Source organism: Spermophilus citellus, assembly GCF_964194105.1.
Source record: "Spermophilus citellus genome assembly, chromosome: 3".
Taxonomy (NCBI): domain Eukaryota; kingdom Metazoa; phylum Chordata; class Mammalia; order Rodentia; family Sciuridae; genus Spermophilus; species Spermophilus citellus.
The window spans coordinates 4,954,981-5,089,640 of record NC_138184.1 but is presented as its reverse complement, the minus strand read 5'-3'; the positions used below and the strand labels follow the sequence as shown (position 1 = coordinate 5,089,640).

At 52.3% G+C, this 134,660-nt stretch overlaps 9 protein-coding genes and 1 long non-coding RNA gene across 20 annotated transcripts; 4 read left to right on the top strand and 6 right to left on the bottom strand.

Moving 5' to 3' along the window:
• Positions 1-14,735: 14,735 nt before the first annotated feature.
• Positions 14,736-29,339, top strand: TIMM44 (translocase of inner mitochondrial membrane 44). Its single transcript, XM_081287657.1, has 13 exons — positions 14,736-14,876; positions 16,592-16,687; positions 20,003-20,173; positions 21,560-21,640; positions 22,205-22,354; positions 22,452-22,591; positions 22,851-22,936; positions 23,587-23,679; positions 23,774-23,898; positions 24,972-25,022; positions 27,321-27,410; positions 28,651-28,761; positions 29,084-29,339. The coding sequence occupies exons 1-13, from the start codon at positions 14,832-14,834 to the stop codon at positions 29,201-29,203; spliced, it is 1,359 nt and encodes a 452-aa protein (XP_081143783.1). The 5' UTR covers positions 14,736-14,831; the 3' UTR covers positions 29,204-29,339.
• An 892-nt stretch (positions 29,340-30,231) lies between these two features.
• On the top strand, positions 30,232-31,791 carry CTXN1 (cortexin 1). 2 transcript variants are annotated; one of them, XM_081288294.1, is made up of 2 exons: positions 30,232-30,389; positions 30,789-31,791. In XM_081288294.1, the coding sequence occupies exon 2, from the start codon at positions 30,809-30,811 to the stop codon at positions 31,055-31,057; it is 249 nt and encodes an 82-aa protein (XP_081144420.1). In that variant the 5' UTR covers positions 30,232-30,389; positions 30,789-30,808; the 3' UTR covers positions 31,058-31,791. The 2 variants fall into 2 exon arrangements, with proteins under 2 accessions (XP_081144420.1, XP_081144421.1); XM_081288295.1 differs by having other exon boundaries at positions 30,253-30,377.
• A 1,252-nt stretch (positions 31,792-33,043) lies between these two features.
• On the bottom strand, positions 33,044-35,854 carry SNAPC2 (small nuclear RNA activating complex polypeptide 2). The gene is made up of 5 exons (XM_081286875.1): positions 35,518-35,854; positions 34,776-34,886; positions 34,575-34,643; positions 33,955-34,225; positions 33,044-33,859 (listed from the first exon to the last, which is right to left on the bottom strand). The coding sequence occupies exons 1-5, from the start codon at positions 35,698-35,700 to the stop codon at positions 33,528-33,530; spliced, it is 966 nt and encodes a 321-aa protein (XP_081143001.1). The 5' UTR covers positions 35,701-35,854; the 3' UTR covers positions 33,044-33,527.
• A 19-nt stretch (positions 35,855-35,873) lies between these two features.
• On the top strand, positions 35,874-36,381 carry LOC308644993. Its single transcript, XR_014021131.1, has 2 exons — positions 35,874-36,011; positions 36,157-36,381. It is a non-coding gene; the product is annotated as an uncharacterized lncRNA (long non-coding RNA).
• Positions 36,382-36,578: 197 nt separating this feature from the next.
• On the bottom strand, positions 36,579-40,130 carry TGFBR3L (transforming growth factor beta receptor 3 like). The gene is made up of 7 exons (XM_081287609.1): positions 39,780-40,130; positions 38,823-38,959; positions 38,439-38,744; positions 37,613-37,739; positions 37,371-37,529; positions 37,172-37,244; positions 36,579-36,728 (listed from the first exon to the last, which is right to left on the bottom strand). Exons 1-6 carry the CDS (start codon positions 39,847-39,849, stop codon positions 37,177-37,179), a joined length of 867 nt encoding a protein of 288 aa, XP_081143735.1. The 5' UTR covers positions 39,850-40,130; the 3' UTR covers positions 36,579-36,728; positions 37,172-37,176.
• A 130-nt stretch (positions 40,131-40,260) lies between these two features.
• MAP2K7 (mitogen-activated protein kinase kinase 7) lies at positions 40,261-49,754 on the bottom strand. Of its 3 annotated transcripts, XM_081287601.1 has the most exons (12): positions 49,610-49,754; positions 47,823-47,870; positions 44,832-44,973; positions 44,586-44,652; positions 44,336-44,449; positions 44,129-44,248; positions 43,869-43,976; positions 43,599-43,778; positions 43,425-43,505; positions 43,180-43,322; positions 42,545-42,590; positions 40,261-42,438 (listed from the first exon to the last, which is right to left on the bottom strand). In XM_081287601.1, exons 1-12 carry the CDS (start codon positions 49,731-49,733, stop codon positions 42,304-42,306), a joined length of 1,308 nt encoding a protein of 435 aa, XP_081143727.1. In that variant the 5' UTR covers positions 49,734-49,754; the 3' UTR covers positions 40,261-42,303. The 3 variants fall into 3 exon arrangements, with proteins under 3 accessions (XP_081143727.1, XP_081143728.1, XP_081143729.1); XM_081287602.1 differs by lacking the exon at positions 47,823-47,870; XM_081287603.1 differs by lacking the exon at positions 49,610-49,754 and having other exon boundaries at positions 47,724-47,862.
• Positions 49,755-51,997: 2,243 nt separating this feature from the next.
• Positions 51,998-58,694, bottom strand: LRRC8E (leucine rich repeat containing 8 VRAC subunit E). 2 transcript variants are annotated; one of them, XM_081286839.1, is made up of 3 exons: positions 58,616-58,694; positions 55,458-55,600; positions 51,998-54,721 (listed from the first exon to the last, which is right to left on the bottom strand). In XM_081286839.1, exons 2-3 carry the CDS (start codon positions 55,593-55,595, stop codon positions 52,472-52,474), a joined length of 2,388 nt encoding a protein of 795 aa, XP_081142965.1. In that variant the 5' UTR covers positions 55,596-55,600; positions 58,616-58,694; the 3' UTR covers positions 51,998-52,471. The 2 variants fall into 2 exon arrangements, with proteins under 2 accessions (XP_081142965.1, XP_081142966.1); XM_081286840.1 differs by lacking the exon at positions 58,616-58,694 and having other exon boundaries at positions 55,259-55,590.
• A 6,560-nt stretch (positions 58,695-65,254) lies between these two features.
• PRR36 (proline rich 36) lies at positions 65,255-69,418 on the top strand (the record flags this gene model as incomplete). Its single annotated transcript, XM_081287775.1, has 5 exons — positions 65,255-65,278; positions 65,367-65,522; positions 66,357-66,452; positions 68,054-68,447; positions 68,580-69,418. 5 exons carry the CDS (start codon positions 65,255-65,257, stop codon positions 69,089-69,091), a joined length of 1,182 nt encoding a protein of 393 aa, XP_081143901.1. The 3' UTR covers positions 69,092-69,418.
• A 2,342-nt stretch (positions 69,419-71,760) lies between these two features.
• EVI5L (ecotropic viral integration site 5 like) lies at positions 71,761-99,196 on the bottom strand. 5 transcript variants are annotated; one of them, XM_081287585.1, is made up of 20 exons: positions 99,002-99,195; positions 87,248-87,431; positions 85,831-86,020; positions 85,274-85,498; positions 85,101-85,175; positions 84,291-84,416; positions 82,813-82,956; positions 82,542-82,631; positions 81,611-81,708; positions 81,464-81,524; positions 78,430-78,483; positions 77,430-77,462; positions 76,249-76,389; positions 75,516-75,644; positions 74,298-74,438; positions 74,007-74,162; positions 73,753-73,899; positions 73,577-73,672; positions 73,390-73,506; positions 71,761-73,242 (listed from the first exon to the last, which is right to left on the bottom strand). In XM_081287585.1, the coding sequence occupies exons 2-20, from the start codon at positions 87,382-87,384 to the stop codon at positions 72,964-72,966; spliced, it is 2,439 nt and encodes an 812-aa protein (XP_081143711.1). In that variant the 5' UTR covers positions 87,385-87,431; positions 99,002-99,195; the 3' UTR covers positions 71,761-72,963. The 5 variants fall into 5 exon arrangements, with proteins under 5 accessions (XP_081143711.1, XP_081143713.1, XP_081143712.1 ...); XM_081287586.1 differs by having other exon boundaries at positions 71,762-73,242; positions 73,390-73,485; XM_081287587.1 differs by lacking the exon at positions 77,430-77,462.
• Positions 99,197-107,720: 8,524 nt separating this feature from the next.
• Positions 107,721-110,778, bottom strand: LOC308645535 (CD209 antigen-like protein C). 3 transcript variants are annotated; one of them, XM_081287739.1, is made up of 8 exons: positions 110,670-110,778; positions 110,441-110,521; positions 110,253-110,351; positions 109,794-109,850; positions 109,485-109,562; positions 109,115-109,266; positions 108,534-108,646; positions 107,721-108,180 (listed from the first exon to the last, which is right to left on the bottom strand). In XM_081287739.1, exons 1-8 carry the CDS (start codon positions 110,707-110,709, stop codon positions 108,039-108,041), a joined length of 762 nt encoding a protein of 253 aa, XP_081143865.1. In that variant the 5' UTR covers positions 110,710-110,778; the 3' UTR covers positions 107,721-108,038. The 3 variants fall into 3 exon arrangements, with proteins under 3 accessions (XP_081143865.1, XP_081143864.1, XP_081143863.1); XM_081287738.1 differs by having other exon boundaries at positions 110,624-110,742; XM_081287737.1 differs by having other exon boundaries at positions 110,441-110,544; positions 110,624-110,719.
• Positions 110,779-134,660: the final 23,882 nt, after the last annotated feature.

The following is a 134,660-nucleotide window of genomic DNA, read 5'->3' as shown; positions in this document are numbered from 1 at the left end:
GGTGGGAATCAAAACCAGGATAACCCAGTATCAGCAACTTTTAACCTTGACATGAGTCTGAAGCATGTAATGACAGGCTGTTTTTTAGTTCTTCAATGTCATGGAATGACAGCATTATTTATCTATTTATTTATTTAGCTAGCTAGCTACTTATTTATTTTCTTATTTATTTAAGTGGAAAGCTGAGCAACAGGCATAGCCATCTCCAGAGCAGTCAGCATTTCCAGAAGCCCTTGGACCGTTCGAGGCTGCCTGTCCCCCACCCTCTTTCCTTGATCCCTCACAGAGGGGCTGTGTGCATTGTCCTCACAAATCCAAGAGGTTGCTCTGCACCAGGCCTTGTCTCATAAAAGTGGGCCAATGCAGTGCGTGACCCCCTCTCTTCCCCAGATACTTCCCTCCTTGCTCCAAGCCAGCCCTTGGGCCTCCTCCTGGAACCCAGAACCGAGGCCCATTTGCCCAGATTCCACACAAAGAAGGTCCCTGCTCTGCTGCCCCAGAGCACTCCTCCCCATGGGACCAGAATGTTTTCCTGGAAAAATGGGCCTTTCAGGTTCCTCAGGCCAACATCCCGTGAGGGAAGGTGGGATTCCTGATCCCAGAACCTCGCCTGCAGGCCCCTCACTCCCTGCACATTCCTGCCAACCTTAACTAGTGTCCCACCCCTGGAGAGAATTCTGTCTTAAGCTTAAACTGTGAAGAGCATGGTGAGCTAGCAGCTAGCGCCTCAACCGCTTTTCTTCCCGCCCTCGCCCTCCTGCTTGGACCATAGCAAACATTCTGATGCTGGGACACATGAGGGAACCGTGGAGCACATGAGCCTTTGGGAATCAGCTGGAATTTCTCGTAGGGTGAAATCCTCATTTCTTCACTGTTTGAACAGTCCTCTAGATTTAAAAAACAAAAACAAAAAAAACCCCAAGGCATTTCTCTGGGAGTTTGTGTGTGGAAGGAGTCAGCTTTTGAAATGGCACTTCTGAAAAGCAACTTTCACTCCCACCGAGATACTAGATGCTGGCCCTGGGCTCTGAGAATTCTTTGAGTCTTATCTAGGCCCATTTTCAAAGGGAAAATCATTTAAAAGTCACAACCCGGGAGCTGGGCTGTAGCTCAGTGGTAGAGCTCTCTCCTGGCATATGTGAGGCCCCAAGTTCCATCCCCAGTCCCCCTGCCATAAAAGAAAAAGTTCCAACACAAAACAAACCATTTATTAAAATATTTACAAAGATTCATCATATTTACATGGAGCAAAAGTGAGTGCTCTTCTGTGGGAGAAATTTGGGAATTTTGATGAAAAAAATAAGATAATGTTAGTTTATCAAAAATTTGGTTTAATAAATACCAAAGAGGCTTTGATTGAATTCTCTTTTGACCTAGTAACTTCCCATGGTAGTTCTTATACCCTCAACAGCTCCAATTTTGTGAACCTGATTCTGGTTGGATTATTTGTGTCTCCCCGCGTGGCTCTGCCTGGTCTGTCTTTCCATTGTAACGTGCCAAGCAGTGGCTTTCTGTGCTGGCTGTGCCTCTAGTTGAAGTACTGTGACTGATTCCCTCCTGGGGTACTTATTCCCTCTCCACAGCCACCATCTCATGTGACTTTCTGAAAGCTGGGCTTCCTTGGGGCCCCGATATGGACTGTGCCAAGTGGGTTCTGCCTCCTCCTGGCAGGTGAGCCTCCCCCTTGCCAAGGGCAGCTGCCTTAACCTTTGAGAGTCTGCACTTGGCATTAGTTCAGGAAACCCTGTGTATCCAGGGACTGAACCGTGCTGCTGTAGGGAGCCAAGGCCTATGCTGCGGAGCTGGCAGTCGGGGTCCCTGCTGGGTCACACAAGCAGATGAACCCCAAGAAGGTTAGTGGCAGTTGGTTACCTGCCCTGAATTGCCTGCAGACGAGAGCCACTTGTCTATAAGGTGTTAAAGACATGACCTACCCCATGACTTTGAAAATCAGAGTTGACATCTCTTGGATATTCTGATTCTCATTAGATTCAGCCTGATTTTATTTCTGCAAGCTTTGTGCAGCCGGCTTCCCTGCATTAAATGGAAGAGAGTGAGAATTAAGTCGGCAAGGGCTTTTACTCCGTCCCTCCACCTCCATCCTTCCCATCTTCCCAGGACCTGCCTCACCTATGTGGGACCTGAGGCAGCTCTTTAGGAGAGACCCCCAGCGTTCATCCTACTCCCAGGGATCTGTCCCCACTCTTCCCAAGACAGCCCTGAAGTCACAAGTGCTTTCTGATGAGTGGCATTAGTTATTGACACATTCTTATGAGAGCAGTTGAACCTGAATCTCGATCCCAACAGGGATTTTTCCCCTGCCCTCTGATGATTATAGTACATTTTCCCACAACTTTTCTGCGATATAGTTCAGTTTTTTCTTGGTCATTAAAAACAAAACAAAAGAAAAAAACTTGTAAGTCAGCAACTGCAAGTACCTAAGTTAGGTTGGTGGAGACTTGGGAGGACTGTGTGTTCCTTCCCCCAGAAGAGATGGCCTGTCCGTTGGTTGGGGCCACCTCCTTTCCCACGTGATGTTCCGTTTACAGTGGTTTGCTTTTGGGGGAGGGGGGCTTCTCAACTGATTCCCATGTTGTACAGTAGATGGCTAGACATTTTGTATACTAGTGTGTTTTAAGTTATTGATTTGTTTTATATGAAATAATTTATTTTTCAGGTACCATTTTTCATTTTAACTTTGTTTTTACATGGGTTTGTTTTCAATAAAGTCTGACACTGCTGTCCAAAAGTCAACAATAAAATGAATCCCATTGTGTTCTTTTGAGGATGCTTATGTAACCAGCTTTTTAAAATTATTTTCAGAAGAAGAGGGTGGGGGGAGCCCTTATCAGTTTTCCATCTCCCCATTGCCTTTTTCTTTTTTTCCTTTAAATCCTTGTGAATAAATGTTCTTTAGTGTTTTAGGAGGAAAAAGCAAACCTAGATTTTGATAATCCAGAAGATTTCAGATTAATAAAGAAGCTTTGAAAGAAGACCATTTTTCAAAATTTTAGTGAAGTGTGAATATTTTTTGTCAATGGCTTTCTCAAAGAGAATGAAACTTTTGCACCATTTTCAGAGTTTTTATAGAGATGCCAAATTGATATATTTACATGTAATGGAAACATGAAAAAGTTTTATTAAACAATTGTTCATAGCTGTGTAGACATTTTAATTCAGTTTCCAAAGCTCTCAAAAGCGTATTTTTGAAGTATGGAGTGATGGTTCGGGTGTTACTGATGATTCCAAACAACTCAACTGTCCGACACTCAGTTCATTCTGCAGGTATCAGGTCTGTGTCAAACACTGTATGTTACCAATGATTGGAATTCTGTGATATTTTGGTAATAAATGAAGTGGGATAATTGAGATATGATGGTGTAGGGGTGATCGTGTGTGACTCGTGAGCAGTCCATGGCCAAGTAAAGCACCAGGTGACGTCCTCCTTCCTTGGTAAGCCTGGGCCGGCCACGGCCTCAACCCATACAGGGGGTGGAGGTGGGGGATGGGGATGGAGCCCACAGACAGCCCAGGTGTGCTCCGTGACCAGCTCTCATGGCCCTCCTGGTTCTAACCAGATCTTCCTTTCATGGATGAGTTCACAAGCCAGGCTTTCCTCCTCTGAGCCCAGAGGCCCGGCTTCTCAAAGTTGACATTTCTCGTCTGTTTCATTTCACTTCATATTTACAGTCCTTGGGTTTACCTTGGGGTTTCTGCTTGTGGCCTGTTCATCCACTCTCCACACCAGCCCTCCCTCCCCAACTTTCCCCTACATTCCCCTGTTCTCCCTGTGCTCCTGGCCTGCTTTCTTCCCATAGGGCCCCTCCCAGCAGATGCTGATGGCCTTTGCTGGGGAATTCTCTCTTAGTCTCTGTTCAGGGGTTTTCAGGTTATTTTTGTACTTTTTATGGAATGTATAGAGTTTCAAAATCTGCCTTTCACCTTCTTCCCAAAGGCTGCATGCTGTCTAATCGTTTTTTGGGGTTTTTTTTCCAAGTGGAAGACTTCTGATGTAGGGTCCTAAGAGTAAGTGGAGGAGAGGGAGGAAGAGAGCTCCTGGGAGTGAGGGTCCGAGTCTGAAGAGAATATTGCAGTCAGAGCCACTGCATGGAGGGAGTAAGAGGGACCAGGCCACTGAAGGGCCCTTATCAGTTGAAGGAACCCAGGACAAGAGGCAGGGCATTGGGGGCCGAGGCATAGGAATGGGAAGATGACAAGGGGGACCAGTTTGGTGGTGCACACATGAATGTCCTTTTCTCTCTGTCAGGTCAGACCTAGAGACTGACCTTACGGGTCAGATGTGTAAACTGCACACCCCAAACCCCAGCCAAATAGCCAGCCATGGGCGGTGTAGAAGGCTTGGGGAGAGTTAGGCCCAAAAGTTGTCAGAGCCACCAAGGGCTGAGGGCCCTCAGGAAATTCTGGAATCCAGGTGAGAGGACTTGATTGCTATTTTTACTTACAGATTAACATAAACTTTCTCCTTCGCCACATAATAAAAGTGCTGCTTCTGGGAAGACAGCTGGCTGGATTGACACCAAGTATGGATGGTATGCTAGGGGTGGTCTGTTTGGATGTACAGAATGCATGGCAAACAAGAAATTCACACCAGGGCCCCTCAGAGAGCACCAGCTTAGTCCAGGCACACTCAAGACCCCACACATAAAGTCTGATTTTTAAAAATGGAGCCTTGCCAGGCATGGTGGTGCATGCCTGTCATCCCAGCAGCTCAGGAGGCTGAGGCAGGAAGATTGCGAGTTCAAAGCCAGCCTCAGCAAAAGTGAGGTGCTAAGCAACCCAGTGAGACCCTGTCTCTAGATACAAAACAGGGCTGGGGATGTGGCTCAGTGGTTGAGTACCCCTGAGTTCAATCCCCAGTACCAAATAAATAAATAAATAAAAATTAAAAATGGAGCCTTGAACAAAAATCTCAGGGGCAGATGCCCTGAAAGCAAGTGTAGGTATGTACATGTGTCTATTTGGGGTGGGAGGCAGTGGGGTCTGTCAGTCTCTTGAAGGTTCTTGGGCTGAAGTAGGTGGTAGAGGCTCCAAATGCCAAGGTGACCCCAGTGTCCCAGACGACCGTGATGACAGCCTGTGATCCACGAGTGCACAGTGGCGCCCATCCCAGCTCTGTCTTCCTGAAACTTTGGGGTTTTTCTGGCTACTGCAGGGTGCAGAATGGGTGCTCACAGCGGAAGGTCCTGAAACCAGCCTGCCAAATCCTGCATGTCCTCCGAGCAAGGCCTGGATGGAGTAGGTTGGCACTCGGCCTGGCCTTGTACTGGGGTAGATTGGGTCCTCACAGCAATCATGTGGCCAGGGATTACTGGGTTTATTTCCCAGGTTAGGAAACCAGAGCTTACAAAAAAGAGACCACCCTGGAGGTGTGGGTGGATTCTGACCCACATTTTTGGTAGAATAATGGTCCCCAAAGACATCCAGGCCCTAATGCCTTCAATCTGAATATGTTCCCTAACATGGCAAAGAGACTTTGCAGATGGGATTAAGTTAAGGGTCTTGAGAAGGGGTAATGGTCCTGGATTATCCAGATGGCCCAACATTGTCCCAAAGAGAGGTAGATTTGACCAAAGACACTGTGACCACTGGGGTCACAGGCTGTGCTACTGGTAGGAAGAGTCCACAACATGGGATTGAGGAATTTAGCTCTCTAGGAGCTGGAAAAGGTGAGAAATGGATTCTTCTCCAGAATGTCCAGCCTCAGGGAGCATGGTCCTGCTGACATAATGATTTCAGGCCATTGAAACTGACCTCCAGAACTGTAAGAGGATAAATTTGTATTTTAAGCCACCAAGTTTGCAACAATTTGTCAACAGCAGAATTGGAAACTAATAGGCTGATGGGTGAGCTCCAAGGCTCTCCGTTCATTTGTCTTCTCCCTCAGGTCTTAATAACACAGCAGTGTGGTACTCATGTCCCTGAAAGATGAATGTCACCAAAGATGGCTGACTCCTCCATTTCTTACAACAACCCTATGAAGCATTTAATATTATCCCCATTTTACATACAGGCAAACTATGGCACAGAAAAGTAAAGTGCCTTGTCCAGAGTTAGAGGAGCAGTCTAACTCCTGAATCTTTTTTGTTGTTGATCACAATTGTTTTTATTATGGCAGAATATATAGAACATAAAAATTAACTCCTAACCATTATGAAATACGCAGTCCAGTGGCATTGAGTACATTCATATTGTGGTGCAGTCATAGCCACCATCCATCCCACAACCTCCTCATCTCCCCAAACTGAAACTGTTCCCATTAAACACTGACTCCCCTTTCCCTAAGTTTATTTTTATTTTCACTAAACTGAGGATTGGACCAGGACCTTGCACATGTCAGGCAAAGCACTGTACCACTGAGCTGCATCTCCAGCCCTGTGGGTTTAAGTAGGAAGTGAGACCATCAGATTTGTGCTGTTTTTTTTTTTTAAAGAGAGAGTGAGAGAGGAGAGAGAGAGAATTTTTAATATTTATTTTTTAGTTCTCGGCGGACACAACATCTTTGTTGGTATGTGGTGCTGAGGATCAAACCCGGGCCGCACGCACACCAGGCGAGCGTACTACCGCTTGAGCCACATCCCCAGCCCCTTGTGCTGTTTTTTTTTAATTGACACATAATATATTTATTCACAGGGCTCAGTGTGATATCAACACACATAGAGTGTAATGATCAGGTCATTGGTATAACCATCACCTCCTTCCTTTGTAGATCTGACTACTATAGGGACTCCCTGTGAGTGAATCCTGCAGTATTTGACCTTTTGTGTCTGGCCCTGGGTTCAATAATGAGAACCTGTCTTAAAATTAGTGAAAGTGTAGGACTGGGGATATAGCTCAGTTGATAGAGTACTTGCCTTGCGTGCACAAAGCCCTGGATTCAATCCCCAGCACCACCAAAAAAAAAAAAAAAAAAAAAAGTCTAAGAATGTAGTTCAGTGGTAGAATGTCCCTGGGTTCAATAGCCAGGAAATACACAGACACACACACACATAAAGTGTGTGAGTCTATGTATGTATATATATTACAATATATATATACACATATATTACAACATACCTATTGTATTCTACAACAGCATAATCCAAGCTGGAATATGAAGGTTGCTTATAATTTCACAAGATCAAAATACCATCAAGGGCCCCAAAAGTATCATGGCCTTAGACACCAAGAGACAAACCAGGCCTGATAAGAGGTCAGACTGGGTTCTTCACAAGGGCTGATGGTCTTAAAGGATCTGCTTTGGGCACCTGCTGATTATTCCCACCCTCCCACTCACATCCTAAATTGACTCTGAAAAGTGTAAGTAATTGGAAGAAGTGAGATGAGGTTGCAGAGGGAGAGGAGTCCTGCTGTCCACAAATGCCTCCATGGAGCTTGGAGCAGTGGACCACCTGAAGGAGCTAGGAACCCTGCCTGGGTGGGGACAAGTGGGTGTTCCATACTCATGGGTAGACTTGGAGGGCTGCTGGTTTCATAATAGAATATATCACCCACCTTCAGTAGGAGGACAGGCTCTGGAGTCACAAGATCAGTCACCAAATTCAGTCCGCCTGTCTCCCTGGGAACTTCTGCAGGCTCCTTACAGCAGCCAGAGGGATCTTTCCACAAAACAGCTGGCTCTGGCCCTTGCACAACACCCCGCCACACACCACACCTAAAGCTCTCCAACAAGTTGAAGACTGTCAGCACAGAAACCCGCACATGGACATCCATGGTAGGATGATTCACAATTGCCCAGCCTTGGAAGCAACCAAGATATCCCTCTCAGTAGGTGAATGACTAGGTAAACTCTGGTACATCCAGTGATGATTATTTATCACTGAAGAGAAATGAGTCATCAAGCAATGAAAATCTCAGGGACCCTAAATGCATACGAGTAAGGGAAAGAAGCCTATCTGCAAAGATCAATACTGTGTTATTCCAACTATATGATATTCTGGAAAAGGCAAAACTGGAGAGAGTAAAAAGTTCAGGGGTTGCTGAGGAAGGGAGATTAATAAGCAGAGCACAGGATTTTGAGAGCAGTGAAAATACTCTGTATGATACTATAATGGCAAAGACATGTCCTTGAACACTTTCTAAGTCCATAGAATGAACAAGACCAAGAGTGAGCCTTAAAGTGAATGGCTTTGGATGATAGTGATGTGTCCATGGAGGTTAATCCATTGTGACAAGTGTGCTGCTCCCAGGTGGGATGGTGATAGTGGGGGCCAGGTAGGATATGGGATCTTTTGTACCTTCCATTCAATTGTGCTGTGAACCCCAAATTTCTCTTAAAAGACTTGGATGGGTGCAGTGGTGCATACCTGTAATCCCAGCTATTCGGGAGGCTGAGAAGGGAGCATCAAAAGTTTGAAGCCAGCCTGGGCAATTTAGCAAGATGCTGTCTCAAAACGGGCAGGGGAGTAGCTCGGTGATAGAGACTTTCCTAGCATGAGCAAGCCTCTGGGTTCATTCCTCAGCACTGCAAAATAAATAATTTTTTTGTGGGGCTTAAACCCAGGGCTTTATGCATTCAAGCAAGCACTCTACCAACTGAGCTATATCTCCAGTGCAAAATAAATAATTTTAAAAATAAAGTATTAAAAAAACACACACGGAACCCTGCAATAGCTCCTGGTCACTCTCTCAGTATAGAGCCCAGACTCTTAAGATAACTTCTTGTCCCTGTACCTGCAGTTTCCCTCCCAAGCTCTCCAGCCAAGCTTTGCTCTCCCAACAATGACACTGGCCAAAACACTCTTTTTGCAAGTTCAGCTGTACCTTGGTTCTTGACACCTTGGATTTCTCCCATCAGAACACTTGACTCATTTAAAATCTGGAGGCCTATGTTTCCTTGCCTACAAAATGCAGAATGACAGGTACAGTTTTTTTTTAATATTATAGCAATTTTAGGCTCAGAGAGAATAATACTGCTGGACCACAGATTCTGAGGCATCAAGGCCCACTATAGAGTCCCACACTTGCTTCCACAGCACCTTGCCCACACAGGGCCCAGCGGCCTGGCATCTGCACCACAGCCTGAGACAAAGGCGTTGCATACCAGCTCGAATCTCTTTGACCCTAGCTTTGTGGCCCTAGGAAACTTCCTTCCCCTCTGAAAGCTTTGAGTGACTTGTCAGGATAAGAGAGCTCACGACTGCACCTTCCCCTAAAGGTTTGTTGGGACGGCCTTAAATAAGATCTGGCTCCTGTGGGTTGAGCACATGCTCTGGCACAGAGGGGATAGACAGCTGGTGCCAGCAGCCATCATACTTCAAGAAGCTGAGCCAGAGATGGAGAGCTTCAGCCAGGAAGAAGGCGGCGCAGAAGACGGAAGGAGCCTGAGAGAAGGCAGGCAGATGGGGAGGCCTCTAGGAAGCAGGAGCTGTGAGGGAAGACGCAGAGGGGCTGCTGTAATAAAGAGCCACAGACTGGCTGGCTCATCTTCCCATGGCTCTGGAGTCAGGAAGTCCCAGATCACCGTGTGGGCAGGCTTGATTCCCACTGAGGCCTCTCTCTCTCTCTCTCTCTCTCTCTCTCTCTCTCTCTCTGTCTCTCTACTTGGCTTACAGATGGTGTCTTCCTGTTCTTCATCCTTCTGTATGTGTCCTACTCTCTTTTTGGGAGGACACCAGCCGTATTGGATTAGAGATGCTCTAATGCCTTATTTATTTATGTATGTATTTATTGAGACTAGGGATTGAACCCAGGGGTGCTCTCCCACTGAGCCACATCTCCAGCCCTTTTTATTTTTTCCTTTTGAGAGAGGCTCTTGTTAAGTTGCCCAGCCTGGCCTCGGACTTGTAATCCTCCTGCCTCAGTCTCCTGAGTAGCAGGGATCACAGGTGTGCACAGTTTGCTCTTTTCATGATGACCCTTTTGAGAGCTAACTTGGGGTCCCGTGAGACTCCCATAGTTCTTGCTGCAGTTTGGATCTTCAGTCTCCCCTAAAGGCCCATGCACTGAAAGCTCAGTCCCTGAAGTGGTGCTGCAGAGGTGGCAGAGCCTCCTGGAGGTGGGGCATACTGGGAGGTCCTTAACTGGGGGTGTGCCCTTGAAGGGACTGTGGGACCCCAATCCTCACTCTATTTTGCTCCCTGGTCCTAAGTGAGCAATTTGCTTTGTTCCTTGCCATCTGACACCCCCAGAATCCTAAAAGCAATGGATCTGCCTGTTCATGGACTGAGCTGCTCAAAATCATGAGCCAAAATTAACCTTTCTTTTTCTTTTTTTCTGTTTTTTTTTTTTTTTTTTTTTTTTTTTTTTTTTTTTGGTGCTGGGGATTGAACCCAGAGCCTTGTGCATGCATGGTAAACACTCTACCAACTGAGCTATATCCCCAGCATGTTTTTTTTTTAAACCCAGGGCCTCTTATTGAGTATATTCCCAGCTCCATTTTCTTTTTATTTTAGTTGCTAAATTCATTAGACTGGACTCAAACTTTCTATACTCTTGCCTTAGCCTCCCAGGTAGCTGGGATCACAGGTATGCACTACTGCACCTGACTAACCCTATTCTCTTTATAAGTTGATTGTCGGGTATTTGTTACAGTAGCAGAGGCTGACTAGAACAATCCCCTCTGAGGGCAGTACCCCAAGGGATCTCCCACCAGGCTCCAACTCTTTTTTGATTTTGGTACTGGGAATTGAACCCTGGGTGCTTTTACAAAAACACTGAGCTATATTCCAAGTCCTTTTTTATTTTTATTTTAATTTTATTTTAATTTTTTTGAAATAGAGTCTCACTTAAGTTACTGAGGCTGGTCCCAAACTTGTGATCCTCTTGCCTCAGTCCCCACCCCCATCCTCGGGATTACAGGCATGCAGCACTATGCCCTGCTGAACTTCACCTCTTAAAGGTGCCACCACCTCTCACATTGCCACATTGAGGACCAGGCCTCCCACATGTGAACCTTTGGGGGACAGACTCAAGTCATATCCAAATCAGAGCTTTAGTCTACACGTCTAAAATTTTATACATGTTAAACAGCAACTCTCCATTTCTCCCCCAGCCCTGGCCACCACTTCCTACTCTCTGCTAAGCTTTGGTGACTTGTCACCTAGTAGCAGGTAAATAATGCCAAAAAAAAAATATTGCTCAAATTTGGAAATAATTCCAAGAATAGACCTTCCAGATATTTCTTCAAAAGATGGTTCCCTCACTGCCTCTTTTCCTCAGCCACTTCTGACCTTGCCATTGACCATCCTTGTCCCATTCTACCACACATTCACCATATACCTGGGGGAAGGTCCCTTGTCCCCAGCCACAACACCAGGCAGTCTGGGGTGCATGGTTGGTTGACTGATGTCTCAGTCAGCCTGGGCTGCCAAACCACTCTGGTCTGAAGTTGTGTCCATTAAAATTCATATATTGAAAGCTGATCCTCAATGCTGTGGTGATTAGAAGTGAGGCTCCATCTTCCTGAATGATGTCAGGGCCAAGAGAGCTAGTTTACTCTCTCCACTGGTGAGGGCACCTTTACAAATCATCATCTATGAAGCAGAGCAGCCCTGAAGAGACTCCAGAGGTAATGTTTTATGATAAAAGGAAGATTATCTGGGTGGGCCCAATCTGATCACAAGAGCCTTTTTTAAAAGCAAAGACTATTTCTCTGGCAAAAGAGGACATCAGATTTCAAGCTTGGGAAAGTTGGGAAGGGACTCTGATGGCTACATAAGAAGGAGTTCAGGCCACCTCTAGGAGGTGGGAGTGGCCCGCTGAGAAGCAGCAAGAAAACCGGTTGTCAGTCCAACAACCACAAGGAACTATGTTGCTCGAGGTCTGGGGTGTAGCACAGTGGTAGAGAGCTGGATGAGCCTGTGTACAACCCTGAGTTTTATCCCCAGCATCACAACAAACAAATAAAAACAACCCCAGCACTAGAAAGAACATTAAAATAAAGGTGAAGGTAAAAACAAACCCTAACCAAATCACAGAATTTAGCATCCTTCAAAGTGGAACACATTTACTTGATGGACCTCCTGTTAGGGTGCATCAGGAAAGAGCCATTCCCACCTTCTAGACAAACTGGAAACCAATCATTTTTAATAAGTCAGTTAAATTTAGAATGTGGAGCATTTTACACAACAGGGCTTCCAAGTTGCCAGAATCATGAAAGAAAAAATAACGGGAACTTCTAGGTGAAAAGAAACCACAAGAGATAGGAAAACCAAATGCAATAAGAGAAACTGGATTGGATTCTGGGAGTTGAATTAAGGGGTTCTCTACCACACAGCCACACCCCTCAGCCCTTTTAATTTTTGAGATAGGGCCTCCCTAAATTGCTGAGGCTTACCACAAATTTGCCATCCTCTTGCCTCAGTTTACCGAATAGCTGGGATTATTGGAAATCACCATCATATTGAGCTATTTAATTACTTTTAGTTATTCAATGTTAATGAATATTTTGGGGGTTAATGATGCTGTCATCTTGTAAAAAGTGTCCAGAAGAGATTCATGATTAAGTATTGAATGACGAGACCTCTGGATGTCTGTAACTCTCCTTCAAATGGGTTAGCAAAAGAAACACACAAAATCAGGTCTGAGGGTGTGGTTCTGTGGTAGTCACGTGCCTAAGCATGCAGTGAAGCCCTGGGCTCCATCCCCAGCACTGCAAAAATGTGTTAAAAAGTTGGGCTGGGGATGTGGCTTAAGCGGTAGCGTGCTCGCCTGGTATGCATGCGGCCCGGGTTCGATCCTCAGCACCACATACCAACAAAGATGTTGTGTCCGCGGAGAACTAAAAAAAAAAAAAATAAATATTAAAAAAATTCTCTCTCTCTCCCTCTCACTCTCTCTTTTAAAAAAAAAATTTTGTTAAAAAGTTAACAAAACAAACCAAACAAACACAGGGAGTGGGGAGAGGATGCTATAGCAAACACGAATAAGTGAATCTAGGTGAAGGGCCTGTGAGTTTTCATCATACCATCCTTTCAAGTTTTGCAGCTTTGAAATTCTGCAAAATAAGAAGTTGGGGAAAACAAACAAGGCACTCTTGCTCCTCTCCATATGTTCCTCCAGCTGTCATCCTTTCACTTTCTATGCACAGCAGATTTTTGGGAAGAGTCTATGTTCACTGTCCTTCATGTTCTCATCCTCTGCTGTGTTTACTAACTGGCTCTCCTAATAAACAAACCAAAAATTTTTGATTTGTAATGTTTGCCAATTCCTGTGGTGTAAATACTCCCACTGTGACTGATTCCACTAATAATAGGCACCATCCAAGAACTGTTAAGAGATGTAGCTGCATACATCATGTTTCCAGCATGCAGATACAACATGTGACCATGCCTTGCTTAATGAGGGAGACACATTAGGCGATCTCATTGTAGTGAATGACAGAGTGCATTTACACAAACCCACATGGTTAGGCCAATCACTCAACTTGGCCTCTTGATGTGATCAAGCACTCGGTGAACATGAGATGTGTGAACCTGCTGCTGGTGTGACATGGCTAACTGTTCTACAGTGAACTGTTTTATTTATTTTTTATCATGCTGGGGATTGAAGCCAGTGCCTCCCACTATGCTTGGCAAGTACTCTACCACTGAACTACATCCCTAGCTCTTTTTATTTTATTTTGAACCAGAGACTTGCTAAGTTGCTGAGATTGGCCTCCAATTTGTGATCTTTCTGCCTCAACCTCCCAATGAACTGGGATTACAATAAACATTCAATAAGTAGGAGTACACTTTAATAATAATAAGCCAATAATATAGTCATTTATTATCATCAAGTATTATGTACTGTACACAAATGTATGTGCTATATTTTTAAACAACTGGCAGCACAGTAGGATGAGTAATGTATTGGGCTGTTAGGATAGTTACAATGTCATTAGGTGATACAATTACAATGTCATAATTTTCTGGGGCCATGATTTGTCATATTTGTGGTCTGTCCATAATCGAGGTGGCATAATGTGGCATGTGACTACATGTAAATAACCTCACGAGAGCAGATAATAACATGTAGTAAAATAACCAGGGAGTGATGAATTTGAGAATAGAACCTCATGGTAGGATGCTGCCTCAATATTCTACAGCACAAGCGGCATCTTTTTCAAGAAACTGAGCTCCACAAGTCCACATCAGGGGTTAACAATGCAAAAAGCTTCAAGAGGACAACCAGGCAACATACATTCTCTCCCCCAAGGTATCATCCCTCCTCCTCCCCAGAATAACCATGTCAATGTGCCACCACTTGATGGCGGCATTCTCCAAATGAAAAACAAACTTCAGGGCAAGACTAGTCCACACCCAGCCTGGTATCGCTTCGCCCTCCTGTTCTGGGTCGGAACCAATAGGTGTCTTCTCAAAGTGCTGTATAAGAGCGAGCTCCTCCGCTCTGGTTCTTGGAGCAAATAGTTTGCGGGTCTGTCAGTCCCTGTCAATCAAACATTGTCAGATCCCTGAACCGACTGTAGTGGAATCACTGAACTGACTCAATCCTCGCCCTCAGGCTCCGCCCCTTCTCGATCTCGCCCAACCACAGGTCTGAACTTCACAGGAGTGCCCGCCCCCTGGGCCTCCTTTGAGGCCACCCACATCCAGTCATATGCTCCGTTTTTCCAAAACCCTGCCCTATCAGAAGACAAGCTCTTTAGAAATTCCCGGGGGACCGCTATTAGGCCCCGCCCTTACCACGGACGGCTTTGTTGCTCGCTCGCGTTCTCTCTCCGCCCCAATTACGTCATACCCAATCAGAAAGCTCTCCCTCTCTGAAACCCCGCCCGCTGGGCCGGCTTTTCTCGGGACCACGGTGCACTAGGCGGTCGCGGCGGTTGACGCCATCCGGCCGCGCCGCGAGAAGGTCACACGGGGTCTTCCAACATGGCGGCGGCGGCGCTGCGGGGTGGCTGGTGCCGCTGTCCGCGGGTGAGCGGACTTGCGGGGCTGGCGAGTGGGTTTAGGGGGCTCTGGGTGCGCAGCCTCCGAGACCTCCTCCTCAGGCCCTCGGCTCTCGTAGCCCTTCCCGTGGAGGCTTGGGGTTGGGTCTTTGGGTCACCTGAGGCCGGGCCAGAGAGCACGTAGCGAGGCCTGAGCGAGGGGACCGAGCACACCAAGCTGGGGGCGGCAGTGCGCAGAGCCTGAAGGGGAGCTAGTCACCTCTCTCTCATCAGACTCCATGTGCACGGGGAAGTGAATGGTGGTTCGAGCGACAGTGCCCCTTGGAGAAAAGTAGCCAGGTGAAAGCAAAGAAAGTGACATTCACAGCTTGCGTTCAAATGCCAGGTCTTCTACCGAGGGCATTTCCAACATCGCCTCTCCTCACGCCCAGCGTGGAAGTGCGGGACTTATTTCTCGCCCTAAGATTGAGAACTCTCGGGTCCGTAGGGCGATGGGAATCAGGGCTTGTAATGCACACTCAGAAGCTAGTGTATCATGTTGCGATCCTTTCGTCCTGTGTCATTAGTTGAAGGAACTAGAAACTCAGAAGAGTTAAGCCACCTGCCCACAGTCCTAGAGCTATTAGGTGACTGACAGGTCCAAAACATGGATCAACCTGAATACAGAGCCTTGGATTAAGAGGAAGGAAAATGTTTCACAGGAAGCTGAATATCAGGATAAAAAGTGTCTTTGAATCAGTATTGATTACTCCTTAGAGGTTGAATTTACACGTGTTTGGATTGGGCAAATTTGAGATTAGGTGAAACTAAACTCAGGTTTCATCCTAGCATGAGATTTCTCTCCCAGGTTAAATAGCTTCTTTTACTTCATAGGATTGCTGATGTTACTGCTTCTGGAATCAGTGGGTGTAAGCATATAGAGACGTAAAACAAGTTATTTACATTCCCAAGAGTTATCCTTGACTAACCGTCAGGCAGTAGTGGTACTTGTGTAAATTTGGGATGTTGCAGGTGGTTGCCAGAACTGGTAGGGAATAGAGAAAGAAAAGGCCCAGGAAATGGAAGAGTGGTTCTATTAGGTCATTTGATTTTAGTGCACTAGGCTTCAGTGTTTGATGTTAGGGTGCAGAGTAGAATAGAATCCAGCTTAACATTCATCATTTGGTAAGAGAAGAAAGTGCCTTTCACATGAAATTGACTGGGGTTTTTCCCAGAATGACTCCACTAAATTGCTCTGCTTGCAGCCCAACTTTTGACCAGGACATTGCAGGTTTATTTCAGCATTGTCGGTGGGGCAGTAAGTTATGAGTTTGCCTCTGAAAATTCAGGTCTGTTGTCTTTGGAGGCTAGCAAGAGTGGGGTGGGCTTGTGACAGAAGACTGCTTGCCACTGGCATGGAAGTTTAGCATGTCCTCTTTCAGGCTAAGGGATTAAGTTGTACTGATACATTTAGCCTTCTTCCCCACAGGTTGACATTTCCTGGGACCTCTGACCCCCAGTCCCTACTTCCCAGTTTCAGAGGCAGGAATATGCCTTGGAAGTGCAGATGTAGCATTTTCTCTTTTCTATCAGATTCCATTGGCTTCTCAGACTTGGGAAGATTGCAGATTGTCTAGCATACGGCAAACACTTGGTCAAAATTGGCAAATGCATTGCAGGTGACGACAGCATTTTTGAGTGGTCTGCTTACTTCCTAGACAAACTATTTTTTGAATGGACCTTTCTCCTTTTTCTTCCAATTAGAGATGCCTTGGCAGTGGAGTCCAGTTTCTTTCCAGCCACAATCTACCCCATGGTTCAGCCTACCAGATATGCCGGCCAGGTGGAGAGCTGCCACTGGTAAGTGGCATCCCGATACCATGCTCATGATACCAGGGGTATGTCAATGGTGTGCCTCTGTGCCCAGGTTGTTTGAAGATGTAGAGCCCAGTGTGCCAGATCTTCTCAGGATGCCAGGAAGTGCTTGGGCAGCATCCTGCTTGATGTTGTTGGGGATCGGGTACTCGTACCTCACAGAGTAGCACACTTGAGTGCTCTGATGACTAGAAAAGGCCCCTGTGTTGCGCCAAATTTTTTTATCCCCATTGCCTCTGACCTTGGGTCCCTCATCAGACACAGTTGTCCCCTTTATTGGGAGACAGCCCTTTAGGCATTGAATCAGAGTCACTCTGATGTTTCTGGACTTCACTTTGTCCTGGTCACTTCTCTTTGCCCATGCTTCTGTTAGTATCACAACTATGAGTGAGACTGGAAGCCCCAATGTATGCTGGGGCAACCTACACCCTCTCTTCCTACACCCAAGGCCTCAACTCAGCTAATTCCTTGCAGGCAGCTAATTACCCCCCTGATTCTGTTCTGGAATCTGCGGATATAGGACAGGCCCCATGATTCTTTTCCTTAGTTGTGCAGTCCCCTACACCCACAGTTTGCAGCCCTAGAATATATGGAAGGGCTGGTGCAAGATGGCAGAATCCCTGAAGGTCTTAGGACCTGGACTTCCTTTGGAGAAAGGCTGGGATGGGAATGAGGCTGCAGCCTACCAACCAGAGGCCTGGCCATCTCTCCAAAGAGAGCACGAGGGTAGCTGCTGCTTTCTCTTTTGGCTTGATAAAGGCCAGGGAGGCAGTCAACTTTGATGTTGGGAAAGCAGCCCCTCAGCTATTGTGGCATATACTAAATGAGGTAAACACATCTGGCGACTTCCCTGTGTTGACTCTCTTACATCACTTTTTAAGCATTTTTAAAATTATTTTTATTGAGCCCTTTTGTTGCTATACATATAGCAAAGCAGAATTTAAGTCCAGCTTTGACCTGAAGCATGTACCCCTAAGTAGTGTGTGACATTGGCTCCTGTATTTGGAGCTGCACCTTGGTTTCTCTCTGCATCTGGATGTGTTGGGTTTTCCCAAGATGCAGGCTCTCTGTGACTCTTCTCCTATGGGCTAAGAAAGGGAGGTTTGTGATGGTCACTGGGCTCTTGGGTGACATGGATGAGAGCTGGATACCAGAAATGGCCAAAGTTTTCCTAGAGGGGCCAGGAAGAGTAGAAGCCCTGTGCTGGATTTTGGAATTAGGACCTACAGAGTTCTTCACAGTTTATCCCTGGGATGAGAGTCCCTTCCGTGTTGTTGACTTTTGCTTTGGGTTCATGTGAGGATATTTGAATCCTCGTGAGGACCTAGCCTAGCCATTTGTCCTTTGTTTCTTCTGGTGAGGAAGGAGACTGTGTTTTGTTTTGCCTTAAATAGACTTTCTTTTAAAACAGTTTTAGGTTTATAGGAAAACTGAACAAAAAGTATAGAGACTTCCCATCTACCTCCTCCCCACTATCTGGGCACATTGTTTGCCTTGTTATTCAAGTCTAGTATGTGGGGGTATCTGTTACAATTGATAAGCTAGTATTGATACATTGTTATTTACTGAAGTCCATTGTTTACCTTTGGGATTTTTTTGGGGGGGCATTGGGGATTGAATCCAGGGGTGCTTTATCACTACATCTGCAGCCCTTTTTATATATGTTTTTTAAAATCTTGGGCTGGGGTTGTGGCTCAGTGATAGAGTGCTAGCCCTGCGTATGTGAGGCCCTGGGTTCAAAACTCAGGACCACATTAAAAAAAAAAAATGAATAAAATAAAGCTATAAAAAGAGTTACCTCATTTTTAAAAAAAATCTTTAAGTTGTAGATGGAATCATGTCTTTGTTTGTTTATTTTTATGTGGTGCTGAGTTGAACCCAGTGCATTCCATGTGCTAGGCAAGCACTCTACCACTGAGCCACAATCTCAGCCCCCTTTTTATGTTTAGAGACAGGGTCTTGCTAAGTCGAGGGCTTTGCTAAGTGGTCCTCCTGCTTTAGCTTCCTAAATTGCGGGGATTGCAGGTGTGTGCACCCCTGCCTGGCTGGGACCACTTCTGTGTTGTACATTCTGTGGCTCCTGACAAATGAATCCTGTTGACTGTTATACCACAACATGTGTCCAGGTTCATACACAGTAGTTTCACTCCTAGAGATCTCTGTGCTTTGCCTGTTCATCGCTCCTTCCCCCAATCCCCAGCAACCACTGATCAGTTTTTCCAGAGAGTCATAGAGTTGGAATTATGCAGTCTGGAGCCTTTTCAGATTGGCTTCTTTTTTTTTTTTTTTTTTTTTTTTTTTGGTACGGAGTATTGAACTCAGGGGCACTCAACCCCTGAGCCACGTCCCCAGCCCTTTTCTGTATTTTATTTAGAGACAACATCTTACTGAGTTGCTTAGCGCCCTCGCCATTGCTGGCTTTGAACTCAAAATCTTCCTGCCTTAGCCTCCTGAGCCATTGGGATTAACAGGCATGTGCCACTGTGCCCTGAAGATTACTTCATTAACACTTAGTAGTGTACATTTCAGGTTTCCTTGTGGCTTAAGAGTTCATTTCTCAATATTCCACTGTTGGATGTGCAGTTTCCCTTGGTATCTGCCAGGGATTGGTTCCATGACCCCTATAGATAACACAATCTGAGTAGGCTCAATAAAATGGCACAATATTTGCATAGAATCTGCACAATCCTCCCCTAGACTATAAATATCTCTAAATTACTTAAAATATCTAGTGAAGTAAATGCTGTGGAGATAGCATTTATTTATGGAATAATAAGGAGAAAGTCTGTACATGTTCAGTATAGATGCAGTTTCTGGGGATTAAACTCAGAGGTGTTCTACCACCAGCTCTTTTTATTTTTAAGACAGGTTATAGCTAAGTTGCCTGGGCTGGCTTTGAACTTGTGATCTTTCTGCTTCAGCTTCCCCAGTCTCTGGGATCATAGGCATGTGCCACTGCACCCAGCTTCTTTTTTAAAATGTATTTATGTGTGTTTGGTTGAATTCCAAAATATGGAACCTGTGGATACAAAGGGCTAACTGTACCACACTTTATGATCAGGTATTTCTTTAATTCATCTTCTGAGGATGTGGCTCCATGGTAGAGTGTCTTCCTGACATGTGCAAGGCCCTGGGTTTGATCCCCAGCACTGCAGAAAGGAGAGAAATAGATAAGAGATTCATTTTTGAACTTGAATCAATAAAAAAAAATTTAGAATGCCTCCCAGTCCCTCAGTAGTTACTGGGTGTTTTCATATGTGTTCTTCCAGTCTCTAACTTTTTCTTTTACATTTGTTCTAGTCCAAATCATATTCCTCTGGAAACAGAAAGGGTTTTCTGTCTGGCTTGGTAGATAACATAAAACAAGAATTGGCCAAAAACAAAGAGATGAAAGAAAGTATAAAAAAATTCCGGGATGAAGCCAAGAAGCTGGAAGAGTCTGATGCGCTCCAGGAAGCCAGAAGGAAATATGTGAGTCCCTTTGCTCTGTCCCTCCACCCCGCCCCCCTTCCACACTTGTTTCCAGGGCAGGGCCCTGTGGTTGAGGAAGGGGTTGCTTGTGAGGAGGTGAGGCTGCTGCACTGATGAGGAGTTCCCAGGGGACAGGAGTAGGTTGCCCAGGTCTCTTGTTTCTGCGGTTTCTGTGCAGTGCACTTTGTGTCGTTGCTGGGGTGTAGCTCAGTGGTAGAGTTGTGCTTAACATGCACGAGGCTCTGGTTCCACCCCCTGTCGCCTTCCCCACCCCCCACTCCCACCCACACAGTCCACAGATCATCAGCATCAGCTTCTCCTGGGAACTGTGAGACAGTCTTGGAGTCTCACTCTCCTAACCAGCTGGGTCACGTCTACATTGGGTCATCTATGGCACATGATCTTTTAGATGTACTGCTCCTGAGAACTTTTGTTTGTAGTGGTAGAAACTGGGTTACAATGCCAGGGTCATTATCAATTACCATTGCTGACTTTTATTGAGCAGCTGCCAAGCACCAGCCTGGACTTGACTCGGCAACCTTTATGTGAACACCACGTAAGGGCTTTGCAGGAGGACAGCTTACCCATCCTAAAGATGAGTGGCTGAGCCTCAGGGCATACTTGCCCCAGGTTGCTTGGTATTTTATTTTATTTTTATTTTTATATATTTTTTTAATGTACCAGGGATTGAACCCAGGGGCACTTAACCACTAAGACACATCCCTGGCCCTTTTAGTTGTTTTTATTTAGAGAGAGGGTTTCACTGAGTTTCTTAGGGTCTCGCTAAATTGCTGAAACTATTTGAACTTGCGATCCTCCTGGCTCAGTCTCCCAAGTTGCTGGGATTATGGGCTTGCACCACCACACCTGGTTTGGTATTTTATTCTGTTGATCCCTAGCAGGTCATGGAAGAGGCCTTTTCCCTGAGTGTCCCCAAGTTGCTCACTAGGATGGAATGCCTCACTGAGTGTGCAGCTAGATGGCAAATCATTAGGAAGGGCTGATTTGGGGATAGCAGGCTGAGGTTGGGGGAGGTGGCCAGGGTGGAAGGCAGAGTAAGAGAAGATGAAGCCAAGAGCCGCCCTTCAAGATAACACTGCTGCCAAGTGGATAGGGAACTACCTCCTGCCACCCAGAGGAAGACCCAGGGCTGGGGTGCCCGTGCTCTGGAGGTGGCTGCCAGGTGGACCTAGGCTGCTGGCTTTGGCAAGGAGCCTGCAGTTGCTGAGACACCAGCCCAGCTGTGGGCTGTGTGGAACCCATGGGGGAGGCCTCTGGGCCTCTGTGGGGAGTTTGGGCTACAGAGAAAGTGCCTCCTGGGGCCTTTGGTTATAAGGTAAAGCTCACTTGTGTAGGAATAAAAAGAAGCCATGTTCTTTATCACAGAAAACCATCGAGTCGGAGACTGTGCGAACCAGCGAGGCGATAAAAAAGAAGCTGGGGGAGCTGACGGGGACAGTGAAGGAGGTAATGGGCAGATGTGGCCAGGAGTCCTCTGGGGTCACAGTAACCCTGGGTCCAGGGGGCGTTGACAGCAGGGGGAACGGGCTTGTGATGGGCTGGCCTGGCAATGGTGTGGTGAGTGTGCGGAGGACTGTGGTGGCAGCCACACTGTCCGGGAGGCTTCTGGAGTGGAGGGCAGCTGGGGTGAGGCAGGACTATGGCCCATCTGCTGGACGCTGATGACGTTGCCCCCATTTAAGGGTGAGGTGGATGTGAGACACCAGGAGGGACAGCCTGGGTGCAGGTCTGAGGACCTGGCATCGGGCACCCTCACCGCCACTCTCACCCTGCACTGCTGCTCCTTGGAGTCCCTGTTGCGGGTGGTTCCCTGCCCTCTGGAGGACTCCTACCTATTTGGGGGAGAGGTCATTAAACCCAGTATTTGGCCTGGAGCCCAGGGGTTCTGTACCCCAGAAATTGAATGCAGTGTTCTTGAGTGTGTATTGCTGGTCTCAGCTTTAAGTGGTGGACCTGTTGAGGTCTGGGTGGGTGCTGTGTGAATGCCCATCTCTCCATCTGTCTCAGTAGAGTCTTGACGAAGTTAGCAAGAGTGACCTTGGCCGAAAGATCAAGGAGGGGATGGAAGAAGCTGCCAAGACAGCCAAGCAGTCTGCCGAGACTGTGTCCAAGGGAGGGGAGAAGCTGGGCAAGACGGCGGCCTTCAAGGCCCTCTCCCAGGTGAGTGGAGCTGAGCCAGGCAGCATGGCAGCCGGGGTGGCGTCTGGGTGAGGCTGGTGGTCACCCAGGCATTCACAGGTCTGCTGCTCTCCTTCAGGGGGTAGAGTCTGTGAAGAAGGAGATCGACCAGAGTGTTCTGGGGCAGACTGGGCCTTACCGCAGGCCTGAACGGCTGAGGAAAAGGACGGAGTTTTCAGGAGAGAAGTTCAAAGAAGAGAAAGTCTTTGAGCCCAACGAGTAGGTCCCAGACCGCCCTGACGCCATCCTCAGGATCATGCCTGTGGTCTGCCACGGCCTGGTCTCTGCTTGGGCTTTCTGGCTCCCTCAGGAAAATTGGAAGGAGCCAGAAGGGTGGGACAGAGGGAGAAGAGAGGGCAGGAGGTGAGGATGGGGTCATCGTGGCTGTGGGCCTGGGGTCGCCCTCTGCTGTCCCTCCCATGGTAATGGGAGGGCCCAGCGGCACCAGGGCTGCAGCTCACACCAGTGTCCTGCCCAGGGAGGCTCTGGGAGTCGTGCTACACAAGGACTCCAAGTGGTACCAGCAGTGGAAGGACTTCAAAGACAACAACGTGGTATTCAATCGTGAGTACAGCCCTCCTGTCAAGTTCTGGCAGGGTGATGGTAGTGGACACTGGTCAGTGTGCCCACTCTGGCCACTGGACAGATTTCCATTTTGTAGAAATGGAGACCGTTTACAAAGGGCTGGTCATCTTTATGAGGCCACCTGATGGTTCAGTTATAGATTCTGCTACCAAGATGCCAGGCAATTGCTCCCTCATAGAATGGTCAGGACACCAGGAACCCTGTGCTTCCAGAGGTCAGGGCCAACCCAGGGCCCCGTGGCAGCCACTGGGGCTGGAGTTGCCTTGTGCTGGGCATGGGATTTCCCAGGTGCTGAGCCAGATAGCCACCAGGCCACTTGCCCTTGTCCCTTGTCTTGGGAGGACCACTAGAGGCCTCTGTTTCCTTTGTAGTGGAAGCCACAGCCAGCAGGGGTGGCAACCCATAACTTGCACAGCCCCTCTAGGGCCCCAGCCGAGGGTCTCCGTGACCTCGCCAGTTAGGTCAGCAGGCAGCAGTCCTGGGCACAGATAAGGAGGCAGGCTCAGAGATCCCCTCTGGGGCACAGTCGTGTCCGGGGTGGGTCTCACAGGGGATGTAGGGAGTCCCCAGAAGCTGTGGAGCTGGGCAGCTTTCTGGAAAGGGCCCTTCTCAACCCCCCTCCCCCACAGGGTTCTTTGAGATGAAGATGAAGTATGATGAGAGTGACAACGTGCTCATCCGAGCATCCCGGGCCCTGACCGATAGGGTCACTGACCTGCTGGGTGAGTGCTGTGCTGCAGGAGGGGTCCCCCACACCTGGCAGGCAGTGGGGAGGGAACCAGGGTCCTGACTCACCCCAGGCTCTGGTTCCCATAGGAGGCCTGTTCTCCAAGACGGAGATGTCAGAGGTGCTCACTGAGATCCTGCGGGTGGACCCGGCCTTCGACAAGGACCGGTTTCTGAAGCAGTGCGAGAATGACATCATCCCCAACGTCCTGGAGGTGCTTGCCACGCCCTAGCAGGGCCCCTCCTGGGGTAGTTGGTTCTCTGGCCAACTTCTTCCTACCCAGGCAGCACTCTGGGTCCAAGTCTAGTGTCCCCAGGGGAGCGTGGCCGCTGGAACTGTCTTCTGAGCAGATACTTCTAGGCTCCTACCTGGCTGCAGCTGCCCCACAGGCCTGCCCTCTGCCTTGTCCAGGGTACAGATACCTAACTACGTGCACCCATGACAGGGTCTCAGGAGGGGGCTTGACCCTACCGTGGTCCACGCTGCTCCAGGGATGGTGACAGTTGGGGGTTGTGCCTTGCCCAGAGTTGGCTGCTCCAGGAATGAGTCTTCCTTCCTCCTTGTGGTCAGGCAGCACCCTGCCTCCCCGGAACCCTGTCCTGCGTCTCCTAGTGTCACTTCCCTTCTCCCTGCCTGAGGCTGTTCCTCACAGGTGCCCGGGAGTGGCCTTCCGGGGTCAGGGAGAAGCAGGCACCCACTGCACTCACGCTCTAACAGGGTGCTCCAGCCACACCCATAACCGAGGGACATTTCCTGGGCCTTGTCCCTGGCAATCCCACAATCCACATTGAGCTGCTCTTGTTCCCCCGTTCGTCTGTGAGGAGGGGGGTGTTGCTTAAGTCGGACTGTAGCCACCCACCTGCCAAGGCCAGTTGTCTTTCTCTGCCTCTTTGTAACCCTTGGGGTGTGACAGGAGCCTGGGCAGCCCCCACCCAGCCGGGCCAGGCTTTCTTCAGGCCTGTTGTGGGACCACAGGAAGTCCTTCCGCTCCCATGTCCTTTTCACCACTCAGGCAGGGAGGTGGGTGCTGGGCCTCGGCCTGGCCACAGTTTCTCCTTCAGAGCTTGGCTCCTTCCTGCCCCTTGCCCCTCTCCCGGCACTTCCCTTACCTTCCTAGATCCAACCCTGAGCCAGGTTCCTGTGGAAATGTCCTTCTCTAGACTCACACTCACAGGCTGAGGGGCCAGGGGTCTTTGAGGAAAGGCCTCCACCAGAGAATGTTCTCAAGAGTTCTACCTCAAAAGCCCACTTAGTTCTCACACTTTTTTTTTTCTTTTCCCTTTTTAGGCCATGATTTCTGGAGAGCTCGACATTCTCAAAGATTGGTGCTATGAAGCTGTGAGTACTGTTTTTTTCTTTCTCTCTTTTTCTGCCAAAAAAAAAAAAAAAAAAAACCAGAAAGGCTAGGTGTGGCTCAGTGGTAGAGTGCTTGCCCAGCAAGGCCCTGGGTTCCATCCCCAGGCCCCCCACCCCCCAAAAGACCACGTGTGAAGAAGGCCTGCTTGGCTAGCTTGAGGATGGGACAGCAGGACGACCCTGGCTCTGGAAGGGAGCGAGTCTGTGTCAGATGCTTCGCTGGCACAGAGCCACAGCCCGCCCCCCATCTCTCCCTCAGCAAATGTGTCTGTGCCCATGAGTGCCACACCAGAGGTGCTCGCCCCATGCAGAGCCCATGGCCAGCCTTCCAGCCCTCCTTCTGCACATGCATCTTTGCCCGTGGGCGTCAGGTCCTCTGCTTGCAGACAGAAGCTCCTTAGTAAGAAAGGGTTCCTCCTACTCAGTGCCAAGGGACAACCTGATGTCACGGAGCTGCCAGTTTTCCTGGGCCTCCTGCCCAACCCCCCTCATCTTAAATTAATTTTGATTAAGAGCCAAGCATGTGGTGCACGCCTGTCATCACAGCTGCTTTGTAGGCCGAAGCAGGAGGATCTCAAGTGAGACCCTATCTCAAAAATTAAAAGGGCTGGGATGTGATTCAATGGTAGAGTGCCACTGGGTTCAAGTCCCAATACCACCTTTTTTTTTTTTTTTTTAATTAAAGAGCCATAATTGATTTAAGCTATGGAGTAAAGGTAAGGTTTCCAGGATGGCCTGTTGAGCATCTTTTCCTGCTCTGGTCAGGTGGCCGTAAAGATATGATGCAGGACCCTGTGGCCAAGGTGGCCTGGGGCACAGGCTTGGAGTCCAGGGGTCAAGCAGAGGGTGAAAAAGGTCAGTGAATTACCCTGGGTAAAGAAACCAGATGTTCCCTTGGCACTCCTGAATTTCACGCATGGCGGGTACCTCACTAACCTGGCTCACCTGTCCCCTGAGCCAGACTTTATCACCACACCTACCTCACTGGGGTGCAGGGGTACACTGCCAACCTAGATGTACAAAGCACCTGGCAATCTTACAAGATTACAATCTTACAATCTTACAAGAACAAGGCTGTTCTTACAAGATCTACTGCCCAGGGAGGAGCAGCACGTCCTGACAAGGCCCGGCTGCTTCCCAGGGTCAGTGCTCGGGGCCTTGGGGCCACCATCAGAGTCAGCACAAGGAGGCTGGGCAGGTATCCCCAGAGCAAACACTGTCTGCCCCGCTCCTGGCAGCCTCCCCATGCCTGTGGAGCTCCCAGCGCCTATCTGCTCAGGCCATCTTGCCTCACCCTCCTCACTCTCCCTGAGCTGCCTCTTTGGCCATATGCTTTGTTTTTCCTCCCCAGCTTCTTTGAAGCAATTTGGACTTTTTTTTTTTTTTTTTTTTTTTTTTTTTTTTTTGGCTCATTCTATTCTGCACCCTGCTCACAAACAACTTGGAAAAAGCAGAAGATTCTGTCAGGTTTCCCTTTTAAATACTCCCCTGCACCATGACTAATCCAGCAGGCATTTATGAGTTGTGGGTTTTTTTTTTTTTTTTTTTTAGTTTGGGACCATTAAGCTGTGGCTGATCATCTTTGCCAGAGAGCTGCTGGTGCTCCTGGAAACACAGCTGAAGTTCTAGCTGCTCACTGAGGTGTTTTTGAAATGTCATCTCTAAAAAGCCAAAAGCAGGATTGGCACGATTTTTTTTTTTCCTCTGAGAATCATTTATTTCCATAAAAAGTATATGCCTTCAGAGTGTCTTGCATCCTAGGGGCCTGCCCAGCCCAGAGAAGCTTCTAGTGAATATGTCCATAACTGCATGTGTCTTGGGGGCCGTGTCCGCAGTCTGAGAGCAGGCACAGAGCAGTGAGGGTGTCTTTTGGGGCTGGTCCATGAGAGAGGCACCCTTAGGTTTAGGACAAATCCTAGAAAAGGCATCCGGTTCCAGGCCAAGAGTCCAGCGGAGGTAAATACCCAGTGTTAGAGACCAGCCAAGGATCCGTCCCCTTGCCCTGGGAGTGCTTTGGATGGCGTTCCAGCAGAATTACTCGTTTGCTGATTAATACAGCTTTCACTTGGGAGACACACTCTTCCCATAAAGAGGAAAGTGTGTGATTCAGGCCAGCAGGTTGGTGGCACCTACCTCCTCTTGGACCCATGCTCTTGGCCTCTGCTCCCACTGTCTGCTCAACCAGGTGCCAGGGTGTGTAGACATTGGTTCCAAGTGGAGCTGAGTCTGTGACCTGCCCTGGATGGCCGTCCACACCGGCATATTGGCCTCTCATTGCAGACCTACAGTCAGCTGGCCCACCCGATCCAGCAGGCCAAGGCCCTGGGCCTCCAGTTCCACTCACGCGTCCTAGACATTGACAACATTGACGTAAGTGCCTCTGAGGGTGGAGCCCTGAGGGTGGGGGCAGTGGTCCACACAGGGGACAGGGGAAGCTTCACCTGGACTGGGACAACCTGCTGGTTAGCACCGACACTCAGTATAGGCAGGCGTTTAAATGAGCTGCAGGGTTCCTTTGCAGAAAGGGACTTCCATAGTCCTGTGGTTGGGATACAGGTGATCCCCCACTTCCGGGGTTTCAGATTTTTTTGCTTTATGATGGTGCAAAAGCATACACATTCAGTAGAAACTGTACTTAGAATTTTGATTTAAAATTCCTTGTAATAACTTCATTATAAATAGGCTTTGTGGGGGCTGGGGATGTGGCTGAAGCGGTAGAGCGCTCGCCTGGTGTGCGTGCGGCCCGGGTTCGATCCTCAGCACCACATACCAACAAAGATGTTGTGTCCGCCGAGAACTAAGAAATAAATATTAAAAATTCTCTCTCTCTCTCTCTCTCTCTCTCTCTCCTCTCTCTCTAAAAAATAAATAAATAAATAAATAGGCTTTGTGTTAGAATTTTGCCCAAATGTAGGCTAACGTAGGTGTCATGGCATGCCTGAGACAGGCTGGGCTACGCCAGGATGCGCAGTAGGCTGGGTGCATTCGGTGTGTGTTCAGCAGTGATATTTTTAACTACTTTTTTTTTTAGAGATTTTTTTTTTAATATTTTTTAGTTTTCGGTGGACACAACATCTTTATTTTATTTTATTTTATGTGGTGCTGAGGATCGACTCCAGCACCCCGCGCATGCCAGGCGAGCACGTTACTGCTTGAGCCACATCCCCAGCCCCGATTTTTAACTTCTGGTGGTTTTATCAGGATGCAACTCCATCATGCTTCCAGGAGCACCTGTGTCATTAGGCAGGTTTGGGGCACTGCCCAGACATTGCATTCCTGAGAGCCCCCAATGGCTGGTCTACCCCCGCCCCCCCGCCCCCCCCCCCCCCCCCGATTTCCTTCCTCTGGGGAGCAGTAGGAATGTCAGAGCCAGCTCCCTCTCTCTTCCCCCCTGTGGCCTTCATGCACATTCACAGTCTTTTAAGTCCTGGTCTTTGAAATTATGGGAAGAGTCTCATGGGAAATATCCCCCCACTCCTAGAAGTGGACCAGTCCTGGTCTGAGTGGCAGTGCTTCAGGAGGAAGGGCCACAGCAGGGGTCCCACCTCCAGGAGCAGCAGGGAGGGCTAGGCCCTTCTCTGAGGCTTGCTGCCCTCTCTGCTACCTGCAGCTGGCCATGGGCAAGATGATGGAGCAGGGTCCCGTGCTGATCATCACCTTCCAGGCCCAGCTGGTGATGGTGATCAGAAATCCCAAAGGCGAGGTGGTTGAGGGTGACCCGGTAAGTGGGGGAACTCTGGGGGGAAGGGGCACAACTTCCCACCCCCAAGACCCTGCCTGTGGCCACCCTGCACAGATGCCAGCTTGGAACCAGTAATTTCTGTGACCTGGTGGGAATGGGGAGAAACCCAGGACAGGAGTTTGGGCCTGGTCATCAGAGGATGCATCATCAGTTGTCCAATTTTACCAAGACCTGAGCAGTGGGACCCAGCCCAGCACCCTGATTCCTCCCTGATTCATGTGTCCTCCCCTGCCTCTCAGTAGCCCCTTGTCCCTGTTTGCCTCCTGAGCCTCAGTCCCTCATGCCCCATTCTGCTCCACAGGACAAGGTGCTGCGCATGCTGTACATGTGGGCCCTCTGCCGAGATCAGGACGAGCTCAACCCCTACGCAGCCTGGCGCCTCCTGGACATCTCTGCCTCCAGCTCAGAGCAGATCCTCTGAGCAAGGCAGCAGTGACCAGGGAGCTCTGCGGCTGGATCATGTGGGTCACATATACAGGGGCATCACCCCTGGCAACTATAGACCTCTGGGGACAGTACTCTGGTCTATGCCTGGAGCTCAGACAGGGAGTTAGAGGACCAGCTGGACAAGGAAGGGGTTGCAGGTGCCACGTGTCTGGTGGCAGGAGATGTGCCCCACAGCACCAGACTGGAGCTGCTAACAGCGGGTCACCATGGGTGCACCAGCCACACAGTGCCAACAGGCTCTCAGGAGGGGAACTCCCCCTGGGGACAGGGTGGTGGGGCAAAGGCTGCAGCTCCCAGGGGCCTGCTGGCCACACCAGCCAGGCCATTTTAGGTCTGTCTTTATCAGTGCTCTTATTTCCTGTACATAAGCCTGAGGTTTGGAAATAATAAAACACCAAAGTGCAGAAGAGCAGCTTGGATGGTCTGTGTGCTTCTCTGGGGTTGGGGGGTGGTGGCTGGTGACTGGGAGCCGCCCAGCTTGTCATGGAGAGGCCAGGTGTTCAAGGTCAGAGAAGAAACTGCAGCCTCAGAGGAGGGACTTGCCCTGGCTGGGACCCTGCCTGCTTGTTGACAGGAAGACCAGTGCCTAGGAAAAGTAGGGGGATCAACTCCCCTAGGGGATCTGCTGGGCTGGGGTCCTCAGGGATGGAGTAACTTGGCTGCCCCTACTGAGTGGTGATTGGTGGTATTAGGACCCTCCGGTCTTGGCTGAAGGGCCTGTTGGGGAGGATGGAGCTGCAGTCGCCGAGCTCGAGAGGTCCGAGGTGTCGGTGGGAGAGGAGTGGCTGCTGTTCACTCCCGGGTGAGGTTCCAAGTGCTCGCGGAGTCCTGGAGCTGGGTGTCTGCCCAGGCCTGGGGTGGGGGCCGCGTCCCGGCGCAGGCCACTACGGAGTAGCCAGCCCGCGCGCCGCTGGCTGCGCAGCCCCGCCCCCCACGGCGGCCCCGCCCCCGTCTCCATGGGAACAGCCGCGGCGGCCCGGCTGGCGCGCGGCTCCCCTGCCTCGGTCTCCGCCGCTCCAGGGGCGGGTGGGGTGGGCTGAGCCGGGGCCGCCGTCGCTGCTGCTGCCGCCGCCGGGGAAAGGCCGAGAGCGGAGCTGGTATAGGTCCCTGGAGAGAGCGAGGCCGCCGGGTGGCCCGTCCGGGTCCAGGTTGAAGCCAGGGTGAGGGGCGCGCGGGGAGAGGGCGGCGTGGGTGGGGGAAGGGGTCCCCGGCCTCAGAGAACAAAGGGAGTGAGGCTGGGGAAGCGGGGACTCGCCTCCGCGGCTTAGCTCGGGCCACTGGCCGCGCGTTCGCACCTGTTGTGCGCGGGCTGGGCCGGTCGGGGCTTCCTGGCCCGGCTCTCAGCGCCCCCGCCTACGCGCATTGCCGGAGTTGGGTCCCCGCGTGGTGGTGGTGGTAAGCCGTGGTCCGGCCATGGGCGTAGCCCGGGGACGGCGACGCGGGCGGGGGATTTGCGAGGCACGACCTGGGGGCGGCGGCGGCGGCGGGAGAGGGCAACGCGGAGGCGCGGGAGGGCGTAGCCTCATCCGTGAGCCCTGGGCGGGCCCCCTCCTCCGCAGGGCGTGCGGCTATGTGAGCCATGAGCGCGACGTGGACTTTGTCACCGGAGCCGCTGCCGCCATCGACAGGACCCCCAGTGGGTGCGGGCCTGGACGCAGAGCAGCGCACGGTGTTCGCCTTCGTGCTCTGCCTGCTCGTGGTGCTGGTGCTGCTGATGGTGCGCTGCGTGCGCATCTTGCTCGACCCCTACAGCCGCATGCCCGCCTCGTCCTGGACCGACCACAAGGAGGCGCTCGAGCGTGGGCAGTTTGACTACGCGTTGGTGTGAGGGGCTCGGCGTCCCGGGCCGGCCCTTAACTGTGCCTCCGAGGGTCACCCGGGCAGGGGCACCTCCTGGCCAGGACTGCGCTGAGGATCCTGGCCCGGAATCCCCAGCCCGGGGCCCGGGCGTTAAGAGAAGCCCCGCCCCCCCTTAACCCCGCCCATCTTTCCCCCTTGGCCTGGCCGGAGTCCCGCCTCGTGCCTTTATTTGCCCTGCCCCTTCTCCGCTGCACTCTGAATCCCAGGTGGGAAAAGGATTCCCGCACCGATCCCCGTCTTTTCCAGCGTGTAAGTGGCTCTGCTATTGTCCTGCCTGTGGGCATGAGTGTCGTGTCCTTTCCTGAAAGTGGGGACACTCCTTGTCCTCCACACCTCTGTCTTCTGACCATCCTCAATTTCACCGTGATTGAGTGCTGAGCCCCTCCTTGAGCTCCGGCCCTAATGGCGCTCTTTCGGGCCCACGGGTTGGATGGTTGCTTCTAATAATATCCTGCGCGGCCTGCCCCGGAGAGGGACCCTTGACGACCCATTGTGGCTGTTGTGTCCAGGATGTGTGGAGCCTTCGGTGGAAGAGGAGTGCGGGGCAGGCTCATCCCCGCCCCAAACCTGGGCCCCAGTATGGGTCAGCGAGCCCTTCCTCATGCCACCCTCCGTCCCATCGGCCCCCCTGCTTCCTCCCGCTGCCACCCTACCCCACCTCTCATGCCTTTTCACTTCTCCCTGCCAGAGCGATGATGATGATAATAAATACTATGGAGCGCTGACTGTGTGGTAAGCAGCGTTTTTACTCAGGGCCTCCTTTTCCTAGCCTATTTGCTCTTCGGTATGGTGAGAATGAGCTGGGCTTTGTTAGCATCCCCATTTTACAGGTCAGGGGACTGAGGTCCAGGCACTTAAGGACTTGCTGTTAGCTTCTTGCCTCATGTTCAGCTGGGCTGGAAGTGGAACCCAGGTCTGGCTTTTGCATAACCTTAACCCAGTTCTCTAGCTTCAGGGGGAGACATTTACTGTCTTGTCCCCCAGCGCCAGGCACAGCTAAAATAAATACACACCTCTTTCCCTCGATCTGGGGAGATGCTGGGAGCTGTGGATAACTGGGATGGGGTACCCTCAGCCAACCTTGGGGATTATCCCCAGGAACCACACCTGCAGCCCCAAACCTTCTGGGCCTTGTCCTTCCTTCCCCCATCATCAAGTGTGCCTTGGAACCAGTGGGCCTGGCACTGTAGGCTATGGCCACTGAGTAGGCTGGCTGCGCTCCACTGCTGGCCCAGGAGATGTGTTGTGTGCCCCAGGGGAGCTGTGTGCAGTGTGTGGGGAGAAATGAGTGTTTCTATAAAAGGAAAGCTGTGTGCAGGCACAGGCTTGCCAGCAGACAACCTGCCCCCTCCCCGGCAGCTAGTCAGGCGTGGGAGAGGGAGCACTGTGGGAGGACACCTGGTTACCCCAGACCGGCCCTACTCCATGCCTGCAGGGCAGGTGTAGTTGGTGCGTGGAAGCCCAGCAACACCCCCAGGAATGTGGGATCTTGGGGATTGACCAGGACTTGATCCCACTCCTCCACTCAGCTTTGCTCCTCACTTTCCTCCTAAGGCCCCTCCAACTCTGCTTCTCTCCTCCCCTCCTAGGGTTTTCTGAAGCTCTAAGGCCACTTCTGGGGACTCACTCCCCTTCCTCTGGCCTCCTGCTGCTTGGGGCACCTCACCCCCAACTTAAGCCTTCCAAAGCCCATGGCCTTGTGCCTCCAGGTTGGCGTCAGTATTCTCTGCTGCCTTCTACCTTCCGCGTGTATGATGTGACATTGCCCTGCTCTGAAAACCTGTCTGACACCTGTCTCCCCATAAGCCCTACCCAACCACATCTGTCCAAGACCCACCTCCACCCGGTTGCCAAGGGGATCCTCATGGCCAAACTAAGGTCATGCCAGGCAGCAACTGGTGCTGGTGACTGCACCTTCCTCCCTGGTGTGGCCCCCAAAGTACACATGACCCCAGGTAGATGAGAACTTTATTAGAAGCCATAGGACACCCGAGGAAGAAATGAGGAGCCGGCAGTGGTGGGCATTGAATAGAGGGGAGTGAAGAGGGCTCAGGGATGAAAATAATGAAAACCTGGACAAAAGAGGGCATGTGAGGAGGTCACAGTATGGGGGACCAGCTCTGGCTCTGCTATCTGAGAACAAGGAAGCTGGGCTTGGCAGGTCAGTTCCATCTGTCTGTCCAGGGGTTCAGGATGCTTGTCTGTAGAGTCCTGCATCCCTATTCTCCATTAACCCAGTTGCCTGGCCATCCCCAGGGGACCCCTGCACAACTCTAGTTCTGTTTCTGAGATCCCTGACATGTAAAGCATCTAAAGACTAGACCACATTGAGCACCATGTCAGGGACCTTCTAAAATAATCCTCATGACAACCTAGTGATGGCTACAAAACACTAAGGGCCAGATTAGTTCAGGTGTTCCTACCACCTGCTGTGCCCCTCACCTTGTAGGGGTGGCTGCCTGGCCTAGGAGCTCCAGGGGCACCAGGAATGGGTTCAAGGGGCAGATCCCAGCTGCTTGCCAGGCTGATCTCGGTTCCCCTGGCGTGGCTTGCTCAGGGGCATGGGGGCTGGTCTGGCTGGGCTCCTCTGGCCCCTGGGAGCAAGCACTTCCATTCTCAGCCCCAGGTCCAGGGCTTCTACCAGAGGGACTGGGCTGTGGGGCCATCAGGTGAGCATATGTTTTAGTCATATGCTCAATCAAAGCTGTGCAGGGCAGGCGGGGCAGCTCCTCAGGAAGCGACAAGAGCAGGTCAAGGACCACAGCTGACTCTGGTGATAGATGGAAAGGGAAGGAGTAAGGGAAGTCAAGACCTGCCACCTAGGACCCCTGTCCCATACTCCCTGCCCTCCCCAACTCCTCTCACCAGCTGCTGAGAGCTCTGGGACATGACCACTCCGGGAGCAGCAGGATAGGTACTTGTAAATCTTCTCAAAGTCCATGGTGATGTCTCCCTCAACAGCAGGGCCATTTGGGGATTTGGCAGGCGTCTCAGAGGCAGGACCAGGGGCCTCTGGGGTGGTGTCCCCCTGCCCTCCAGTGATGTTCAGGATCAGTGACTTTCCACGGGCTTGTGTGGGCTTGGGGGGCTTGGAATGCAGGAGACTGACAGGTTCTGTGGCTGCGATGGTGAGCACCTGGCAGGTGGAGCCAGCAGAGAGGAAACAGGAAAGTCCCCCATTTCCCTCTGCCCTGTGGGGCCTGGGCTGAGCACTCTACCTCCCCAGCTTCCCAAATCTTCCCCCCAACTCTGAGGAATGCAACGGATAGAAGATGGACTCCAAGACAGGACCACCACGAAAGATCAAGGTGTCTAGTGCCTGGTCAGGGGCACAGAACTGACAAAAGGGCCCAGGACCCAGGTCCTCTTGCATGCTAGACAAGTGCTCTACCACTGAAACCACGTCCCCAGTCCCACCTTACTTGGGCTTATATGTACAACCTGTCTCCTGGGACAACCCTGATGGCCTGGGGGTCCAGCTGTACCTGGGAGAAAGCTGCTGTCAGGGCTTCCTCCAGTGGGCCTGTTATCTTCTCAACTAAATCCATCCATACCTGGGTGAAGTCCAAAGGCACATGGTCAGCAGGCGTCAGACAGCAAGGGTCTCCCAAGACCTGACCCTCTTGGGGGTCCCCGCTCCCACAGAGGCCAGCCCTGAGAAGCCTTGCCCTGCCCACCTGCCTCACCTCTATGGGGGCTGGGGGCTCCGCCTCTCTGCGTTTTGGGCCGCCTGGATGCACCCTCTGAATGGCCTCCCGGACCACTCGGTCTTTCAGCTGCTGGAGGAAGGCCCGGATCTGAGGGGAAAAGAGCAAGCCGAATGGGCCCGTTGAGTTCAGGGATGCAGAGGAGAAACGAAGTCCACAGCCTTGCCTACTTCACACGCAGCCACAGCTCCCTAGCCTGCGCGTGGCCCGGCCTCGGAACCGCGAGGCTCTGCGGGGACTCCGGAAGAAGGCCCCAGAGTGGGAACAGCGAGGCAATAAAGATGTAAGGGCCAGGCTTGTTCTGGTTCCTCCTGCAGCCCAGAGCTGCCCGGACGCTGAAACTGACCTCTTCATGTCCACTCCACCCCATTCCTGACTGTTGCTTCCTCCTCATTCCCACTCCGTCTAACTGCGACTTTTGCCAGTCTCCACCGCTTCTCACTCGGAGTTGGTCCCCATCTCCGTCTCTCCTCGCCCCGCCCCTCAGCCTCACGCCAGGTCCCAGCCTTAGGGACAAGCTCGCCCCTCAGCTTCACGCCCCGCCCACCAAGGGCACCCACTGGGTTTCCAGCCTAGCCCCACCCCTCAGCCTCACGCCTCCTCGCCCACACTTCCAGCAGGGGTGGACGCGTCACTGATCGCGGCAGCCTACCGCGGCCCCGCCCACGCCCTGGCCCCGCCCACGATCCACCTTCCACGCCCATACCCGCACTGGACTCACTTCAGCCTCGCTCCGGCCCCGCAGCTCCTGGGCCAGCTCGGCCGAGTCTGGCTCTGGTTGGCCCCGCCGCGCCTGCAGTAGTCGTAGGAGCTTCCGCTTCTCGCGGGGGCTCCAGGCCGCGGGGCCGGTCACCTCTCCCAGATAGCGTGCCGGGGCCGCTCGTCGCCGCTGCGGTGGCTTCATGCTACTGAGAGGCGCCGGCGCTCTAGGACCGCTTGCCCGGAGGGCGGGGCTACGGAAGCCGCTGAGACCAGAAAGCTCCGCGTCGCGAAGGGCGCAGATGAGGGCGTGGCTTCACCTTGGCGAGCCAAAGGGAATCTCCTTTGGGAATGATAAGACTGGCACCAGAATTGAGACGGGGACGACTGAGACCCACGTTCCGCGTTTTATCTCATTCATGAACTGGAGCCTACGCTTTGGATCGCGTGTCCTCTCTATATTCCTGAACTAACTTATAAAACTCCTACTTTGTGTGCTTTCCTTCCCGAAGATGGGTAGGCAGTTGTCTGGTCGTGGTCAAAAGCCTGCACTGTGGAGTTGGGTAGCCCTGGGAACCTTGAGCGAGTGGCTTAGGCTGCCGAGCCTCAGTTTTCTCCTCTCTAAGCCGGGGCTAATATTCCTACTTTTGTTTATGCGCAGGGGAGGGAGGAACTCAGAGAAGGAATTCTAGACTTGATGGATCCTCGGAGGAGGGTGGAGTCCAGCTCAGCCAGAAGACCCGAGCAGCGGCAGAAGGTCGAGGATGGAGCTAAGGCAGGATCCGGGCGATGATAGTGGACAGCAGAGACGGTCCGGTTTGGGGGAGAGCGAAGGATTGCAGAGTGGAGGTGGGAGAAGGCGGAGCTTATGTTAAACTTAAGATGGCAGTGTTGAGTGTTACTTTCTGTTTGGAACGAATCGCCCTTGACTCCCCAGCACAAGTGTGTATGGGCATAGGATTCTGCCCAATCCCCTCCCCCGCAAATTCTAGTCTCAGGTACAAGCCCAAGCCTGTCCCCCGCGCCGTACGCACACACTGACCCCACTAGAACTCAAGCGGATCAGTCCAGAAGTTTATTTTGAGCTTAGATGGGAGCGGGGGTGGGAGGAAGGGAGGAGAGAAGCACAGGGATCGAGGCCCCAAAGTGTTGTGTCCAGAACTGCGGATCAGGTCCTGGAGAGCCTACTCCTGAACCCATGGTTGGGTGCCCCTTGCAGGCAAGGCTCCATCGCTGGGGAGGAGTGGAGCAGGCTGAGCGAAGGTGGGGAAACTATACGCACCCCCTTCCTAGCAGGCATTGGCCTTATATCAGTTTGTGTGGCGGGGAGAGTGGAAACTGGGTCTGAATCCCAAATTCTCCTTGCCTAGTACCTGTCCAAGGCTTGAGGACCTTTCCATCCAGACCCCACAGTCCACCTCAGTGACCCCAGTCCATGAATTCCAATCCCGGCTCCACCAAACATTATGACCTTTGGCAAGTTACTAGACCTCAGGGCCTCATTTTCCTCGTCTCTAGTGGGGATTATAATAGCCACCTGAAGGTTATTTGAAAGATTAATGTGTGTAAAACACTCAGAGCCATGCCTGCCGCTAGAGTTAGCTCTGTGAAAGGTCATTATCGCCTTCCTTCTCCAGCTGTTCCTCCAGATCTCCCCCCCACACACACACACTTACCTGCCTCACTGGGGCCTCCGGGGCTGAGGGCCACTGGGCGAAGCTCTAGTTGGCTGGCTTGGGAGTGGAGGCGCTGGAAGGAAGAGGCTCCTGAGCCAGGGTAAGAGCGCCCCCTGGGGGGAGCTTGGGGCCTAGCGGAGGCAGATCTAGGAAGCCTGAGGCCTCGCAGGTCTGGACACGGGGAATAGGCTGGGAGTACCTGAGTGTGCGCAGACGAGGCCCAGCCCGGCGGCCAGGGCGGCGCCCAGCACGAAGGCCGCCAACACCAGCGCCACCACAGGCGCGGGCTCCAGGGCCCCCGGGGCCGGCGCGGGCGGCTGGGGAAGCACGGCCCTGCCCGGGAGGCTCTTGTGCGGCCCTGTGGGAGAGTGCAACGCTAAGCCGGGGCCCAGGACGCTGCTGTGCTGCCCTCCCCGGCCCCAGGGCACCCGGCGTGCTTACTGGGGGGCGGCCGCGGCACTGTGACCACGATAGGCTGCGTCAGCGTGTGCAGGTGGGGGCTGTCGGCGCCCAGGCTCTCGCCGCTGCCGCTGCCAACGCCCACGCATGCCTCATCCTGGGGCAGACACTGGCGGGAGGGAGAGAAACAGGGACGTCAGGTCGGCGGTCCCGGGTCTGGTCCTCAAGTCTCTCTGAAGACACCTAAGCACCCGGTGCGGAATAATCCCTGCGACTACGGAGACTCATCGGGGAGGATTGCAAGTTTGAGGCCAACCTCAGCAACTCCGAGATTTTAGGGCCGGGGCTGTCGCTCAGTTGTAAGGCACCCTTGGATTCAATCCCCAGTAACCGCCCCTGGGGGGGGGGTAGCCCCTAAGCATCCAGTTCCCCACGGCAGCCAGGAGGCCACCTTTAGACCCTCTAGAAATCCAGCCCTTAGGGTTCCAGGCCCCACGGGAGAAGATGTCAAATGTCAGACGCTCTAGTCTTAAGATCCGGCTCTCAGCACCTAACCTGTGGAGCCCGACCTCAAGGGCCCACAGATTGGTCCCTTTGCAGGCTTCTGAATCCAGAGGGGATTCGGTGTCCATTTCATTTCCCCCACGAGGAATTCTTCAGGTCCCTGGGGGGGTCTCCGCATCTAGCGCACCCAGCCAGAGAGAGACCCCAGTTCCAAACCCCTGCCCTCACGGGATTCTTGCCCCAGATCCCAAGAGACCCTAACACCCAGATGCCCAAACCCCGAGGTGCTTTTCTCTGGCTGCCTGAGACGCTTGTGCTCCCAGAGGGTCCCCAGCGCCCAAATTTCCGGCTTTACTCTCCGCACTCGCAGTTTCGGCGGCGAGGTCAGAGCCTCCCGCGTCCGGCGGACTCCCTGGAGGCGGCGGCAGCGGCTCAGCTGGCAATGCAAGAACTGCACCGAGGCGTTGAACACTGGGCGCAGCCGGAAGCTGAAGCGTGCGGGGCGGGTCGCATCGGGGTGCGACGGTGGCGGGAAGGCTACCGAGGCGTCAGCAGGGCAGCCCCCGCTTAGCAGCACCAGAGCAGGCCCGGAGGCCGGGCGTGAGGACGGCGTTACTGAGCAGCGGTGCAGGGACAGGCCCCAGCGCAGGGAAGGTCGGGCCAGGGCCGCCTGAGGGACAGAGGTGCCATCAGGGTCGCCCGGTTCCCGCCTGTACCCACCTGCCCTGGGTGCTACCAGGGTCCGCACCTGCACGAACACGCGGCTATCTGCCGGGACCTCGAGCGGCCCCGCGCGGCGCGGGAAGGCGTCCTCGGCGTCAGACAGCTCCAGACTGAAAAGGGGCCTGCGCAGCCAGGGGCCAGGTCCCCCGGGGAACGGGGGCGCTGGCGGGAGCGGGAAAAGGGCAGCACAGAGGAGGAAGACGCATTCCCTTAAACCCTCCAGGAAAGTGTCCCGACCTCCTGCCCCCCACCCACTGCCTTCTTCCGAAAAGGGACCTGCTTGGCTCTGGTCCCGGATTTCCCTAAATTCTCTGACTGCGGGGAGTTACTAAGACAGCCCCCGTGAGCCCCGGAGCTTAACAGCCAGCCGTCCAGGCAGGGCGCAGGGCTACGCGCCCCTGGGGAGACCTCTTTCTCTCCCTCTGCAGAGCGGGGCGGAGGAGGGACAAGGAGCGCCTGGTGGCGGAGAGTCAACCGGGTGAAGTCAGAGGTCTCTCCCTTCATCCAGGCAGCTCGTTAGAGATGTCGGTCGTATTGTTCCCCAAAAGGTCGGTGCAGTCGCCAACGGGAAAGTGGTGACAGGGGTGCCCTTCCCCAACGCTTTTCAGGGCACACAGTCCAGCCAGACGGCCAGAGTCTGGGGTTTTGTTTGTTGCTTCTGGCTCTTTGCTCCCAGGCTGAGGGCAGCAGCAGCACAGGACAGCAGAAAGGGGTTTCTATCCTGTGACCCTGCACACACACAGTACCTTCACAACGTTCTGTGGGGTCCCTGTCAAATACAATCTGCACACCCACTTTCAAAAAGCATTTGTAAAGAAGGTTCCACTCCCCCAGCCCTGATCCTCATAGTGGCTACTGGGGCTTGTGAAGATGGCCAGCCTGGACAGAGCCAGACCCCCATCGCCAGAAGCAGAAGTCTTGAAAAGTAACAACAGGGGAATGAGAGCGTGACCCACCCAGGATGCCCGGAGCCTCTACATACCAATCGGCCCACTAGGCAAGGGGGAGGTCCCTGGGAGCAGAGCCAGCAGCAGGAGTCTGATGCCCAGCATGCTGCACTGGTTGAGGTTGGAGCACTGCAGGGCCAGCAGCAGTGGCACCTACTTGGGCTGTTCTCAGGTCAGCAGGTGGGCAGGCAACCCTGGCCTTGGATGGGCTGCCACCCTGGAAAGCAGGGAGCGGGGGTGGAGGACTGAGGGTTGATACCAGAGCTGGTGTCCAAGGCCTGCAGGGATTAGGGGTTTCTCTCTTGCTTGGCTCCAGATCACTGGGGAGAAGGGGTACCTGTACCTCACAAAGACCACTTGATACTCAGTGAGTCACTACAAATACCCCCTCCCAAGCTTGCATCAGTTTCCCCTCAATGCAGGGGTCTCATCCACCTGAATGGCGCCCCTCCTCTGGCCCCTTCCCACCTCTCCTTGCCAGGTCTTACCAGCCCCATGACACGACAGACTCAGAAGAAAAGGGAAGGGTTTTATTCTCAAGCTTCTAAGGATTTACAAACGAGGGCATTTTATTTTAAAAAGGAACAGGGCAATACTGGTGGCCTGAGAAGGGGTTCTTGGGCCGGTGGGCTGGGCCAGGCCACCCCAGGACCCTGCCCACCCGACTGTCCTCTGGTCCAGAGGGATGGCTGGTGACGGAGGGGAAGTCTTGGGAGGCAGGAGCGACTCCCCGGAGCTCCCACTCAACACTGAAGGGAGGGCATGGGTGGACACACACAAAACAGAAAATAAAGTTAAATAAAAACAAACCCAGGCAGCCCAGCCTCAGGCCTGTGCTGGCTGTGAGACCAGCCAAGGGCCCTTCCAGCTGCCCAGCTGCCGAAAAGGCAGGGGCCAGGCCTGTTGACCCCCGCCCCCATCCCCTCACAAAGGAGACGAAGGTGCCTTCCCTGGGGGCAGAGAGAGGGTGACTTCTATTTCGTTTTAAACATGCGGCTTGTGTGAATATAATAGTGTAATGAGTCAACAGACAGGTCAGAGGCCCGGCTGTCTAGGCCTATGCTGCTTCAGCTGTGCACAGCCAGGTTCCTCACCTTTGGTGTTGGTTGGTTTATGTTTGTGATTTAATTTTTTTTTCTTTTTTGTTTTCTTGTCCACTTGATTTGCATGCATCACCAACAAAAAGAAAACACACCCATCCTGCTCTGGCTGCTGCGGTGGGCTGGGGGCAGGGCACGCTGGCCCAGTCCTTCCCCATCCCAGGCCTCAAGGTGGCCTGGGGGCTGGCCAGCTCCAGCGGGCAAGCTGAGGGTTGCTCATGGGCTCGACACTCCCACACCCTGGCCTGCTCTCCCCTGACACTCCAGCCAAGCCTATCCCTGTCCCTGTCACGTCCTCAAACCTCCACATCTGCTCCCTCTGCCCTCAATCCTGACTTCCTCCTGCCCTCCCCCAGCTCCCTGGCCCCACTCCTGCCTTCCAGCCACCTCCCTGATGCCCGCTGCTCCCTACTACACCCTTCACCACCTTCCCTGAAGGCCATCCTGCATGGCCAAGGCCCCTTGGGCTCCCTCCACTGCCTAAGCTCTCAAGTTACCCCCAAGCTGCGGCCAGCCTCCAGCCTCAAGGGTGGAGGAACCCCCAGAGCCCGTATTTGGCCTCTTTGGGCCTGGGACCCACGAGGAGCAGTAGCCCAGGCCCCTTTGGCTCAGCCCCCAGTCCCAGCCCCCCCAGTGCCAGAGAGCAGTTGGAGGCCCCAGCACAAGCAGCTAAACATGACTTTGGTAAAAGTTTCTGAAGGTACCGACACACCCCATGAGGACACACTCTCCTCATCCCCCTCCCCCCAACACCCCACCAAGTACAATAAAATACAATAAACTCCAAAAAGGACCCCCTGAGATCAAAGAGAGAGAGAGAGAGAGAAAGAGAAAAGAGAGAGAGAAACCAGTCCTGGTCCGGCTGCAGTCACAATGACCACTCCGCCATCCTGGGGTGAGGACTCAAGGAGACCTAGGTAGACCCAGAGCTCCCACAGAGGGGTGGGGTGCCCGAGCCCAGGCTTGAGCCAGGAGAGAAGCAGGGGACTAGAAGGAACTGGGGAAAGCCAGACAGGGACAGAGGAGTAGAGAGGAACAGGGCAGAGACACATGGAGAGCAAGCACATGTGGGGGGGGGGGGGAGGGCAGGTGCTGGAAGTGTGGGGTGCAGATGTGGGAGCTCTCTCCTGGCCCCTGGGGGCTGCCCAGCCCAGAGGTTTCGACTGAATAAATAGCGAGTCTGCTGGCGGCCTGCTGTCTTCCATTCACAGTGTCTGTCACCGGACGCACATAGCCGGCTGACCCCGGGGGTGGGGAGGGCTGGGGACCAGTAGGCCCATCTGTCCACGGCTGGTGGGCAGGGAGTCAGGGGTGATGGGTGTCCCCTACTTTCTGTCCTCAGCCCTCAGTGGCCGTCCAGAACCCAGGTTTCCCCTGGCGGGCAGCTGGGTGGCCAGGTGGGGAAGGGGGGCCTATAGCCATGCCCCTGGCCCCTGTGGGGCTGGCAGCCACCGTGTGGCTACCTGAAGAAGGGCAGGTGGTGTTGGCTCAGGACTCCACTAGTCCGCGGTGACTCTGTCTTCGCCATGACATCCTTGAACCAGGATGCCACATCTACCTCGAGAGTCTCATAGCGCTTGATGAAGTTGTGTTCCTGTGGACCCGAGGGGCGGGGCTTAGGATGAGGGGTCTTTCCTCCAGGCCTTGGCTTAGGGTGGGGGTTGGGTTCCCAAATGGCAGGGCAGGGCCCCCGTACTTACAAGTAGCTTATTATACTTTGGTCTCTTCCTGTGATCTTTAGTAAGGCTGGAGGAAGAGGAGGAAGGGGAGGGAGGTGAGAGTCTGGTGGGGCAGGCTGGGCTGCCTCCCCGCGTGAGCCCTCTCTGGTGAGCCAGGGGTCTTCCAGATCTGTTCATGGCTGGGACCTGCCAAGCTGTGTATCCCTGAAGTCTCCCAGCCAGGGCATATTGTAAGGCCTGGCCTGGGACCTAGAATTAGAATGGGAGGTCCTACTAGAGAGTTGGGTGGGCTCCCAGGAGACTGGTGCATGATTTCCTGAAGACTTTACTCTCCTTGCTAAGGTAGAGTGTTTAGGGCTGCTGGCCCCGAAGCAGCACCATTCATTCACAATATCCTGTGGCAAAGCCCACTGACCACCAATTACCCACTGGGCCAGGTACCAACAGGTCCAAACCCAGCTCATGGTTCTGTACCAGCTTCAACTCCTGGCACAGCCCCTGGTTGTAGCCGGCCTGAAGCTGCCAAAGTACCACCCCTGGGTGGCCTCTCCCTCCTCTTCCTACGCCAGCCTTCTCTAGCAGCCCTGAGCAATGGGCCACACCTGGCTTCCTGAGGCCTCCCAGAGCAGAAGGGCAGGGCAAGCAGGGATGCTCACCAGTCTTTGACGAAGGACTGAAAGTCCCCTGAGAAGCCCATGTGACCCGGCAGGAGTGGGGGCTCTTCCTGTAGGACTTTGGTGAGGACCTCAAAGTCCGTCTTGCAATTCTTGTAGGGGAACTGTCCGGTTGCCAGCTCCACCTGACAGGGAGACAGGCAGGGCTGGACTGGCGGGGAAGGAGATCCTGCCCTCCTTTGCTTCCTTACTCCCAGCCTGAGGGTGGAGGCAGGGTCCCAGCTCACCAATGAGATGCCCAGGCTCCACACATCTGCTCGGATGTCATAGTCAGGCTTGGTGGGGTCCGGGGGGTCAATGCGCTCAGGCTACCAGGAGGGAGAAAAGGATGCACCTTCAGGATAGGGGCCAGTGTCTCAGACCCCATTCCACCTTCCCAGCTCCACAGGCTCCCAACTCACCGCCATGTAGGCAGCACAGCCGGCACTCCGTGTTTTGGCCTTGGAATCCACCAGGCGGCCGCTGATGCCAAAGTCACAGAGCTTAATCTGGCCCCGCTCATCCAGCAGGATATTTGAAGGCTTGACATCGCGGTGGATCACACCATGCTTCTCCTTCAGGTAGAACAGTGCCTTTACGATCTGCAGCATGGACAGCAGAAGACTCCTGTGAAGGGGGGACATGGCCTGGGGCCGTCAACCCAGTCACATGAGCCCTGGCCTGCAGCTCACCGCCACTGTCATCTTGCCCAGGATCCGCTCAGGGATGGGGCCCTGCATCCGCTTCTTAAGCTTCTCGGCACATGTGCCCATAAGCTCCATGGCGATGAAGACATCTGTCTGCAGAGGGAGGGGTGGCACATGTGGCTTGGGGTGACTGTGCCTTCCTGTCCACCCCAGTCATGCTCTGATCCCCAGGGAAGAGGACCCTGTGGGGGCAAAGGGCACCCTGAGGCTTCCCCATGGGCCAGGCCAGTCAAGAACCTGCTCACATTGGTGATGAAGGTGCCGAAGCACTGCACAATGTAGGGGCAGTCGTGGCTCTTGAGCACCACGTCCAGGTCCATAAGGATGCGCTTGTTCTCTTCCTTGTTTCCCGATCGTCGCATTTGCTGCAAGAAGGGATGGCCAGGAGGGAACCTTAGCACCAGGGACACAGAGAATGAGACAGAGGTCCAAAAGGCAAGGACTGCACTCACCTTGACAGCAATAATGTGGCCTGTCTTCCGGAAACGCATCTTCCACACCTGGCCGCAGGTGCCACTGCCCATCTCACCCAGGTTCTCTAGGTCGTTGATCTCTGCCTGATAGCGCTGGCAGGTGGGAGAGGGAACAAGGCTGGAGGGTCCCCAGGGCTTGTCCTCCCACCTCCACTCCCCTGGCCCAGCCGTATCCTACCCTCCTCCACCCCCTGCCCTCCTCCACCCAGATGCTGAGCAAGGGAGGTACCTGGCCCCCAATGGTCAGGTAGCCCGTCTGCTTCATGATCTCCTGCAGCTTCTGGTCAATCTCGATGCTGGGGACAGGGAGCAGGAGTTGGTGAAGGGGTTCCTAACCAACCTGAAGCAACCCAAGCCTGCACACCAGTGTTCCCCAGACTTCACCACCCTTTCACCGGGGCTGGCACAGCAACACTTCCCATGCTGCCCTGCTGAATGGGCCCTGACCCCCTGCCAGCCTGCTCTGACAGCTCACCTCTCCATGCTGCGTGGTGTGAACAAGGTTGACGGGAGCCCCAGCATGTGGCGGGGTCGGGCAGGGGGCGTGGGGTGCTGCGGGGAGCTCTCTGAGGACGGTGAGCGGCTGCCCCCATCGTTGGCCAGCGGGAGCTGCAGGGCTGGGGGGTTGAGAACCAGAAGCAGGGAGGGGGTCAGCACCCAGCTGGTCTCAGCTCAAGGCCTGACATTCTGGGGATTGGTAGGGACCCTCATCTTCCCCTCCCTCGTACCCTTCAGCCAGGCTGACACAGCCACCTGCCCTGCTGGCTGGGGCCATCCTTAGGGTGCCTTCTCCTGGCCCCTGTCCTAGAAGGATGGGGTAGGCTGGTGGGAGAGGGTGGTCCCCAGAGGCTGGGGGTTTTTCCAAAGTCTACGATAACGAAGAAGTGAGGTGGGGACCTGGTAGGGACCTGTGGCCAGGCAACCTCCCTGACACATCCCTTTCTCCCCTCCTCTGCCAGGAAACGGGCCCAGAGTCACAGTGCCCACAGTGGCTCATGCGAGGATGGACTACTCCCCTGGACCAGCCTGGGCCCTGGCCCTGCCACCAGCACTGCATTACGCAGCCAAACAAGAATGAGGTAGACCACCCTGGTGAGACAGTGGGCACAGGCCCCTGGCTTCTTGCTGCCTTGCCTCATGTTCTGCTCCAGGGTTAGGGAGAGCCACCCTCTGGCCAGCAGGTGCCTCCCAGTCAAGCCTACAGAGCTGGGGCCAAGGGGCCAGGGGCAGAACTCCAAGCTGGGCCTGTAGGCCTGTACCCTCAGGGAAAGGAGATCTGGGTGGCACAGTTCCTCCAGAGGCTGGTAAGGCTGGGCAGGGTTGGGGCCAGGGCCAGGGAGGGGATTTGGTGCTGTCCAGTGGCCTGCATGCGGACAGCTGGGGCATGCTACAGGCAGGCGGGCAGGCAGGCAGGTAGGCAGCAGGCACCCAGGACGGGCAGGCAGCATTACGAGGTGGGAGGGCAGGAGACAGACAGACAGACAGGAGCCAAGACTTAGGGCCCAGCTGTATAGAGGAGGCACTGCAGAGACAGGCCAGAGAGGGGCCCAGGACAGCAGAGCAGGTTCCCTGAGGATAAGGGTCTCCCTGCCTGGTTTGTCAAGGGGTGGGAAGCAGGGGTTGGGAGGCCAGTGTGGCTCCTGGACCCTTCACACTCCAGAGGACCTGGTGCCCCAGAAAGGTAACAAGCTTGCTTACCTCTGGCAACTGGCTATAAGAACCCTCCAAGGGTCACCTTCCCAGGAAATCCCAGAGCCTGCCACTCTCCCAAAACCCGCCACAGATGTCCCTCCCCTCTTCATATCCCCTGCCTTGCCATTTGGGCCCAATGACCAATGGGCAGAGAAAGACAAATATGCTCCAGTTGTCAACCGGGCCCTTTCCTGGCCCTGCTGGCCCAGGACCTTGACCTTAGCCAGTGAGAGAGGGCATGCAGAGGACCCTGACTCAAAGTCCAACAAAGGATGCAGGTCCTGCCAGAGCCGTGAGGGCACTGCTGGGGCAGCACTCACTATCCTCACCTCCCATTGCTCATGACTGCACAGACTCTGATGTCCCTGTGCCTCTGCTCCGTCCTGTTACAGTCCTGATTCCTTGGTGGCACCTGAGGGTACCTGTGTTCCCTCACATTCGGCTCTCAACCCCATGAGCTGTCACTCTAGGAACCACACAGGTCTTGCCCCTAGAGCTATCTGGGCCCCCTTTGTCCAGTATCATCAGCTCTCTGGGGTGAGGACCATGCCCCCAGGTGCCCTAAGCAGTCCCCTTCCCTGAACAGTCCACCAGCCCTCCAGGGCTGCCACCCCCAGAAAATGCAGCATGGTAGGAATCTGAGGTGGGCTGGAGTGGGGAAGGAAGACACACGAAGGCCTGAGAATAGAGATCACAGAGGGGGTGCCACGTGGTGATGTGGACAGAGTAAATGCAAGAGGGTGAGAGGGAGAGGGACGGTGAGAATGAGTGACAGAAAACCAAGAGGAGCCTTAGATGTGCAAGCCATCAGCACAATATGCACACACACTCACATGCAAGTGCACCCACGTGCACACAAACATACACACAACACAGCATGGCATGACCTCCCCACCACATGCAGACAGGCAGAGCCAGCACCCCCTTTCCTCTGACACATCTGCACACACACACAACATTGAGAACATACAACAGTCCCACCAGCTACACGCACACAACCACCTACAAAGCAGACCCCACCTCTGCCAACACAGGTGCTCTCTCCTACACACAGGGCCACACCATACCCAGGAACCAGCACAGCCCAACTGCCCATTATGTCTACTCCCAAACATGCTGGCACCAGAGCAGGGACATCTGCAGGGCTGTCCCCTTCTGCCTCTTTCCCTGACACCTTGCTTAAATCCTATCTTCTCCAGCAGCTTTTCCTGAGCCAGCCCATGCAGAGCCTGTCTCCCAGCTAGAATGTTCTCCCTAACCAGGAATGTGTTCATTGTCCACTGATGGCTCTCCACTGCATCCTCAGTTCCACAGGGCAGGGACTGGGTCTGTTCTGTTCACTGCTGTATCCCTGGTACTGAGAGCAGGCACAGCACACAGGGGCAATACTCATTCATCCAATTATTGAGATGGACCAAACAGGCATAAAGCACTCACCTGGTCCCACATTCTCCATTATACGCACACACACATGTGCACATACACATTCACTCACCCCCTCAGTGGGCAACAGACTTTCACTCATTAGGGGAGCCCATTTCCTCCTCTAGGGAGTCCAAACCTGAGCTCAAGAGGAAGGAGGGAGGGATGAGAGGACAGAGGAAGATGGGGCTGGGCCCACACTGCTCTGGTGGACTCAGAGAAAGTAAGAGTGAGAAGAGGAGACAGAACATACACATGAAGCATGGGGCTAGGGGGATGGCATTCTGCGGCCAGGGCAGCGGTTAGGTCAATGGTGCAGATGTCCAAGCGGCGATGATAAAAAGGCTGGTACCTGCTCGCTGGGACGGGGCAGGAGCAGGGCTTAGAGTGATCACAATAACTGGATGGGAAAGGAAGAAAAAAAAAACAACACCACGATAAATCACAACAGAAATGGCCGATTTGTCCAAAAGAAAAGAAATCAAATCATAATGAGGAGGAGGGGAGACGCGAGGCACCGAACTGCAGAGATGGGTAGAAACTGACAGAGATGGGAAGGTGGGGAGGATGGGATGGAGCTGACAGACACAGACACCTGGGGGGCACTCCTTGGGTCCTGCCCGCCATGGGCCTCACTGGGCCTTGCTCTGCACTGGGAACAGCCACTCTTAAGGTACCCTGGAACCCATACCCAATCCTGTCTCATTCATGCTGGGGCTGGATACAACAGTCCTGCAGGACCCAGCAGGGACCTTACTGGTCTTGGCCAGGCTTCCAGTCCCCAATAACATCCAAAGACAATATGTTCACCTCTGGGATTTCTCTGGACCCCCAAGAGATTCCCCAGGGAGGAAACCGAACCAACCCATGTCTAAAGAGGATGGATGGACTCTAAATAGGGACTGAGGGAGGGTAAGACTTGAAGGTCAAGCGACAGTGACCAGGGAGTAGACAGAATTCTGATAAATCAGGGGGTGCCTTCCTCCTCCTGTCAACCTGACAAGGAATTATATAACTTCCAGGGTCATACCAAAGAGGATATGACAACTTTTTTTCTTTTTTGCTAGGTCAAAAGAGAGACAGAAAGGGTCATCATGAGGAGGGGGCCAGTCACAGGGTCCATGGGGAGGGAGAAAAATCCAATTTCTTTTAGCTGAAAAGACTTGGGAGATAGGTATCTGTGAAACACAATGAGAAGGCTATACTATCCCAGGCCAGGTGTGTGTGAAGGGTTGGGAAGACAGCTGTTGATCCAGGACAACAAGATGCCAGGGAGGAAGGCATAGATCAGAAAGGAGGCATTTGTGTACTGGGGAGCTAGACCTACCCAGTTGTCCAGGCCTGGGGTGTGTGTGTGTGTGTGTGTGTGTGTGTGTTGAGGGAAACAGTCATTTGAATCCAGAAGACAGTCACCACCCTAGGAGATGGTGTGTATTTCCAGAGGGTAGGACATCTCACCAAGAGAGTGGCACTGAAGTTAGTCACAGGGGCATGGGGAGGCCTGTTTTATGTGGGAGGGGGTCACTGAGCCCAATGACAAGGTCATCCCAGGCTGGGAAGACAGGACCACCTGATATAGTCATGGTGTCAAATGGGAGAATGGAGTTAGAAGGATTATATGTGTGTGTGAGGGGTGACCTCGGGTGTTCCCAGGCCAGCTATGTGACTATGAGTGTTAAAGGATTGTCAGCTAAACCCAAGGCTGGACAGTGGACTCTTGACAGTCACTGCTACAGAGGGACTGACGGGAATCCTTTTGGGACATGACCACGTTTGCCGGGGGCCCGGATGGGATAACAGTCGCGTGGGTACGGGTGTAGTTCAGTGCAGGTGACAGATACTCCGGTGACCGCGGCGATGGGGGCGGGTCAATGGGTACGGAGGCCTGGCCTGCGGCCTGGTAACTAGCTCCCAGACCCCCAAAGAAGGAACCCCCAGGCCCTGGGAACGGCACCTCGGGAACCCGCCGGCCCCACGCCCCCCGGGTCACTGTGACCCTCTCCCTGCGGGCTGACAGCGGGGGCGGGGAGGAGCACAGCAAGCGCCCCGGAAGCGGGGGCGGGGCCTGGTCCCGGGGGCGGGGCCTCCCGCGGCGCGCGCCCCGCCCCACCTGCCCCTCCCCCACGCCTCCGTGCTTACTGGGCCTGGGCCGCTGGGGGCTGATATCCAGGTTGAGGTCGATCCTCCTCCGGGCCTCGCGGTTCTCCTGCTTCAGCTTTGCTTCCAGGCGGGACAGCTTTTGCTCCAGGGAGGACGCCGCCATCTTCCCCGCCGCCGCCGCCGCCGCCGCCGCCGCCGCGCACTGCCGGGCCGCCCGTCAGTCCGGCAGACAAACACCGCACTGCGCCTGCGCCCGGATGACCCCGTCGAGCCGCCGTCTCGCCCTGGACGGCGCATGCCCGCGGCGCGCACCCGCCCTGCCCGCGTGCGAAACTCCGCGCGTGCGTATTTAGTCCCAACCCAGGGAGAACGCCTCCTAGAGCTCGCGGCGGGCAACGTGCAACACACCCGCGCACCACTACCAATGGGGTGCGCATGCGTAAATTCCCGAGCGCTCCGCCAAGAGGCGCTGTGTGTAAACCCACGTTTATTTAGTGAACGGTGTGTGGGGTAAACGGCGCACATGCGTAAAGAGGTGGGGACGCGGTCGCGCGCTTGGCTTCTACTGAGCGAGTGCACTAGCTGTCTGTCTCCTGTGGTTGCCGTAGCAGTGCGTTTTCATCTCCTCGCTCTTCCGGACCCGAGTCGGGTCCTGGCAGCCGCACCCTCACGGAACTGGCTTCCTCCTCAGTGCTTCATTAGGATCCTGTTATGCTTAATTGCTGACTGAACGCCCGCTGGCGTGCGGTGCGGCCTCCTCACCATAATTATGCATCCGTGGGAAGCCCTTTCCATTTCAACTAGTCCCAGCAAGCTCAGGGTTGGACAAGACCTGGCGGGAGGCAAGGGCTCTGGAAATCCAGCCGCGTGACTTCTCACCTCGATGACAGGGCCAAGGTCAAGGCCAAAATTCCTGGCCACACTAGCATGGGACCCCGTCTGTCCCGCTTCAGGACCTCCAGAATTAGTGTGGGCCCTGGGGTTACGTGCTTCTGTCTGATGCCCTCCCCCCGCCCCCCCCCAGCCTAAATAGATCCTTTTAAGGGGTAAGGTGGGTGCTGGGGAAATGCCCCTGTCTGAAGCCCTGGGTCCCTCAATAGCAGCTTGTGTCTGCTCTAAGGTGCCAGGGGAAAATCTACATTTTGCAGACACTTGGCATGTGGCCAAACCCACGAGGTGAAGCTGTGCCAAGTGCCCTACTCACTCTGGAGTCCAACACGGGAACACCTTGGGATGGGCTTTGAAAGTTTCAGACTCCTGGTGACGACTTGAGGGTGGAGCAGACACTCAAATGTGGATTTAAGAGGATAAAAGGAAAGGGATTCTCTGGGAAAACATCCAGGCAGAAGACACCACCAGATTTTTCCTTCTGATGGGAGAAGGTCTCTACCTTGCCCTCTTGAGCCCCTTTGGTGCCTCTCCTCCTAGGACAGAGGCATCCTTGATTCTGGCAGATAGGTGTAGCCACTTAGTTCTGTGAAATAGGTCTAGACTTAGGTCGGTGGTGGTGACTTGGTGGTGACTTAGAACAAAGCATCCCGCACAGAAAGGAACATCAATCAGATGCCTGCTGGCGGAAACGCCTGTCAATCAGCAGGATCCCCTGGCCAATCCTGGAGTTCAGCCAACTCCCCTGACCAACTCCAAGAGGGCAAGGGACCCTAAAAACACCTTTTCCTGTCCCAAGCCCTTCCCTTCCTGCTGTAAGCCCCATAAAAGTCCAGTCTAGTGGAGCTCCCACACAGTTTCTCCTCAGACCCTTCTCCTGTTCCCTCTGTGGGTCTGATCGAGTTCTGCCCGGGAGTGATATCTCAATAAAGCCTCACTCAGCAGCCTTTTTAAATCTGCCTCCTTTGGTCGCTGCCCACCTCGCCTGATCTGACATAGACAATAACAGGAGTGTACATAAAAGATCAGAATCATGATTATTTATTAAGCACCCAAAGGTACATGTCCCCCCACCCAGGGAACATCCAAAAAACAAAGCCCTTGCCTGTCCTCAGAAGAATGTAGACTCCACAGCAGGTGTTGGCCAACCTTAGGAAGTCCATGAATAGTCCTCTGGGGGAACTGTCAATTGCCTGAGGTGGCTGGCAGAGTTTTGCATGTGCATGACAGGAGCGTTTTTTTTTTTTTTCCTAAGGAAGGAGGTGCCCAGCTTTCACTGGGTTCTCAAAGGGCCAGAATCTAAAAGTGGCACAGAATCTAGACATTCAGGTAGCTATTCTTTAGGTTAGTGTTTCCATCATAGAGGCTTAGGACTACCTGTATCATAATTACTTAGCATGCTTATTTATTAGCAGGTCCCTGGCCCCCACCCAAGCTCCTGAATGAGTCTTTCAAGGGTGGGGCCTGAGATGTTCTGTTTTGTTCTAGCCCCTCAGTTGATTTTGGCACATAGCCAGATAGGAGGACGATTGTTCTTGGTACACATGTCTATAGCAAAGGACTCATAAATAAATACTTAGCATCAAAGTTGGGGTGGAGGTTGGGGAGCTAGTCCCTTGTGTCTGTGTTCTCTCCTTGGGAGAGAACCCCAGATGTAAGCTGCTTATTGGTGGTGGGAGGGTTGGAAATCCCATCGGGATGTGTCCCCACTCCCATATGTGACACTAATTGAGCTGGAATGTCCAGAGGGAGGGCATGCCAACCAGCCAAAGACACAGGTGTGGCTTTTGTCTGAGAATTCTTGAGTTAATCCTTCTGTATGGGGTTCCACCCCAAATCCACAACTTCCTGTGTCTCTCTAGACAAACCAGTCCCAGGATCTTTCCTGGACCCCACAAAGCTGACATGTCTGCCTCTCCTCTCCTGGCTGGACCCAGTGGCCCTTTCTCATGGAAGACACTGCTAGGGCAGAAGCATTCAAAGGCCTCTACCTCCACCTTCTCCACCCTGTCTTCATTCCTCCTCCATCCTCTCCCGCACCTCTGCAGGAAGACCCTCATAAAGGGTATCCTCCACCAGCAGTCCTGCCTTCTTGAGTCCCGTGCAGCTGCCGAGTTCTTCTGGCAGTGCCTCCAAACGGTTGCCCTTGAGCTCCAGGCGGCTGAGGGCCCTGAGGGCAGCAATGTGGGGTGAGAGGTGGCTCAGGTGGTTGTAACCCAGAAGCAATGTCCGAAGCTTTCGGCAGAAGAACAGCTCCTCTGGCAAGGCCTCGAGGGCATTGTAGGAGAGAGCCAGGTGCTGCAGGTTCTGGAGGAGACCCACCTCGGGTGGCAGGGAACGCAGCCCATTGTGCGACACATCCAGCAACCGGAGGCCAAAACACAGGCCGAGCTGAGTCGGCAGGGTCTCAAGCTTATTGTGGCTGAGATAGAGCTGCTCAAGGCTCCTGAGCTTCCGCACATGCTCGGGGATATAGGCAATCTGGTTGTGCCACAGCCTGAGTGTGACCAGCTTCCGACAGTGCTGGAAGCTAAGGATCTCCTCGATGGACCGCAGATGGTTGTCTTTGAGGTCCAGCTCCTGCAGCGCACCTAGGCTGAAGATGGCATGGGGGATGCGCTCCAGCCCGCAGGCCACCAGCTCCAGCTCCCGCAGTACCACCAGCTTCTTGAGGCTGTTGAGGGCAAGCAAGCGGGCCCCGTCATTGTGCAGACTGAGCCGCTGCAGGTGCCCTGCCACATCAGTCACGCTGGCTGGCACCTTCCCGGCATTGCTGCGTAGGGACAACACTTTGAGCTGCTTCAGCTCCCGGAGGCTCTCAAGGGTGGCAGCCCGAGCCAGCTCTGGAGGAAACAGTCCCTCTAGGTGTAGCTCCTCCAAGCCACGCAGCCCGAACACCCAAAGGGGCACTTCGCGGAGCTCTTCGCATTTGACGCGGATCACCTTCAGGCGGTCCCGCAGAAAGATCTGTGAGGAGAAGGGCAGCCGGGCAGGAGAGTGGAGCAAGCTGAGCTCCTGAAGGTGAACCAGCTGCGAGAGGCCTGGGGGGAAGGTGATATCACAGATGGCCTCCAGCCGGAGTGCCTCCACCTCACTGAGCTCAAAGACAGTGTCCGGCAGCCCAGGGAGCATGCAGAGGGCCAGCTCCAGCCGGCCCCACGCATTGCGCTGCAGCTTCTGCCGAAGCTTCTCAGGTGTCCACTCGTGGTTGAGGTTGAGTTGCTTCAGGCGGCTCTCACTGACCTCTGAGAGGAAGACAGCGAAGCGCTTGGAGTAGAGCGAGTCATACTGGTCTATGAGGTGCAACATGAAGGCAAAGTCGTTCTTGACGTCAGGGATGTCGTTCATGCCTGTCTCTTCCCGCACAGAACGGAAGGAGTACTCCTTGAGGGGCCGGTGGAACAGCCAATAGAGGGTGTACAGGCAGGTGATGCCATAGACGCATACGAAGGAGATATAACAGAAGGCCAGCTTGGAGAAGAGGTGGGCCTTGGTGTGGTTGCAGCAGAAGCTGGCATACCCCGTGACTTCTGAGGTCTCTACCCGACAGGCCACCAGAAAACTGATCTTCTCCACATAAACCAGGTTGTAAACCAGGATGGCTAAGAACTTGCAGACTTTGAGCACCGTCTGCCGGATGTACATGGTGTAAAGGATGTCACCCTCTTCCACGTGCACTCGGAATTTCTTGACCTTCTCAAACAGGGCTTTGGCCTGCTCGCCCTCCTTTTTGTCCAGCAGGGTGACGGCAGGAGGTTCAGTCACCACCTTCTCAGGCTCTGCCAGCACCTTTTCCTTCTCTCCCTCACCTGTCTTCCCTGTCCCTGTCCCCGCTGTGGTCACCACGATCGCTGCAGCCCGTCCGGCAGCCGGGCCCTTGTGGTTCTCTCCAGAGACCTCAGACAAGGCCCGTGTGGTCCACGGTGAATCAAAACACTTGCCCAGGATGGAGATGAAGTGTTCGATCTTGGAGCTGGTGCCAGGAAACTTGAACCAGAAGCTGGTGCAGACCATGAAGATGAGTGTGTGGATGACCACGAGGTAGGGAAAGTACTTGGCGTACCAGTGGAGGGCGGTCTCGTAGCACAGCTGGTTGATGAAGCTGTACTGCTGCAGGTCCAGGTTGTTCTTGAGGCCGCTGAGCTGCCGGAGACCTCCCATCTGCTCAGAGACCCCCCGAGGCAATAGTTGCCGGCAGGGAGCCTCTGATAGGTTCTCCCGGGGTTCATGACTGGGCAGACAGATGATCTTGTCCTGTGTCACCTGAGAATGAGGAGGTGGCAAAGCAGAGTGTTGGGATCATGAAGCAGGGGACAGAAGCAGGCTGAAGGTGAGAGACCCTGGTCCTAGACCCTGGCCAGCTGGCTGACTGTGGGGGGCGGGTGCTAAACCTCCACATGGGTCCTTGTCTGAAAAAAAGGAGTTGGGTTGGATTGTGTCCCTCCCCTCAAAAAGATGTTGAAGTCCTCAACCTCCAACCCCTTGTGAATGTGGCCTTCTTTGGAAAAGGGTCTTTGCAGAAGTAATCAAGATGAGGCCGTGAGAGCAAACCCTAATCCAGTAGGACCGGGTCCTTATAGAAAGGGGACATTTGGACATAGACACAAGGAGAATGCCACAAGATTTCGGGGCTGCCAGAGCCTAGGAGAAAGATGGGCACAGATTCTCCCTCACAGTCCTTGGAGGAACCCCGCTGCCTCAGCACCTTGATCTCCACTGCCCTCTAGAACCAACTGCACCGTAATAAGTTTCTGGTGTTCAGGCCACTCGGTCTGTGCTACCTGATGTCAACAGTCTTACCAAAGTCAGCAACCGCAGTTCTTTCTAGATTCCAGGGATAGACAGAGTGTTGTGAAAGCAGGGAACACCACAGGAAGACTCAGAGGCCACCCCCAGTGGTGGAGGGGAGGTAAGGGGCCAGAATCGGTCTGCAGGCAGGCAAGGGCTTGACAGGAAGGCTTCTAGTGCGGCCTTGCCCCTCAATGGCCCGGTCCTTTACCTGGAGGGTACAGCCAAAGACCCCAATCATGAGCATCGCTATGGTGAGGTACTCGGCCAGCACGTCCCACCAGGGTTTGAGCACCTTGAACGCTGGCTGTTGTTCCGTGAATTGCTTGAACTCGGCCACGGGAATCATCTTGCCTACAGCAAACAGGGAGACAGTGTAGAGAGATCATGAGGAAGGGGTGCCTCCTGGCAGGGGGGCAGACACAGCCTGTGCTCCCTGACAGGAGCCATGTGCCCAGCTTCTCCTCTTAGGTTCCCCCCTGCCAGACCCCACCTCCTTCCCAGAGCCAGGGCTCCAGATCTTGCTGTTTCTCCTGCCCTGATCTGACTCTGTCTGCCCTCTCAGAGCTCAATAGGGACAGTCCACAGGGTTCCTGTCCCCCGGCCTTCCCATGTGGCCTTCTCCCCAAACCCAGCATGCCCCTCCCACTCTTGATGCTGGAAGCCCCAAAACACCCACTTGGGGCTGCCTGACTCCAGCCTAGAATCTCACTGCCACCGGGCAGGAGAGTGCCCCACAGCTCAGGACTTCCGGGGTGTGGGTCCCCCACCTCCTCCAGGGGTGCTCCTGGGCACCACCTCCAACCTCTAACCTGAAAAGCCGGCTGGCAGCCTGGCTGGAACCTGGCTGGAACCTGGCTCTGCTCTGGTTACCAGGGCCCCCGGGGTTAGGGAGTGGCCCAGCCAAGGTAGTCAGCCCTGGGGGTGGTGTGTGACCGAGACACCAGAGTTTCTAAGGGGGCTGTACCCAGCACCTGAGGTACAAACCAGAGACTGGGCTCTGGGGGGGGGGGGGGTGTTGGCTTGGCCAAGGGTGGAGGACCACAAGTGGAATGCTCCCGGGTGACACTTACAACTGGCAGGGAGCTGCACTGCCAGGCTCCTGGCTTCCGGCCCACTCCTCTGTCCCTGGCTTCCTTTTGGACCAAGGTATCATTACTGCAATACAGTCTGGCCAGCCCAAGTCACAGACGGGGGCGAGGGGCACAAAGCTGGGACGTCACCCTCTGAGGCAGGCAGCCACTTGCCACGGCTGGGGGGAGGAGAGCGCAGGGGTCCTTAGGCAGCTCACCCTTGCCAGCATCGAAGCTTACCCCATCTCCATCACCTCTCTCTTAAGCAGGCTTCTAAGAGTCTCCTGTCCCCAACCTGTCACTGGGCACAGGCTGGAATAGGTAGAGAAGGGAAGCCCTGGCTCTTGTCTCATCCCTCAGCCAACTGTGCTCATATCTCTGCCTCCCTTTTTAGTCCCCATGTCCCCAAAGATTTTGTAATGACTTCTGAGTGATAAAGTCAGGGTGGGGATGATGACACGGAATGCAGGTTTGCCCACCAGCCTGAGGGCTGGCAGTGCCTCACCACGACTCCCTTCATTTCCTCTGAGGCTCCCACCTTCATATGGGGGATCTGCAGGCAAGGAGGTGCCCAGGGTCTTCCCGCACATGATGGACACTCATGCCCGCCCCATTCACCAGAGTGCAGGATCCTCTCACAGTGGCCCATCCCCCACACTCACTAACACTCCCAGGCCTTCACCAAAAGCCAAGGAAGAATATTTCCAACCTTCATCAGTAGCATCTAATCCAGAGAAAAGCCCAAGCAGCTCAGCAACCTCAGGGAATGACTGTACATGGTAGCCACCAAAAGGGACACCTGGGGACATTTTGGAGCACACACATTTGTGTATGAGGGAAGACCCAGAACAAGGGAGCTATAATGTCGGTGTTGAGTTTCAGCCACTCGCCCAGGGTGGCCTTTGAGGAATGCTGTTTCCTTGCTGGGGACAGTGGCAGCAATGCCACCCACATATGCTGGTAGGAACCAACTCCTTGTCCTGGTCACCATTCAGGACCCACCTCACATTGATGTAAATTTCACCCCCTGCCTGCCCACCCTCCTGGGTGTACAACCACAGGCAAAAAGACAGAAACCCTCAGGGTCCCCTTGGACTTCTCAGTGACTCCAGGGGAGGCGGATGAATCGGAGGCGGATGCAGGGGATTATCATTATCCGTCTCCATGACTCAAACCTGTTGGTCCCAAACCTGCCATTAAATTTCCGCAGACACCAGGGTGCCCGCCCCCCCATGTCTGAGCAGAGCTGGTGGCAGAGCCCAGAAAGAGGGGCTGATGGAACTGGGGTAGGGGCAGAAAAAAAATGGCAATGGAGACCACACTCAATGTGTGCCATCAGATGTTCTCAATGGGTCATTTCTCCCAACTTGGAGAGCTTGGGTGCTGGGCTCTTGTTTTCCAGACTTGGAGGAGAGATATGACTTGTCAAGGTTTCCATCCCAATCCCCTCACCTGTCAGCTTGACGGCCCTCAATGCTCTGTATCAGGAAGGCACCTCCCACAGTGATATGGCATCTCCACAAAAAGAACCCTGAAGGGGTGTTCCAGAAGGCCAGGATGGGGGTCTCACCATCTAGGACCACCAGGCCCCTCTCCTGGGCCTCACTCCTGCTCCCTGTCCTTGGGCCCCTCAGGCCTCTTGCCTCCTCATGATGTGGTGGTTAGTTTCCTACTGCTGGAGTAGAGGTGGGGGGTGGCGGGAGGCAGACCCCTCCTCACCCACAGCCAGGAAGAAACAGCAGGCTTTCCCCCTGGAGACCACAAAGTTCAACTCCTGCTTTTTTCACAAGGGGAACTTGAGGTGGGGAATGGGGGAGCATAGCCCACTTAGCAGACCTCTGGCCAGCCTGTGGACTCCGCCCACCAGCACAGTTTCCAAGCTTCCCTTGCAGGAACTTGGGGTCTGGGGAGTGTTGAAGTTCAAAAATCTCAGAAAGCCGCTGGTGCGGACCCCCAGTGGAAAGGCTCTGGGGCTTTGAGAAACTCGCTGGGACAAGTTGTCTGACCTCTCAGTCACCAGCCCCAGTTCAGGATATGGAGATCGCGACCCCCGAGGTCCACCCCTGACGGTGGAAGGTCTCCTTACTTGGCTGGGTCTGCCTGGTTCCCAGGACAGGCCACCTTGGGGCCTGCCTCTGTTTGCGCACCCACCCGCCAGCTCCCGGTGTGTCCCGGACGTCCCGCCCAGGCCACAGAGTCTGCAGCACCTGAGCGATCCTCCCTCCGCGGGATTCCAGCGCCAGTCCGACCCCCACCTGGTCATCCCACGCCCGCGGGCGGGGAGCCCCTTACTCACAGCTCCGGGGTGGACGCTGGGCCCCACTCCTAGGTCTCTGGGAGCGGAGCAGCCCGGACTCCCGCAGAGTTCCCGGGCGGGTTCGCCTGGGTGAGTCAGGGCGAGCGGGCGGGCCAGGAGCCGGAGAGCCGCCCCGCCCCGCCCCGCCCCCGGACAGCTTGGCCCGCCTCGCTGGTCCCCGCGGCTCTGGGCGCCACACGATCGCCGACAGGCGAGGGGTCGTCATCCTGCTCTGCCCAGGTGGGCACAGAGCCGGCTCCAGCGGAGGGGCATTAGGAGTCTGCAGTCCAGCTGCAAGGGGGGAAACTGAGGAAACGGGACGTCCTGGGCTCTCAAAACTACGTTATGGTCGTCTTTCTGGACAGGTGTCAGCAATGGGTGGAAATGTTTCCCCCAACCCTTACTTAAGGCACTGCCAAGTCGAAGCCGACCAAGACACAGGTGACCAGAGTCTTCAGATGGAAGATGGCTCCTTTTTGAGGAGCCTGGGAGAGGGGAGGGCTTCCCTCTTCTGTTCTGGCCTTGGGGTAGGAGTTGGGCCTAGCCCAAAGCAGCCAGCCCAGTGGGGGTCCTAGCCTGACTGTCCCTGTCCAGACTTGTGGCCCACCCTCGGGGAAGTTGGGGCAGGCTGCTCCCAGATCCTGGGGGCTGCAGGGAGGGGCGGCCAGAGAACTCTCGTAGCTGGGGATGGAGTTCTAGTCTGGGAACCCCACTTCTGGAAACCAAGACTTTGCCTTCCTACCACCACCCTAACCTTGCCGTCACCTAATGGGGAGCCTGGCCTGGGTCACAGAATAGCAAATCAAGCAGATCTCTCTCTTAGACCTGGAGGCGGCCAGGTTTGAACTTTGATCTACTCTTGGTCTTAAAATCCCTTCACCAGGGAAAGCCCATCAGCCCCCTCCCCCATGGAGGAAAAGAAAATGTCTGAGACCGCCTGAGGCATTTAGAGCCAAGATCACCTAATCAAAGGCCCTCTGGGTACTACCGCAGGCAGTCCAGAAACTTCTTGGGTGTTCTTTAGATTCTTTGTTGTTTTGTTTTGTTTTGTTTGGTGCTGGTGATGCAACCCAGGGTCTCACCTGTGCTACTCAAGCCACTCTTCTGCTGAGCTACATCCTAGACCCAGAGTTTCTTTTCGAGACAGACATCAAATACACAAACAATTGCGGGAATAAGATAGTGCCAGATTCCGACAAGTGCTGTAGTTATAAAAAATCAGGCTGAATCAGTGGCCCTGGAAAAAGTGTTCTGAGGACCTCCTGGAGGCACAGACCTTTCAGAAAGGTTGTCCTTGGGATCCATGCCCCGGAGGTTTGTTTGCAATCTATGCAAATGCTTCTCTCCTTGTGCAAGAATCCTAGTCAGTGGAGTACCAGCCCTAGTCACTTGGCTTTTGCTTCCCGCTGGCCCTTGGAATGGTGCCTGACACAGCAGGCATTAATAATTGATTGATGGATGTGTGATTAATGGAAGGTTGTCTTGGTTTGATCTCCTCCAGCCTCACGGCGCGGAGAGGAGGAATTTGATGCAAATAGTTTATCTGGCAGGTGATCCTGGGGATAAAGCAGTAGGGAAATGAGGAAGTGAGACTGGGAGGAGCAAGAAGCCAGTTTATTGTTAATGAGGATAAAAGGAAGGATAGTGCTGTGGGCAGTCTGAAGTCCACTCTGCTGGGGGAAATCTAGGAGATGATGGAGACATCTCCAGGTTCTTCCACCAAAGACGTGAGGGAATTGGAAGTATCTAGCCACCAGCCCATCTGTCACTGAGAGCTGTTCTGGAGACTGGCCCTTTGGCCCTCCCTGGGCATGGGCACTGAGAGTGCTCAGGGACACTGATAGGACTGCAGGGGACCTGCTGCAGTTGCAGATGTCTGAATGGAATGGCTGGGTTGTAGCTCAAATCCTGAAAATGCCTTCCAAGTGTTCTATGGGAAGCTCCCACTTCGAAATCCCATTCCTATGGCAACTTACCTAATGGTAATATCCAGCTTTTAAAAAAATTGGTAAAATACACATAACGTGAAATTTACCATCTCCAGTTTCTAAGTGCACAGCTCAGGGGCATGGAAGACATTTATATTCTTGTGCATCCGTCCCCACCATCCATTGCCAGACTCTTGTTCATTTTGAAATTAACTCTCCCTCCCCCTCTCCGAGCCTTCACACCCGCCATTCTACTTTTTGTTTCTATGAATGTGTCTATTTTAGGGACCTCATAGAAGTGAAATCATACAGTATTTGTCCTTTTGTGACTGATTTCACTGAGCACAATGTTCTCAGGGTTCATCCACATTGTAACATGTATCAGAATTTCCATCTTTTTAAAATTTTATTTATTTATTTATTTTTATCTCCGCCCCTGTCTCTGGTACTAAATATTTAATCCAGCCACACTTTACTATGGTCCCTTTTTAAAAAAAATTAAAAATTTTTTTTTGGTACGGAGGTGGGGGTGGGGGGATTGAACTCAAGAGTACTCAACCACTGAGCCACACCCCAGCACTATTTTGTATCTTATTTAAAAACAGGGTCTCAACTGAGTTGCTTAGCACCTTGCTTTTGCTAAAACTGGCTTTGAACTCACAATCCTCCTGCCTCAACTTCCTGAGCCACTGGGATTACAGGTGTGTGCCACTGTGCCTGGCAAAAAAAACTTTTAGATTTTGAGACAGGGTCTTGCTAAATTGCTGAGGCTGGCCTCAAATTTGTGATCCTCTAGAGTTGGCCTCCCCAAAGCAGCTAGGATTACAGGTGTGCACCATCAAGCCTGGCAGAATTTCTTTAAAACTGAATAAAATCCCATTGTATGGATAGACCACATTCTGTTTATTCTGTTTACACTTGGCTATTGTAAATAATGCTGCTATGCTTATGGTGGGGGGTACAATCTCCTTAAATTGTCATTTGCAATTCTTTTTTGTAAGTCCTGGATTGGAAGTGCTGAATCATGTGGTATCTATTTAATGTTTTGAAGAACCTCTATACTGTCTTCCACAGGGGCTGCACTATTTTACGCTCCCACCAAGAGCACACAAAGATTCCAATATTTCCACATTCTCATGAATACTTGTTATTTAATATCCTAAGATTTTGTAAATGTGAATTTCACAGATCTGTTGCTGAGTAACAAATTTCCCTTAAATTTAACAGTTTATAACAAGTGTTTATTATTTCACATAATTTCTGAGAGTCAGTAACCTGAGAGTGGCTGTACTGGGCGGTTCATTTAACCTCCCCGCCCCCCCTAACCATCCTTAAGCAAACCATGATTTGCTTTCTGTCACTATAGGTTAGTTTGCATTTTCTAGAATGTTTTCTAAATGAAATCATAGAGTGTGTGTGTGTGTGTGTGTGTGTGTGTGTGTTCTTTGTCATGCTTTTCAGATCAGTTACTATTTTCAGTGTGCCAGTATTCTGTGTTGTTGTCTTTGTTTAATTGTTGAGTCCTATTCTCTTGCAGGCGTACTTTAGTTTGTGTTGTTTATTCCCCTGGCTGTGTTGAGACTAGGTCTTCCTACGCTGCCCAGGTTGGCCCAGATCTTCTGGGCTCAAGTGATCCTCCTGTATCAGCCTCCCAGGTAGTTGGGTCTACAGGTACATACCGCTGCACCTGGCTCCATTCCCCTGTTCATTGACATTTGGGGAGTGTTTTTATAGGAGAACAGAGTCCAGATCCCAGCTGAATACAGGGTGGGGTCAATGTAGCCTGGGAGGATCCCCTGCATCACGGTCAGAAGGCAGGAGATCAGGCCTCTGGCAGGTGGCGGTGACCCAGAAGGAGAGTACTGTTGGAGATGGGTGAACAGGCAGGCAGGGGAGCCAAGCCGCTGTCATGCCACAAGTGGCTGACATAGGTGACAATCAGGAGACCTGGGGAGGGGGTAAGGCCTAGAATGATCCAATCAGGAGGATAAGGCAAGGCATTCAGTTCCCCCCCTCCCCCCCCCCCATACTGGGAATTGAACTCAGAGGGGCTTAGTTACTGAGCCACATCCCCAGCCCTTTTTTATATTTTATTTAGAGACAGGGTCTCACTGAGTTGCAAGTGCCTTCCTAAGTTGCTGAGGCTGGCTTTGAACTCGGGATCTTCCTATCTCAGCCTCCTGAGTCGCTGGAATTACAGGCATGCGCCACCACACCCGGCTAAGGGCATTCAGTTCTGAGCTTGCCATCTTTCTCTTTCTTCCATCTTTGGAAATTCAGATGGGCACCAAGCTTGAATGGAGAAAGCTCAGTCTCCTACTTCTAGCCACACCCTCATAAGAAGCCCTCTGAGTTCCAGAAGATGGATTGCTCATGTCTCTGTGCATGCGTGCATACCTGTGTGCAGCAGTGCATGTGTGAGCATGCATGTGTGCACTTGTGACAGGGAGCTGATTCTGTGGGATGGGGTGAAGAGGGGCTGTGAGCCGGGATGCAGGAGGCACCAAGGCAGAAAGCACAACATGGAGAGAGAACTTGGCTGATAGAGGTGACAAAGCCTCAGATACAAGGGGAGGTTCATCAGGAGGTCAGCACAGGGCAGCTGAGAATGGCCATTGCCTGCTTTAGTCTACACCCCCTTGATCAGAGAAAAATTCTGAGATATCCTCAATTTAATTGTAAGGGCCAGAGAGTGGAGGAGGAGGAGAGATAAAGGAGTTAGTAAGTTAACAGTGGTCCCCAAACAACAAAACCATTTTCCTGAATGTAGGTTGAAACCTTTGCAAATCCCATTGCCACCCCTGGACACCACTTGCATCATGCTTACTATTCTGACCATTCTAGAAGCAGCAAGACTTTTCCCTTGTGGACTGACTTCCTATCGGAAAACTCTACATGATTTTGTTACCCTGTTCCTTTTATCTATAGCCATGAAAGTTCAGTGAAACAATTCATGCCTGCCTTCCCCAAATTTTTGTTATAAAAATGCTTTTATCTCTAGGTCCAGTGGACATACTGCCGACTTCTATCCAGCTCTGCTTCTGAAAGTTATGGGAACTTGTTCCAGGACCTTGTCCTTTTTCTGTCTAGCAACTGTAATGGCTCAAGAATTCTTTTATTTCGGAGGCCACTAGACCTCCCGAGTTTTGGTTGAACACCCTTCATGTCAATCTCCGCTGAGGCCCCTGTGCTGTCAGGTGAAGATATCTGAAAGGACACCTCCCACTTGCTCAAGCTAGATTCAGGCAGTCGGAAAAGATGTCCTCAGATCCTTCATGCGCTTGTTTTGATACCACTCAGCCCCTGGTAGTCTGGTCTCTCCAAAGCCCAAATCTGGCGGGAAGCCTTCGCTGCTGTGACCTACAGCTGGGAGGGTGTGGAAGTGGAAGAGCTCTGCCCTACAGAAGACTGGGTCACCATACTGTCACCATATCATACTCTCACCATACTGTTTTTCTTGTCTCTTTCCCATCCTTCCCTTCCTCCTCTTCCAAAAATCTGGGGTCTGCCTAGCATCCTCTAGTTTCCCAGGGCTGTGGTCTCCTAGCAACAAGACCTATCCCACCTTAGCTAAGGGCTTTCATAGGGTCTGAGAAAAGCCTTGGGGTAGATTCCCCCAGACACCCTGGGCCGCCAGGCTTCCACAGTCGCGAAGGCCACGACGGGGACCAGGGACACAGTGTCTGGATTGGTCGGTGGGCCAGAGGCGCGGTGGTCCCGCCCCCTTGTTGCCACGGCTCAGCCTATCAGCGTCCAGGCGGGCCTTGGTCTCCAGGTGGTTGGGGTGCTGGTCGGAGCAGGTGCGTGCGGGCATGTGGGGAGGACTGGGGGTCCCCAAGTGATTTCCCCGCCGAGTCCCTCTCGTTGAGTCTTTGGGGTCTTTAGGAGGAGTCGCGGAAATAGACCTCCCTCTGACCAACGAGAGGCGGCCCCTTCCTCCGACGCGAGCCTCTCCCCACCCCTCGGCGCGCTCCCGGGTTGGGATCCAGCGCGCGCGCCCCGGGCTCCCCGCCCGCGGCCGAGGGGCGGGGCCCGCCAGGCTCCCCCGGCGCCGCCGCCTGCCGCCCCCTCCGCTGGCCTTCCCGCCGCTCGCGGTGCTCCGGCCCCGCCCCACCCCAGGCGACCCTCGGTGGAGCGGCGGGAGGCCGGAGCCGGAGGTGAGCGAGCCGTGAGCAGGTGGAGGGGCCGGGCGCGGGCCGGGGCCGGGCTGGGGGAGGGGGCGGGCCCGGGACGCGGCTCTTTGTCTCCGGTGGCCAGTTCGCGGGGCCGAGGGGCCGCTCTGTCTCGTGGCAGGTGCTGGCATCCCTGAGGGAGGATGGGGGATGGCGCTGGGGGACGGTGGGGAGACAGGGGCGTGCGTTCCGGACCCCCGCATCTGGACCCTTTGACTGCCCTCTCGGGCCGAGGCTGATCTTCTGGGTTCCCGTGGGGCGAAGGGTAGGGCGTGGATGTCGATGCGAGGGAGGGGAGGGGGCTCGGCTCTGGGGAAAGGGGTTGGGTGGGACTCGAGCGCTCCGATGAGCAGACCGGCTGGTGAGTGGGTGTGGGTGTGTGGGAAGGAAGGGGAATCAGGCCCGGGCGGAGGTTTGCACACCCATGGGTGGCGATGCTGGGGAAAGGGCAGCGAGGTGCCGGGGTCTAGATCCCAACAGGCCACGCAGGGGGTCAGGAGCTGGGATACTGATCCGACGGTCTCCTCATCAGGTGCGGGATGGACAAGAAGGCCAAGGCCAAGGCAGGGGCTGCCGTGCGGACGCCGGCTTCTCGCCCTCCGGGTCTTGCGACCCCCAGGCCCCCAGGGTCTCCTCGACCTCCTCCCCCAGTCACCGCCGCAGCCCTTCGAGTTTTGGGAGCAACGGGAGCTATGGGAAGAAGGCCCCTGGCGGAACGAGGTGGGGGCGTCAGCGGAGCCGCTGTTCCCGAGGCTGCAGCCCGAGTGGCACCGACTCAGAGCGCTGGAGCAGGTCCGAGGAGCCCAGGTACCCAGCTCCCTCAGTTCTGAGCCCATAACCCCACCCCGACCCATCCTTCTTGCTTCTGAGACGCCGTTCGGGGGCACCTTAACTAAAATTTTCTCCCTGCAGCCTCCAGGCCCAGAGCGGCTGGGAGAGGGGAAAGGGCCTCTGCCAAGACCCCAGGCCAGGGCTCTATCTCCAGCCCGGGGCGTGCCAGCCAGACCGTCAGGTAACTTGCCCCACCTCCTTAGTTCCCTAAGCAAGGGTTAGCGTCACAGTCTAGACTGCTATTAATTTCTTTTGTCTCTACAGAACTAGGGATGGAACCCAGGGACTCACACATGATAGTCAAGCACTCTGCCACTTTTTATTTTTCATTTTGAGACAGGGTCTTGCCAAATTGCTGAGGATGTCCTGGATCTTGTGATCCTCCTACCTCAATTTACCAAGTTGCTGGGATTAGGCTGTGTCACTTTGCTGGGCTGAACTTTCTAATGTTACACATGAGTTAGGGGCTTAGGAACCTTTGCACATAAATAGGTGCAAATTGGGTGAAAGTCATTTGGGGATGGCAGAGAGGGTATGTGCCCCATTTTACATATGGGAAAATGTAAATTTGGGAGGTCTAATAAAGAGCTGGTCCCTCCTGTCCCCAGGCCAGGCCCTGTTGGACAGAAGGGGCTCAGGCCTCCAGCTGAGGAACCTGTGGCCAGAGGAAAAACCCCAGAAGCACCCAAAAAGAGTGTCCTGAGCTCTGGAGCACGAAAGGGTATGTGATCTGGGATGAGGTAGTTCCTGGATGTGAGGGGGACTAGCCAGGAGGTATCTGGCACTTTCCGTTTTCTGCTTTGTCTCCAGACTCTTCAGGGCCCACCTCAGGAGCCTCCTCCCCAGCCATCTCCCGGAGGTCCAAGGCTATGGGCACAGAAGCAGGACTCCCCCGAACAGCTGCAAGTGCGCGGCCACGTCCTCCAACTGAGTTGCCCAGGAAATCAGTGAGCAGTGCAACAGAACACAGTACCACAGAGCCCAGCCCAGCCGCCAGGAGGCGCCCCAATGCTGGTGGGAGCCTCCAAAAGCCGGCCTCTCGTCCCCTGGGCTCCAATGCTACTCCACTGTCCTCCCCAGCTCGTTCTGGGGCTTTGGCCCGTGGAACTCCGCGAGCTCCTGCACATACCTCGCAGCCCAAGTCCAAAGGACTGCACACTCTACGCCCTCTGCAGGCTACATCAGCGAGAAAGGACGCAGCCTCAGTGCAGGGCCTGGTATCTTCTCCTCCTTTGGCCACGTCCTCGCCACCTGGTTCCACAGTACAACAGGCACCACTTCCCCAAGTCTCCGGGGCTCCCCTGCTGGCCACACTTCCTCCCTCTCCACCCACCACACCACCTCCACCTGCATTGCTGAATCTTCCTGCCACATCCTCCCCACAGGTCACGCCCCATTCACAGACACTAACTGGCCCGACAGCCACGCCCCTTTCTTTAGCCACGGATGCTCCACTCTCTTTGCAGACTCTCCCCTCTCCACCGGCCACGCCTCCCCTGCAAGCTCCACCCACATGCCAGGATATAGCCTTTCCTCAAGAGGCCTCAGTCTCCCCGTTGCCCATGGCTACATCAGTTTCACCTCCTCTGCAGAATGTGCTTTCCACCCAGGCTTCGGCTTGGTCCCCTCTTCCGACTCCCTTGGCCACACCTCCTTTGTCCGCTCCTCAATCTTTAGCCATGGCCCCTCTACAAGCCCCTATTTCTCCGCCAGTATCTCCACAGAATCCCTCCTCTCCCTTGTCCATGCCCTCTCTGCCAGCCCTTTCCACTCTGATTGTGAGCCCTCCACTGGTCAGTCCTGTCTTGTCTCCGCCCTCTCTTCAGGCCAACCCCTCTACTTTGGCCATGCCTCCCTCACAAGACCCTTTTCTTCGGGTCACATCCCCTCTGCAGGATGCTCCCCTAGTTTCTCCCTCTCCTTTGGCCTCACAGCCTCTGCAGTCGCCTTCCTTTCCTCTGGGCACGCCCCCTGTGCAGGCCCCATCCTCTCTGATCACGCCCCCTTTACAGCCCTCTCCCTCTCTCTTGACCACGCCACCCATACAGGCCTCAACTTCTCTGGCCTCACCACCTCTGCAGTCCACTCCTCCTTTGGCTTCCTCCTTTCCGCAGGCCTCACTTTCTCTGGGCTCCCCTCTTCTGCAAGCCACACCTTCTTTCCTGCCCATTTCCCTGATACAAACCCAACCTTCTCTGACTTCGCCCCCTCTGCAGGCCCCTTCTCCCCCTACCACATACCATTTGCCCCTTCCCTCTCCTCCTTCCTCACCTCCTCTGAAGGCTCTTCTCTCTCCCTCTCCTCCTGCCTCACCTCTGCAGGCTCTTCTTTCTCCTCCCGCCTCACCTCCTCGTCAGGTTCCTCTGTCTCTCTCTGCCCCGCCCCCTCCACAGGTTCCACCTCTGGACTCTCCCCCTCTCTCTCCTTCAGTCTTGCCCACTCTGCAGGCCCCTCCCATAACCACGCCCCCTCAGCATGACCCTTCTCTGGCCTTGTCCCCTCTTCAGGCTCCTCCCTCTCCCGTGACCACTCCCCCACAGGCTCCGCCCTCACTGTCCTCACCCATTCTGCAGACCCCTGCCTCGCCCCCTCCGCAGGTTCCACGCCGCCCCCCGACCCCAGGTCCAGATGCTTCTACTTCGGGTCCACGGCTGACCCTGGCACTGGCCCCCGCCGCGCCGCCGCCACCTTCGCGCAGCCCGTCCAGTACATTGAGCGGCCCGGACCTGGCCGGCCACAGTAGCAGCGCCACAAGCACGCCCGAGGAGCTGCGCGGCTACGACAGCGGGCCCGAAGGTGGAGCCGCAGCCTCCCCACCTGCAGACGCGGAGCTCGCAGCCTGCCACCCGGCCGCTTGGAGCCGAAGTTCGGCTCCACCACTGGCAATCCGCGGCGCGCCAGGTAAGGGAGATTGTGGGCCGGACCGGGCTGTGGGTGGGGAAGGAGGCGGGGCTCGAAGCTTGTGGGAGGGCCAGTTGGATTGGGGACCGAACTTCCAGCTCTCTCTGCTCAAGGTCTAATCTTTCCCGGCAGGATCGGCCCTGCCGTGGCCTCCAGTTGCCGGGCCTGGCTCAACTGATGGTCTGTGCACCATCTATGAGGCGGAAGGGCCCGAGTCAGCGACTCCCGCACCAGGAGCACTGGATCAGGGGCCCGAGTCCGGCGCTGGTGGTGGGAAGGCTGCGACCGGGTCTGGGACTGGGGTGTCCTCGCGGAGCCCAAAGCTTGCGCGCCTGGGCGAGCTGCCGCTGGGGGCGCTGCAGGCTAGCGTCGTTCAGCACCTGCTGAGCCGGACGCTGCTGCTGGCGGCGGCCGAGGGTACTGCGGGAGGCAGCGGCAGTGGTCCAGGGGGTGCGGGAGGTGGTGGTGTCACCGGGAGCTCCCGAGCTCCGCTCAGCGACGCCGAACTGGGCCGCTGGGCCGAACTGTTGTCTCCTCTGGACGAATCCCGTGCCAGCATCACTTCGGTCACCAGCTTCTCTCCAGATGACGTGGCCTCCCCACAGGGTGACTGGACTGTGGTGGAAGTGGAGACTTTCCACTAAGCCAGACGGTAGCCCGCCAACCACCCCTGTTTTAGGGTCCGATCCTCCGGTTACACCTCTTTGTCTTAGACCCCGCCCCCATTGCCCTGGAGCCCCTCTGTCGTTAGATTGTTTTTAGTAGCCCCTAGTGTGGCAGTCTTTGGGACCAAGCTCCACCTCTACCTTTGGGGCCCACCCACACCCTTGGCCTAGGACCTCCCCTCGAGGCTACCCATTTAATCTAAGACGCGCCTCTGCCTTCCGTGAGTCCTGCCTTGCTCCCATCCCACGTCCTGAGCGTTGTCTACTTGGTGCAGCCCGAGTTTGCAATAAAACCGGGACGCTGGAGTTTGTGTGCCCTTGATCTCGCCGCAGGGTCGGGACTTGGGGGGCCTCCGCAGAACCAGCGGGCAGCTGACCAGCGCGAGGGGTTCTGGCAGCTTCCGGGGGCAGGTGGGAATTCTGGCTGAACCTCTTCACAGGAGGAAAAGAAGGGGCGGGAGAGGTGGGGCTGCCGCAGAGGAGCCCTGGTCGCCCCGCTGTACATGCCTACCCAAGTCCATGAACTTGTAGTTCTTTAGGTCCTACTTCTAGTTAGGCTCAAGAGGGGAGTGAACAGATGAGCGAATGCAATGCGCATCTACAGTGGAGAAGCGACTGAGCTCTCCCCATTCCTGGGTTAAAAGCGAGAAGGGTTGGCCCTCTTCCCACAGCACACATCCCCTTACCTTATGCGTCCTCTGGGTAGGGACTCCCCTACCCAGAGTAGGGCCTGGAGGCCGAGGAAGGGGTCCATTGGCGTCCTCTGTTCCCCTGCCACCTTCCTGACCCTGGGCACTCCGCCCTCTGTGACTGTAGTGCAGAAGGCAAACCAGCAGCCGGGCCAGGGGCTTAAAGGACACTTCTTGGATGTAGGGTGTTGGGCTGACTGACCTGGTTGGAGCCTGCAAGGAAGAAGTGGCCTCTGCCAGGGCTGGGTGGGAGATGGGCAGTCCTCACTGGCCCATTTTGTGCATCATAGCCCTATGAACATTCTTGCCCTGTGCCCTACCTGCGACATCCCCTGTCCCCACATCTTTCCTTGCACTTCCTGCCCTGCACCCAGCCCAGACACTCCCATGCCAGATCCCTTCTAGCTCCACTCCAGGCCCTCCCACCTTCCCAAACACCTCTGCAAGGAGTTTTCCCTCCTCAAGGGCCTCTGCTGGACACCTGGAATGATGGGGCAAAGGGACCTTTGGACCTGGTCCCTTTACTCCACCCAGTGACCAGGCCCTTGTCAGGAAAGATCACCAAGTTGTGTCTGTCCCCACCTCAAAACAGCTACCTCCCAGCCTGGGGTCCAAAGATAAATGGGCCCAGAGGGGCTGTGTTATCTCCACCCTGGGGAGCCAATAGTGAGTAGAATGGAAGGCCAGCCAGCTCCCTCATTCAGACAGTTTCCTCTCCAACTGGGCCCTGGTGGGAAACCAGAGTTTCTTGTTCTCAGACACTGAGACAAGCCCAGGAGAGGCTGACTCTTGATATACTGGGCAGCCAGGACCTGAAGGCCAGCCCCAGGAAAAGGCAGGGGAGAAGCTCAGATGGCTCCTCAGGAGCCCTGTTGTAGCCTGGGGAAATGACTGGGGTGGAGCCAGTTGTCCTGTGGAAGCAGAAGTCCTGTGGGTAAATCTGGTAATGATGGGTGTTGCCCCAGAGGCACCCCTCGTGATGGGACAATATGTGAACTTGGTTATCCTGGCATGCAAAGACTGACATGTCTGGCTTCCCAGCAGTCATCAGGTAGCAGAGGGGGCCATTTTTGGGGTCCACACTGGTGCAGAGGGCAGGGCCTGGTTGTCATCTGCCCACACCAAATAAGATTCTGCCCCTCTGCAGCCTTCCTTTGTGATCCCCGCTTCGTCCCTCCACACACCAGCTGGGACTCCAGCTCAGCTTCATAGGAAGCCCCACAAAGGACTTTTGCCTCCTTGGGTCCTTACTCTCCCTACTGCCTGGCTTGGCGTGGTCTCTGCACCAGCTTCTTCACTGACCTCCAAACACGCCGTCGTCTATCTGATGGTGTCCTTCTCCCCTGTGCCCTCAATTGGCTCCCACTGCCTTCAGTTCAAAGCCCCAATTCTCCATCCTAACCCAAGTAACTCCTTCCTTTTCTGGCCACACCCAAGTTTTCCTCTTCTTCCTGGGTATCCTGTCCCTTCCTTGCTGGTCCCAGTGACATCTAGCCTTCATGCTTTTGCCCTTGAAGAAAGCTCTGACATTGTCTCCTCCAGGAAGCCTTCCTTGATTTCCTCAAACTGGTGTCTATTTGGCACTTACCACATTAGTGGCAGTTCAATCTTCACCATACTTGAATAAGGCACAGGACAGAGCACCCTAGAAAGCTTCTTGAAGTGTGTGCTGAATGAAGGCAACCAGATCCTGCTCTTCTGGAAGCTGGGCTTTCTGCTTGTGTCCCAGGGGAGGCCTCAGTGGGGGTCATATCCTGTCTTCCACCTCTCCCACAGCCTTGCTCACACCAACCAGCGACCACAGATGATGCCCTTTCCTCTCCTGGCAACTGTGTTAGACTGCAGGAAGCTCTGGAGGGCAAGGACAGCACTGCCTCTCGGCTCTGTTGCTGGCCAGGGCCAGGGCACCTGTTGCTGCTGTAATCCTCTCCACCTCAGGCCTGCCCCACTCAGAGCCCCTTGTCCATGACTGTGTAAATACACTTTATTTTCCATCTTTCTCGCCTGGGAGACATGTGGAGTGTGAACAGGCAGTGTGCAAAATGGTGGTGGGCAGTGTGGGTGGCATGTGGGACAGCCCCGCAGGTGCCTGCCCTGGTCCCCAGGCTTGGTAACACTGAAGAGTGGGTGACCAGGAAGGGGGTACTGAGCAGGGGTCCCCGCCCCAGGATGTGCCAGGGAGATTGCTTGTGATGGTACTCTACTCAAGGCTCCAGGAGCACCGAGGGGGTCAGCCCTGACAGTCAGGAGGCCCCGGGTGGGACTTGGAAAGGGTCTGGGGGGGCATCATTGGACTTTGGCACCGTTCTCAACTTGGGTTCAGCAGAGACCGGAGGAGGCAACTCTGCTGGGAAACTCCACCCATGGGCCTGACCCTAGCCTGAGGGTGGGGCTAGGGCCACAGGAAGGAAGAAAAGTGGATGAGGCTGAGGAATCTCAAGGAAAGAGTCCCCTTCCATCACTGGCCAAGACAGGCGATGCCAGTAATTCCCAGAAGACGATGGGGGGCTGGGGAGAGGGATCTCTTTGCTTCCTTATAGCTTCTCTGGCCCCAGAGAATCAGGGAGATACTGCCCAGGCTTGAGCTGGCCCCTGCTGGCCACTCACACCCCAGGTGGTCCTTTACATAAGGGGGGACTTTGGTTTCTGCTACAGGGGCCACAATGCCTGCACCAGGCAGGAAAGCCTAGCCTGGTCACCTGTCCCTGGCAGCCAGGAGCTGGATGATCAAGGGTCACTGTGTCCTGAGGGCATCCTCATGGGGTGCTAATGTCCAGCCCAGAGCTGCCCCTCTTCCTCAGGCCTCTTCTAGCTCCTGGGCCCTTCCCAGCAGGGCCGCCCTTGTTTCTGAAGGAAGCCCACTCATCCAGTCCTGCCATCTCTTCATCTCCGCCCCTGCCCTCAGTGTGGAGGGCACACCTTCCAGGTAACTGCTCAGGCACCACCCGTGGGACACGGGTACCACCAAGAAGGGTAAACACTGCTGGGGAGGGAGGGCCTGCCGGGGCCCTGCCCTCTACGTGCTGCCTCGCTGAGTCGGCCCTGGGGTAGGCGGAGCCGCCGAGGTGTGGAGTTCTTAAGTGCGTGTGCGGAGCAGCAGGCGGTTGACTGCCTCGCGTACCGAGGCTGTGGCTTCCCGGCTCCGCCGCGGGGAACCGGGTCTTAGTTGTCCAGGCCCTGGCTATAGGGCGCGGCCAGCTCATCTGCGTCACTGTCTGAGCTGCCCTCGCTGTCCTTGGCGGGTCGCTCCAGACGTCGGAAGAAGCGCGCATCGCGCGGGGACAGAGGGTAGAGCGCGTCCTGTAGAGCAGCGCCCACGCCCACGCCGAGCAGCTCCTCGTCTGACGACGGCAGCGAGTCCTCATCCAGGTGCCGGGCCAGGCTCAGTCCATCGAAAGCCAGTGGATCCTCGAAGGGTGGCGGGCCCTTCAGCAGCCGCACCTGGGGCGGGGACCGGCGCGCTGGAGGCGTGGGCCGATGTACCCACGCAGAGTCCAGCTGCCAGGCACCCTCCTCCCCCGCCCTCCTAGAAGCATCCTTCTTACTGCACCGACGTCTGGCCTGTCACCGGTATTCCCGAACGCTCACCTCCGCCTTCAGCTCCTCAATCTGGTCCTTGAGCTCACGGATGTACTGCGACGAGTCTGAGTGGTTCAGTTGGCCCTGAATGCGGCCCTCCTCCCTCTGCGGGGAGGGCCAGGGCACCTGCGGTCAGAGTAGGCAGGGCCCGGCCCCCAAGTCTGACCTCCACATCCCCGCCCGGAACCCCGCTCACCTGGATCTCCAGCTCCGCGATGCGCTGCCTCATCTCAGCCACCGCAGCCATGCTGTCCGCCTCCCGCAGACGCACGGCCATCACCTCTTCCTTGCTCTGGGGATGGGAGAGAAGAGGCGGTCAGGGGGGCGGTGAGGGCTGGGGCAGGGCCGGGAGGGCTGGGCAAGGGACGGCACCTTGCACTCCGCCTCGGCCTGCTTGCGGCGGCTCTCGCTGAGCTGCGTCTGCAGCCCCTTGTTCTGCGCGGCCAGGTACTGCAGCTTCTCCTGCAGCGCAGCGCGCTCGGCCTCCACGCGGTTCAGCAGGTTGCGGTGGATGTGGTCCTAAGGGTGGGAAAGAAGGCGGGCCAGCGGGGATCACTGCCTGGCCAATGGGCACCAACACCAAGCACCCTCCTCCACGTAGGCGGGCTTTGGGGCCGAGCGCCCACCTGGGTTTCAAGTTCCACCACACGCTGCCGTAGCTCGCGACCCTCGGCCAGGGCCTGGGCCTCACGCAGACGCACGCTCATCAGCTCGTCCTGGAGTTCGCCCAAGACCAGCTTCCGTGGGGACTCCTTCCAGCGGCCGCCTCGGGACAGATGCGCCTGGAACGGAGTGGAGGGTAGGGGTGTCCGTGTTCAGTCTGTGCTCAGAGGAGACCACAGGCCTGGGTCGCTGGCCTTCCTCCAAGGGCTGCCAGCGGGGGCGCCTGGGCCGCTCCCCGCTCACTGGACTCTCACCTGCCAGGTGTCCGATAGCTCCTGCAGCTGCAGTTTCAGCTCTCGCGCAGAGGCCACCGCCTCGCCCTCCCGCACCTTGAGCGCCTTCAACTCCTCCTGCAGCCGCGCCACGTTGTTCTCGTCAGGCAGGGAGCTGTTCCTCTGCGGGGAGAGAGGCCATCAGAGCCTCAGGCAGCTGAGCCCAGAGGACTGCCGGCCTCTGGACTCAGCTGGGGGAAGGGTGGCACCCTGGACCATAGGATACTCCGGGAGTAGGAATCAGGTGGATGGGAAGAGACCTATCTAACCCGGGTCAGGGATCTTCATCCCTAAAAGGCTGCCATACGAGTACCTGCTCTCTCGTGGGGCTGTCCTCTGCCCCCATAAATTGTGGAGTCTCCTTAATGTTATTACTGAACACAGCGGGTAGACTCAGGGAGCCCACCTCAGGGCCTATAACCAGACCTGGAATCTGCCCCAGCAGGGGCTGAGAAGATTGGGTGGGCAGTACCCTGTGCTCCCCAGGCCGGGCCAGAGGGAATACACAGACCCTCTACTTGGGAATAAATGGGCTGAGGACCAGCCTACATCCTGTCCCAGCATCCCCATGGCTCAGTGATGGGGATTTGTGCCCCAGCATCTTGGGCCAAAAATCCTGGACCAGGTCCTCTCTGGCCCTTGTTTGTGTCTGGGTGGGAGGCAGGGCAGCAGGATCTATGGGATGCAGGTTTCTCTCCCATGTGGAGTGAGGTAGGAGGGGAAGCCCTGCTCTGGGCTGGAGATGGGGGCCGAGAGGCTGATGGCTCCTCACACAGCGGTGGCAGAGACATGTGGGGGGGGGGGCTCAACAGTGCAGGCTGCAGGGGGCGGGCACAGCTCCTGCACCATGTGAGTGGATCCTGGCCTCTTCCCTTCCTCTGGCAGCTTGTGGGAGAGTTGAGTCAATTCAGAAAGCAGTTGAGGAGGTGCAGGAGGCCTGATGCCCCCATCAGATAGGGCTGCAGATAGGAGAACGAGGGCCCCAGTGTGTCTCCAGGATAGTGTCTCCAGGCCCTCATGTGGAGACCATGGTGAAGAGGCAGGTGTCCAGTGGGCCCAGAGGACCCTGGGTTCAAAAGAGGCAGAAGCTGCCTCTTCCTAGGGTCTGGTGTGGGGGAGCACCCAGGCTTCCCCTTTCCTTCTTTTGTGTGTCCCCCAAAGCTTACTCAGGACCTTCAGCCCCTTCCCACCCAGTCGCACCTTCTCCATGTCCAGAACCTTATCCTGCATCTCCCGCAGGGCCCCCAGTGTCTCTGTCTCCCGCAGCCGTGACTGCTCCAGCTCTGTCTCCAGGTGGGCCACAAAGTCCTCAGTGAGGCGTGGGTTCTCCTGAGGGAGGCAGAGGGCTGTGTTGGTCCCCAGCTGCAACTGGGGGGTGGGGCATCCTGGCCGGAACTCTAATGCCCTATGACTAGGAATCCTGTCCCTGGGGTAGCAAACTGGCCCATCACATTCTCAGGAAAGCTACACAGGGGGTGCTCTGAAGGGGTTTTACATTGCTTCAGGATCCCTTGACACCATGGGGCTCTGATATCCTTAAGTACCAGTGGCCCTTCCTTGGCCTGATGGACTCCAAGCCCCAAGTGGTGCCTCTGCCAGGCTGTGAAGTGCCTCGTCTGGGCCACTTCCTCTTGCTTCTCTTTGGGCCTGGAGACATGGCCCTGAGCCTCACTCATCTCTTGATCCCCGACAAAGTGGGAGCTTAGAGAGTCTGGCTGGGGCAGTCTGGTTCTCAGAAGCCTTGGTGCTGGGGTCCCTAGAAAATCTCAGGATGCCCCCAAGTCTGGGCAGCTCCTATAAGAGGGGCCTCTGGGTACCCCCACTCTTTATACAGGAAGGCCAGGGGCTGAGGCAGGGCTGATTTGAGTCCTGAAAGCCCTGCAGAGTGGCGAGTGAGGGCATGGTCTGGACCACCCTTGGCTCCTGCAGCTACCTGCTGCTCCTGAAGCTGCCTGATAGTGCTTTGCGCCTTCTGCAGGTCCTCCGCTGCTGAGCTGCACTGCTGCCGCACCACTGCCAGCTCCCGCTTGATGACATAGTTCTCCTCAGCCTCCTGCGCCCGTGTCACCTGCCCCTGAGCACAGTGAGGATGGAGGACGGTGATCTTCTGTTTCCATCCCAGACCCTGCCTCGGGCCACAGAGAGAGGCCCAGAGAGGGTGAAGGAGGGGGGAAGTGAGAGGGGCAATGCTTCCCACACTTGGAGCCTGGGATGGGGTGCCCACTGTGGCCTAGGGATAGGCAGAGGCTCAGAAAGGATACCAGGAGGAACCTGAGAGGAACAGATTCACCCTCTACTTGTCAGGATCTGCCAGCTGAAAGTGCCAACATTCTCTTCTCCTTCCCAATTCTGTCTCTTGGCCTCTGTCCCAGGTGAGGAGAAAGTAGCCCTTATCCAGGATCAAGGGCACAGCAGGAGCTCTACCAGTTCATGCTGAGCCCTGGTGGGAGGGTGGTATTCTGGGGACAGTCAAAGCCCCAGTGGCTCAGAATTCAGCTCCCCAGAGCCTTCACTGGGCTGGGATGTGGGATAGGCCAGGGTCAAGGCCTGGGGGCCTCTGCTTGCCTGGGGTAAAGACCCCACTTTATACTTTCCCCCAACCAATTTGGGCCCCCCATTCCAGGCTGTGCGGAAGCTTCCAGATAAAGCCATTCGAGATGAAGTGGCAACAAAAGCAGGCAAATGAGAGAAGGTAGTAGGCTTGGCAGGTAGGAGGAGAGAGGAGCAGCGTGAGAGCACAGAGGGTGTATGGTAAGCTCAGCGCAGTGACGCACCAGGGCCTGAAGCTGATACACTCTTACAGTCCCGAGCCCAACTGGGCCCCTATTGTGTCCCTCCAGGAGGGAACTTTCTATCCCTGTGTGTGTAAGTTCATGCCAAACATACTCAGACTCTCCCCCACACCCGTGTTTCTCTCACTTCACAAGCCCCCATCCAGGAAAGCCTGTCTTCCTAGAAGTGAGCCCCAGCTGCCCCCATGCACTGTGCCATGCCTGCCCCTTTGCCCCCAGAAATGGCAGCAGCCAGGGAAAAGGTGGTTACTGGCTGTCATGTACAAGGACCAGGGAAGGGACCAGGAAGGAAACTGGAGAGGGAGACAAAAAGCTACAGTACCTGGATTAACCTATCAGCCAGAGCAGCGCTCTCCTACCCGGCGGGCGGGCGGGCGAAGGGGGTTCCGAGCGACAGGGGGAGGAGGCAGAGCGGAAGGCACAGGGACAGGAGAGGGGAGAGACACACAAGAACCACTTGTCACTAATGCCATGGACTATCTCTAGAAGCAGGGGAGAGAGGAGTGAAGACCAGAGAACCAGCAGGAGAGGACCAGAGGAAGACCAAAGCCAGAGCCAGCTCCATCCTGGAGAGGGTTTGTATGAACAGGAAGGCCGGGGCTAGCCACGCTGTGGGGGCTACAGGGCTGAGGCCGACAGGAACCTCAGTGCTGGTGATGTCGGCCTCACTGTGAGTGAGGTGTCCTCCAGAGAGGTCTGGGACGGGAAATGCATTTTCATTTTGAGGGAGAGCAAGAACGGAGGCTGTGGGGCAAGAGCAATACAGTCCTATCTGCCACCAACTCACTCCCTGTGGTCAGTGGAGGGTCAAGTGAGGACAAGGGAGGAGTAGGAAGTGGGGGCCCTGGTGCTGGGGCTCAGATAAGCTGCCCATTCCACCCGCATCTTTAATGTGTCAGGGGCCAGGGTCAAGGCCAAGGTGCTCCATCACAAGTGGTAAGACTGCCCCCTCCTCCTTTCCATCTCTTTTCCTTCCTTTCTTTCAAGGGCGAGACTTCCAAATTACAGGGTGGGGTATCTTGTGGCCCAGGGATGGGGCTCCTTCCTCAGCCCCACAGTTCTGCCTCCTCTCCTTCACCCAAGCTGCCCAGGATTGCTGTGTTTATAGTCCACAAATTGTGACTCAGCCCCAACCCCAGGGTTAATCATGAATCAGGATCTAAGGTGAGGTTTCCCCAGAGATCCCAGTGTTAGGGCAGCTCAAGGTTAGGGAGTTTAAGCCACTCTTATTGGAGCAGAACCTGGGCTTGGGCCTAAAGTCTGCTGTGCCCTGTAAAAGTCCTGGAGGGTTTGGTGTCCCAGCTGGAGTCTGCACCTCTCACCTTCTCCAGGGTCTCAATCCGCTGTTTCAGGAGCCGGTTCTCTGTCCGAAGTCTCTGTGGAAGGGGAGAGAAAGCACATCAGAACCTGCCTCCCATTCCTACACACACCCCCATTCAACTATGGAGGAGGTTGAGGTCAGGCCCGTTGGGGGCCAAGCCACCTCCAGGCAGGACAGAGCCAGCATCTTATGTTCTGGGTCAGCAATTTCAGAAAACAGGGTCCATTCTTATTCAGAATGGTCCATTTAAAAAACATTTTAGGGGTTGGGAATGTAACCAGTGGTAGAGTGCTTGCCTATGATGTGTGCATTCAAACCCCAGCACTGGGGGATTTTTTTTTTTTTAACAACTCTTCAGTAAAAACAACCTGAGCACTTCAGTAACTGTGTTTGTGGGGTAGTCAGCACCCACATTCTCTTCAGAAGCCCAGCCCATGCTTGGATCTGTCAAGGACAGAGTCTTGGAGCTGTTGGGTGAAGCTGTTGAGACAGCCCCATCCTCCCTGCTTTACCCCTGAGCTAAGTTCTCTGGGACAAGGCCCTCTCACAATTTGGATCCTGTGTGCTGAACACGCAGGCTTCCTTCAGCTCCATGGCTACATTTCCAAGATCTTTTGGAGACCTGCCCTTGCTTTTGCTTTCCATTCTATGCTGAAGGATCCTGAGTAGATATTTGTAGTTTTAGGTTCCCCCATGACCCTCTGGGAAGCAGGTGACATTGACATACATGTTGTATCTAGTCTCCCCTGCAACGTGGTGAAGAAATAATTTGGATCTGTAGATGAAGGAGGGTCCTGCCTTGTTGTGGGTCACACAGAACATTTTCTGGGTTGCTTTTGGGGAGAAATGGTAACAGAAATACCTAGAACATTTCCAGGAAGCAACTGCAATCAATAATTCATGGACTTGATGTTCCTGACTTATGTCATGGTGGGGAAACTGAGTCAGAGAGGGCAGGGTCTTGCTCACGCCTACCAGCATGGCCAGGCCTGAGATGTTTCAGGCATAGGGTCAGGACCTCTGGGCCCTGGCTTGCTCTGCTTTCTCTGGCCTCAGCCTGGCACTGCACCAAGCAGAGTCATCCCTGGGGCGGGGGTGGGGGTGGGCAGGCTTATCTATAACTCCTCTTTTCTGCTTCCTCCAAGGTAAAAATGAGCAGAAGAATGAGTGAGCAGTATGTGAAGCTATCTACTTATCATGGGTTTACATTTTTTTCTTTTCTGTACTTCATGATGCTTTGACATCTGAAACCTTGCTAATTCCAGAGACTGACCCCTCCAGGACTAGTTAAGTCCTAAACAGATTGCATCTTCCACATAAAACCACCCAATCCAGAGCCCAAACCTGAAGTCACCTCCTTTACACATACACGTGCACACACACACACACCAAGCTAGTATTTCCCCATCCTAAATTACCCCAGGGCAAGAATGGGAACAAGAGGGATCACACCTGCAGGATAGAGCTGCAGAGATCATTCAAACTGCCTAATGCTGAGGCTGCTCACACTGGCCTGTCCTACCCTGTGGTGCTCCTGCAGAAACCACATCCAACACTCTAAGTCACGCTGTCCCCCTCACTCTCTGTGCTTCCTGACAGACCCTGGTTCTAGCCCTTATGTGCCCAATCTGGCATGGCCTGCCCCCCTCCTCTTTTGGAGCCTCTTCTAAAAGCACTTGTCTCTGTCTGCTGTCCTGCCTTATCCGGTTCAAACAAATCCCTGAGACATTTCAAAACAGCTAAAGGTGAAAGAATGGAGGGCAGGGCCCCATGAGAAGGCCTCTCAGATTTTTCCAGCCTGGCAAATGGATCAAGGGTCTGTTGTGTCCTTGTTCACTGCTGGGCTCTCAGTCACCTGATGGGAGTAGGATCTTTTCTGTACATGACCAAGACCAAAACACGTTTGGACTGGTGCATCAGTCAAGCTGCCATAACCAAGAAAGGGGGATGCTCAAAACCCCAAACACTGAAATATTTCTGGAAACCATAGGAACAGGCTGGGACAATGATGCCTTTACTGCTTCTCAGGGATGGGTGGCAGGTGACCTGGAGTCTGATCTAGGTCTGCCCCTGCCCTATCTTGCAGATAGGGCCATAGAGACTCAGAGAGATGAATTCACCTGCTGGGGTCACACAGCTGGTCCCTGGTGAGCAGGGATTTGAACTTGGTTCTGCAGGACTCCCGTCTCAATCACTGCATAGTTCTGTCCTTGAAGAGGGCAGAGCCAGTCTGTGTGGGAATTTGTATCCCTGTCTGTCCCTAGCATTGGGCCAGGGGCCTCTCACTCTTGGTTGTGACTCTGGTATACAGCAGATACTCAATAAATGCTTGTTGAGTGAATAACTAAAATCATGGGTGTGAGGATGAAGCAGAAAAAGGCAAGAGGGGGCAGCCTGGGCTCAGAGGTTTTGCATGCTCAGGGAACTCACTGACCTTGAAGGGGCTGGTGGGCTGGACACCAGGGTACCAGTTCCCTGTGTGGGCACCCACACACACCCTGGCCTACACACCCTAGCATCTGGTCCCTGCCTTCCTTGGCTCTTTTCACTGTCCCCAGCCCTCAGAAGATCCCTCACTGCTCCCTCAGGATGATCCCCCTGCCCACCAGGTGAGACTCTGTCTTAGGCCTTCTGCACTGGACTCCCTGGATGGCTCCCCGGGACCCCTTGCCCCTCCTCCCCTGCACATTTGCATCCAGAGCACTCTGTAGAGTTCACACTATTTTAGTGATTTATTGATGGTCTCCCCACGACACAGGGGCCCCACGATGGCACGGACCTTGACTGTCTTGTTTACTCTTGTGTCGCCAGTGATGAGAACGTGCCGGCTGGGGCAGGCGCTCCCACGCCGGCCTGGCAGGTGAAGGAAGGGGCAGGTGGGCAGAGGAAGGATCATCAGAGCCTGCGGCCGTCCGCCAAGGACGGCCTGATCCTCCAGTGCACTGGGCAGGGCCGCCCTCTAGCGGCCAGCTCTGGAGGTAGGAGGGGAGCCCCCAAGGACGCGGCCCTGCCCCTCCCCCGGGCCCGGGCCTCACTTTGATCTCGATCTGCTCCTCCATCTCCTTGCTCTTCATGGCTGCATACTCCTTCTCCAGCCTGCAGAGGGCGAGGCCAGTGTGATCACTGCTCCACCCCCCAGGGACTTTCCCTTCCCCTCCAGCACCCCAAAGTCCTGCACCAACCTCTTCATCTTCTTGGGGTTGTACTTGACCTGGTAGGCCTTGAGGACCAGCTTGTCTGGGCAGCTGTCAAACTGGTGGGGGATCACCCTCTGGAAGTACTGTGGGGACACAGGCGGTCACCGCCACACAGGCCCTGCCTCTGAGCCCTTGTTGCGTCCTGCTGCGTGAGGCATCACCGTGTCCTCAGCACAGGCCTGTCCTGTTGTAGCCGCTCAATCAGTGTTTGTGGAGCAAACCAGAGGCTAAGAAGGGAGGGCTGGCCTTCCCCCACTGCCTGCAGCCAGGGCTTCAGTTTCCAGAGAAAATCAGACTTGGGAAGTGCCTAAGGGTGAAGGCTGGGGGGCGGGGGCAGTCTGAGCACAGGGACGTTAATGGAGGAAGCGGGTAGGCATGCTGGGGCCCTGGAGCCTCTGCAAAGGGTTAAGGTAAGCCTCAGTGGACACAGCTCCTGCTCCCCAGCCCAGCTGGCCCCCTCTGGCAGTTGCGGACAATGGTCGCTCGTGTTCCTGGACACAACCGTGGCCTTTGTGCATTCTTCCCTGAAGCACCAGCTGGAGGATGCTGGGAGGGGGCAGGGGCCTGCATGATGGGGAAATGGCCATGAGAGGCAGGTCAGCCATTCTCTAGGCAGGGCCACCAGGGCAGGCTGGGGCAGGGCAGGGCAGGGCAGAAGGTTGCTCCAGGTGCCTTGCCTCTTCCTGTGCCCTTGGCTGGCCAAGGGGCTGGGGACCAAAGCCTTATGGTTTGGCCAGGGTTACTTTGCCAGCAAGCTTTGGGGACCTGGAGTAGCAGGAGGGAGAGGGAGGGACCTCCCAGGGCTCAGCCTGGGCCTGTACCTTCCTCTCTTCCTGCTGCCAGGCTGCTGGTGCTAGATGGTGTCTGACCCTCCCATGTGTCTGACCCCTCCTACCCACCTGCCCTCCTGGCCTACCTGGGACATGCCCTCCATGTCCAGCTGCATCAGCTCCATCTGGTTCACCTGCAGCAGGGCAAGGCCCACCCGGAACACGATCTCCAGGCCCTGCAATGTGGCCGCTGTGGCTGTGAGCCTCCTGTCCTGGCCCACAGGAAGCTCAGTCCCTTCCCCAGGCTCTGGCCCTTCCTCTGCCTGGTCTGTGGGCTGCTTGGGGTTTGTTTCCAGGGTGGGGTGTGACTTGCTGCATCCTGAGTGGCCTGGGTGGAGTAACCTGCAGGGCCCTCACCTCGTACATGAAGATGTCGAAGACACGAGTGGCAACGGGCAGGGGGAAGGTGGTGAGGAAGAGCGTGAGGAACCAGGACGAGGCGTACATGGACGTGTGGAAACTCTGTGAGCGGAAGTGGGTGTTCAGGTCCGGGAGCTGCTCCTACACGGTGGGGAGGCCCAGAGGGCATGGTGAATGGGTGCTGTCCACACCCACCTGGCTCCCTCCCACTCAGGGATGCTGGGCTTCTATTCCCTGGCTTCTAGGAAACTTCCATGACCAGCCTAGGCAGCCTGTGGCTCCCCTCTTCAGTACTCCCTGGCCACTGTGTTTGGGGGTGGCCAAACCCACCCAGAGTTTGAATAGCATGAGGTAGGGTCAAAGGCAGGGGTGGCCAAAGCGGCAAAAGCTACAACACGTGGGACCTGACTGCTCAACAGCAGCTCATGGGGTCTCTTGACCACCACACAGGGAGCTTCTGGGACTCAGGAGGTTAGGTTAGGTCACTTCCTAAGGTCATCCAGACGTGGAGGGGCTGTGGTTCTAGCTCAGTGGTGGAGTGCTTGTCTAGCATGTGTGAGCCACTGGGTTCGATCCTCAGAACCACATGAAAATAAATAAAATAAATGTATAAAAAATACATTAAAAAAAAGAGGTGAAGCCCATGGCCCCTGGTCAGAGCTGTCATAGCTCACATTGTGGAAGGTGACTTGCTGGTCGCTGTGTCCACCCATGGCCCCCAGCATGCAGCCCTGTGTGCAGAATGTTCAGGGAATGCCTGTTGGATTGGCCCAGTTTCAGACTGTGGACAGTGGCAGACCCTGAGAAACTGAGGCCGGAGGAGGACCCTGGGCTTCCTCCTAGAGGAGGGGGTCTCTGAGCCCAGGATTTAGACTTCTGCTTGGCTGTGGGAAGGCTCAGTTACTCATTCTAGGGTGGGGGCTGCTTCTCAGGGTGGGTCCTCCAGGCCCCAGAAATGGGGTGCTCAGCTCACCTATTGCACAGTCCCCCTGCCATGGGCTTCCAGAGCAGGTGTGTATGTGTGTGTGTGTGTGAGAGAGAGAGACAGGGAGGGAGGGAGAGAGCGCACTTGCATGCGTGAACACGGCAGCTCTGTCTGCCGACCAGGAGTGGGCCCTTCGGGACTGCTATTTATAAACAGAGTTGTCTGCAGCTCCTGGTAATCAGCAGCGGCAGGCAGACGACACTTTCCCTCCCTCTACCACTCCCAGAGTACACAGGCATGGGCCCACGGGCCCCGTGTGTCTGTTGAACCTAGTGTCTCCTTGGGCCTCGGCACCTCTGGGAGTCCCTGGTGTGAGTGGAAGGTCCCTTCTTTGACCCTCCAAGCAGCTTTCAGGGCAGTGCCTTTGGAGCCCATGGTCCTCATTCTGCGACTTCTGGGCATGATTTCTCAGGCTTAGAATTTTCAGTCTAAGAAATTCCCTGGGACAGCCTAGGATGGCCACCTGGCTGGGGCTCCCCATCCTCCTCACCTGCAGCATGTATTCAAACTGGTAGATGCACAGCCCCAGCTCAGCCATGCTGGGCTTGAAGAGCTCCCGCAGCCGGTATTCCTGCATCAGCCGCACGAACACGCAGAAGGCCTCCTCCTCAGGCATCTGGGGGTTTGGGCGGGGGGCTCTGAAGGTGGGCAGGGTAGCAGCAGGGGCATGCTTGTGGCTCTTGGCAGAGCCCTGGTGTACCTGGGGCCTGTTTCTGTTCCACTTACATTTAGTGGACACTGATACCCAGCTATCTGGACCTGCCACACAAGCCACTGGTAAACAGGGTCACTGTTGTTTTATGGAGGGGAAACTCGAGGCTGCAGTCTCGAGCCTCAGCAGAGTAGCCTTGCTAGAAACAGTGGAGCTGACCCAGATCGGGCAGCTGCCAGAGCCCATGTCTCACCCACTGGGTGGAGACACCCTCCTGTCTACTCCCAGCTGTCTCCCCTTCCCCCCGTTCTAGGCCTATGGTTTCTCTGGAGGAAATCCCCAGGTCCCATAAATACCACAATGGCTGATCTAAGTCCCTGGTCTGAGGTCTCTCCCGGTCCAAACCTGGAGGCTGCTTTTCAGGCCCCTTTCTCTATCCTGGACTGTACAGTGTCAGGACATAGCCAGGGCAAGTGCCCGGAAACTCTGTGTCCACCCACAGGAGTTTTGGCTTGGGAACTGTAAAAGTTCTTGGGTGGCTGGAAAGGAAGGCTCTGACCTAGGAGGTCGGTGGATAGAGAGAAAAGCCTGCTTGTGTCCACCTCCTGGAAGTGCAGCCCGGGGAGGGCCTGGTCCCAGGCTACCTACCTGCATGAGGAGCAGGCCTACAATAAAGGCGCTGCCCTGGCAGTAGCCCACCTCTCGGTCCACCAGGGAGTATGCCTGGAAGGGAACAATGTGGGGTGAGTGCAGAGTACCTCTGGCAAAATGGGTCCATGTGGGGACTGCCCCTCAGGTGGCTGCGGGCTGCTGGGCCTCACCTTCATGACGTTAAAGAGGACCTCCTGGCCAAGGCTGTCTTGGCCCTTGAAGAACTCATGCTCTGGGTAAGTACGTGCAATATCCCTGCGGATCAGCTTCTCGCACGGTGAGGACATCTTGAGTAGCTCTGAGTATTGGTTCTTGACTGGCATGTCCGTGGCACTGCATAGGAGCTGCCACACAATGGCCCGGAAGTGGTGCGGGATGCCCTTGCGGATCAGCTCCTGCCACAGAAAATGGCCGGGAAGGGGAGGCTGGGCTAGACTCAATCCCAGTCCAGCTCCTCAGCTGTTGGCTTTCCCACACCTCCTCCCATGGCACAGAGGTTGCTGGGCACTGTGCACAGTCTGCCCTCGCCCAGTCGTGGATACTAAGAACAGTAAGCAAACAGCCTCCTGAAGCACTGAGGCCTCCCTGTCCTCACGCCAGTCTATACATCTCTATTTCTGCCCCTTTGCCAGGATTTGGCCCCCTGGTACTACCTCATAGCTGAATGACCCCACTGCCCCCGCTGCCTGTCTGCCCAGGAGCCCAGCCACCCCCCACCCCCCGCCACCTTGAGCAGCTTCTCTTTCCGGCGCCGCCACTCTTCCCACTCGTTGGCAATACGGCCCCACAGGATCCATGTGTCCTCCTCTAGGTGGCTCAGGTTGGAGGAGGCTGAGGAGCTGGACACCAGTGAGGAGCCACTGTTCCGCCGCGAGCCATTCATGGAGCGCATGGACTTGGAGTCGGCTTCCAGGAGCCTGAGCAGGAAGGGCCAGAGGTAAGGTGACTCCCTGGAGACAGGGATCCTCTGGGGAACTCACACCCTCCCCTGGGGGGAGGTCTCAGAGGACACCAGGCACTCAGTCCATGTCATTCTTGCTGAGCAACCTTGGCCAGTGACCCAGCCTATCTGAGCCATGGTCCGCAAGCACTAGCCCCAGAGAGACTTCCATTTGTGTGTTCTTATTCGATGACAGGCACTGGCTGAGCATCATGTGAGTGTGTATCATTAACTCTCAGACCAGCCCTGTGGAGCAGACTTGGGGATGATCTCTACTTTAGAGGTGGGGTGTAGACAGCGAGCCCTGGCTGAGGGCACCCAGCCATTGAGGAGCTGTATTAACTCTGCGTTTCTGGTGCTTTGACAGCTGGGCCTTGTGTACCCTGGAGGGAGAGAGGGATGGTCCCTCCCAGGGATAGCAGTTCCTAGAGATAGAAAATGACCTGACAGCTAGCAAACCAAGCATATGGTTTTCCTATGCAAACCAACCAACCCAGAGCCCACACCCCAACCACTTCCTCCATCAGGCTCTCACTCTGTTCACTATTCACCTGCCCACATCACCTCCACGCCAGGTTCTAGACAACTAGGGACAGCCTCACCTGTCCTTCCCATTGAGACCACCATAGAGGCCCATGGCCCACATTCTCTGCCACCCCAGCTCTCTCTGCCTCCTGATGGGCCCTAGTACTTTCCCTGAATGGTTTGGTGTGCCCCCTCCTCTTGGGAACTGTGAGTTCCAAAGTACCTTTTCAGTGGCCACGAGGTCCTAATGACTATACCTGAACAATGACAAAGTGGGCATTCTGGGCAGGAACTGTAGCTCAGTGACAGAGTACTTTCCCAGCATGTGTGAAGCCCTGGGTTCCATTCCCAGCATCACACACACACAAACCCCACTCCAAAAAGTCCCCACATTCTAAGACAGGGGAAGGATGGTGGAGAGGAGTACAGCTTTAATGTCTTCTGAAAATGGCTCGGTTAATGAGCCAAACTCATTTGATCTCTTGAAACCTTGGTCTCCTCATCTGAACAGGGGGACATTGGGGTTGGGAAGATGAAAGGAGACACACATTGTGTCTGGTTGTAGCTGTTACCTTGCACAGCATGGGCCCGGCTCCGAATGTGAGGGGTCCTGAGAACTTCTGCAAGGTGCCCAAGCTGTACCCTGAGGCCCCACCTTGACCTATAGGCCCCTACTCACCGGTTTTGTTCTTCAAGCTTGGCCAGCAGCTCCAGCTCATCAGGGCTGAGGTTCTCAGAGTCAGAGGTGGGAGAGCAAGTGGGGGCTGACAGGGCCTCCTGGGATGAGGAGTCGGGGCTCAGAGTGGGGCTCGCCATGGTGGGCAGGCTCAGCAGTTGAGAGTGGTGCCACGTCACAGCCCTGTCTGGGGGCCGAAGATGCATATAGTCGGCATTGGAGGGGGGGGTGTCCACACTGCATGCTGGCTCTGGGCCAGGTGAGCCTGTGCTCCCCTTCAGAACACTTCCTCATTTCTGCCTTCCTACTCTGGCCTGCCACTTGGTGCATCCCTGGCCCCTAGATGCCCCAGCCCAGCTGATGGCCAGGTTGGTTCCTTCTATTTTGGACCTTGGCTACAGGGATCCCTGCCAGACCGGAGCTGTCCTGCTGATCCTACGCATGAAGTCCGAGGCTCAACTTAGTACCCTGAGTCTGTGGCAGGGCCTGGGGCAGGTTTCATATTTGAGGTCCTAAGGACCCTGCAGGAAGCTTGGGGAACAGAAGACATTGCTTTGGCAGCCCTTCTTGACAGTGGTCTCTGTCCCCTGCTGTGCCTGCACTGGGAGCCCTGCATCAGCATGTGACCTTCCCCATCTCATCAACCAAAGTGGGCTGCTGGCACAGCCACAACATTTATTCTCCACTGTTAATTGTCTGGCGCTGCTGATGGCCGGAAGAGCTGACTCCCTCAGGGCTAGGAAGCCAGTGACGCGTCAAAGTGCTGGGAAACTGTGTCCTGGCAGCCACACAGCAGCATACACAAGCTCTGATGGGGATCCTGATCTTGGCCTGCCATCTTCCTGGGGTGGTCTGCTTGGCCCTTCTGGGGACTTCAAGGACACTGGCCTTTTTACCTTCTGTCAACCTGGTGAGAGGCAAATTAGCACTGTGCTGAAAACCAAGGCTCTGGGTTCAAATGGACCTGTGTCTGAAGCCTGGGTCCCCCTTTACCAGCGGTGTGACCTTTGGCCAGCCATTCCTCTTCTCTGGTCTGCAAAGCCCAAGATCCTACAAGACCTCCCTCAGAGGGTGTCTGTGAAAACCAAGTGTGCTGTGGCACATGAAATGTTAGAACAGTGCCCAACACTCAGTGTTCACCCCATAAATGTCAGTCAGTACCATCCATCCTGGGGCCAGGGCCAGGTTTCACTGGGAGCCAGGCTCCTGGGTTTTGCCATGGACTGTGTGGGGGATGCTGGCAAAGTTGGTATCTCCCAATAGGAAGTTCCCAGGGTCAGAAATGGCCCTGGTATGGAAGGCAGAGGGTGGGAACGGTGTTCCTTCTGTCCAGCCATGTTTCTTTCTGTTGAGCCAGTCCAGTACCCAGGGTCTGAGAAGATAAGGGCGCCAGGGTGGTGGAGGCAAGACAAAATCTCTGCTCCTGCCTCACTCTTTGCATGGCAGCTTCATGCCCACACACCTTCCTGTGTGCTTTGTCCTGGAGTCTGCTGCCTAGGGATGTCACCTGACCAGGCTCTGACAGCTAGGCCACAGAAGGGGCCCCATGGGGCCCCTGGGGGGCAGTGGGGTACTAAGAGGATTAGAGAAGACCACTTTACACCTGCTGGCCATCCTCAGGTCACTGGGCACCTTCCCATAGCCCAGATTCAGCCCTGGACCAATGTTTAGGGACCGTGTTGGGCTGGACTTCACCCTGGCCATGTACTTGTTTCTGTCCTCCTTCCATGTTGCCCTGTCACAGGGGTGGGGTACACCATTCTTTTTTTCAGCTTGTAGGGAACCCAGAATCCTCCTTCCTCAGGACTGTGGCTTCCCAGGGCTATTTGTTCTAAGCCCTGTCCCTGACAGCCCCCCTAGTCTGTTGGGTGCTAACTCCGGATTTTGATATGTGGTAGGAACCCTTCCATCTCCTGGCTGGCCAGGGTCCACTTGCCCCAAAGACCAAGCCACGGTGTACCACCTAACCAAGAGTTAATCATTCCTCAGAGTGGGCAGTGCGTGCTGTTCTGGGGCCTCCTGCAGAGTCAAAGTCTGTGGCAAGTGGGGCCTTAGACAGACAGGGCTGTGGACAAGAAGTGCTGAACAGAAGGATCTTTCCAGGCAGGAAGAGACTGGGAAGGCAGCACCAGAGCTGGGGGAATGGGGACGAGGTGGTAAGGTGAAGATCAGGGCTGGACTTAGGAAGCAGTGAGAGCTCAGGGAAAGAGCAGATGTGGCTGGGGTGGTGGTGTCAGAGTGGTGGTCTGGGCCCACCTTCTCCCTGCCGAGCAGAAGGGATCCAGACTCAGAGCGGGTTGGTCCTACCTTCCCTCCCACAAGGAGCCAGAGAAAATGGTTTAGCTCTGTGTTTCTGATAAAAAACCCCAAAGCCCAGGGACCACCTGCTGGCAGAATTTGTTCAGCTGTTTATCACATATTAATGTATTTCATACAGGAAATAAAATGTATTAAATACACAGGGATGAAATTTACAGTCTGAGAGGCAGGAACCTTCTGATCTCTCCGGAACTTTTTCTTGACTCATCTTCAGACTCTTTAAAACCACCCAGCCCCAGAAACCATCCTCCTGAAGCCTGAGTGTGCACACAGATACACACATGCTGACACACACACGTACTCTCTCTCACACCACCCATACCCACTCACATCCATATTCATTCACACCCACAAACTCTCTTTCTCACACACACATAGACACTGGGAGGCACATCCACTCACACACACACAACAGATACATACACTTAGGCATACACAAGTACTCATTCGCACACAGAGTTGAGAGTGGTGCAATGTCACAGCTCTGTCTGGGGGCCGAAGATGCATATATTCAGCATTGGGGGGGGTGTCCCTCCAAGTGGGGCCTTAGACAGACAGGGCTGTGGACAAGAAGTGCTGAGCACACACGCACACACACACGCACGCACATTCACATTCACACACTCACATCTGTCCACATATGCCATTCACCTCCCCCCACATGCACATGCACACATACTCTCAGGTATACATGTACTCATTCACATTCACACTTATACACACTCCTACACATGTTCACACTCACACTCTTACACGTGCACACACAGTACTCTCACACCCACCCACACTCACACACACATGAACACACTCCCTGCATCATCCAGACTTTGCCACCCTGGGAGCTGAGTAGGTTTGGCTTGGGGGATGGCTTCTGTTGTCCCAGTCATGTGGCGCAAGCCCTTGTTTCTGGCACTAACTGGGGCTATCTGAGGGCCTGGCACTGTTGTAGGCAGGGGACATGGAGTGGAGCAAGGTGCATGAGGCCCATCTCCATAGGATCTGAAGCCATTCCCTCTTCCCTGCCTGCCCGTCTCTGAGTCTGGAGTCCCAGAGTCTGCGTGCCCTTAACCCCAGTGCTTCACCTGTGCCACTTCAGTCGCCTGAAAGGTGGATCTCAGTTGCAGAGTGGCAGTGGGCCTCCAGACCCTGTCCCTGGCAGCACTACCACCTGCCACACCTCCAGAGGGCAGTCCGCGGCTTCTGAAGCTGAACCAGGACATAGGGCAGGAGGAGATGGTGCTGAGAAGTCCAGATGGGAGGGCCCTTCAACTTCCCTTTCCCTGTCCAGGGCATTTGGATGTTGCTGGTCCCACTTCCTCCTTCCTGAAGTTGCTCTCCCACCTGGTTAAAGAGACAGTGCTCCTGCTTTTCCTCCCACCTCTCTGGCCAGGGTTTCTTAGGCTCCCGTGTGGCATCTCTTCTTCCACAGTTCCTGTGTGGGTCCTGTCCCTTCACATCCTTAGGGATCTCACTCTTGGAGCTTAAATGATTAAATATATATATATATATCCATAATTATGAACCCCTCATTTCCGGTTTTTCCTTTCCACTAAGCATCAGCAAAGATTGCCAGCCCACCTCCTAAAAGCTCCACACCCCTCCTTCATGTTTCTGTTTTCCCCACCAGAGCAAGAATCACCCTGCCCTTTCAGAGTGACAGAGGGAAGAGATCAAGAGATAATCACCCAAACTTTCTATCACAGGTTGAGATAAACGCTAGAAGTATGGAAGGATGGAAAATAGCAAGCAGTTCCTCAAATACTTAAACACAGAGTTCCCATATGATCCAGCAGTTCCCCGCCAGAGGCCTACCCAAGACAATGGAAAAACCTGTTACTATACAGAAGCCTGTACATGAATGTTCACAGCAGTATATTCACAACAGCCAAAAAGGGTACACACCCCAAATGTCCATCACTGGATGAACGCGTCAACAAAATGTGATCCTTCGCACAATGAAATCTTAGTCAGCCACAAAAAAGAATGGAGCGCTGACACTGGCTACAACATGGGTGGACCTTCAAGACATTACTTAGTGAAAGAAAGCCAGGCACAAACGGTCACAAATTTTATGTTTCCACTTAAATGGAATATCCAGAATAGGCAAATCCATAGAGACAGAAAGTCGATTGGTGCTTGCCAGGGGCTGGGAGAAGGGAAAGGGAAATGACTACTTAATGGGTTTGAGGCTTCCCTTTGGGATGATGGAAATGTTCTAGAATTAGATAACGATGATAGTTGTACAACACTGTGCATGTGCTGAAGTCATATAAGTTACATGCTTTGAGGATTTGGGTTTTATGTTATGTGAATTATATCTCAATTAAAAAGATAAAGGATGAGGTGGGCTGGCAGAGGGCCCATTGGGTAAAAGCAAAGTGGAGTAACTCCAGAAGAGGCTGGAAAATCCTGCAGGGGCCAGAGCCTTCCCCTGACTGGCCTGTGGGCTGGGGCAGGAACCTGCTGGGTTTGCATTTTAGGAAGAATCTCTGGACCCCCACATGGACATGCTCTTTGAACCCAACATTCCTGAGGGAAGGAAAGCGGGCTCCTCCTTTCACCTGGGCAGCAGGGCCACATCTGTCTACCCACCCACCAGGCCGGGCTGGGCCTGGGTATTCCCCTCCTTCCCTGTCAGGTTGCAGACAGTCAAAGGCCACAGTGGATCTCATTGGCTCCACCTCTCTAGCCCTGCCACCTCCTGCCTGGGCCCGGGAAACACCCTCCTCATTGGGGCTCTGTCCTATCTGTTGCATCCAGATGGGCCACTAGGGCAATGTGGAAAAACAGTACTAGCTGTGTCACTCACTTGACCCAAACCTTTAGTGGCTCCCTGATGGCAAGGTGGAACCTGGACCTTTTTATACAGGCTGGTGACCTTCCCAGCCACAGCCTCCTGCAGCCCTGCCCATCCTCCAGCTCCACCCCCTGGGCACTCTGGTTTGCTCCTGCCTGTTCTTGCACGCTGCTCCCTGGGACTGGAAAGGCATTCCCAAGACCTGGTTCAAGCATGCTTACCTGTCAACCCTGTTCCCTCCAGGGTCCTGGATCACTTCGCTCTCTCCCTGTAGACATCCACCCCACCTCCACCCAGCCCGACTGGTGTTTGGTGGCAATGACTTCTATACCTGCCTTCCCGCCCTATGGGGTCATAAATGTTTTGAGGACAAAGAGCTATCTATCTTCATTTTCTACTTCAAGCCCCTAATACATTATTCGGCATTCACTAGGTATTCAGTAAACATCTGTTGAATAAATGAAGACAAAAATTTCTGTGCTGTTCAGATAGGTGATCAAGGTCAACGTCAACAGTAACCAGTCATGAGGATATCATGTGCCCTTGATAGGATGCATGGGAAGGACATTCACCTTAGTGCTCTTCCTCCCCCAAACCTATCACCCGACTCTGGCCATGAGAAAAACAGTGGGCAGATCCAGATTAGGGGACACTCTACAAAACACCAACCAGCCCTCTTCCAAACTGTCAAGGTCATCAAAAACAAAGAAAGCCTGAGAAACTGTCTCAGCCCAGAGACGTGTAAGGAGACATGATTACTAAATATTATCTGGGATCCTGGAGGACTCTTAGGATAGAAAAAGATACTAGGGAAATTGAGGAAATCTATAAAATATGGACTTTGATAAATAATTATATATCAACACTAGTCCATTAATTATAATAAATGTACGATATTAATATACAATATCAATAATGGGAAACTGGTTATGGGACATATGGGTACTCTACGATCATTTCAGTTTTTCCATAAATATAAAACTATTAAAATAAACTCCATTTTAAACTCCATTTGTGTGTGTGTGTGTGTGTGTGTGTGTGTGTGTGTGTGTGTGTATTTTTTTGTGGTTCTGGGGATCAGACCTAGAACACCTTATGCATGCTATATCTAGAATTAGATAACGATGATGATTGTACAACACTGTGCATGTGCTGAAGTCACATTGAGCCACATCCCATTCTAAAAATAATAATAAAAAAGGTTTTGTACCAGTGTGGCTAGTAAACAAGGGCTATAATGCATGAGAAGTGCCATACTGAACAGGGGCCATTTGCTGGTGCCTTGACTAGGCCGCAGGGGAAGGAGGATTTGAAATTGGATTTTTCACTCCAGAGCCTTTGTCCTAAACCCACCCACCATGTTGCCGCTTTCTCCACATTTTTATTTTAGAAATTATATACATAAAACAGAGTGCAGTGGGCACTTAGTAAATCAGTCATTATTTTTCAACAGGGAGAGTGAGCGAGTGTGCATGAGCCGTCTTTCACAAAGCATTTGGCATTTTCAGAGGCAGGAATAAAGACCTCAAATTCCCTTTCAGTTTTGGCTCCCTTCCTTCCCTCCCTCTCATTTCTGATCCTTCTTCTCCAATGACTACTGGTAGCACAGATTCAATTCTGGATCTGAAGCTCTGAAAGATGCCACGTGTGCCCAGCCTGACCAGCAAGCAGACCACCATGTCCTGGCTGGCTCCAATCCCTGGGGAAATGGCCTGCTCTAGTGTTCTGGGTCCTCTTCCTTGGCCAGGGATGAACTGCCAAAGGCTGAGTGACCCTGGGAATAATAAGGATGGCAGCTGGAATTCAGAGGTCACTGTCTGCCCTCATCTCATCCCAGTTCTGCTGCTGCTCCATGCTGCTCTGAGAATTTATACATCCTTGCCCTTGGAGTGTGGCTCTCTTGGCTTCACATGAGGCCTCCAGAGCCAGCAGCTAACCCTTCCTTCCCTAACCCCTCTGTGATCTTGGGTACCATGTGGTTGGCCTCAGTTTTTAAAATCTTCAAATAGAGCTAATGTTGGTAGCTGCCTCACAAGTTTTGCTGATAGAATAAATGGGTTTTAACTTGTCTTGTGTTTAGGACAGGGCGTGGCCCATGATTTTTGTTCCCTCTAGATGGAAAGTTCCATGAGGGCAGGGAGTGGAGCTATTTGCAACATTTGCAGGATGAATAAATAACCTTCTCCTGCTTGGCAGGCCTGTCCCTCATGTGGTGACCCTGTTAAGGATTAAATACAGCAAAACTGCAATCATTTATTATTCGTAATAACAGCAGCAGCAGTAGCACAAACCTTCAGGCTAAAACCTGAGGGGTGAACCATTATGACCTGTGGAATCCTTTTAGACCTAAAATAATAATAATAGTAATAATAATAAGCTGACTATCCCATATCCTCACCAGTTTATTTTCTGCTACCATTACAGGTTTATTTCAGGCAAATTTCTCATTTCTCTATATCTTAGTGTCCCTAAGAATGACAATGGAAGAAAATTAAGGCTCTCATCAGGTCTTCCAGGGGCAGGTAAATAAGAGAAGTGGCATCTTGTAAAGGTTCTTGGCTCTTTGAGGCCAAGATGGTGTTTTTGGTTGTTGTTTCCAGTACCACCTATGGATGCTCACTGGGCAGACCAGAGGGAAGGAGTGAGGTGGGCTGCCCTGCTTTTAGGAGCCCTCAGAGGCAGACAGATACCACCTCTCTTCTCTTTCAGAAACAGTTGAGTAGGGAAGCCCATTAATTCCTAAAACCGAACAAGTCTCTGCTGAGCACCCTACACATGCCTTGTACTCGCTTGGGACTCAACTGTGAAAAAGCAGACAAGCACCCTGCCCTCCTGGGAGTTGTGTGGAGACAGATCTCAGTGAAGTGGTCTCACAAGCACACTACGGTATGCTTAGAAATGGAGCTAAAGAGGGGCTGGGGGTGTGGCTCAGGCGGTAGCGCGCTCGCCTGGCATGCGTGCGGCCCGGGTTCGATCCTCAGCACCACATACCAACAAAGATGTTGTGTCCGCCGAGAACTAAAAAAAAATAAATATTAAAAATTCTCTCTCTCTCTCACTCTCACTCTCTCTCCTCTCTCACTCTCTCTTTAAAAAAAAAAAAAAGAAATGGAGCTAAAGAGCAAGTGAATTGTGCCAAACGTGACTTTCAAATCCCCTTCGAAGGGTTGGATGCCTTCCCTAACCTGGGGGGCTTGTTAGTTCTGACCTCCCTCCCTCCTGCAGCCTGTGTTTGGCTTCCAGAGATGCATGCTAGAAACTTTCCTCAAGGGAGTGAGGTTTGCCGCCTTCTCTAAGTTCTTCCAACCTCGGGTCCCTTTTGCCAGGGAGTGCCCCATAGTGTGCGCCCATTGTGTGGATGGCATTGGTGACACCAAGGCCCATTTGATGAAGCCCATTCAACATGGCATGCAGGAAGTCACACATCTCTGAATGAACCACGCTAGCTCCTGCCTCCTGGGCCTCTGTCCAAGCACTTCCGTTGCTTGGAACACCCTTCTCTGCTACGCCTGCCTGGTGACTGCATCCACACGTCACCTCTGCCGCGCCTTGTTGTGCTCCAGGGATATGCCAGGCCCTTTTTCTGGGCTCTTGCGGCAGCACTCTGCACATAATTCTGTCTCATGCCTTTCTATCACAGCAGTTGGACGTGATGGCAAGGGCACCCGCTGGAATCCTGGCTCCTCCAGGTTGTTCGGAGGATTAAATGAGATAATATGCAAATGATGCTTGGCACAGGGCCGAGCACATGGCACAGGCTTGATCAATGTGTGTTTCTGGTTTCAGCTCTCATGCTGGCTAGCACAGCTTCAGATATAGGCCAGGGGCCACATTTACATTCCTTTGTACCCCAGCACCTGATTCAATTCTCTGAAGGGGGTGGGGCTTCACCCATAATGACTGGCATCTACATTCTACAAGAGGAAACTGAAACATATGTTCCTCCTCGTCTTCCTCGTCCTTCCTTGTCCAATCTAAGCACAGACAAAGACACAGATCCATACCCTCAGGAGAGGGTAAAGCTGATTTTGCACAACTCACAGGCTCTCTTTGGGAGCCTTCTTATGTTTTCCTACAGAGTTCATGGTCCAAGGTGGGAAGCCTTCCTACCCTACTGCATTTGTACAAAGTCCCACCCTGGGGAGGCTCTGGAGTTTGTTTCCCAGGTGCCATGTGACCTTCAAGAGTCTTTTCATCCACTCCTGCCTTCAGCAAGTGGAGAGGACAAACCTCTTCCAACCCAAGGTCAAGGGTCTATGTGGAACATTAGGATGACCTGTCAGCAGCCCCCATCTCCACTCTACTCCCCTCAGTCCTCCCTGAGGGTTTCTGCATGGTCACAAATCCCATAGCTAATTATCTCTCATTCTCATTCTTTCAGCTCTTATTCAAGAGACTCCCCAAAATATAGCTTAGCCCTAGAGAGAGAGCCATTATCCAGTGAGGCCAGGGACCAGGAAGGCCTGCGCTAACACGCACAGGTGGGTGACTATCTTCAAAGACCCTACTGTCTCCTTCCACAAAACACCGCACCTTAACCTCCCTGGCTCCCCTGAAGTACAAAATACTGTTCTAAGCACTTAACTACCCATTTTTCAGATGGGGAAGTTGAGTCTCTGAGCCAAGATGAGCATTTTCCTAGGCTGTCCAGAATCTGCTTGTGAATATCCACAAGGAGGCTGGTGGAGAGGGAACTTCTGGGCATATTTATGTTGTTAGAAGGATCCCAAACACTTGGTGACCAGGCTGTGCTGGGGCTGGATTGATCTGGATTCCTCCTAATTCTCTGCAGTCCTAAACCACAGCCTCTTGCCAGTTCTGTGATCTCCTCTCCTCTTTGTCTTGCCTCATCCCTTGTGCCAGGGCCAAGCCACCTGTGATTCCTTCCAAACCACCCGCAGTCAACCGCAGAAGCCCAGGGGAACCCACAGGTGGGACCCCAGGACAAAAGCTGTGAGGCAGCAGGCTGGGCAGGAAGAGCCAATACAACCTAGAAAGAGGCAGGAACATGGGGAGATCTCAGTTGCAGCGGAGAAGACCGCGTAGAGCTCTCCCTCATGCTCCACCCCAGCCTCTTCAGCACATTTTTCCCTTCTGAAAATATTCCTTCACAAAGACCTTTCTGCTTCTGGCAGGTCCCAACCCAGCCCCAGCAGATCCCAAATGTCAGGATAGCAGGAAGCTGTTCTGTTTTGGTCAAACACACTGGTGGTGGGTGAAAGAACTCATGAGGGTTGTCAGGCTAGCCCTGGTGAGCGGCCTGGATGGCTGTGCTGGCTCTGCCATATGAGGTCAGCAGGCCCAATGGGGTCAGGATGCTGGTCCTACCAGTCTGGGCAGACCTTCAGGATCAGGGTCAGAAGCAGTTGGAACCCCTTCCCTCCCCACTGGGGGTGGGCAGTGGTTCCTTTGGGGGCACTCTGTTGTAAGAGACAGTGAGCCTCCTTCTCTTTGTAAAGGGAAAATATGAGAGAGATGGATAGGAGGAAAAGGACTGGGGTAGGTGCTCTCAAGGGTCCCAGGAGACTCTGGGGTCCTGATACCCTTGAGGCCCCAGTGTGGGTGCTGGTTCAGGGAAGCTGATGTGGAGGGCCAGGACATCACTTCACAGTCTCCCAAGTCTGCCTGAGCTGGAGGAGCTGTTGGGGGTTCTGGGCTGGGGGGATACAAAAGGTGTGTAAAAGCACTGAGCAGTCTCATGTGTGTGTGATCCCAAATGCCTGGGTCTGTGTTGGAGCTCCTAAGTTTCTCTGTGTGTGTTGGGGAATCTGTGACCCTCCTTGTGTTTGGGGCTCCCAGAAAGATGGGTGGAGAGGGTGTGTCTATGGGTGGGGAGGGGGGCTGGTTCAGGATATCTATTGGGAGGTTCTGAGCATGAGGGGAGGGTGGATTTCTCAGGAAGCTGGGATATAGATGGGTCAAGATCAGTGGCAGTGTGTGGAGCTATCAGAGTATGCTGGGAGGACCTTAAGGAGTGATTTTTAGGGGTGCCCTTGGGCATAGGGGACTTTAGGGGGAGGTGGACTAGCAAGTTAACCTGAGGCCTATGGGTAGGGGTAGAAATCTCAATTCAGTCGAAGCAAGGATTCTGTAGGGTCAAAAGGGAGGGACAGGGCCCTGAGGCTGGTCTCCTTGGGGAGAAGAGGGGGGCAGGCCAGGGGCAGAAGATAGAATGTCAAGTGGAGGGGCTGGGGGACACAGAGGCAAGGGTCGTGCAGATAGGAGGGGTCCTGAGGGATGGGGAGAGGGTGGGCAGGGGTCCTGGGCTTGTGGGGGCGGTGGTGGGGGGCGGGTCTGCGGAGTGGGGGATGGGGATACCCTGAAGGGGCTCCTGGGAGGGGTCCTGAGGGCCTGTGGAAAGAGTGGGTGGGGGTCCTCGGTCTGCGGGGACCCCACGAGGAGGGGACAGGGTGGGGGAGGGGGAGCCCTGCAGGGGCTCCCGGGGAGGGATCCAGAGGGATCGGGAACGAGGGTGGGCGGGGGCTGGGCCCCGAGGGGCTGGGGCTGGGGGTGCCGAGGTTCCCAGCGCGGGTTCCCGGGCAAGATGGTCGGAATCGTGGTTCGGCCCGGCCCCCGAGGGCCGCAGCTCAGAGCCTCCAGCCTGAGCAGGCGCCCGGGAGGCCCGGCCCGCGCCGCCCTACCTGCGCTGAGCGCGCCGCCATCACCGTGCCGAGCCTCGCCGTCCCGGGCCGCGCCGCCGGATCCCTGCCGCGCCGCTCGCCCTGCAGCCCCGGCCCGGCCCCCTCAGCCGCCCCCCGGGACCGCGGCCGCCGCCGGCTCCGGCGCTGCCATTTCACCCGCTGACAGGAGCCGCTGCCCCGCCCCTGAAAGCCGAGTCAACCAATTCGCCGCCCCCAGATATTCTGGCTCCGCCCACTGTCCAGGAGTGACGGGGTATCTGACCAATCCGTGGCCATTCCGTGAGGAGGGCCCTGGCTACGGTCAGAAGGTTGCCGCCTCTGAGGAGAGAAGCGAATTGAATTAAGGGGAGCGGTGAAGGACGAGTGTTTTTGCCTATTGAAATGAGAAATCCAGTTGATCAACACGTGAAGGGGCCAATAGCGAGTACAAGGGGGTGTGTCTCTTAGGGAAGGCTGCGGCACCGAGGAGCTCTAGGCAGAGGCCGCCAAGCGTTAGGCACTAAGCCCCGCCCAGAGCCGAGCTTTCTGCCCAATAACGGGACGTCCTGCGATGTCCATTATTATCTACCCCTGGCAACTGTTTGGGGCGCTATGAAGATTGACATTTAGGGAGCCAATGATACTCAAGGAGGGCGGGAAAGTGACACTCTTTGACCAATAGGATTGTGAGACTGTAGTGAGGTTGGTGTCCAGGGCTGTGAGGCTTGAGAACTAGGTTGAATGAAATGGGGGCGTGGCTAAAGGTGGGCGGGGCCCGAGTCAACGATAGGGCGGGATCAGATAAGGGACCTGCTCCGGAGTTGGATCTCAGAAGGGCTGTTGCCAGAAAGCGCGTGTTTTGAACCCTTCTCTGTGCTGTGGGTGGGGTGATTGGTTTGGGGAGAATTGCATAAATAGTCACACCCGATCCATGCCTTAGTCCAAGACCAGTTAAATATCTTCTCTGAAGCTCAGGTGTGCAGCGTGTTGCTCCATCAAAGTTCCAATGGCTGTGTGATCACTTTACACAGCCCTCCCATCCCCCACACTCCCAGACTGATAGCTCCCCACCCCCAGGGGGAGGTAGGACATAGGTCAGGTTTTCCCGGGTCCTGTACCTAGGAACTGCTTATAAAAGTTTGATGAGTGAATGAATAAATGGGCTCATGATTCTTTTAACAGGGAAAAAAAAATCCAATGAACAGGGAAGGGAAGGCTGGGGGTGGGATCATATAGTTAATGACAGTGATCTAGACTTAGCAAAATGGATAAGTTTCCACTCCAAAATGCAGGGTGGGGCAGGGGAGGACTATGTCATAGAAGAGAGGGTGACATTATAAATTAGGAATGGGAGATGCAAATGGGAAGATAGAAATGGGAACCATCCTTTTTCCAGGGTGGGGGATGTGTCAGGACCTTCTGTGATCTGAGGTTTCAACCTTCTGTATAGTCAGGGGTCTCTCTGGTCTCGAGAGCAAAGTCTGATATCCACACCCACTCTTGGCTTTTCTCCTTTACCTCCAAAAACTTTCCCTCCCTCCCTCCCTCTTCTTGTATATGTTGTACCTATTAAAAGTCTAGAACTGTTAAGAAAAGCCAAAACATTTCTAAAAACTCTGGTGGTAAAAATAAATATAATGCATTCCTTATCCCCTTCACATTCCCAAATCCCCTTCTCCAATTAAAAAAAATCTGTATCTACCTCCTGTTCAAGCCAGATTAGGTACTGGGCTTCTAATGCAGAGTACCAAGTTGAAGTGAATCTCAATGGCATTGTCCCCTGATTCCTGAGTGGACCTAGGCAGGGACTGTGGACCCCATGGATAGGTTAGTGATCCTCATGGTATTAAGTCGGGAGGGCAAGAATGAAGCTAGGATTTGGTGGGTGCCAAGGAGCTGCAAGGAAACAATTCTTGAGCTGGCTGTCAGTGGTGCCTTAGTGTGGGGGTCAGAGGAGCCATCTCAAGGGCCACCAGTAGGAGAAATTCTTCCCAGCAGTGATGTGCCAGGAAAGAATAGTTTGGTGTGAGCCACAGCTTCCCAGGAACAGAAAAGCCTGGGACCTCTGGTACTAACCAGGATGTGGAGATGGAGGGGTCTGCAGAGGCTCAGGTCTGGGGAGGGTGTAGGGCCCCCAGAAAGAGGTCGTGGCCAGTTAGTTTTTAGGGCCTTGCCTGGAAGACAAGAAGCAGTTGGTGCCTGGGAAATAAAACCCAACACAAGGAGGACACACAAGACATTTGGCCCTCTCCTCACTCTACTGTGTCCACACACAGGATGGTTTTATTCTGGGGATACTTTGGTTCTGTTTAGATTAGCATGAGTGGGGAAAAAAAATCCAATGAATTTGTTGAAAAGATTTTTCAATCATAAACTGTATTTAGCCCATTAGATTCCTGGATTACTTTTCTAGTTAGTATGATGAAACCATTTTGAAACATTTTCAAGTTTCATTTTCAGTTGATAGAAGTCATTTTGCTGGGGTGACACTGGGGATTAGCTCAGTGGTCTAATTCACACTAGGCAAGTGACCATGGGTTCAATCTCTAGCACCACAAATGATGGGATCTTGCTACATTGCCCAGGCTGGCTGGAGTTCCTGGGCTCAAGCAATCCTCTTGCTTAAGCCTCCTAAATAGTTGGGGCTACAGGTGACTGCTGGTGAGCTCAGCTTGTCTACAGAAGTTTTTTTTTTCCATGAGCATGCAATGGGAAAATGCAATGTTTAGTAAACTTTTGATGCATTAGTTGATCTTTTTTAAAAAGCTTGGTATATTTGTATTTTATTAAGCTCTTATACTGTGGAGGCAGTGTTTCATTTTACTAACTTAACTTTTTCTAAAATCATTGCTTAAAAGAAAATTAAATTGAAACCTGGTGCAGTGGCACATGCCTGTAATCCCAACGGCTTGGGAGGCTGAGGCAGGAGGACTGCAAGTTCAAAACCAGCCTCAGCAATTTAGCGGGGCCCTAAGCAACTTAGTAAGACATTGTCTCAAAATAAAATATAAAAAAGGACTGAAGATGTTGCTCAATGGTTAAGCACCCCTTGGTTCAATCCCAAGTACCAAAATAAATAAAGAAATAAATAAAATAGATCAACATACAATTGTACATGTTTATGGGGTATGGTATGATAATTTGATATAGGATAATATGTCATGATCAAGTCAGGGTAAATAGCATTTAATTTCCTCAAATATTTATCATTTCTCTGTGTTGGGATCTTTCAAACTCCTCTCTTCTAGTTCCTCATAAAATATATAACAGTTTGTTGTTAATTTTCTACTGTGCTATAGAACACACTAGAACTCATTCCACCTATCTAACTGTATTTTAGTACTTGTTATCCAACTTATTTCTTTTTTTTAATATTTATTTTTTTAGTTGTAGTTGGACACAATATCTTTTTTTAAACAATATATTCTTTTTTTTAAGAGAGAGAGAGAATTTTTAATATTTATTTTTTAGTTTTCAGTGGACACAACATCTTTGTTTGTATGTGGTGCTGAGGATCGAACCCGGGACGCATGCATGCCAGGCTAGCGCGCTACCGCTTGAGCCACATCCCCAGCCCCTGGACACAATATCTTTATTTTATTTATTTTTATGTGGTGCTGTGGATGAACCCAGGGCCTCGCACGTGCTAGGCGAGCGCTCTAGTGCTGAGCCATAGCCCCAGCCCTTATCCAACTTATTTCTATCTCGCTTCCCTTAATTGGGATGCTTTGTTCCAGGTTTTAACGAACCGTTAATTCTACTATTGTGACTTTTTCTGGGTGTATGTATGTGTCACTTTGGAGTCAAATTTTGCGTATTTAACTTTTTTTTAAAATAATATTTTTAGCTGTAGATGGACACAATATTTTATTTATTTATTTTTTTATGTGGTGTTGAGAATTGAACTCAGTGCCTCACAATGCTAGGCAAACACTCTATTACTGAACCAAAACCCCAGCCCGCATATTTAACTTTATTAAAACTCTTGTATTAGGTGTTTGGTAGTATCAAATTCTACTACAGTCAAAAATTTTTTTTTCTGGGTTAAACTTTGGATCCAAATTCTTTTTTCATGATTGCTGATCAACGTGGACATGGAGCTCTTACTTTCCTCCAGTTGGCAAAGCCTCCCACAAACTCCTCTTAAGATATGGAGTCTCTTTCCCTATACTTGAACCTGAACTAGCCTTGAGTCTTATTCTAATCAACAGATTGCCTCAGAAATGATGCTGTCTCATTCTGGGCCAGGGCCTTAGAAAGTATTGGTGGATTTTTGCTCTTGCTGCTGTTATTTCAAAAAAAAATTTTTTTAAAGAGAGAGTGAGAGAGGGGAGAGAGAGAGAGAGAGAGAGAGAGAGAGAGAGAGAATTTTTAATATTTATTTTTTAGTTCTCGGCGGACACAACATCTTTGTTTGTACGTGGTGCTGAGGATTGAACCTGGGCCGCACGCATGCCAGGCCAGCGCGCTACCGCTTGAGCCACATCCCCAGCCCCTATTTCAAAAATTTTAACTGTAGTAAAATATGTATAACATCAAATTTGCCATTAACCCTTTTTTTAGCTTATTTTTTAGTTGTAGTTGAACACAATACCTTTATTTATTTATTTATTTTTATGTGATGCTGAGGATTGAACTCAGGGCCTCGCATGTGCCAGGCAAGTGTTCTACAGCTGGGCACCCCCCACCACCATTAACCCTTTTTAAGCCTACGGTTCAATGGCACTGGTTGTGTTTACAAGTTGCACAATCACAACCACTATGGAAACAGAACCCTGTAACATACACACTTTCCCTCAGCCCTGGTAACCTCTGTTCTACTTTCCATCTCTACCAGCTTGCCTATTCTAGATATCTCTTTGTTAGTCAGTATTTCGTCACTGTGACAAAATATCTGAGAAAATTATCTTATAAGGAAAAAAGTTTTAGTTTGGCTTCTAGTTTCCCAGGTTTCAGCCTTCAGCACCTGGGCCTTTGGGGGACATTTCAAGATCCAAACTATAGCACACATATAAGTAGAATCAACCGATATCGTCTTTCTGTGTGTAGCTTGATTCACTGGCCACAATGTCATCAAGATTCATCCATACTGTAGCATGTATCAGAACTGCATTTCTTTTTATGGCTGAATAACACTTTGTTGTATGTATAAACCACATTTTGTGTGTTCATTCATCTGCTGATGGACACTTGGGTTGTTTTTGCGCCTTGCCTCTTGGGAATAGGGCTGTGATGAACAATGACACACAAGTATTTCTTTGACTCTGGGTTTTCAGTTCTTTTGGGGTAGACACCACGGAGGAGTATTTATGGTCATATGGTAATTCTATGTTTAGTTTTTTTTGAGCAACCGCAGAACCATTTTCCACAGTGGCCTTGCCATTTTACATGACCACCAGCAACGCCTGAGGGTTCCAATTTCTCTACAACCTTGCCAATATTTGTTCTTCCTCATTTAAAAAAATTGTATCTAAACTGGGCATAGTGGTGTGAGCCTGTAATCCCAGCTACCCAGGCAAGTTGGAGGCCAGCCTTGGCAATTTAGTGAGACCCTGTCTTAAAACAAACAAAGAAACAATAACAATGCTCGAATTGAGTCTGTTCAGGAAGATATAATAAAATATGATACACTGAGTATCTTATAAATGACAGACATTTATTTCATTTATTCACAGTTTGGAGTTTGGGAAGTCCAAGATCAAGGTGGTTTGAGTATCAGTGAGGACCCGCTCTCTGGTTCACAGATGACATTGTCTAGCTCTGTTCTTATGAGGTGGACTGGGTGTAAGAGAGCTCTCTGGCACCAATCCCATTGATCACTGATAAGGACTCAGCCTCAAAAGCTAAGCTCCTTCCAAAAGCTGAACTTCCGAACACTGTCACTTTGGAGTTAGGGTTTCATCCTTGAGTTAATTTTTACATATCGGGTCATTCATTTCTGGACCCTGAATCCTTGCCTACTGATTTATGTTTCTCCTACAGCAGAACCACATGACTTGGTTATTGTAGCCTTGTATTAAGGTTAGGCTGATGATGACTTTTTTTTTTTTTGGTGGTGGTGGTGCTGAGGATCAAACTCAGGGCCTCATTCATGCCAGGCAAGCACTCTACCAATTGAGCTACACCCACAACTCCTTTGTATTAAGTTTAGAAAGTGTGAGTCTTCCAACCTTGGGATGCCTCTTGTAATTTTACATGAATTTAAAGATTGGCTGCTTCGTTTTTGCAAAAAAAGACAGCTGGAATTTTGATAGGGTTTGTACTAAATCTGTCAATAGCTTTGGGTAGTATCTTAAGAAAATAAGTTTTCCTGTTCTTCATCCAGATGTATACGGCATTCCCTTTAGGTGCTCTTTCATTTCTTCCAGAAATTTTTTTTTTTTTGGTAATTTTCATTGTTGTGGTTTTAGTGTTTACCTCCATGTTTAAATTTATTCCTAGATTTACTAGAAACTATTGCAAATGGAACTACATTTATTTATTTTGCTTAATTAAAAAATTTATCTGCAGTCATGGGGATGGAATTCAGGACCCAAGTACATACTAGGCAAGTATTTTACCACTGACCTACATCTACAGTGTTTTTTAAATTTCATTTCAAGACAAGCTCTTGCTAAGTTTCCCAAGACTGGCCTTGAACCACTGATCCTCCGGTCTCACCACACCCTGCTTTAATTAAATTGATTTTTAAAATTGTTTTCTTAGTTACCTTTTGGATTGTTCGTTGCAGGTATATGGGAATTCAGCTGATGTTTTTGCTGTTGATATTGTGTCCTGCAACTTTTTTTTTTTTTTTTTTTTCTTTTTTTTTTTTTTTTTTTAGAGAGAGAGCGCGAGAGAGGGAGAGAATTTTAATATTTATTTTTTGGTTATCGGCGGACACAACATCTTTGTATGTGGTGCTGAGGATCGAACCCGGGCCGCACGCATGCCAGGCAAGCGCGCTACCGCTTGAGCCACATCCCAGCCCTGTCCTGCAACTTTGATGAACTAGTTTACAGCTCTGTAGGTTTCTTGAGGATTCCTTAGGGTTTTCTATGTATAGTGTCATGCAAGTTGAGACACTTTAGCATTTTCCTTTCAAGTTTGGATGACACTTCTTTTTTGTGTGATTGCACTTCGGCACAATTCCCCAGCTCTCCAGTTTGCAGACGGTCTGGTGTGGGACTTCTCAGCCTCCATGATCATAGAGCCAACCCCATGAAAATAACCCCCAATGTATCCTATTGGTTCTGCATCTTTGAAAATACCGACAGTACACTCAACTTGTGGTTCTAAGTTTCTACAAACAGTTTGGGCTTTCCGATTTGGTTGACTAGACCTTGGTTGGTTTCCCACTCAGTTCCTACCTTGGCTCCTTCCTCTGACCCAGCTGCCTCCTGTACCCTCAGGATGGCTCCACTTCTGGAGAAACTCAACCACCAATCTAATCCAGGCTGCCTGTGCTCCTCACCTCCCAACAGCAGGAGATTGCAAAGACTCATGATGACAGCAGTTTTCAAGGTCAGGCAGAAGACCAGGAGTCCATGAGGGAGATGGGGGTGGGGGTGGGGGAGCATCCAGAGAGCTAGGAAGAGAAGCAGGAGGGGAGGACATCAGGGGAGTCCTGGGAGACAGGAGTTGCAAGCAGAGGGAGAGAGTAGCCACCCTGGACGTGGAGGAAGACAGAAGAGAGACCAGGGTGTGTTGGTTTCCCAGGTGATGGTAGATATCATTCTCTGTTGGCCATTTAGGAGAGTGAGGGGTGGGAGAAGGTGTGAGGAGCAGGTGCAGGCAGGAGTGAGGAACCCTTTTTCAGGAAGTTTGGCGACACCTAGAGGACTGAGAGAGGATTTCCCCTAAGAAGCAAAGAGCTCACCTGGGTTCCTAGAAGTCTCAGGAATGCCAAGAGGTGAGGCTCAGCCCTCTGCCTCAGCAGGGAGTGGGCCTTTGGGGCTGTGGCCACAGCTGGCTCTGGAGCCAGTGTCCCTGCAGGGTGATGCTGTGCGGGACACACCCTCCTTGCCACCACTCTCAGGGCTGCTGGGTGGAGGGGGGCTGAGGCTGGATGTGAGGGATGTGAGCAGATGTAGCTGACAATGATGTGTCTCTCCAGACTATGGACAGTGTTGGGCGGAGGGGGAGGGGCATCCAGCTGGGCACAGGCCCAGACCCTCCTGAGGCCAGGAGGCAGGAAGTGTGGTCTCTGCCCTGTCAGTGGGTGCCTGAAGTCACCTTGGGGGTCTGGTGGTGCTGTCCAGACTGGAAAGAACCAGGGGGCTGCCCAAGGCTACCTCCTGCGCATGGCCCACTGTGGTGTGTGCTGAGAGTGAGTGAGGGGCCAGGGAGCTCCAGGCTCCAGAGCTGTAAGAGAAAAGGTCTGTGTTTTAACTCACTAGGCTTATGGAGCTTGTTGGAGTAGCCACAGGAAACCAACACACACACACACACACACACACACACACGCACACCTGCAAAGAGTGATTTTTTAAAATAAGTGCATATGAAGAAAACCATAAAATTTTACCAAAAGGCATTTTTAAGGGACCTGAATGAGTAATTGGTATATGAGCGTTCGGTGGATGGAGAAGGGACGTTGTCAAACAAACCAACCAATGCGGAGCAGAGGGAGGGATAAGTGAAACACACAGTAGCAGAGGGGGGGGCTGAGAGGGCAACGCCTAGTTAATGTCACACACATTTCACACTGTGGTGTTTGGAGGAGTGGCGAGGGGACAGAGCATGCGTTGGATGGAGCACATCGTGTGAACTTGCTTTATTTCAGTTTTTGCAGAGCGGGGGTGGGACACAGGGCTTCCCTGATGCCAGGCAAGCGCTTCCCCTTGAGCCGCACCTCAGTGTGACTTAGCTAAGCGGTGTCACGGCTGGGAGGAGGTGCCCAGGCCTTCCCTGCAAGCGGAGGCCCGAGCGGTGCCCCGTGGAGGGCCGGGCTGCAGGGAGGGAGTCTCAGGGCTCTGTCAGGATGCAAAGGCATCAGCAGGACCAGCGGGCAGCGAAGGGACAGGGCTGGAGGACAGCCAGCGGAGCGCCCCCGACTCCGTGGACTGGGAGCAGGGCGCTAGGCGCCAGGGCAGCGGGCGGAGGGCCGCTCGCAGATCCAGAAGTTCTGGGCGGTACACTTGCTGTCGTTCCAGTCCTCCCCGAAGAGCTCCACGCAGTCCTCGTCTCCGGCGTTGTTGGGCTCCCCGTCTTTCCAGTAGCTGCAAATTCCATCAAGAAATCCATGAGCCCAGGGCCACCAGAGCCCAGCCCAGCCACCCCAGGAGCTGCTCCAAGAGCTTCAGCGCAGGAAGACCCGGCTAGGGCCAGTCAGTGCCGAGGAATCCAGGGACAGGTTTTCCAAAAGGTGAGCGCCAACCTCACCTTTGTGAAAATCACCTCCAGAAAAGGAAAAGTGCAGGTTCTGGGGCCCCAGGGCGGCTGCTGGGACCAGGACCCCCCAGGGAAGGACGGTACACTACACCAAGTCTCTTGAATGCTTTCCACCAAAGCGTGAGTTAGGGGTGGGGTCCTTCCCCTGCCCACTCTGCACCATTGCCTCTGGGGAGCTCACCTGAGCTGGAGAGGGGTATTGTCCACCCAGTACCAGGAACCTTCATTGTTGCGGTCACTGAGGCCGATCCAGGTACGCTGGCTCTTTCTGATGTCCCAGTACCCCAGGAATCTCTGTAGAGGGGGAGCATCAGGAGGAGGACCCCTTTCCCTGTCTGTCTACATTCACACTGTGCTCTGTTTCCATGGAAGTTCTTCCTGCAGTCTAGCCCAGAGCCCCTAGTCAAGTTGTAGGCACTGGAATGTATGTGCAGGCTGTGGGTGTGTATCGATATGCACACACGCATGGAAATGTGCTGACATGTCTCAGCTTGGAGTTGTGTGCAGGAAGGGATTGAGCCTGGTCTCAGGGGTGCTCTGAGCTTCCCTTCTGTCCATGCTCACCTCTCCTGTGCTCCCTTCTCCTTCAAGACCTCCCAAGGCCATTAGGACACCTCCCCCTGGAAGTATTCCCTGACTGCATCTCCTCCAACCCTGCCCAGCTGCCCACCAGGCCTCCAACCTTGAGGGCCAAGGAGGGTGTGGGAGGCCTCTCCTGGACCCGTTGGTAGCCCAGCCCCAGGCCAGAAGCTCAGGCAGTACCTGCTCTGCAGCGTTGTTGACGATCACCAGGTGGGCCCCCAGGTCCCGGCAGGAGGAGACGGAATTCTCCCAGGTGCCCAGGGTCCGAGAGAAGAGGTAGCAGTTTCCCTGGAACACCTCCCAGCCCCAGGGGCAGGGTCGGCACAGGCCAGCTGGGGAGGGGCAGTGTGGCTGGGACATGAGGCTGGGCTCCTGGGACTCCCTGCCCTGCCCCAGCCCTGGCCCAGGGCCCGGCCCTTATGTTCAGCTGTCCGCTCAGTCTGCAAGAGACCCCGGAGCAAGGTCCCAGCCCTGCCCTGCCCTCCTCACACTGTAGCCAGTCCCTCCTCAGACCCCCAGCTCCCTGCTGACCCAGGCCCCTGATACCTACCCAGGGAGGTGTTGATCCAGGTCAGCTGCTGACGGACCTGCTCCAAGCCCGAGAGTACCTGCTCCTGAGAAGCAGCCCCTGCAACAAAAGGGGTTCTGCTGTGTGTTTCCGCAGAGAGGGCCCCATGCAGGTGTCCTCTGTGGATCTCACAGTGACCACAGGAGCCCCACTTTGCAGGCCAGAACACTGAGCCCCAGACACTTGCCCAACATTGCCATCACACATGTGTCCCTCCCACAGCAGTGGCTTGCCCATGTCACACAGCCATGAAGCCCTCTCCTGCTCAGGACCCTGACTCCAGCCCCTCACCCAAGCTGCTCTGATGATCCTGGACCTTTGCCTGCGGGGATCCGGGGGTCCTGGAAACTGCAAGAGAGAAGAGCATACCCCTCCTATGAGCACCGACTGTATGCCTGTCCCTGTGCCTAAGCTGCACACAGGGGAGGATAAGTTCCATAGCCCAGATGAAGAAACAGGCTCAGAGAGGGACATTAAGCTGCCCATAGCCACACAGGAAAGGATGTGTAGCTCTGATGTCCCAGCCCAAGTGGGTTAGGGGCAGGACAAGGATTATCCCAGAGGGAAACCCCAGGGGCTGGAGTGTAGCTCAGTGATTGAGCACCTGCCTAGCATGTGCAAGGCCGAGGGATTGGTCCCAGCATTTTCTGGGCACTGGGGCAGGGAAATGCGGGGGGGCAAACACACATCTAAAAGGAGCCCAGAGTCCCACCCCCAAGCCCAGCAGATAGAGCCCCCTCCCTGACTCACCTTGAACCAGGGTGGTCACCAAGAGCACAAAGCAGAGGCCCAAAGAGCTGAGAAGCAGCAACAGAATCCAGGGGAGTCGGGTCAGCCAGCCTGCAGGACCTGCAGATGGGCAGAGCTGGGCTTGAGGGACAGCTCTCTGCTGGAGAGGACCCCTTGCCACCCCACCCCTGAACCTGCCACCCCAGTACCTGGAAAGCTCTTGGGGCTCTGAGTGAGCATCTCGGGGTCTTTCTCAGTGAATCTCTGGCCTCCGAATGTTGCCTTCTCCTCTGAAGGGAGCAAACACTCTGAGCTGAGCGTGGAGGGCCAGGGCTGGAAACTCAGCCACCTCCCCCAGCCCAAGCTGGAGGCCCCGCTCACCCCCCCCCCACCTGAGGCTCTGCCTCCCCTGCAGCACCCAGGGAGGTCCAGCCTCACCCGGAAGGCCCAGCACCCTGGGATCATGTTCTCCTGCCATCTTCTGCTTGGCTCCACTGCCCCTTTGGTCTCCCTCTGCCCTGAGGTTCTTATAGTGCCACCACCACCAGCTGGAGCAGCCTCCCTGACTCAGGGAAAAAAGGAACAGGGTGGAGGCCCCCCCCACCCCGGAAAAGTGTGGGGAGAGATGAAGCGCCTGACACAGCGAGGAGAGGGGGCTCTGGGTGGGGACAGGAGCTGCCAGTGGCACTGTTTCAACCCCCATCAGCACTGGAACCTGGGCCTCACCTCAGGGCAGCTGGGTCTCCTGGCCGGGACCTGGGTGGGTGCTTCTTCCTGGGCACGGGTGAGGGTGGAAATCTCGTGCTCCAGTGGAGGGTCCTGGCCATCTCCGGCCTTAAGATCTACAGACACTGCTTCTCAGGGGGCTCAGGACATGGCCAGCTCCAACTGGGGCAGGGGAGCCCTGACGTCCAGGGCCATGTGGGATCTGGCTTTGTGGGTGCTGCCAGAGTGCTTGGGAAGCTTGTCTGGCCCTCCCAGATGACAAGGTACTGTGGCACTTCCCCTGGTGCTACCTCCTGGGCTGTGCCTTGTGCCAGCTGGATGTCCACAAACCGCAGAAGACTCATCCCGGTGCCTGTGATGGAGCCTGACGTGCTGGGCAGCGCTCCGGATCGGGCTGAGCACAGGCAGAGCCGGCACAGTCCAGCCACACACGACCCGACCCCCACACCCTGATGGACAGCAGCAACCGCCCCTGATGGTCTGTTGGGCTGCCCTAACGGAGCACCCCAGCCTGGCCGGCCTATGAGCAAGCCCAAGATGGAGGTGTGAGGTTTAGTGTCCAGCGCGGGCTGGCCTCTGATCGGCAGACGGCATCTTGTCACTGTGTCTAGGTGTGTCGGGGTGGGTCATGGTCTCCTCTTTGTTATAATTAATGCATTTCTTTGAGGTGAGAAGTGTATTTTAGGGCTGGGGTGTAGCTCAGGGGAGAGCTCCTGTCTAGGGTGCGCGTGATCCTCCACTCAGTTCCTGGCACTGAAATCCAGACCTGCACACGTGAGGTAAGGAGGGCGGGGCGAGCCCAGCACAGCACAGGCTGCTGCCCTCCGCTGGACCACGCCCTCCTGTGGCAGCCGCCAAGCTCCGGAGCATCAGCCAGGAGAGCGCGGCTGGGACCATCAGGCTGGAGCAGGGCATGGGACCTGGGCCACGTCCATGTCCCGGAGCTCCGTCCCAGCCTCGCGCTCCATGCTTGATAGCCACAGTGGACACCAGCATGCTGCTGTCCATCTTCCTCGTGGACAGTGAGCTGGGTGATGGCCTGGAGTCAAGGGTGTCTCTTGGGAGTCACTCGTCCAGGATATTTTGGCTGCCTCTGGAGCTATAGGGTCTTGCGCCGCCCAAAGTGGAGTGACCTTCCCCTCTTTCCTTCTTCCTTCCCTGGCTTTGGACGCCTTTCAGCCCTGCCGTGGGCCTGCAGAGCCTTTGCGGTGGCTGCAGAGTGGGGAGGGGCAGGAGTTTCCTTCTTCGCCCTGGGCTCCATCTTGGTGAAATCCTGGGGTCTCTTGGGTAAGGGTAGAGTTCCACCATGAGGACTCTGTCCTTGTGACCCAATTTCCCATCAAAGGGCCCCACCACCTCCTCATACTATCAATTTGGTTGAGGGCCAGGATTTCAAGGATTTTAGGGTGAACAATTATTCCACAAACCATGGCTTTAGCCTTGGTCTGGTCCCACTTCTTTTACGAAAGAGGATGAGCAAGGGTTATCCTCTTCCTGATGGCGTCTAACCTAGGGCCCTCCCCAAAGCACCTTCACAAGGCTAGTCCCCCCAGTTGTGTGCACTCCCTCGCTGCATGTGACAAGTGACATCCTGGAATTTGTTCCGCACAGGTATGCTCCTGGTGGTCTTCAGTGGGGGCAGGGCAATAACATTCTTTACAATAACCCTATGGGACAGATGCAGATGCTGCCCTGATTTGCAGATGAGGAAACTGAGGCACAGAGGGTCATAACGGTCTGTGGTTACACAGCTTGCAGTGGGAGGCTGGCACTGAACCCAGGCAGGGTCCCCCTGAGTTCACGCTTAGCCATCCCACTAAGCAGACCCTGAAACAGGAGGGGAAAAGGCACTCATCAGGTCCAGGACAGGAGTTGCAGCAGTGGGAGGGGCTCCGTTTTTCCTCCACTTAAGTTACCTTCTGCTGTTCTTTCACTTTCTCCTGAAGGAGAACCATCATTTCTTTTATTCTCATAAAAAAACCCATCATGTAACATTTACACTATTAACCATTAAAAGTGGGCCACGGAGGGCACTCAGGACCTTCACCGAGTTATGCAAATGTCGTCACTACCTAGTTCAGGTCATTCTCATCTCACCAATAGGAAGATGACCTCCTCCCAGGCCCCAGAACACAGAGCACTGCTCTCTGCGTCTGTGGGTCTGCCTGTTCTGGAGATTTCCTCTCAGTGGATCACACAGTAAGCAACCTTTGTCTGCTCTTACTGACAGAGTAGTTTTCCATTTTATCCACATGGGCTGTGTATCAGTAATTTATTCTTCTCAGTAGCTGAAAATACCTTTGCTGGATTTAGGATTCTTGGTTGATGTTCTTTTTTTTTTTTTTTTTTTTTTTTTAGTATTTTGAATATGTTATCTCACCTCCATGGTTTTTGAAGAGAAATCAGCTTATAAAAATAACAATAGTCTTTAGCAATAGAATTATATGTGATGGTTACTACAATGGTCTTAAGGAAGGATTTGGGGCATGGTCAGATGCTTCCCCAGAGCCTCTCTCATCCTTTTGGTTTGATGTGTCTGAGTGTGACTGTCCCTCAGTTTATTCTACTTAGAGTTCTCTGAGTGTCTGGATTTGTAAACTCAATACTTACCATCACACATGCCAAGTTCTTGGTCATGACTTCTTTTCTTTTAAATATTTTTTTGGTTGTAGATGGTCACAATACCTTTATTTTATTTTTTTAAAATGATATTTTTATTAGTTATTGATGGACCTTTATTTATTTATTTGCTTATATGTGGTGCTGAGAATTGAACCCTGTGCCTCACACCTGCTAGGCAAGGGATCTACCACTGAGCCACAGCCCCAGGACCCCTTTATTTTATTTTTATGTGGTACTGAGGATCGAACCCAGTGCCTTCCACATGCGAGTTGAGCGCTCTACCACTGAGCCACAACCCCAGCCCTTGGTCACGACTTCTTCAAATTCTTTTCTGCATCTTCTCCTCCCTCTTTACCTTCTGACACTTCTAATGTGGGTATGTTGGCATTCTTAATGGTGTCCTGGAGTCTCTGAGACTCTTTTAAATTTTCTTTGTGCTATTTTTTTTTTTAATATTTATTTTTTAGTTCTCGGCGGACACAACATCTTTGTTGGTATGTGGTGCTGAGGATCGAACCCGGGCCGCACGCATGCCAGGCGAGCGCGCTACCGCTTGAGTCACATCCCCAGCCCTCTTTGTGCTATTTTTTTCCTGTTCCTCAGACTGGACAAGCTCAATTGATCTATCTTCAGATTCACTGAGTATGTTTTCTGCCTGCTCACCTCTGCTATGAGCTCATGATATGTGTATGTATTAGACTTTCAAGCTCCAGAATTTCTTTATGGTTCCTTTTTGTAATTCCTATCTCTTTATTGATAGTGTGTACTTAGTGAAATGCTGTTCTCATATTTTCCTTTAGTTTTTAGATATAATTTTCGTTAGTTTTTCGTGTGTGTGTGTGTGTGTGTGTGTGTGTGTGTGTGTTGCTAGGGAGTGAACCCAGGTCCTGCACATGCTAAGCAAGTGCTCCACCACGGAACTACATACCCAAACCTCTGTTAGCTCTGTTAGCTCTGTTTGGTTGATTTAAAGTCTTTGTTAAGCCCAACATCTGTGTTCTCTCAGAGATACTTGGATAGTTGCCATGTAATTTTTTCCCTGTGTTTGGGCAATGTTTGCCTGTTTCTTGGCATGTTTCATATTTTTTTCCTGAAAACTGGATATTTCAAACAGTAAAACATAACAATTATATTTTTTAAACTTTGCTTTATTTATTTAAATTATTTTTAGTTGTAGTTGGACACAATACCTTTATTTATTTACTTATTTATTTTTATGTGGTGCCTACGATCGAACCCAGCGCCTTGCACATGCTAGGCAAGGGCTCTACCCCTGAGCCACAACCCCAGCGCCCCCCAACATAACAATTATGAAAATCACATTCTCCACCCTGTTGTTGCTGCTGATTGGTACAGTTATTTGTTTAAGGACTTTTCTAATGAACTCTGTAAATATATGTTCCCCATCAGAGTCACTGAAGTCTATACTTGATTCCCTTAGTGATTGGCTAATGATTGGACAGAAATTTCCCTGAGTGCCGAAAGCAAGGGTCTCTCTGGCTGTTTGCTAAGGTATGGTGTGTGCCTGTTGGAGCACACCTTTACCTCCCACTAAGGGGGCTCGTAACTCTGTCTTAGCCTTCACTTCCTGCTAGGGCAGAACCTCAAAGTGAGCCAGAGCTGAGAGCTTTGGCTTTCTAAGATCTTTCTAGAACATGCACACCAGTGATTTCCAAGATTCCCAAGAATATGTCAGAACTTTTCAAAATCTCTAAAGGCATCTCATTCCTTCATTTTTCCTTTTTAAGATTTTTTGGCTAGAATGAAAATGAAATCAGCATACAAAAATGATACCTGCAGGCCCATGTTTAGTGTGGCACTGTCAATGTGTTCAGGGATGGGTCCTGCAGTTCCCAGAGGAGAGCGGGAACTTGACTGGGGACCAGTGGGATTCTTGGCATATGTGATGGAAAAGAGTTTCAGCACAGTCAGACAGAGGCACAGACAGAGGTTTATTTAGGAAGGTTATACCCATTCAAGGGAGAATGCAGGCTATCTCGAGAGTGGGGAGCAGCCCTGACTTGGGCTGGGGGTCCGATGTTCATAGAAGGGGGCCAGGCTGGAGGTGGAGGTGCATAATTTCTAACCAGTTTTCCCTGTACTTGGTGTCTTTACTCCATTTTCCTAGGGCATGGGCCAAGGGCATGTTGCTCAAGATTTACAACTGTGCTTTCTGCATCTCTCTTTTTTTTTTTTTAAAGAGAGAGTGAGAGAGGAGAGAGAGAGAGAGAGAGAGAGAGAGAGAGAGAGAGAGAGAGAGAGAGAGATTTTTCAATATTTATTTTTTAGTTCTCGGTGGACACAACATCTTTGTTGGTATTGGTGCTGAGGATCGAACCCGGGCCGCACGCATGCCAGGCGAGCGCGCTACCGCTTGAACCACATCCCCAGCCCCTGCTTTCTGCATCTCAATGGCTTGGGACATTTCCTTTAGATTCAATCAATCTCTCTCTCTCTCTCTCTCTCTCTCTCTCTCTCTCTCTCTCTCTCTCTCTCTTTATCCTAAATCCTCATCTCAGCAATATTCACAATAGCTATGATATGGAACCAGTGTAGGTGCTCATCAGCTGTTGAATGGAGAAAGGAAATGGGGTACATATACACAATAGAATATTATTCAGCCATAAAGAAGAATTGAATCTTGGGGGCTGGAGTTGTGGCTCAGCGATAGAGAGCTTGCCTAGCACATGGGAGGCCCTGGGTTCAATCCTCAGCACCACATAAAAATAAATAAATAAATGTATTGTGTCCATTAAAAAATAAACATTAAAAAAAAAAGAAGAATTGAATCTTGTCGTAAAAATGGAGGGAACTGGAAGACATCACGTTAAATCAATAAGACAGCACATGTTCTTTCTCGTATGTGGAAGAGAATGAGGGTTAGTTAAAATTCCATGGAGCTTTTGTTTGTTTGTTTTTACTAAATGCTCCTAAAACTACAGTAAGTTTCGGTTAACTTCCAGCGTTCTGAAAAAGGCAAATTTGACGCCGCCATTTTGCTGACATTTCTCTTTTCCTCCTTTTTTTTTTTTTTAAATACTTAATGACTAATTTGGACAGCGGAAACCTTTCATGCTGTTTTTTTTGTGTGCTTTTGACATATTGTAAGGATGGCCTTAGGCCTGAGCCTAAGCAACTCCATTTTAAAACTCCAGTTTGGAACCTGCAGTCTCACCAGGCACAACTATGGAGCCCTCCAGTGTGGCCCTCAGGCACAAACAAGTCACTTCTCCCCACCCTGACAAACTCAGAGTGAAGTCTCTGGCATGCTGTACTCGCCCTGATAAGAGGGAAAGGCCAGTCAGTCAGGGTGGGGCCACCAGACCAGATGCTTTAACTCAGGACGAATGATGTCACTGAGAAATCCGGTAGCAGCTGATAGGGATTGGAAGGGTGGTCAGAAGCCCCCAAATTTGTATAAATGATGGAGCAAATGAAGAGACATTCAGGCAGCTGACATTGGTGCACATAAGCCTGAGAGCCTGATGGGGACCAGGGCTGACATCCCACTCTGCTCCTCTGCCTGATTCTCTGTGTTGTTCTCACCGCTCTCAAACTCTACAGCAGCCTCTGGCCACCTCCTCCGCCGGCCGTCAGCCCCACCCCAGGAGAAGCCTGCCTTGGTTCCTGATCTGAATACCATGGTCTGAGGGTGTGTGCATCTGCTGGACTCAGAGCCTAAGGCTTGAGACTTTGGATGTGACCCTCGAGTTTAGCATGCAGAGGGAATGTCTGCAGGGCTTAGAATTAATCTAGAACTGTTTGCTGTGAAGTTGATTCTGTCTATTGCAGTGCCTAGCATTAAAGATTGTCATTTTCTTGATTTAGAACCTATAGAGTGAAATTGTGTTGAGTGATTTGAGTGAATAAAGCATTGAAAAGGGCAAAGGCGTGAGGATATTCTTTATTTCTCCCCCTCGACGGCATAAGTTGCAGCTTTAGCCCATCACGACACACATCCCCATCAGTTTTTTTGTTGACGAGTTTTTCTTGCTCTCTGGACCTGGGTGTCAGGTGTACTGATGGTGAGTGGGGCTTTGCAGTTTCCAGGCATTCCGGTGGACAAATGGGAGCACACACACACCACACAGCCACACACATCATACACACTCTCTTATACACATAGGAACACAGGTATACACACACAATAACCACATACACACTCACCCACACACACATGTGCAAACACACACACACATAAACATACACATATGTATATACATACACACGTATCCACACACATATGTATACAATATACGCATATCAATACATACATGTGTACTTGCTTACACATTCATTTACCCATACACACACACACACAATCAGCACACATGCCCGTACCCATACAGACACACATATGCACACTTCTGTATCTACCCATTTCAAAAATCAAAAATCCACACCAACATGTCCAACTCAGGACCACAGGGCTCAGTCTAGTTTTTCTGCCTTTAATATTTGTAACGCCTTCCTCTGACAGTGACAATCCTGGCTGCCACTTTTCTTAACACATGTATGAATTTCACCCACCCGGCTGGCCAGGACCAGCTCCCTTTTCCTCTGTCCCCACCCTGTGGATGCCTTTCTCACCTGCTCAGATCTGCACCTCACACCAGGCGGACAGACCCGGTTCTCTGGTCCTCCTTTGCTTCCCTGGGCTCCGTCATCCTGTGCAGGGCACCCCTCCGTGCAGATGCTCTCCTCTCAACACCTGCCCTGTCACCCCCAAACTGGTTGGTTCAGTCTGTCCCTGTCAGTCTCTGTGCAAACCCACCCATACTGAGAGCCAGGTCTGCCTGCCCCCTACCCAGACCCTGGGTGGAACAGCTCGTCACCTGCAGTCACCTGGGAAGGCTCATTTTATCTCTGCAACTCAGCCCAGAGACGGGCTTGCCTTCCTCGTGCTTTCCCGTAAGTTCACACGATGTCCATGCACACTGAAGGGGCTCAGTATAATTGGAGGCGAGTAAAGGTATAAAGCTCAGGTCAGGGGAACTAGCATTTCCATCTCCTCAAACCTTTATCATTTCCCTGTGTTGGGAGCCTTTCAGACTCTCTGGTTATTTTAGAACATATCCTGGATGGTGGAGACTATGGTCACCCTGCTGTGCTCTACAGAACACCAGGACATCCTCCTGCCCAGCAGCATCTTGGTACCTGTGTGTTTTTTTTGTTGATCTACCCTTCCTAGTCTCTAATGTCCACTCTTTTCTTCTATGAGACCCATGTTTTAGTTTCCACAAATGAGTGAGAGCATGTAGAATTTGTCTATCTGAACCTGGCTTATTTCACCTAACATGAAGTCCTCCAGTTCCATTGCGTTGACGCAAATGACAATATTTTATTCTTTTACACAGCTGTGTGTGTGTGTGTGTGTGTGTGTGAGTGTGACATTTCCTTTATCCATTCGATCATTGGCAGATACCTTGGTTGACTCCATATCTTAATTAGCCCTATTGAAAGATACGGGGCCAAGTTTTTCTAGTTGTCACTAAGGAAACGAGTCTTTGGAGTCCTTGAGCATTCTAGCCAGAAGTGGCAATCCTGCCAGCAGCCTTAAGTACCTATTTTGTGCTGAGTACTTTTTGCAGGTATCTCAATGAATTCCCATCACACGGCTACTGTTGTTTCCATTTTACCTCTGAATGAACAGCAGCTCAAATATTGTGTCACCTGTCCACAGCCCATCAGCTTAAAAACACTGGAACTGAGTTTCAAACTGTGGAAGCAAAAAGAACCACTTCATTTTCATTTGAGCTCATGCTCCCGGCTCAAACCAGCTCAAGGAAAAAAAGGGGGCTGGGCAGGGTAGCGCATGCCTGTAATCCCAGCGGTTGGTTCAGGAGGCTGAGGCAGGAGGATCACGAGTTCAAAGCCAGCCTCAGCAAAAGCGAGGCACTTAGAAAGTCAGATCTAAATAAAATACAAAATAGGGCTGGGGATGAAATTCCCCTGAGTTCAATCCCCAGTACTCCCTCATCCCCTGCCAAAAAAGAAAAGGTGGTGGGGGAGGGCATTGCTTCTCCTAAATGAGAAGGAGGGTGAGTGGAGACTGATTCAGGCTCAGCCATCTGTTTATCTGTCTCTCCCAGAGTGTGACCTTCTAGACCAAGGGTTGACAAGCATTTTCTGGAAAGGGCCAAATAATAACAACTTTTTAGGTCTTGCAGACCCTATGGTCTCTGCACAACTCTACCATTGGAGCAGGGAAGCTTTACAGACAGCATGTAAATGCATGGGCTTAAAACTGCCATTATTTGTAAATACAGTCACATGTCACATAATGATATTTTAGTCAATGATGACCACATATGTGACATTGGGTCCCCTAAGATGATGTCATCCGGTGACATACTGCTGCCTTGGTTTGTGTGTCTGCAGCCTGTGATCTCATGGCCATGAAATCACCTAATGACAAATTTCTCAGAACGTTATCTTCATCATTAATCAACACACAACTGAAAAACCATCCACAAAAACAACAGGGGCAGGCTGTCTCCAGGGAGGAAACGGAGTCCCCTCATCATTCCCACACCCCCAGTGTCGAGAAGGCAGGCTCTCGGTCCTTGTGAGTTAAGGAATGAATAAATAATCATTGCTTGGGTGTTCATGGTAGAGAAGCGGTTGTCACATCCACAGGGACCCATTGGGGTGGAATGGCGGAACAGAGCACGTGAGGTCCGACCTGGGAATGGGTGGCAGATCTGCTGGCGCTGCTCTTGGTCCCTAAGGGTGAAGAGAGGGGCACCTGTTTGGTGCCTAGAGACCCAAGAGATGTTCTTTCTCACATCAGCCCTGAGAGGTAACTGGGCTCCCATTTCACAGATGGGGAAGCCGAGGCGTGGTGTTGCATTGACCTGCTCACGTGATCTGGTGAGAGGCAGAGCAGGGGTGGGAAACCAGATCCTCCAGGCTTGATGTGCCCTTGGTGCTCAGCTGGGCTTCCTGAAGGGTGGGACTTCCCTGACACATCAGCAGAACCAGATGGCCACCCTCCCAGGAAGGCAAACAGGATGCTTGCTCTTGGGTGGGGTATGCCCCTCACCCTTATAGTCATTAAATCTTCCTCCTGGCAGTGGCTGTCTCGTGATTGGATTCAGAAATAGCCCTCCAGTCTTCCGTCCCAGGGCCCTGGGGTCTGGACAAGTGACTTTCAGTTCCTCTGGAAGGTCATGGTCTTTTCACTTCTTGATCTTGGCTCGCTCATCCCCATAACTGGAATACCCTCTCCTCCACCATCCCATTCCATCTCCGCTCCTGCAACCGTCCTTCAGAAAGTGCCCTCCAGCTGGGTGTGGTGTGCACCTGTGGTCCCAGCTGCTTCGGAGGCTGAGGCAGGAGGAGGCTTGAGCCCAGGAGTTTGAGGCCAGCCTGGGCAGCATAGAGAGCCACCGTGTCAGACAAACCAAAAATGAACAAATGAATACAACAACCACAACAAAAACTCTACAAAAACAAAATAAAAACCCCACCCTCTTTCTCCCCCCAAAGCAGACTGTAACCTTCTTCAGGTAACCACCTGGGTCCCTACATGCCACACTACTGGCTCGAGTGCCTCCTTGGGACCCTGCCAGTCAGTACTTGTGTGGAGGCTGGGCAGAACCTTCCTGTTCTTGGACCATCTCCCCGCTTCAGCCTGGGCTCCACATGGGTGAGGACGCTGGGGTGGTTCATGCTGTACCCCTGACATCCAGCAGTTCCGGGTACACAGTAGGTGTTCAACAAAAGTCCAATAAAAAAAAATGAAGCCAGAGAGTAAAATGGTCACTCCATGGCCCGTTCAACTTCCGCACGGTACAGACACACTAGTCTACTCTGCCTGCACCTGCCCCCCACCTTCTCCTGGCTGTCCTGCCACCCACCACTCTCCTGCTAATGTCCACAGACCAGGCACAGGGCAGCCTGCGGGGGCCAGTGTGGGGAGGAGGCTGAGGGCTTCGGGTGTGCCAAGCACAGGAGTTCTCTGTTCCCTGGGCTTGTACCAGAGATCAGTGCGCAGCCAAGATGCGGACGCTCCCTGGCCCCTCACTCGCTCTCAGCACACACCACGGTGGGCCATGTGCAGGAGGTGGGCCATGGGCAGCCCCCTGGTTCTTTCCAGGCTGGACAGCACCACCAGACCCCCAAGGTGACTTCAGCCACCCACTGACAGGGCAGAGACCACACTTCCTGCCTCCTGGCCTCAGGAGGGTCTGGGCCTGTGCCCAGCTGGATGCCCCTCCCCCTCCGCCCAACACTGTCCATAGTCTGGAGAGACACATCATTGTCAGCTACATCTGCTCACATCCCTCACATCCAGCCTCAGCCCCCCTCCACCCAGCAGCCCTGAGAGTGGTGGCAAGGAGGGTGTGTCCCGCACAGCATCACCCTGCAGGGACACTGGCTCCAGAGCCAGCTGTGGCCACAGCCCCAAAGGCCCACTCCCTGCTGAGGCAGAGGGCTGAGCCTCACCTCTTGGCATTCCTGAGACTTCTAGGAACCCAGGTGAGCTCTTTGCTTCTTAGGGGAAATCCTCTCTCAGTCCTCTAGGTGTCGCCAAACTTCCTGAAAAAGGGTTCCTCACTCCTGCCTGCACCTGCTCCTCACACCTTCTCCCACCCCTCACTCTCCTAAATGGCCAACAGAGAATGATATCTACCATCACCTGGGAAACCAACACACCCTGGTCTCTCTTCTGTCTTCCTCCACGTCCAGGGTGGCTACTCTCTCCCTCTGCTTGCAACTCCTGTCTCCCAGGACTCCCCTGATGTCCTCCCCTCCTGCTTCTCTTCCTAGCTCTCTGGATGCTCCCCCACCCCCACCCCCATCTCCCTCATGGACTCCTGGTCTTCTGCCTGACCTTGAAAACTGCTGTCATCATGAGTCTTTGCAATCTCCTGCTGTTGGGAGGTGAGGAGCACAGGCTTGAAATAAATCACTGGGTCAGTCTTAGAGCAAGACATGGACCTTTTATTTGCCTTTGGGTAGAAAGGGCTGCAGGCAAGTCACCTCTGCACACTTCAACCCCTTGAAGAAAGCAGGGTAGCTCTTTTATAGCCCCCAACCTCAAGCTACCAGTAAGTCAAAACCATAGTAGGAAATGGGTCAGAATGACCCAGTTCAGGGCACAGTACACTGCCCAAGAAAAATGGGAACTAAATGAAGAATATCTTACAAAAGCGTTTCTTAATAATCCATTGTATAACGATAATAGTCACATTTTTCAACCATGTTTTTGCCAAACAGGGCGTGCTAGGCAGGAGGTGGCAGAAGCAGAATTTTCTCATGGGAGAAGCATTTCTTATATGAAATGGAGTCTCAGGGTAAAATGGAGTTTGTCTGGTCAAGGCACATATAGTTTGCCCCCCCCCCAAAAAAAAAAAAAAAACCAGCCAGGATTAGATTGATGGTTGAGTTTCTCCAGAGGTGGAGCCAGCCCTAGGGTGCAGGAGCAGCTCAGTCAGGGGAAGGAGCCAGGCCAGGAACTGAGTGAGAAACCAACCACAGTCCACTCAGCCAAATGTAAAGGTCTAGACTGGTCCTTGAAACTAAAACCTATAAAACCATCTGGTGCTTTCAAAGTTAGTAGATTCTTCTTCATCTTCCTTCCCATTTCTTTTGTGATTCCAAATTGTTGCAAGAGTAGGTTTTAAATATTCTCACTACAAAGAGATAAGTACATGAGGTATTATGTTAATTAGCCTAATTTGAAGCACCCAGCACTTTTTTTCCGGGGGGGGGGGTGGCGGTTATTGGGGATTGAACCCAGGACCACTCTACCACTGAGCTAGATTCCCAGACATTTTTATTTTATTTGGAGACAGGGTCTCACTATATTGTCCAAACTGACTCCAAAGATATTGAAATGAATGAAATACCAGATAAAGAGTTAAAAAGAATGATTATTAAAACGATCAGCAAATTCCAAGAGAATACAGAAAAACAGCAGAATGAATTAAGGAAGTCAGTACAGAATATGAAAGAGAAACTCAATAAGGAGTTAGAGATATTGAAAAAGAAGCAAACAGAGACCTTGGAAATGAAAAAATGTGATAAATCAAATAAAATGTTCAGTTGAAAGTCTCTTTAAGAGAGTAGACCATGCTGAAGACAGAATCTCAGCGCTGGAAGACAAAGTGAACAGCCTTGAACATTCAGATAGTATTTTTTTTTCAAAAAAAAGAAAATTAGTAAATGTGATCAGAAGAGACAAGAATTAGGGGACAATTAAGAGATGTTTACCTGGGTTCGTACCAACATCATTATAATGGACAAAAGGCAGAAGCAACCCAAGTTCCCAATACAACACTATTTTCTTGCTTTGGCCATTGGGAACCCCATCAGGTTGCCTCATGCATTCTTCTTTTGTTTTGAATTAATTTTAAATTAATATGTGACAGAGGAATGCATTACAATTCTAATTACACATATAGAGCACAATTTTCATATCTCTGATTATATAAAAAGTATATTCATACCAACTCATGTTTTCACACAGGTATTTTGGATAACAATGTCCATTACATTCCACCATCATTTCATGTGTCCTTCTAACATGCTAGATTCATCTTATATTTTCTCTGTCCCAGCTCTGCTCCTTGATCTCTGCCATCCCATTAGGTGGTCAGGGAGGGGGTTACAACTGCTCCTGGCCCTCATCCTGAAGTCTGACTATATCATATTTCCAATGAGCTCTCATTTACTTTATTAGAGAATAGCACTTATAAATGAAGATTTTACATAAAAATGGGATGGAAGATACAAAAATTTCTCATATGCTCTGTGCCTCCACACATACATAGCATTCACCTTTTTCAACATCCCACCCTAGAGTGTCATGTACATTACAATCAATGAACCTCCATTGACACATCTTTATCATCCCAAGTCTACAGTTCACATCAGGTTTATTCCTGGTGTTGCACATTTTGTGGCTTTGAACAAATGTGTAATAATATATTTTCACTGCCCTAAAAATCCTCTGTGCTCTGCCCACTAGCCTCTAAAAACCATTCATATTTTTACTATCTCCACAGTTTTTTTTTTTCCAGAATGGCATCATACAACATATTGAAAATTCCCTGTTGGAATCATACAGGATGTAGACTTTTCAGATTGTTTTTTTCCCAGCTAATAATATGCTTTTAAGGCTCCTCCATGTCTATCCATAGTCTGAAAGCTGTTCTTTTTAATTTTCTGGAAAGAAAATAATGAAACTGAACTCAGTAAAATTGTGACACATGTGGCCATCTGGTAAGTCCCCTGGTGTGCAGGCCAAGACTCTTGATTCCACACATCTGGTTCCTCTTCATGGGAACATCTGGTCCCTTTTTGTGGGGACAACTGGGGCACCATTGGTGTAGGAGTCATGGTTCAAGGAGACTAGAGAACTTAGGCGTATTTACTCCCTCTGGTCTGTTCTAGGTTCTGACTGTTGGTCTTGGGAATTCCTTCTGGTTGTCTGTCTGTGTTTTTGTTTTTATTTGTTACTGCCCCTTTGAAGACATGGGCAATTCCATGTTGATCCTATAGGTAGTCTCTTGGGAAAGATCTTGGCTGGTCTGTTTTAAAGCTTCCCATCTGTTGGCCATGGTTTGGGGGACCCTTTCTGGTTGTCTGCCTGTTTCTTTTTATACCATCTTGTCATTGGAGTTGGTCTTTCGGAGGTAAAGTAAGTGGAAGCAACGCGTATGTGCAGCTCTGTCTGTTTTAAAGGTTTCTGTTTGTCAGTCATGGTTTCAGGGAACTCTCTTGTCCGCCTCTGTTTTTTTTTGTGTCTGTTACTGTGGCCATGCTGCATTGATCTTGCTGGGAGTCTCTTGAGAAGAGAGATCTTGGCTGAATGGGCCACTATAGGTATAAGCCTGTCTAAGAGAAAGATGTTTTACTGTAACACAATTTGGCCTTTGAATGGTTTTCTGGATTATTCGTCCATCTTGCAGTTAGAGTTGGTCTGTCAGAGGTAGAGTAGAGATTCTGCACGTTCAGGCATTTATCCAGTTGCATGATAAGGAGTCTGAACAGTAAGGAATTAAGTTGAAGGTGCCAAAAAGCACTGCCTCTGGTGTGCAGGACACCAGCCCTGGGCTGGGAAAAAATCCCAGGAAAGTTGCCTGGGCTATAGAAAAATGGCCAAAGAGAGAACCTCGCCTCTGTCCTGCCTCCCAGCCCCTTTTGCCCATAGGGGATGGAGGCTGCTGGCCACAAGGATGTGGCATTAGATCCTAGCACTGTTAGTCTATGACCTGGGGACAGGAAAAGTCTCATTTTTTTTTAAGATCTGACAGGACACCCCATTTGGCCAGGGGCTATCCATCACTGGGGCAAAGCAGTTCTTGCTATGACACTATCCCATCAAACTAAATGCCTGGGGAGACTGGCAGGATAAACTACTGCACACAGAAAAGAAAAAACAAAGTAAAGGCCACTTGTGTTTTGTAGGCAGCCTCTGCAGAGGGACTGTGGGGAGCCACTCTGAATGATTTGCGCCTTCCATCCCGGAGCGGAGAGGCTTTGACCGTCACTGCATCTCGTCGTGGCCTGGACATTGCCCTGGTCCGGAAGTTTGAGGGCAGATGTAGGAGTGTCGCCCCATGACCCCTTGGGTCAAATTGCACTCACTTATCCTTTGTGACCCTGCCCCTTCTGACCTTTTTTGGATGGAACTTTCTAAGAATATGGGTCCCCCCAATAAAAGCCCACTTCCGAATGTGCTCGCTCTCTCTCATCAGCCTCTCGTGACTTTTTCTCACTCTCCCATGTGGGGAGCCTGAGGCAGAGAGCGGAGAAACCGTCCTGAAGCTTGTTTGAAGTATGTGTCTGTGTTTTATTTGGTGCCCCTGGAAATTCACATGAGCAACCTTAAGTTCAGCTGCCCGCGCAGGTCGGGGACAGGAGGTGGCGCCCAGAACCAGGAATTGCTCAGGGAGAATTTCCAGGTTGTCTGAAAGAGCATGCTATAGAAATTTAGTGAACCGTGTTTTGTTTTGTTTTTGGGGGGGCGGTCACAGAGGAAGCAGACATTTTCAGAGCCAGGGACGTTCAAGAATTATCATGGGCAGTTCCATGACTTCAGATGAAGAGATGTATTTAATAATTCTGGAGACGATCATCAACTGGAGAGGAAAACAAGTCAGAGGGTCCAGCTTTCCCAGTTCCTGAAGGCGGCGAGTGAGGTGTGCCTGTGGTTTTGTCAGCAAGATTCACCAGATTTCGTACTTGGGAAAGGCTAGGTAGAAAATTATATAAAGGCTGTCTCTCTGCCAAGTTGTCTAAAAGTACAATAGAGAGTGTTCAGAAGGTCTGGACCGCTTTAGAAATGTGTCTTTTTGATGATCTAGAACAGAACCAGTGGTCCCCCGAGGACCTGCTGAAAGGGCTTCAGAGAGCTAGTAGGAGTTTGGAGCAGGAGAGTGACTGGATTTAATTATTCTGGCTATAGTGCTCAATTACCTTTGTATTGGGCCCACAATAAACATGCTGGTGTTCTAAAAGTACCATCTGAGGAAAAGATAGCAGTTGGGATACCTAGGCCAGCTAATCTTACTGTTCCTGGAGACTCAAAACCTTATATCAGATCAGTTATTAAAATGGAGCCTTCTCATAATAAACCAGTCATCTCAGCAGAACATCCACCAGTACCTCATTGTCCTAACTGTTCTGCAATAGAAATTGGCAACTTTCCTAAGTGGATGGATTGTATAACACTTTTCCGATACAACATAATATGTCTAGAAATAGTGGGTACATTTTGGACTGGTCTCCTAAAATTGACAAAAGGGTATTGCCATAACTCATGGAGGATTTGTTAGCAACATCTTGACCTTCAGCAAAGGTGGCATTCAGAAAGATGTTTGGCGCTTAATTGATGCCTCAGAATTTTTACATTTTACTGATAAATCTTTACTAGACTTTGTAGGCAAAACTGTAAGGAAGGTTCTTGTTATGGCCTATAGGCCTGTGTTCAATCTCCTTATGTTTTAATTTCTGAAAATGTGAAAGTTAAAAGAAAAGATGACAGATATCTTGTAGCATGTAATAAGTGTAATTTAACTAACTGTATCACCAGATATAATAGAGGGAAAGGAACACTGATACTTCATCAGTTCTCTTTGGTCTTATTGCCAGTTAATATTTCAGGGCCATGGTACACTGATGCTGGTTTTCAAGTCTTACAACAAATACACACCCTGCTAGTAATAGTGGGAGTTGTTGCCTTAGTTTCCTTTATTGCTTCAACAGTCACAGCTTCGGTGGCCTTATCTCAAAATATTCAACTGGCAAATTTTCTTAATAATTTGGCTCAGAATACTGCCAAGACTCTTCATAATCAAATAAATACTGATGAAAGGATTGAGACTAAGTTAAATGCCTTAGAAGCTACTGTCACAAATATTGGTAATGAACTTTCAGCTCTGAAATTCAAGGAAGGACTTAAATGTCACTCTAGCTATAAGTATGTGTGTGTTACTGCTGCCAATCACAATGCTTCCCAATGGGATTGAGAGAAGGTTAAAAACCATTTGTTGGTATTTGGCAAAATAATAATAACAGCTTGGATCTTTTGGAGCTCCATCATCATATTCAAGACATACAAAAAAAGTAAGATTGGTTTTTTGGATCCTACTTCTTCAGCTGATCAAATACGTAAAAGAACTGAATGGCTTTAACACTGAAACATTTTTAAACATTCTTCACAGTATATCCTTGTATTGTTCTCTTTTTCTCTCTTGTATTATAATTGTAGGATGGTGAGCCTTCAAAACAAGGATTCAGGGACTTGAAATAGTGACCCATCACCTGCTTTTACAAAGAAAGAAGGGGGAATATGTGGGGAGCCACTCTGAATGATTCACGTCTTCCAGAGCAGAGAGGCTTTGACTATCACTAAATATTGTAGTGACCTGGACGTTGCCCTGGTCTTCAGACATAGGCATGTCACCTTGCAGCCCCTTGGGCCGAATTACTCTTACCTATCCTTGTAACCCTGCCCCTTCTGATCTTTTTTGGATGGAACTTTCTAAGAATAAGGGTCCCCCAACAAAAGCCCACTTCCGAATGTGCTCGCTCTCTTTTGCCAGCCTCTCCTGACTTTCTCTTGCTCTCCCACTTGGCGAGCCTGAGGCTGAGAGTGGAGGAGCCTTCCTGAAGCTTGTCTAAGGGTAAAGTGTGTGTCTGTATTTTATTGGTGTCCCTGGAAATTCACACGAGCGACTTAAGTTCAGCTGCCCTCGCAGGTCGGGGGCAGCAAGGGATCTTCAAGGAAACCTACAGAAAAGGATGGAAAGGGCCTCTTCTGTTGAATATCCATATGCCTATTTTAAGAAAAAGGCCCAAGAGGAGCCCCTGGGTAGAACTGACAGTGGGGAAATCAAAGTTGATGGCATTGTGATAAAGATAAAGGAGATAGGTCTCAAAAATAGCCTATGCTCCAACCCCTTGAATACAACGTGGGAGAAAAAAACATTGGGGCTCAGTTTTTGCATATGCCAGATTGTCTGATTCCTCTCTTGGGATGAAATTTGTTGTGCCAGTTAAATTCACAGATAACATTCATAAGGATTGTTTCAGAATATAAATTTTAAAAAAGTCTGAAACTAGCAAAGAGACACAAGAAAGTTATAGGTATGGAAATATATCTTAGTACAGAAAACTAAAAGTAAAGCTGTTTCTGGATAGAAAGTATTTTTTCTGATAAAGTAATATTCTTGTGCTGAAGTCCAAGATGAAAGAGGACAAAACTAAGGGAGTAAAAAAGTTTCGAACGTCTAAGGTAAGTTGCAGGCTTGTGTAAGGTAAATTTCAAAAAAGTTTGCGTGTATGATTAAACTGGCTATAATTAGCAAAGTCAGTCAAGGTTATTTAGATTTTAATGTAATGATATGAAGCAAAGTCTGCTTTGATCTGCTCTTACTTATCAAGGTAATTTTCTTGTATCTGTTAGGTTTTATTACTAATGGATACTAAGTCTTAAAGGAATTAGGATTTGTACCTGTTTAAAAGTCTTTTCAATGATCACACCATAACAGATAAATAATCAGCTATTATTTTAGGTTACAACAATATAGTTTACACTATAAATTTAAGTGACTAGTTATATGTATACATCTGAGAACTATATCTGTCTGAGCCTTGTCTACGTGTTATGAAAAGCTTACAAAATGAAAGTTTATCTAGGTTTACTGGCAAAGCAACTGATAAGTGCTCTCTTTCATACATTGCATCTGACACAGAAGGGCCACAGTGCTATCTGAAGACATGTTTTATACCTCTTTGCTTTGACTTTGTTGATTTCTGATCATTAACAGTGTTTCCTAAGTGTATAAGAGTTTTAAGTCTATCCTTTGATTTTTACTAGTACTGCTAACCCGTGCAAACCTGTGATTATTGTTCAGTACACTACAGATTCTAAATTTTACTTTAAAAAGTTAAGCTTGGTTAAATGTAAAGCTTAGGAGAGCGCTTTACCAAGTTGGTGTTTTTCAAACTAACATGTCTGCTGCAATAGTCTCCTTTAGACTTATATAGATATGAAAAAATTGGTTGGTATTTATTTGCATCATTTAACGCTTTATAACTGGAAAGGTAACCTGTTGTCCATAAGTTATGGATAATATTTGGTGTTACTCTTTACACCGGGAAGGGAATATAAATGTATTTTTGGAAGGCAATAAGGAGAGCCTGATTTGTTCAAAGGTTGGTAATGTGGAACATGAAAACATTCTGCCGCTTTTCTCACAAAAGAGAAGCTAAGAGATTTTCTTAGCCTTTATATTTGATATGTTTCAGACGTCATGTTGTTAACTGATATTCAGGTAAGGCTCAGAAAAAAACATGAGAACTTTGTAGAAGATATTTTTAAAAAGGGCAAAGATCAGATTCAGAAATAAAACACTTTTTAAGAGTTGTCAAGAGGCCAGTCTCTCCTGAGTTAAGGCTCTGCCTCTTGTCCTTCTCCATGTTAGGATGGCTCTGAAGTAGGCAGAGTTAAGCTTATCTAAAGTTGTGATCAAAGAGAGATTTTTTTGTTGTAAAGATCACTGTGATCTCAAAGTAAACAGGGGATAGATATAATAATACAAAACTTAAGTAAGGTTTTGGGTGTATTGTAAAATGTATTTAGGTTTGTAAAAGAGATTTTTTAAAAGTAAAACTTGTACGTAATTAAGTTGATAAATACCTGGGTCTTTGTAGAGGCTGAATAGACACCAAAGATACATTTGTGTCCATTTTGTATTTTCCTCGTAAAACTTAATAATAACTGTTGCCTGTTGGTGTTTCACAGAAGTACTACTTCTAATGGAACAACCTGAATTAATCTGAGACAATAAGCCATCACCTACAGGACAGATAGGGATATAATGCTGACTTGTGGCATTAATACTGACTCGAATTAAATGAAAGGGATGACTGTAGAAGTATAGATATTGAAGTTCCAACCTGTTGCTCCACTTGAAGACTGGTGAAACTGGCCTAGTGGATGTTTAAAACCAAAAGGTTGGAGACCAAAGTCAAGGAAGTAAAAGGGCCAAGGAAAAAGCAGCCAATATTTGGCCCTTGCCCTCTAAGGTCAGCCAGGACCCAGAGAATAACTCTGGTGAGTCCCCTAGTCTGCTGATCAGGGAGATCAGGAGAATCCTAGGGAACAGGAAGCCAACCAGTGCACATTCTGCAAAGAGGAGGGTCATTGGAGAGGGAAATGTCTTCTTCCAAGAGAAGCCACATGTGGTCAGCAAGACTCTGACCCATCCTGGCCGATGGCACCGCTGCTGGAGGAAAGTTAAAGGAGAGAAGAGGCTTCTCACAAACCCCCAAGAGTGATCTCTGAGGAAACTTGGCTGACTTTTTTAAGGGGGTGGGTGGGGGTGAGTACCAGGGATTGAACTCAGGGGCACTCAACCACTGAGCCACATCCCCAGCCCTATTTTGTATTTTATTTAGAGACAGGGTCTCACTGAGTTGCTTAGCATCTCGCTTTTGCTGAGGTTGACTTTGAACTCATGATCTTCCTGCCACAGCCTCCCAAGCCACTGAGATTACAGGTGTATGCCATTGTGCCTGGCTTCAGCCGACTCTTAAGAATAGATAGAAACAAGTTCAGTTTTGACCAACTTGGTCTTAAATACCTGATAGGGACATTTAAAAGGAAAAATAATGTTTTTTTTAATGTAACTTAAGATATAACTGTGTCAGCTCTACCAAATGTAAGCAAAGATGGGGGCTATAAAGGTAGGGTTTTGTGTAGGAGTGCTTAATAGTAACTATCACAAAAGACTTTAGAGTCACAACTCTGTCCTGAGTCAATTTGAGCCTTGTCGGGGGGTTTTAGCCCCCCATCTCCTCCTGACTGGTGGGAGCAGTCTGTAAGGGAAGGCACGAGCTGTCCATGAGGGCAGAAGAGTCCTAGACCTATCCTGGAGGTGATCCACCTCCTCCGTCACCGCCCACAGCACTTTTGTCTCCTGGCTGATCGCCAGGAACTGTCCCAGCCACAAGTGCAGCCCCAAGACTGAGAAGCAGGCAGCCATGCCCTACAGAGCCTGATCTCATAGACCTACAAATCTTCCTAACCTCCTACATAGATAAACTGGATCTGTTTTTCACTAATACAATTATGAGTTACTGTCTTCATGGTTTTCAGAAACTGGCTGAAATAGTAATTGATTCTGTGCTAATTGTTTACCAAAAAATGCTTTGCTGTCTTGTTTATTGCAGCAAAATAACCAGGGGGTGACGAACAACTTGTGTACATTGATACAGCAGGAGTGGGAACCGTTTATTGTAGGACAGGAGGGGTATATATACATTACACACAGCTTATCTTAATTAACATAAACTAGATACAGCAGTCAACCAATAAGGAATCTCCACACTTAATGGCTCGCTGGCGCCACCTCACAAATCACTCCCCCTGGCAAAATGCCAGACACCATCCCGACTTGTTTACAGACCCTAACAGTTTATTGTTGTCTTAACCTGATCCCTGCCCTATGTATGCCTTGTCCAGTTATCCACCAACTGACACCATGGACCTCTGGGCTGCTCTGACGCTGAATACCCTTCACTGTCCACATCCCACCTGATAGAGAACAAGGACTTCAGATCACTCACCCCAACTTCACCCTCTGTCAGCAGGAAGCAGCTTGGAGCGGTCGCTGCCCATTTTCCACAGAAATGGAATGTAGACATGGACATGGGGAAACGTAGCAGTGTCCACTTGATGCTTTGAGCACGGCCCTTGCTGCTCAGTCACTGCAACTTATTTATTTTTTATACTTTCATTTTTCTTATTTTTTAATGTGGTGCTGAAGATCGAACCCAGAGTCTCGCATGTGCCAGGTGAGCGCTCTACTGCTGAGCCACAACCCCAGTCCCCCTGCAACTTATTTTTAAGATGGACATGTTTCTTTCTCTTCCTCTCTCCCTGCTCCTCTCTAATCTCTCCCTGTCCCTAATCTCAGGCAGAGTTAATCTGTCCCTGAGCACATACCCACCACAGGAATGAAGAAATTCAGATTTGGAGATGGCACCGGATGATCTCAGAAATGACCATCTCTCCTATTAACCAGCAAGTTGCAACTCCAACAGAGAACCCGTGGAATGTAGCCTTTGAATCACCTCTTAAAAAAACCCGTTTCCCCTGATGGGGAGAATCACAGCCTCTAGGACAGGAGTGCCCTCTGCTTCTCCTTTGCTAGCAAAGCAATGAAATTTCTGTTTCCTTTTTCTCAAAACCGTGTCCTGGTTGTAGGCTTGGCATCAGGGACAAGGTCCAAGCTTTCAGTAACAGTGGCACAGCTGAGGGGGCTGGAGGCTCCCTGCAGCCTCCTCACTCTCGCTCTGGAAATATTTTTCCTTTGTGTGTTTCTAAGTCACATCTTGTACAATATATCAGGAAATGTAAGGGATGTGTCTTTAAAAAAAATACTTATTTTTTAATTGTAGTTGGATACGTTCCCTTTATTTTATTTATTTATTTTGATGGGGCTGAAACCCAGGGCCTTGAACATGCCAGGCAAGCTCTCTACCGCTGAGCCCCAGCCCTAGCCCCTGAGATGTGTCTTTCTGGAGTCATGTGTGAAATGATCAAACTTGAGAGGGGATTGTGGAAATCCCCAGTTAGTGTTCATCTGGGCAGACCTCTGGGTACCTGGGTACCCCTCAATTCTGGCACCTGAGCTAAGTCAGTGTAGGGGTACTGAGTCCTCCAACTCACAGAATCTGATGTCAACTGCAGGGAGCCAGTGTCAGAATGGAGGGTCGCTTGGCAGAAAATAAGCCCCCAGGCTCCCTGCCCTTCAGCTGTGCTGATCCCCAGGTGCCCCTTCAGAAGCAGCCTCCATATTAAATTCCATTTCCCCACTGTCAGTCCTCCAGAGGTCTTTTTTCTTCGACTCTCTCATTTTCAATTTCATGATTTCTCCTCTTACCTTCATCCTTCCTTCATCAGACTTGATTTTCTTTGATTTTCCCATTCATTTTCAAGTTTCTTGAGGAAGGAATTTAAATTGTTGACCTGAGATCTTTCTCCTGACAAAGGATGAAATTAGACTAGTTGATGTAAAGGATTTTGTGGGCTTCATGTTTAGTTCCAGAATCCTGCAACTCTCCGCCCCATAAATGGAGAATATGTGTCCCGACGGTGTTGTGAGCTGACCGTGGGCTGTGTGTGGACTTTGTCATCATTGCAGCCCAGTGAATAGGAGAATCTAGTGTCTGGGAACTTCCAGTGTAAGTTTGCCCAGAGACATTGGGAATCCTATTCCGCTCTGCCGTGTCCCACACGGCACCTGAGACGGGTGTGACCTGCCAAGAGGCCAATCAACTTGCTGACTGCAAGACATCAGGAAGCAAGACTCTGCCCTGGAAACCTTATCCCTGCCTTTGATGGACCCCCTTAAAGAAACCACTGGAGCCATCTCCAGCTCTTGCATGGACTAGATCTATCAGGGGCTCTGCCTTTGAAAATACATTTCTGACCCTCTTTGTCTTTTCTTCTTCACTAATTATTCTAGACTTTAATTTCTCAGGTGGCTTACACCCTCCTTGGCAGGAAGAATACCCCAACAAGATGCTGTCACCCCATATGATGGCACAAGCCAC

Bases quoted from the DNA above. Each gene is read 5' to 3' on its own strand.
- CTXN1 (XM_081288294.1), top strand. From the start codon at position 30,809: ATGAGCGCGACGTGGACTTTGTCACCGGAGCCGCTGCCGCCATCGACA.
- MAP2K7 (XM_081287601.1), bottom strand. From the start codon at position 49,733: ATGGCGGCGTCCTCCCTGGAGCAAAAGCTGTCCCGCCTGGAAGCAAAG. The intron at 43,323-43,424 runs GTGAGCTGGGAC...TCTCCCTGTCAG, and splicing joins GGAGCCTGGGCATCTCATTG to GTGGAGCTGGCAACCGGACA. The intron at 42,591-43,179 runs GTGAGCATCCCT...CTCTTCCTCCAG, and splicing joins CAGTCCTTCGTCAAAGACTG to CCTTACTAAAGATCACAGGA.
- SNAPC2 (XM_081286875.1), bottom strand. From the start codon at position 35,700: ATGAAGCCACCGCAGCGGCGACGAGCGGCCCCGGCACGCTATCTGGGA. The intron at 34,644-34,775 runs GTGAGGCAGGTG...GACTTCACCCAG, and splicing joins AGCCCCCAGCCCCCATAGAG to GTATGGATGGATTTAGTTGA. The intron at 34,226-34,574 runs GTACAGCTGGAC...TCCACCTGCCAG, and splicing joins TGACAGCAGCTTTCTCCCAG to GTGCTCACCATCGCAGCCAC.
- TIMM44 (XM_081287657.1), top strand. From the start codon at position 14,832: ATGGCGGCGGCGGCGCTGCGGGGTGGCTGGTGCCGCTGTCCGCGG. The intron at 16,688-20,002 runs GTAAGTGGCATC...CATTTGTTCTAG, and splicing joins CAGGTGGAGAGCTGCCACTG to TCCAAATCATATTCCTCTGG. The intron at 27,411-28,650 runs GTAAGTGCCTCT...TGCTACCTGCAG, and splicing joins TAGACATTGACAACATTGAC to CTGGCCATGGGCAAGATGAT.
- LRRC8E (XM_081286839.1), bottom strand. From the start codon at position 55,595: ATGATTCCCGTGGCCGAGTTCAAGCAATTCACGGAACAACAGCCAGCG. The intron at 54,722-55,457 runs GTAAAGGACCGG...CCTCATTCTCAG, and splicing joins TCTTTGGCTGTACCCTCCAG to GTGACACAGGACAAGATCAT.
- EVI5L (XM_081287585.1), bottom strand. From the start codon at position 87,384: ATGGCGAGCCCCACTCTGAGCCCCGACTCCTCATCCCAGGAGGCCCTG. The intron at 85,176-85,273 runs GTGAGGCCCAGC...GTTCCCTTCCAG, and splicing joins TCCTCTTTAACGTCATGAAG to GCATACTCCCTGGTGGACCG. The intron at 73,507-73,576 runs GTGAGCGGGGTT...CTCTGACCGCAG, and splicing joins TCGCGGAGCTGGAGATCCAG to GTGCCCTGGCCCTCCCCGCA.
- LOC308645535 (XM_081287737.1), bottom strand. From the start codon at position 110,709: ATGGCAGGAGAACATGATCCCAGGGTGCTGGGCCTTCCGGGTGAGGCT. The intron at 110,352-110,440 runs GTACTGGGGTGG...GCCCATCTGCAG, and splicing joins GAGCCCCAAGAGCTTTCCAG to GTCCTGCAGGCTGGCTGACC. The intron at 108,647-109,114 runs GTACTGCCTGAG...CCCCCTCTACAG, and splicing joins TCAACAACGCTGCAGAGCAG to AGATTCCTGGGGTACTGGGA.
- TGFBR3L (XM_081287609.1), bottom strand. From the start codon at position 39,849: ATGCTGGGCATCAGACTCCTGCTGCTGGCTCTGCTCCCAGGGACCTCC. The intron at 38,745-38,822 runs GTGCGGACCCTG...TCTGTCCCTCAG, and splicing joins ATAGCCGCGTGTTCGTGCAG to GCGGCCCTGGCCCGACCTTC. The intron at 37,530-37,612 runs GTAAGCACGCCG...ACTCTCCCACAG, and splicing joins AGTGCCGCGGCCGCCCCCCA to GGCCGCACAAGAGCCTCCCG.